At 45.2% G+C, this 114,729-nt stretch overlaps 3 protein-coding genes, 1 long non-coding RNA gene and 1 other non-coding gene across 20 annotated transcripts; 2 read left to right on the top strand and 3 right to left on the bottom strand.

Annotated features, from left to right (window-relative positions):
* The first annotated feature begins 8,061 nt into the window (after window positions 1-8,061).
* Window positions 8,062-15,514, top strand: RFX5 (regulatory factor X5). 3 transcript variants are annotated; one of them, XM_058309632.1, is made up of 11 exons: window positions 8,062-8,111; window positions 8,512-8,722; window positions 9,598-9,726; window positions 9,968-10,001; window positions 10,436-10,518; window positions 10,778-10,897; window positions 11,077-11,196; window positions 11,331-11,412; window positions 11,698-11,899; window positions 12,147-12,247; window positions 12,398-15,514. In XM_058309632.1, the coding sequence occupies exons 2-11, from the start codon at window positions 8,589-8,591 to the stop codon at window positions 13,376-13,378; spliced, it is 1,986 nt and encodes a 661-aa protein (XP_058165615.1). In that variant the 5' UTR covers window positions 8,062-8,111; window positions 8,512-8,588; the 3' UTR covers window positions 13,379-15,514. The 3 variants fall into 3 exon arrangements, with proteins under 3 accessions (XP_058165615.1, XP_058165616.1, XP_058165617.1); XM_058309633.1 differs by lacking the exon at window positions 8,062-8,111 and having other exon boundaries at window positions 8,692-9,129; XM_058309634.1 differs by lacking the exon at window positions 8,062-8,111 and having other exon boundaries at window positions 8,697-8,782.
* Window positions 14,705-23,752, bottom strand: LOC131280881 (uncharacterized). The gene is made up of 3 exons (XR_011645381.1): window positions 23,706-23,752; window positions 23,172-23,372; window positions 14,705-14,830 (listed from the first exon to the last, which is right to left on the bottom strand). It is a non-coding gene; the product is annotated as an uncharacterized lncRNA (long non-coding RNA).
* A 10-nt stretch (window positions 23,753-23,762) lies between these two features.
* Window positions 23,763-63,159, top strand: PI4KB (phosphatidylinositol 4-kinase beta). 8 transcript variants are annotated; one of them, XM_004451713.4, is made up of 13 exons: window positions 23,763-24,272; window positions 31,217-31,322; window positions 32,124-33,060; window positions 38,878-38,922; window positions 41,373-41,600; window positions 42,499-42,726; window positions 45,190-45,299; window positions 55,796-55,900; window positions 56,154-56,277; window positions 57,299-57,564; window positions 60,638-60,770; window positions 61,041-61,161; window positions 62,256-63,159. In XM_004451713.4, exons 3-13 carry the CDS (start codon window positions 32,152-32,154, stop codon window positions 62,435-62,437), a joined length of 2,451 nt encoding a protein of 816 aa, XP_004451770.1. In that variant the 5' UTR covers window positions 23,763-24,272; window positions 31,217-31,322; window positions 32,124-32,151; the 3' UTR covers window positions 62,438-63,159. The 8 variants fall into 8 exon arrangements, with proteins under 8 accessions (XP_004451770.1, XP_058165612.1, XP_004451771.1 ...); XM_058309630.1 differs by lacking the exon at window positions 38,878-38,922 and adding an exon at window positions 26,338-26,521 and having other exon boundaries at window positions 23,836-24,272; XM_012522629.4 differs by lacking the exon at window positions 31,217-31,322 and adding an exon at window positions 26,338-26,521 and having other exon boundaries at window positions 23,915-24,272.
* A 225-nt stretch (window positions 63,160-63,384) lies between these two features.
* On the bottom strand, window positions 63,385-73,411 carry ZNF687 (zinc finger protein 687). Of its 7 annotated transcripts, none has more exons than XM_004451718.4 (9): window positions 72,910-73,411; window positions 66,906-69,040; window positions 66,605-66,783; window positions 66,033-66,209; window positions 65,757-65,919; window positions 65,271-65,603; window positions 65,036-65,148; window positions 64,691-64,832; window positions 63,385-64,554 (listed from the first exon to the last, which is right to left on the bottom strand). In XM_004451718.4, the coding sequence occupies exons 1-9, from the start codon at window positions 72,932-72,934 to the stop codon at window positions 64,057-64,059; spliced, it is 3,765 nt and encodes a 1,254-aa protein (XP_004451775.1). In that variant the 5' UTR covers window positions 72,935-73,411; the 3' UTR covers window positions 63,385-64,056. The 7 variants fall into 7 exon arrangements, with proteins under 7 accessions (XP_004451775.1, XP_004451776.1, XP_004451778.1 ...); XM_004451719.4 differs by lacking the exon at window positions 72,910-73,411 and adding an exon at window positions 72,204-72,449; XM_004451721.3 differs by lacking the exon at window positions 72,910-73,411 and adding an exon at window positions 72,189-72,346.
* An 11,209-nt stretch (window positions 73,412-84,620) lies between these two features.
* On the bottom strand, window positions 84,621-84,755 carry LOC111762618 (small nucleolar RNA SNORA70). Its single transcript, XR_002795696.2, has one exon. It is a non-coding gene; the product is annotated as a small nucleolar RNA SNORA70 (small nucleolar RNA).
* Between the last annotated feature and the right edge of the window lie 29,974 nt (window positions 84,756-114,729).

Genomic DNA, 114,729 nt, shown 5'->3' with positions numbered 1-114,729 from the left:
TCCCTTATGCGGGGGACACCCCTGTGTGGCATGGCACTCCTTGCGCACGGCAGCTCCGCATGTGGGCCAACTCACCACACGGGCCAGGAGCCCTGGGTTTGAACCCTGCACCTCTTATATGGTAGGTGGACACTCTATCCATTGAGCCATGTCCACTTCCCTATGTGTCTTTCTAAAAGCTTAAATTTCTATTCACTAAGTTGAACCTGGAGCACTTGTTATGTCAGAAAACTAGGAAACTATTGAAGACGACTGGGGTCATGGCAAAAGGATATATGATAAATCTGACAAAGGATCTGCATCTAGAATACACAAAAAAATGCTCAAAACTCAATAGTAAATAGAAACCTCAAGAGGAGCAGATGTAGCCTGGTGGTTGAGCACTTGCTTCCCATGTACAAGTTCAATCCCAGTATCTCAGGAAAAAATAAAAATAAAAAAATGAAAAATAAACCTCAAACAACCCAATTGACAGTACGGGAAAAATCATAAATAGATTTCACCAAAGGGAATATACAGATATCAAATAAGCACAGGAAAAGATGTTCAACATTATTAACCATTAGGGAAATGCAAATTAAGACCACAGTGTGCTATCACTACATACCTGCCAGAATGGCCAAAAATTTTTTTAAAAGTGGTAACATAAAATCTTAGCTAGAATGTGGAGATATTGGATCACTCATATACTGCTGATGGGAATGGAAAATGGTACAGCCACTCTGAAAAACTTTTTTTTTAATGTTATTGAAATTTTCAAACTTTTCTCCTCTCCCCTCTCCCGAAAACACCCCCGGCTGTTTTTGCTGTCTGTGTCCATTCACTGTGTGATCTTCTGTATCTATTTCTCTTTTTTTCTTCTCATCCTTCTCCTCTAGGATTTACCAAGATTTGGTCCTGGGGACCTCCGATGTGGAGAGAGGTTCCCTGTCAATTGTGCCACCTCAGTTCCTGGTCTCTGCTGGCTTCACCTTGACTCTCCCCTTCATCTCTCTTCTGTTGCGTTTTCATCTTGCTGCGTGACTCACTTGCACGGGCACTGGCTCACCATGCAGGCACTCATGTGGGCACTTGGCTCACCATGTGGGCACTCGGCTCGCCACATGAGCACCCACGTGAGCACTTGGCTCATCACACAGGCACATCAGCTCACTGCGTGGGCACTCGACTTACCACGCAGGCACTGGCTCACTGCGCAGGCACACTTTCTCTTCTTCTTTTTCACCAGGAGGCCCCAGGGATCAAACCAGGTCCCCCCATATGGTTGGCGGGGGCCTTATCACTTGAGCCACACCCGCTTCCCTGAAAAATATTTTGACAGTTTCTTATTGAAAAACTAAACATGTGCTTACCATACAACCCAGCATTGCCACTTTGGGCATTTATCTCAGAGAATGAAAAGTTATATCCACACAAAAACATGTTCATGAATGTTCATAGCAGATTTATTCATTATAGCCCAAAACTGGAAATGGCCCAAATGTCCTTCAGTGAGTGAGTAGTTATATAAACTGTGGTACAGCCATACTGTGGAGTTCTACTCAGCAATAAAAAGGAAGGAACCATTCCAAGGTCCACAGGATAGAGGAATAGAGTATGGATTAGAGTGGATTTACTGGTATTCTATTCATAAACTATTGGGATTAGTAATCGAAGAAAATGTGGCATTGGTGTGGAGAAAGTGGCCATGGTGGCTGCTGGGGGTAGGGAGTGGGAGGAAGAGATGAGATGTGGAGGTGTTTTCAGGGCTTGGAGTTGTCCTGGGTGGTACTGCAGGGACAGTTACCGGACATTGTATGTCCTCCCATGGCCCACTGGGTGGACTGTGGGAGAGTGTAGGCTATAATGTGGACCATTGACCATGAGGTGCAGCAGTGTTCAGAGATGTATTCACCAAAGGCAAGGAATGTCTCATGATGATGGAAGAGATTGTTGTTATGGGGGGAGGAGTGGAGTGAGGGGGGTGGGGAGTATATGGGGGCCTCATATTTTTTGAATGTAATATTAAAAAAATAAAGATTAAAAAAAAAAAGGAATGAACCATTGACACATGCAACCACTTGGATGGATCTCAAGGGAATTATGCTAAGTGAAAAAGGCCAATCTCCAAAGGTCATATATGGTATGATTCCATTTATACGACATTTTTTTTTTTAATTACTGTGTTCATGGTTTGACGGCCATGGGAATATGACATGTCTTCTCTCTGGGGTTTTCTCTCTGGCTTTCTTGGTCTGATGCCTCACCCCCATCCACCATCCCCCCTTTAATCTCTCTTTCTCTCTCTCTTTTCTTTCCTTCATCTCTGTTTCTTTCTTTCTCTCTATACAACATTCTTGAAATGAAAAGATGATAGGATTGGAGAACAGAGTAGTGCTTGCCAGGGGTTAGGAATGAGGGTGAGTTGTAGGTGGTGGGTGTGACTATAGACGCATAGCAGGAGGGACCTTTGTGTGATGAGAACTGTTCTGTATCTTGACAGTGGTGGTAATTACATAAACCTACAATGTGATAAAATTGTACAGAATGAAATACACATACACACAAGTGAGTTCATGTGAAAGCGGTGAAATAGGAACATTAAGAGGATTGCATCAATGTCAGTTTCCTGGTTGTGGTATTGCACTATGGTTATGCAAGATAGACCACTGGGGGAAAGAAGATGTGCCACTGGGGGAAGCTAGGTGAGGGAATCCTGCTGTATTACTTCTTATGTGACTCTATAAGTGCCTCAAAATAGAAAATTTAATTGAAAAATAAAATAAAATAACACAGGAGTCACCTTGAAGGAGCCAAAGATGTAACAATTTGAGTACCAAGAGGACAATGATTTAATGGACTAAAATATGTTAAATTCCACAAGTTCATAATAACACGCAAAATCCCTAACTGGTCATGTTGGGAAGGTGCTAGGGAACAATCTCACTGTTCTGAAAACTGGAAAATATAAGGAAAGAATCAAGTATTTATTGTGCTTTTCCGGAGGTACTCACCTCAGGATAATCAAATAGTTGATGAGCAAAGTTCTTCATAGAATTCCAGCTACTAAATTCAGATGGAATTTTAGATTTAGAATAGCACCAATTTGTAACCTCTAATGAAAAATTGGTCTATCTACTTAGTGATCATCAGTGGCTGCCAAAACCATTAAATGAAAGACTGATATAGGCGGCGGACTTGACCCAGTGGATAGGGCGTCTGTCTACCACATGGGAGGTCCGCGGTTCAAACCCCGGGCCTCCTTGACCCGTGTGGAGCTGGCCCATGCGCAGTGCTGATGCGTGCAAGGAATGCCCTGCTATGCAGGGGTGTCCCTGCATAGGGGAGCCCCACGTGCAAGGAGTGCGCCCTGTAAGGAGAGTCCAGAAAGTGCAGCCTGCCCAGGAATGGCGCCGCATACACGGAGAGCTGACACAACAAGATGACGCAACAAAAAGAAACACAGATTCCCGTGCTGTAGACAAAGAAGATACAGCAAATAGACACAGAGAACAGACAACCAGGGTAGGGGGAGAAGGGGAGAGAAATAAATAAATAAATCTTAAAAAAAAAAAAAAGAAAGAAAGACTGATATGTAACTTTTTAATGGATGGTTCAGATTAACAAAACCTGAAAGCACTAATCAGTCTTCACATCACAAAAAGACAGACAACCAGAAAGCAGATGCCTCCTAATGTGATCGATGGGAAGTGCAGATGCATCTATGAAATGCTTTTGCCAAAAAATCAAACTGAATCTGAGCAAGCTCTAGCTTTAACGAACAGGTCATAGGAGTTGTAGGGACAGAAGAGCAAGTTTAAAAACACAGTAAAGATACAATAATAACAAATCTGGAATGTTGGAAATTCTACAGAGCATATGACCTGTTTTGTTCAACAAATAAATTGCAAGAGGGAGAGAGAGAGACTATAGGTTATGTTAGAGAAAAACTGGCACTCACTGGGACATGGAGGCTGAGGATTACAGGCAGGCAGGAAGTTATTGGGAAGCTCTCCCAACGGAGGGGCTCTGAAGATTAGACTTCAGCCCCCCCACCAGCGTCGTAGGGGTCTGAAGAGAGACTTCAGCCCGCTCGCGGAAGGTCCAGATGGGAATTTATACAGTACATCGATAGGCAGGAAAACACCACACCAACCAAATGCAATGTGTAGAGCTTGTTGATCCCAAGCTGAACATACCAAAGGAAAAGTACATCTTTTTGAGAAAATTGGGTAGATTCAAACACTGAACTTTTTAAAAAGATTTGTTTTATTTCCCCCCTTGTTTGCACCCACTTTCTGCTCTCTGTATCCGTTCGTTGTGTGCTCGTCGTCTTCTCTTTTTTTTTTAGAAGGCACCAGGAACCGAACCTGGGAGCTCCTATGTGGGAGGGAGGCACCCAATCACTTGAGCCACTTCTGCTCCCTGCTTGTTGTATCTCTCATTATGTTTCCTTGTTGCATCATCTTTTTGCGTCATCTCATCTTAAGGAGGCACCAGGAATCGAACCTGGGACCTCCCATGTGGTAGGTGGGGGCCCAAATGCTTGAGCCACATCCACTTCCCTGACTGAACTTTTTTTTAAAAGATTTATTTCTCTCCCTTTCCCCCCATTGTCTGTTCTCTGTGTCCATTTGCTGTGTTCTTCTGCGTCTGCTTGCTTTATCAGGTGGCACTGGGAATCTGCATCTCTTTTTTGTTGTATCATGCTGCATCAGCTCTCCATATGTGCAGCACCACTCCTGGGCGGGCTGCGCTTTTTACACATGGGGCAACTCTCCTTGCGGGGAGCACACCTTGCATGTAGGGCACCCCTACGGGGGGGCGCACCCGCATGGCACGGCTCTCCTTGTGCACGGCAGCACTGCTAATGGGCCAGCCTACCACATGGGACAGGAGGCCCTGGGGATCGAACCCTGGACTCTCCATATAATAGACAGAGAACTCTATCAGTTGAGCCATGTCCACTTCCCCCTGACTGAATTTTTAATTCTTAAGGTGTGATAATGCCAATGGGTCTATTTTAAAGAGTCTTATAGTCATGTTGAAGTACTTATGTAACTACTGAAGTATTTACAGATGAAATGATATGATGAATGTCTGCATTAAAATAATCTAGAGAATCAAGAGCGGGTGAGTTGGAGAATGGGGGAAGTATAGATAAAACAAGATTGACCAAATGTTGAAAACTGTTAAAACAGGGTTAGAGGTATGTGTATGTGGGAATTATTATACTCTTCTTTCTCCTTTTGTATGTTTGAAATTTTTTCATGATAAAAACTTTTTTAAAAAAAGCCCTATTCAATTCATCCTGATCTTGGCATCTTGTCACCATGTTTGATCCTACATCACTGAAACAAACACTCCAAAATCAGGAGCGGCCCTTCTCTTGTCCAGTCATAGATGACCCAGGCACTAGAAAAGCTGTGACCCAATCACTCCTGACCCCTGCTGCACCTTCCCTGACAAGACCATTCGCTGCTGCACTCATGAAGAGCCCACCCCGTAACCCAGCATCAGGCTAGATGAGCAATAACAGCAAAGCTGAATGTGCCGTTGGAAAAGTTTAGTCTACCACCTAGGAATTCCTGCCAGCACCGTGGCCAGCTCCACAAGGTGGTTCACTAGGCCATCAAGAAGGTTCTAGAGTTTGCCAAGCTCAGGGACAATCTCAGCAAAGCTGAGGTCTATCAGGACAAGGGACATAAACTGAGATGTCTGCAAAGTCTTTGTCACCCTCACCCCTTGAGATGTGGAATTTATTTCCCCTCTGCTTAGGTCAGGCATCCTTGTGACTGCTTAATCAACAGAACATGGTGGAAGTGATTCTGTGTCAATTCTAAAACTAGCTTTCAAGAGGCATAGGACTACTGCATCCTCCCTCCCAGAGTTTGGAATGCTTTTGGGATGCTAACTCCTCGAACCCAGCCTCTTTTCTGGTATCGTCTTGGTATTTTGCTTTTGAAACTTGATACATCTTGGAGATCATTTTATATCAGTACATAAAGATATTTCCCATTCTTTTTTTTTCAAATTTCTCTCCCCTTCCCCCCCCGCCCCCCAGTTGTCTGCTCTCTGTGTCCATTTGCTGTGTGTTCCTCCATGACCGCTTCTATCCTTATCAGCAGCACCGGGAATCTGTGTTTCTTTTTGTTGTGTCAGCTCTCCATGTGTGCGGCGCCATTCTTGGGCAGGCTGTACTTTCTTTCGCACCGGGCGGCTCTCCTTACGGGGTGCACTCCTTGTGCGTGGGGCTCCCCTACGCGGGGGACACCCCTGCGTGGCAGGGCACTCCTCGCGGGCATCAGCATTGCGCCTGGGCCAACTCCACACGGGTCAAGGAGACCCAGGGTTTGAACCGCGGACCTCCCATGTGGTAGGCGGATGCCCTAGCCATTGGGCCAAGTCCACTTCCCCCCATTCTTTTTATGGTTGCCTTGCATTCCATTACGTGGCTCTATTGTTGGATATTTTGGTTGTTTCCGTTGGACTTTTCTTAACCCTCATTTCTTACTTCACTCCTGAATGTAACTGAATTGTAGTTTACCTTCTCCTTCATTCATTTAGCATTCATTCAAAAAATATTTAGTGTGCACCTACAACATGCCAGGTATTTTTATAAGTACTAAGGTACAAATATGAATAAAGAAAACATAAGATTCCAGCTCTTACTCATAGCATAGTGGATGAGAAAGCTAGGTTAAAAAAATAAGTACAATATTATATGATTATAGCTATTCATAAATGTGTGTACAAGGCTATATGGGAATACAGGAGGGGAACATATCACCTAAAATTTCTTTGACCTTGGTGTCTATGACATGGTCTTCAACTATTATATGCCAGACACTGTGCCAGGCACTGAGGAGACAATGGTGTACAAACACAGAATGTCCCTAGTCCTCATGGAGCAGAGGAGAAGAAAGAAATTGACTTCAAAATAAGGGTAAAGGGAAGCGGATGTGGCTCAAGTGATAGAGCTTTCATCTACCATATGGGAGGACCTGGGTTCGATCCCTGGGGCCTCCTGGTGAAAAAGAAGAGAAAGCGTGCCCGCACAGCAAGCCAGTGCCTGTGTGAGTGCCCATGTGGTGCAGGTGCAAGAGTGCCCATGTGAGTACCCGCATGGTAAGCCAGTGCCCTGCGCAAGTGAGTCACGCATCAAGATGATGACACAACAAAACGGAGACAAGGGGAGAGTCAAGGTGAAGAGCAGCAGAAACCAGGAACTGAGGTGGCACAATTGACAGGGAACCTCTCTCCCCATCAGAGGGCTCCAGGACCCAATCCTGGTGAATCCTAGAGGAGAGAAAATGAGAAGACAACACAGACAGCAAAAACAGCAGGGCGGGAGGAGAGGAAGGGGGGAAAATAAATAAAATAAATAAATCTTTTTTAAAAGGGTAAAATTACAGTGGTTAACGGTGCAATAAAGGAAAGGTACATTTTGCTTTAAGAACGTAAAATGATGGGGACTCAACCTAGGCCGCTGTCCCAAATTCCTGCAGCAGCCTGGAGGGGATCTTAAACCAAATGTTCCCAGGCCCTCAAAACTCAGTATTTCTAAAGGGGAAAAGTACCTTCACTCCCCATACTAGCAAGCAATGTAGAATAGTGTCTAGGGGCAAATTCTTCATGGAGACCGCCTAAATCCTAAATCCAGATGCCGGTTCCATCGCATATGAAGTGTAGCCTGCTTAACTTGGAGTCCCTGACCTCTCTGAAATTACATGCAAAACTTGGCCTGCTCGTGTGCATGTTATGCACATTTTTCAGGGCAGACAGTCCATTGATTTTATGCGATTCTCAGAGCTTCCTGACCTCACAAAGTCTTCACTACGAGGGTTAGGAACCCATGACTCGGTACAGTGTTCGCTGAGGGTAAAAATTCCTGTGGGAATCCAGCACTCCTTGGGGGAGTCCGTCAGAATTCCAGTGTTCCCGGAGTGCAGAACTACGGTGATGAAAATGCATTAGCAACTCCTTGGAAGGAAATAAATACACACGGTTTTGAAACCAAAGGACGCTAAGGGGGGCGGGGGGGAGGGGAACAAAAGCATTTTAGCTTAACGTGCCACAGCTGCTGAGGTGCTGGAGCACGCCCGCAGCGAGGACCGCGCCGGTGGCCGCAGGTTTCTCCGAGCGTCTATCTAGATGCGGGTTTGGCGCGGGAGGGGGGGCAGGGGGAGGAATGGTTCAACTTGGCATTTATCAAAAGGGGGTTATTGAGCTGACAGCGAACTTCCGTCACTAACGCCCCTCAATTTTCTAGCTATCATCCCCGGATTCTCTTCTTCCCGTAGCTCCGATCACCGAAGGAAAAACGTAAACACAGGAAGGGAGGGCCGAAGAAAATAAAGCTGCGAAGGGAGCCCAGCGCCCGCTCTTTCGGGCCGCGGTCCCTTTAAGAGAAGAACCTCTTGGGACCGGCAGTCCCAACCGACCCGTTTTAACCGAAACCTAACCCGGACTTCCCCCTCTTGACTCAAAAAAGACCAACTTTGGATTTTCCCTCCCCTGTCGACCAACCAGATTCTGTTACCAGGCAGACTTTAGCGGCCGCTGAAGAGAGGCGGGCGCCTTCTGTCTCCGGGTGGCAGCAGCGACCAATGAAAGAGCCGGCAGTCCGTGTAGCTAGGCAGATTGGGGCCGTTCCGACCATTCAGAAAAAAGAAAATAAAGCAACGCACGAGCCGGTTGGGCCAGGACCGTGGGGCTGGGCTGGAGTGAAGGTGGCTACGAGGTAGTTTCTCTTTCTCCCTTACCTTTATTGTTGCTTGTGTTGGAGGGCGACTGTTCAAAGGTAGGGAGGGGGCGATATGAATTGGGAGGAGAGCAAAAAGAGATTTTGGCTTCATTTTCAACAGCTTCTTCACCCATGTGCACGTGCCCGAATCTGGGACCCCATTCCCTCAACCGGGGTTTCTACTCCCAGTCCTTGAGTTCCGCGGCCCTGAACCCTCCACTTTGCAGCAACCAGATTTTGAATGGAGGGGGAAGGGGCCGAGGTGGGGGCACGCCTAAGGATGGGATGTTGGGGAGATGACGTAGAGGCCGTAGAGGTGGGGAAGGGGAGCCACGGAGGAAGCCCTGGCGAGGTTAAGAAATGACAACTTGGGCCCAGCCCGCTTTCAAGCCTGGAAGGGCAGGGTAGGTTCTCTCCTTTTTGACCTCCTGGACAGATTGGATGTTAAGGAGTATATTAGAGGATTAGAGAACTTTGTTTTGGGGTGGTTATTGTGGTGTTTCCTTGCGGGGGGGCGGGGGTGGCAGGGAGTTCAGAGTCAGAGTTAGAAAAGAGCGTTTCTTTCTAATGTGGATTCCCAATCCCCCTATTTCTTCCCTTACAGTTTTCCAGATTTGGTAGCCTTCAGGAGGTGGGCAGTTAGGATGGAGAGGGAAAAGATCTCTTTGGGTATATATAGGCCTGGAGAACTAATGGAATAATTTCTAAGTTTTGGAGAAGGCAAGTGGTGAGGGAAAAAAAAAAAAACACGGGAAATACAGAGACTTGGTTTCTGATTCTGAGTAGAGAGAAGAGGAGTGCCCTGTTGTCTCCAGGGGAAGAGAAGTCCACTGTGCGTTAAACCTTCAAATCCTGTCTCCTCTTAACTCTAGCCCTCATGCCGGGATGGCAGAAGAGAAACCTGATGTTAAGAGCCTAAAAACTGCGGGAAGGAGCTCCCCAGGCAGTGCGGAAGCTGGCGAGCCCACCACCCTTCTTCAGAAGCTCCGAGGTACCATTTCGTAAGTACTCAGTCACCATCTCCAAGTCTTGTTCCAGGCCCAGGTAGACATCCTTGTAGCACTTGCCTTCCTTTGTGGTTGACTTGCCTCTCCCAGAGCAAGTGCATCTGACCAAGGGAGATTCTTCCTGGTGGCTGCTAAGCACTGCAGTCCTCTTCCCCTCCCTAGCAGTCAGACAGAGGTGTGAGGTGGGGGGTGGATACCTTGTATGTGACCTCCAGCTTTCTCCTCTTGCCCACAGCAAAGCTGTGCAGAACAAAGTGGAGGGAATCCTGGTAAGTATTTGGGGGAAGGGGCAAGAGAGAGATGAAATTGATGGGGGATGAGGGTGGTGAGGACGATGCAGGTAAATGAGAGGCTTTGGTGGGAGAGGCAGTATTGTCTGCCCGGTCCTAAGATGATGGGCTTTGCAAATTGCTGCCAGTTTGACCTTGCACATCTCACTTCATCTCTTTGTGACCTCTTGTGTAGAAGCCCAGGGCAGGTGAAGGCAGAGCTGATCTGCTCCACCTCCCTTCCCACTGCGGTAGCCCATAGGCTGAACACACGCAGTCTCAAATCGTTTCTTAGGTCCCTTTCCAGTCTGGTAAGCCCTGAGTCAGCTAGACTTTGCAGTGCAGAGCAGAGGGTCCTACCTTGGGACCTTCTTTGCCTTAGTGTTTTTCCTGCCTCTGTCCCCTCTCCCTGCCTCCCTGCCTCCCCACCTCAGCAAGATGTACAGAAATTCTCAGACAACGACAAGCTGTATCTCTACCTTCAGCTCCCATCAGGGCCCAGCACTGGAGACAAAGGGTACGTTTGGTGCTAGCATTTGAGATGTCAGGAGTTTCGGATTCTTAGAGAATGGTGGACTGGGAAGAGAAAGGGTGTATAGGAAGACTCATAACTGCTGTCCTTGATCAGGAAGGAAGGTCCCTGCCCTGCCTTGGTGGGAAGGGTGGATTCTGGGTGAACTCGTTTGGGCCTTTACCTACCGAAGTGGTGGTCTGGGTAGAACCAGGATGACTGCTGGGATCTTACTAACCCTTGCTCCTTTTACTTCTCCCTGCAGCTCAGAGCCAAGTACGCTCAGCAATGAGGAGTACATGTATGCCTATAGGTGGATCCGCAATCACCTAGAAAAGCACACTGACACCTGTCTGCCAAAGCAAAGCGTTTATGATGCTTATCGGTGGGTGGGTGGGGAGAGGGAGTGGGTATAGGATACCCCCTCTCCACCCTGAAGAACTCCCCACCTTGATAGGGCCTGACTTCCTAAAGGCTTTTCCAAACTTGATCCTTAGGGACCCTCTGAGCCCACCCCCAGTCTCCTTCTCTGAGTATCTTCCTCTCCTGCCCCCACTCACTCAGGAAGTACTGTGAGAGCCTCGCCTGCTGCCGCCCCCTCAGCACAGCCAACTTTGGCAAAATCATCAGAGAGATCTTCCCTGACATCAAGGCCCGAAGGCTTGGTGGCCGGGGCCAGTCCCAGTATCCTTGGCTGGAGAGGTTGAGGCTGGGGTATCTGGGGAGGAAAACATAGGATGTGGAGTGCCAAGAGTAGAAACAGCAAACTTTCCTAAGGGCTTAGATCTCCTGCGTTGTTGCTTCTTAACTTGCATCAGATATTGCTACAGCGGCATACGAAGAAAGACCTTGGTGTCCATGCCACCCCTGCCCGGACTTGACCTCAAGGGTTCTGAGATTGTAAGTTACAGATAACCCTCTGATCCCACCTTAATCTCCCAGGTAAAAACCAGAGATCTTTGGGACATATTTTGAGGCTGATGTGGCTTATTAGGTCATTATAGACATAGCTTCAGAGTGTGTAGTTATGCCCTTTTGCCTGCTCTGTGGCTGAGGCAGAGGATGAAGAAGTCTCTGGGACAGGATGGGTAAGGGCTATTTCCATTCCAAGTCTGGTCTCGGCTATGGCCAGTGTTGGGCTCTGAGAATTTGGAGTGTGACTGGGCATGTTCTTCACCACTACAGCCAGAAATGGGCCCAGAAGTAACCCCAGCACCGCGGGATGAGTTGGTCGAGGCAGCCTGCGCCCTGACCTGTGACTGGGCAGAGCGAATCCTGAAGCGATCCTTCAGTTCCATCGTTGAAGTCGCCCGCTTCCTACTACAGCAGCATCTCATTTCTGCCCGATCTGCACACGCCCATGTGCTCAAGGCCATGGGGCTTGCTGGTGGGTGGACTCTCCCTTATGTGTTATGAAACCCTCAGCCACGGTCAACTTCAAAGGCCCTCCACATACTAGGATAGACAAACCTTGGATTTCCCTTCCAGTCCTGGAGACACTTCTAGGACATGCCTTAGACCCCCTTCTTTCCCCTGTCTCTGCCAGTCAGTCATTCGATCAGAGTCACCTCACTCCTCCATTCCTCAGTTTCCTCTTCATTCTCACTTTATTACCTCTCCTGGCACCTCTGCAGAAGAGGATGAACATGCCCCTCGGGAACGGTCATCTAAATCCAAGAATGGTGTGGAGAACCTAGAGGGCGGAGCCCATAAGAAACCAGAAAGACAAGCTCAGGTAAGGAGCTCGATGCCCCTGGATTGCTGCCCTGGGCTGGGAGGCTTGTTACTCCCTTCCCCTGTCTCCTATACTTATTCACCGTCCATGCCTGTGTTTCCTTTAGTATCAGTCCTCACCCCTTAACCGTATTCCTTTTTCCTTTTTTAGCCTTCCAAGGAACTAGAACCCCGGGCTGGGGCTGGCCCCCCAGTGCGTGGAGAACGGAAGAAGAGTGTAGTAGAGACCCTGGCCCCGGCAGCCAGTAACCCACAGGTCAATGCCCTGGTGGCTCGGCTGCCTCTGCTCCTCCCCCGGACCCCGCGCTCGCTTATTCGGTCCATCCGAGTCTCTCCACCCATCCTGGCCCCCAAGCTCTCTTCAGGGCCTCTGAAAGTAGCTACGCTGCCTCTTCCCAGTAGGCCCGGGGGACCCCAGACAGCTGTGCCCATCATTAACATGATCTTACCAACTGTTTCTGCTTTGCCTGGGCCTGGGCAAGCACTACCTGGGGGCCCCACACAGTCCTGGGGCACAGAGAACAGGGAGGTAGGCATAGGGGGTGACTTAGGACCCCATGACAAAGGTGTCAAGAGGACAGCTGAAATGCCTGTGAGTGAGGCCAGTGGACAGGATCCACCAGCTAAAGCAGCAAAGCAGGAGACAGAGGACACAGGAGGTGATGCCAAAAGAAAACGGGGGCGTCCTCGAAAAAAATCAGGTGGAAGTGGGGAAAGGAATTCTACCCCTGAGAAGTCAGCAGCTGCCATGGACTCTGCCCAGTCCTCAAGGTTACCACGGGAGACGTGGGACTCCGGAGGGGAAAGCAACTCAGCTCGAGGGTTAGAGAGGCCAGGGCCAATTGGAGAGGTCGAGAAAGGGACAGTACTTGTCCAAGGTCAGGGAGATGGTGCTGTCTCCAAAGGAGGAAGGGGCCCCAGTTTCCGGCATGCCAAAGAAGCAGAAGATAAAATTCCTCTTGTCACCCCTAAAGTGAGTGTCATCAAGGGCAGTAAAAGCCAAAAGGAGGTTCTTCGGTTGGTGAAGGAAGAGGTGGAGACTGCAACACAGGGTACTAGAGACTTAAAGGGGCATGCGCTTCAGGGTTCCTTACCCCATGAATGTAAAGACCCCAAAGCAACCCCCCCATGATAGGTATGGAGAAAGTGTTGATATCCATACGTCAGCTCTGCCTAGCAGAGGTCCTTCTCTACTTGCTTCTCATGTGGCTCTTCTTTTCCTAAGGGAGCCCATGCTCCTGTGTGTTGACAGCTGAGCCCCTAGTCTTACATAGTGTCTGCTTCCTGCCTCTGGCCTTTTCAGCTTGATACCCTTGGCTTTAGTGTCACCAGTAAATCTGTAATGACCTTCTCACCTGGATCCCTGTGCTATCCTTGGGAAGATAGGGATGGGGTAAGTACGAGGAACATTATGGGTTAGGAATCTTTGGGTTTTAAATAACAGAAAACCTAACTTGAACTGGCTTAAAAATAAAAAGGATTTATTGACTTACATAACTGGAAAGTCCAGAGATGGTGCTGGCTCTAGGTGAGGCTTGATCCAGTGGCTCAGTATGTCTCTAAATAACTGATTCTTTTTTTCTTTCTGCTCCACTTTCTGTAGTATCATCTTAAGGTTGGGCTATCTGATGGCTGCTAGCGCTACCAAGATTACATGTTTCCTCATTTGTATCCAACTTGAAAGAGAGTGCCCGGAATCCTAGCAAAAGCCCTTAGAGTCACTCTGATTAGGCCAGGGGTCACGTGTACACCCCGTACCAATCACTATGGCCCAGGAGGATAGTATATGCTAATTTTCTTATTCTACATCATGGACTGCACCTTTGCCTAAAAGGATAGGATCAGCCTCCTCAGAATCACAGATGCCCATATGTTAACTGGGGAGGTGGGAGTTGCAGGGGGTGGGGAGAAGGGGCAGTTGACGCCTACTAGGTTGAGAGCAGCTAGACCTGCCTCCTTTTATCCCTCATAGTCTTGAATTTCCCTTACTGCACCTGTGACTTCTTCCCTCTTGTTCTAGTCTTAGAAGCAACAAGAGGGAAGTCATTCTCTTTTAGGGACCTCTCTTCAGTCTCCTTATTTAGGTGACAGTTCCCGTTTTCTGCCTACATTCTCAGAGTTGGAGCTGCTTCCTTTACCTGTTTCAGAATTTTAATTTTCTCTCTCCTTTCCTATCTCCTACCCTACTGTCACTTTGACCAAGTAGACTGGAAGGTTTACTTCCTACTCATTACCTTAAATTTATCCTGTATCCACCAGGTGTCAGTCTCTGGTCATATGTGTGTCAGGACTTAGCCAGGATTGTAGGTTTCGGCTAATATCCTGATGCGTGGAAAGGGTAGCTCTGCATGTCAGGGAGCACCAACGGGGAAAGGGAGTACAGACACTCCAGGTGTGTCCTTGGGAAAAGCAGTAAACCAGCCAATATTTATTGAGGACCTGTTTTGTCTTCTGCATTGGGTAGCTTCTGTCAGGGAATCTTGGTTCTTCCCAAGAGAGATTTTGTTTCAGGGAGACTTCATCCATTTGTTCATTTATTTCCACCACAGCAGATTTTTAAAAAATTATATGTAAGAGTTGATATCTATAAAGAATATATGTAACATGTATAAATTATGAAGCATAATAATAAAATGAATACTTATGGCCCATCACCCAACTTACACATTAAAACTTTGGAAATACCATCAAATTTTCTTGTGTTCCCTCCTATCCTGTCCCCCTGCCTCTCCCTAGAGTTAACTGCTATCCCTAATTTTGTATTTATTAATTACCTGCCATATATACACAAACATATATTTGAACCATATATGTATATATCCTTAAATAATGTATTATTTAGTTTTACTTGTTTTTTAGTTTTACAAAAAGTGTTATGCTCTAATAGCCCCCTGCAGTTTGCCTTTTTTGACTTAACATTTTTTCTAAGATTCATCCATATTGTAGATGGACAAGATTCATTCATTTTCATCTGTATAATATTCCATCAAGTGCATAAATAACAAGTTGTTTATCCATTCACCTACCAATGGATATTTGGGTTATTTCCAGTTTTTTGCTATTACAAATAATGCTGCTATGAATATTCTTGTACATGTTAGTGCCTTTGTTTATAGTAAGATTTCTAATAAGGTTTCTAAGATGGTTCTTTGGTCTGTATACCTTGAGTTGGGGACTATTCCTTCTTGTCTTATTCTCTGGAATAGTTTACATCAGTTTGAAATGAACTGTTCCTTGAAAGTTTGGTAAAACTTACCTGTAAAAGCCACCTGAGTTGTCTGGTGTCTCCTTTTTTTATCAAAGATTTTTATTAATTCTTCTGCCAAACACTGGTTTCCACATACAGTTTTTTTTTAAATAAGAAATAGCAAGTCAATTAAAGTTGTGGCCTTGAGCTATAAAACATTACACTTAAATACACGAATTGAAAAACCTAGAACAACATTATAAAGATGTTCATCATTGTTGACCTTCAGCAATGAATGGATGCAGCTTTACTGTGACTTCTCCAAAACTGCTTGGCAGCACCTAACACATTGGTGGTTGTACACGGTGTCAGTCAGAGTCATTCCCGTAAAAGGTATCTTCAATAATAAGTTGTTTTTGTGGGTCATACCTCCCAAGTAGTTCAATTTTAGCTTTGCAGTTTTTAACTTGATTACCTTTTCTATTCAAATCTCTCAAGTTGCGTTGATCCATCCACACAATAGTATGGAATCAGATGTGGCAAAATCTTTGGTAACCTGCCAGACAATGTGATTCATAGGAATGTCAAGCTTCTTTATGCAATTTTGCCCTTGATAGTCAGAAGGGTTTCCTGTCTTATATATGGATGTTGTGGCACTATCTATCCTCCAATATCTAAAATATTTAAATCAGTTACAAGTTTTCTAAAAACTCCTGCAATGGGTGATTGACAAATGTTACCCAGACATACAAACAGCACCAACTTGGGCACCTTCTCTGCCATCTTCTCTGGTGCAAAGAGAGGCACAGAGTGAGCTGGTGTTGCTTTGTGGGAAAATTTTTTAACTATTTGTTCAGTTTCTTTAATTATAGGCTTCTTGGGCTTTCTATATCTTCTTTTTTTTTTAAAGATTGATTTTTATTTATTTAATTCCCCTCCCCTCCCCTGGTTGTCTGTTTTCTGTGTCTTTTTGCTGCGTCTTGTTTCTTTGTCCGCTTCCGTTGTCGTCAGTGGCACGGGAAGTGTGGGCGGCGCCATTCCTGGGCAGGCTGCACTTTCTTTCACGCTGGGCGGCTCTCCTTAGGGTGCACTCCTTGCGCATGGGGCTCCCCTTCGCGGGGGACACCCCTGCATGGCAGGGCACTCCTTGCGCGCATCAGCACTGCGCATGGGCCAGCTCCACATGGGTCAAGGAGGCCCGGGGTTTGAACCGCAGACCCCCCATGTGGTAGACGGACGCCTTAACCACTGGGCCAAAGTCCGTTTCCCTCTATATCTTCTTGAGTCAGTTTAAAAACATGTATTTTTCTAGCATTTTGTGTATTTTGTGTCTTCCTTTTTGGCAATAGCTTCATATATTCTGTTTTCTTTTTTTGCCTCTGTTCTCTGGCAAGTCATGTCCTCTTTTTTATTTCTTCTGTCAATTTGTGCCTTCTCCCTCATTTTTTCTTGATTGATTGCACCAGAAATTTATTTTATTTGTCCATTTTCAAATATTTTGGGCTTTGTTTATTCTCTTACGTGTTTTACATTGCATTAATTAGTGATCTTATATATAGTATATTCTTTCTTCTACTTTCTTTATGTTTATGTTCTTTTCTAACATCTTAACTGTCATGCTTAGATAATTAAGGCTTCTTTTCTGTTATAAGTTTTCAAGAACCTGTTTCTCTACATCCCACAAGTTCTATGTAGTACAATATTTTCATTATTATTTAGTTCTAAAAGTATTTAAATTACCTTTATGACTTTGATTCATGAATTATTTTTAAAGTTTTATATATTTCCAAATGTCTGGAGACATGAAATTTAGCGATTTTAATATCGATTTTCAACTTAATCGTGTGTTCTCAGAGATTAGTCTCTGGGATACCAATTCTTTGAAATTTGTTGGGATTGTTATTTTATATTCTGTAACAGATTTTGGATTTCTAAATCTTTTTGTTATTTGGCTGTGAGCTCGTATTTTATCATGAGAATCCTGAGGGCCTAAAATGAGGGTAGTTTCCTTCGGAGAGGATTTGCATTTGCTTCTGCCAGGAGGCAGGGCATGTTCGATTGAGGACCATTTTAGCCACTTAAGAGTCCATGTTTAATTCAGCAGTCCCAGGTTTTTCTCCCCTTCCTTGGCAAGGCCCAACGCTTATTCTCTGCTTACAGGGCTAATATTTCTTTTACTGCAAGTTTCTCATCCTTCATTGAGGTTTCACCTTAATGACGATGATGTTTTTTCTTTTGGAGAGTCCTTTACTTTCTAATGAGCCTTGCAATGTGCTAAATATTATGCTTGCTGTAATTTATCCAGAATCTAGTTGTATTTTAATGATATCCCTTTCTTATCTATGGTGCCAGAAGAAGGAGTCCATTACTGTGGTTCTGATATTTTTCCTCTTTTTTATTTTTTTAAGTGCTAGGCACCTGTGTTAGAAGCTGAGCATGTGAAATTGGCAAGACTTAGACTTTGCCTTCAAGTATTCTAGTTGGGAGACATATGACTAAATAATGAAAGCTGCACACATGCCTTATGTTATAAGTAAGCACAGCATGTTGTGGGAGCCCAGAGAAATAACATAAAAATTAGACAGGAATTAGGGATGACTTCCCATTAGAGGTGAGTAGGGGTTAGCTGGACAACTCTAACTCATAAAGCAAGGAGAAAACAGTTTGAGATACGTGGTAAAAGAGCTGTCATGTTACTCATTCTGCTGCATAAAAGCTGTAAGTTGAGATTTCAGTTTCGGCTGAGTCAATGAGGAAGGTGTCATGGAAAAGGTAGGCTTGAGTTTGGCCTTTAAAATAAGTAGGGCTTGGGTAGGTGAAAAAGAGGAGAACTTTCAAGGAAAAGGAGGGGTTATTGGATATGAATAAAGGCATGGCAGTATAATTCAGTAAAGAGACATGTCAGGCAAAAGAGCTGTGTATAAAGAATAGTGAACCATATGGGAGGTCCGCGGTTCAAACCCCGGACCTCCTTGACCCGTGTGGAGCTGGCCATGCGCAGTGCTGATGCACGCAAGGAGTGCCGTGCCACGCAAGGGTGTCCCCCGCGTGCGGGAGCCCCACGCGCAAGGAGTGCGCCCGTGAGGAAAGCCGCCCAGCGTGAAAAGAAAGAGCAGCCTGCCCAGGAATGGCGCCGCCCACACTTCCCGTGCCGCTGACGACAACAGAAGCGGACAAAGAAACAAGACGCAGCAAATAGACACCAAGAACAGACAACCAGGGGAGGGGGGGAATTAAATAAATAAATAAAAATCTTAAAAAAAAAAAAAAAAAAAAAAAAAAAAAAAAAAAGAATAGTGAGAACTAAACTGGTAGAAGAAAACAACACACAATTTTAAGTATTTTTTATTGAATATATGAATTAATGAAAGGTATGAAGTTTGCGTTAGAGGATGGAGGAACTGGAATCAAAGGACCAGCTAGGCAGCTATTGCTGTTATCTGTGTGGGAAGAGATGGGGGGCTAGACCAAGCTGCTGAGAGATTGGAGGAAAAAGCATATGGAAAAATAAATCACTGGTGATAGAACAGATAGAAGCATAGAAGGAAATCCTGTCCTCACCATGATTGGGGTTTGGGAAGCATACATCCACTTTGGGAGACCAGGCTACTGGGTAATTTTGAGATTTGCTTGCATTCTGTGGAGGTTTATTTTTTCCCCCTTTTTATTTTGAAGTAATTTTACACTTACAGGATAGTTGCAAAAATAATACAGAGAGTATCAATAAAATTGACTTGTTAAAAAAAAATACAGAGAACTCTAACATATCCCCCACCCAGCTACCCAGATGTACCAACTTTTAGCATTTTGCCGTATTTGCCATATCATTCTATCCATCCATCCTCCATTTTCTAAACTTTTAGTAAGTTGTATACATCATGCTCCTTGAACACTTAATACTTCATGTATATTTCCTAAGAAAAAGGATATTCGCTTATATAAGTAAATATCAATTTATCAAGTTCAAGAAATAACTTTGAGTAAAACTTACAGTCCATATTTCAATTTTTTTTTCAGTCTGTTCTAATAATGTCCTTTTGGACCTTTTCCCCTCCATTATTAGATCTAGTCCAGGATCAGGTATTACATTTAATTGCCATTATCTAATTGTTCTTTTTTTCTTTTTTAGCTGTGGAAAAATAAATTTACAACATAAGCATTCCCATTTCAACCACTTTTTTGACATTTTTAAGTAGCCTCATTCACCCTATATTAAAAATCTGCCATGAAACAAATTCTTCTTCTGAAGTTTGAGGAATCAAACTTCAATGGAAGGGCTGAAGTATTTGGGGAACTACTGCTTCTCCACCATTCCTCATTCTCTCTCCTATAATTCCCTGTACCCTATCCCCAATACCTTCTCCCCAGTATCTTTTTTCCCATTTTAGTCCTGTCATAAATATTAAATACAATTTATAATTTACTAAAATTTCAAATAATATTTTACAATTAAACTAATGCAAACTCTACATCTCTAGTCTATGGCCCCAGATAAATGAATTTGTTTATTTTTGTTAACCATCAGCTTTCTTTATAAATCAAAGGAAATGCCATTTTCACACACATACGAAATGAAGAAATTTGTATCATTATATATTTGTCTAAGCTTTGTCTCATTTTGGTTCCTCAATAGGACTACTCCTTCATTTAGGATCATCCTGCTGATTCCATCCTATGCGATAAAGCTAAACTAAACATATATATCTATATAGCAGTACTTGTTAAATTTTCATGGCGAGTCCACTTTACTGAATAGAGCTTGAGTAGGTGTACGTCTTAGGTTTAGCACTCACCAGACGATTTTGACATTTATTTAGTCTAGATTTTTTTTTTCGGATTGTAGATTATAACCCATTTGTGGGTTGTGAACTCAAGTTAGCAGGTTGCAATTTTTAAAAATGAAATAAAATGGAACAAAATATAAGAGTGCATTGCTTATAGTAAGGTTTAGTATTGTTTCATGAAACTTAAGATATTTATGTGTTCTTCAGTGGTCACAATGTAAAATGTATTATTGTGGGATGAAGTAAAACACTTTTGAAAAATAAGGATAACCATTTTTAAGCTCAGTTTCCATAAAATGGGATAAAATCTATTTCACAGGGTTTAATAAGGAATAAAGGAGGTAATAATTGTACTCAAACACAGTAGGATTCAAGCAATAACTGCTAGCTTCTTTTTCCTTTCCCTGAAAATATGACCATAATATCTATGGTTCAAGGGGGAAAATCACTTTTTATAATTTCTTTAACTACAAGGGTGTTTAAGATATACCTGGAGCTGTAATATGACATGGGTCCTGCAGTATTTATCATCTTGGATAATGAACCAATTTTCTCCTCAGTTTGATGCAGTTTAAATAAAATAAAATGACATTTTCCTGCCCTGTTGGTACTTTCTTGCCCCCATCCTAAACCAACATGCCACATACATACATACTTTCCCACCAAAGGACTCTTTATGTCCTTTGTGTCCTTTACATGCACACAAGATGATATGGATTCTCATAGGGTCACATGTGATCCATGTGCAACCATCTATACAGCTGCAGTGGCCCAAGATAGAAGATATATTTTTTTCAATCAAAAAAGTGAATTAAGGGAAGTGGATGTGGCTCAACTGATAGAGCATCCGCCTACCATATGGGAGGTCCAGGGTTCAAATCCAGGGCCTCCTGGCCCATGTGGTGAGCTGGCCCATGTGCAGTGCTGATGCGCGCAAGGAGTGCCATGCCATGCAGGGGTGTTCCCCATGTAGGGGAACCCCACATGCAAGAAATGTGTCTGGCAAGGAGAGCCGCCCAGCACGAAAAAAAGTACAGCCTGCCCTGGAGTGGCACTGCATACAGAGAGCTGATGCAGCAAGATGATGCAACAAAAAAGAGACACAGATTCCCATACTGCCTGACAAGAATACAAGTGGACATAGAAGAACACACAGCGAATGGACACAGAGAGCAGACAACCAGGGGGAGGAGGGGAGAGAAAAAAATAAATCTTCTAAAGTGAATTAAAAAAAGTTTTAGTGGGGTGAGTAGTTTTAGAGTATTACAAGTATTATACCTTTTAATTTTAATATGGGAAACGTAATAAAAAAGAACAGCCTTCAGTTTTATAATTTGACAATTAAGGACTGAGGAGAAATACAAATAGAGTGGAATAAAAAAATCTAGACAAACATTTTAAATTTATTAATTCATTTATGAAATAACTATATTTTCCTCCCCCTACAAAAAAGTTTGGTGAGAGGACTGGCATTGTTTTGCATTTCTGGAAATCTCTTTAATGCCTGGCTTAATAGAAGACAGCTGGATTCTCATAGTTGCTTCTGCACTCAATTTTGTTGCTATATCAACATATATGTGTGTGTGTGTGTATTTTTTTCCCTACCCTGTGTTAGAAACTAGGATACAAAGAGGAATCCTTTCCTGCCTTGAAGAGCTCAGACTAGAAGGGACAGAAAACTTAGAAACAGGGTGACCAAAAAAACAAAGACAAAGCCATTAAGCAAAGAAGAGACATTGCTTAAAGATATAAACACAAAAAACTTAATACTGTATGTCACTGGGGAATGAGTGGGATTCTTACTTGGTCAATAAAGGACTTAACTATGAGAAGTTATAAAAATCTCTTAAAGTTTAAACAGAAATGTTCCTAAAATCGTGTTTTCTGTCATTGGAAAATAAACTTCCTACTATAAAAGGTAGGCTAGTCTCATCTCTTTCTTCAGTTTTTCAAATGGCTAGTCTTGTGGCCCTTTAGAACTCTCTCTCTTGAGGTGATATGTGACATTTTGAACTCTAGGCTGAAGCAGGATCATCACCTCTTGATACTTGCCTGGCAGCTGGTTGAAAGATGGGCATGGGCTGGGCCTGACAGGTGGACTGGTGATTCCCTACTTCAGACCAGTGGTGACAAATTTAAACTATCTTTGGCACTCCTGGCCTCCTCCTCATCTTTCACTTCTGTACTCCTGCTTTAACCTAGTTGATTTGCTTGCCCTCTCATGACTTGAGCAAATTTCCATTTCCATTCTTTGACATATAATTTTTTAGCCTTCCAAACGCTCTTTTTTATTCTACTGGATTATAATCAACATCGCTGGCTCACAATATTTCTGAGACATCTGCCATGCATTCATTCACCCTATACTGTGGGGCTAGGCCCCCCATATTAATTTAACCAAACTCCTCTCTATTCAGCAATTAGGTATCCATTTGTTCTACTTTTGTACATGCTACATGTTTTTCATAACTATTTTCATGCTATTACTCTTTATTCTGCCATCCAATTAAACACTGAAGCAGTGGCCCTCTCCTGTCTACTATTACAAGCACTGGTAATAGTAATATAGGAAAAATCTGTACTCTTTCTTGATCCTCACAAAACCCTGTAAGGCGTTAATACTACTGCATCCACTTTGCAGACTTAGAAACTAAGGTTCAAAGAGGTTAGTTAAATCCATCATCCCAAATAAAGCAGCCTGTGAATGGCAGGAAAGAGGCATCCAAGAAATGGATTTACATAACCAGCTTCAATGTAGACTATTAAGTTAAGGCCGTACTAGGACTTGGGGACAGAGGCTCTGAGGAGGGAGGAGGCTTTCCATAATGCTGACAAACACACAAAACCCATACTAGACATCCATTTGCGGGGGGTGTTTATTTGCTGCTTTCTAAGGGTTTTGTTTGGTTTGAAAGGAGGGATTGGGCCCTACAAGCCGTTGTCATTTCACTCACCTCTTCCAACCTGGCCCTGTCCAACCCCTCCCTGGAGGGATCGGCGTCCGGAGGCTGGAGGCCAAAGGCTGCTCAATGCAGGTGGTGACCTCGGAGCCAGATCCGTCGCCTCGAGTCGGGCCGCTAACGGCGTAAGACTGATAGATAGGGTTGGGCCGCGCCATTCCCGAAGCGATACCAGGCGTAATCTTGGCAACGTCCCTAAAGATGTGTCGGAAAAGGATAACGAGGATGACTATCTTCCCAGCAGGTCCTCCCCTCTGTCTCCCCTCTCCTGTGGACCCCCGGCGTCTATCCCCGGATCTGATTGGTTTAGGAGAGTAGTGTGAGCTAGGGGAGGGGTAGTGCCACTGACAGCAATTACGGGAACTCGGTAGCTAACTCGAACAGGCTCATTCACATATCCTTTGCACGTTTCTGTACGTGTGGAAGCACGCAGTGTGTCTCTACTTCTCCTTTAACGTGGTATCCACGCCCGCCTACTAACTCTCCGCTCACGTCCAGGAGCCCTCACCCCTTATTCTGCAAACTTACTTCCCTCTCGGCTTCCTTAGCCTAGCAAACGCAGGGCCTCTTAAGCCCGCCTCTCAAAGATTGGCCCCACCTTCCACCCCTAGGCTCCTCCCTTCGCCCTTTCCTCCCTCTCTAAACTCCAACTAGCCCTGCCCCGCCCCCTTTTCTATTTCTAAACAGGCACGTTCCGGGCAGCTCATCCGACTCCTTAGGTTACTCTGGGATCGGTAGGGTCCTGAGCTTCGAGAAAGCAGGGAAGCATATTCTGGGAAGAAGGGGCTCGGACTCAGGAGAGGAGTCTCACATCAAGATCTGCTTGGGTTTTTTTTAATTTTCATTTTTCGGTCTTGGTTTTTTGCGAGGGAGGAAGAGGAGGTTGTCTGGCTCGGTAGATCTAGAGGCAGCACGAAGGCCCCCTCAGGCGGCGCCGAGGGCAGCCCCGTAGCCGGGGCCTGGTGCAGCCTCCGCGGCCGCTGTCAGGGAAGCGGAGGCGGCCAATGGAGCCCAGGAGCTGCCCCTGCTGCTGAGGCGGCGGTGCCCGCAGCCCGACCCTGACCGCCCGCACCCCCTCCGCGGGAGTCCCCAGAGGTAAGCGACTCTTCTCCCGTGAGTCCTCCTTACCGTCTGGAGGGCGGGGGTGTCCCCTCTCCTACCCTGTCCCGCTCAGTCTTCCCCCCACCTGGGTTCGGCTACAAAACTGCCCTCCTGGTGGCAGCTGCACCCTAGGTTCCTTCTCCACCCTTTCCTCTCAGGCCTGGGGGTCCTTCAATGCTTCTGGTTGCTGCTTCTGTTCAGCTCCTCCCCTGCCCCGGGGATTCCCCCCTCCCTCACTCTTATTCCTGTTGCCTCCATCCCGAAGTATTTTCACTTGTCTTAAACCTGTTCCACAGGCAGGGCCCCTACTATAATGTCTTTCCTCTTCTGTCCTTCCTTGTGGCCTGTGCTTCTGCCCAAAACCTTTCCCATGGGCCCCGCCTTTCTTCCTTTTCCTGTTTTGCCCCTTTCCTCCGAAAACTCCGTGCAACCCCGGTATTGGGTTCCCATTTCCCTGAACTGAAAATTGTGACCCTCTCTTCCCCTGCGTCCTCTGATTCCATTATCTCACCGCCAGCTACCCACCCAACTCCTGGTTTCCAAGAGTTTTCAATTTTCCTCCCCTTAAGAGATCTCGGGTTCTTATCATCAGTCCCAAAGTACCATTTGCATTCTACTTTGACCACAATCCTTAACTTCTCTGGTGAGCTATATGACCCCTGTAACTTTCTTTAGCTTCCCTTTCCTCCTGCCTAATCTCCCAGCCTCGGGAGGTTTGTTCTTTAGGGAGAGAGGTCTGACAAAGCCCCTTTCTGTTCTGGTTTTCCAACTTTGATGCCTTTTCCCTCGAGTTTCAAGGATTTTGCTGACCCCTGTGACACTTGGTCTGGTTTTTCCTGTGGGCTCTATATATTCTCTCTCTAACATTCTTTATTTCCACCTACCACTTATTTCAGGATCAACTAAACCATGAACTAAAAAGAAAATGTGTTTCGGGAGGAGGGGGAGCCTCAGCTATCTCAGGCTTTGCAGGACAGAAGGTGTTTTTGGAGGATGGAGCAAATTTTGAAGATGTTCCTATCATATTGCACTTTGTAGACTATTCAGGAGTAGCCAGTAGGAGGAATGAATAGGCCTGGATGGAAACTGAATGAGATTGTAAGAAATTTTGTTTTGGATTATTTAATTTTAGGCTTGTTTTAAAGGGCTCACAGGATAGTGTCTTCCCATTCCTGTCCATGTCCAAGAGGAATGTTTAGTTGTCTGTGGCTTACTAGCATAGTTCCGGTTGATTCCACGAGAATACAGGCCAGGGGTGGGATTGGGGGTAACTGAGGAAAGAAACATGAGACAGCAGATAGAACTTGGACATTCAGAATCAGGACTCCTGAGTTCACCATGTGGCCTCCTTACTTTGACGTCTTAAGTGACCTTCTTGAGAAAGTGGCCCCCACCATAGGCATCTGCAGTAATGGGCTAATTGCAGGTGTAGTTTGGGGGAAAATTAGGCTTGGTTTATTTGCAAAACATTCTGCATGCCTCAGACAAAAGGTATTTATTAGCAGTGGTTGTCATTCTAAGACTTTCTTCATCTTGGTCTCTGTCAAATCTTTCTAGTCTACAGCTGTGGGAGTAAGTTTGAAAGACAAACTCCAGTCCTGTTTCTTGGGTCTGCCTTGTCTTTATCCCACTGCATGAAGTTGCTGACCCCTTGTGCTAGTAGCTAGTTGCTACCCCTAGTCCTCACGTACTTGATCCATAACTCCAGATTCTATAGGTAAAACGTATGTTTGTTGGAAAGCCCTTTGAGGAAACTGGCTGGAAAAGAGAACTTGTAGTGAACTGGGTCTTAGGAGACTAGTTGTTGACTTTTCTTCTATGTTATAGTTCTATGCTATGTCTGTCTCTTGGCGTGCATTAGTGAAGAGGGCACATGAAGTTCCATTAATTCTCTGATAATCTGTTATGAAGTAGTATTGTCCCACTTCTCCCTTGTCTCCCTCTCCTTTAGCTAGCCTGTAGTTTCCTCATCATCCCTCTTTTTAGGAGCAACTTCCCTGCTTGGAAGCATCCCCAATAAGAAATCATATTTCCTCTAGTTTCCCTGTTTCCTCCTCAGAGCTGCTTCCACTGCATGATGAGAATATATTTGCTGAATACTGTACAAAGCCACAAATTGAGATTCTTGGATTTTGGGGAAGGGGTTTGGGATGAACCTTTCCGTGATTGTCATGGAATGAGAGAGGACCTAGCCAAAGTGCCTTTGGAGTTTGGGGCTAGGAAGAGGAACCGTTCAGAGAGAGGTGAGCATGCAGGTTGCTTTCTTTGCCGCCTGTCTGTGTCAGCAGGGTCTCCCAGAGCTGTCTTGGGCTGTCTTGCTGGAATCTGATTATACCAACTCCATGGCCTTCACAGAGAGTTCTCAGCTGACTCAGTATTTACTTAACTACCCTGAGACCACTGTCCTTCCTTCCTTCCTGCAGGTAGTTTGAGAATGCCCTCTTCCCTGATACCCCCCCTTCCCCCACACACCCAGGCCTCTGGTAAGCATTTATTAGGTTCCTGGTGGCCCTTGAGCCTGCTGGACTGCTTGTTCCTCAGTTTCTACAAGGAAAAAGAAATACTGAAATCTCTACCTTTACCATTGAGGTTAAAAGGGAAAAAAAGATGATCTGAGACCTCCTAAAGGAATGGTTTTGAATTAGACCTTAACATGTGAGGAAGAGCTTCTCAACAACAGAACAGGCATCCCAGGGTGTTACCAGGAATACATGGTAACAAACCCAATGGTATTTAAGAGTTTCTGATGAAAAGCAGTAGTGCCTTTTCACTCATCCCTACTCCTACTCCCTCAGAGTTAAGTGAACCTCTTAACTGTCTCAGGTTTTAGTTCTAAAGGTTATCGCAAGGGAGTGGATGCATCTTAGCAGTTGAGCACCGGCTTCCCACATACAAGGTCCCAGGTTCAGTCCCTGACCCTGGTATCAAAAAAAAAAAAAAAAGGTTATTGCCATTGTTTTAGATAAAATGTTTGTTCTTCTATTTCTTGGTTTATTAATTGATATAAAATAGGGTTTAGTTTTACAAGATTAATATGTCCTATTTATATAACCATGTCATTTTTATTTCTTCTACTGGTTACCTATAAATAATATATTTGAACTTTAAATAATATATTCAAACCTCCCTTTCTTTTCCATTAACCTTTTTCTTTCCTGTGGTAACATATATATAACATAAGATTTGCCATTTTTAACTACTTTTAAGTGTACAACTCAGTGACATTGCTTACATTTACAGTTGTGTTACCAACACCACCAAAAGATTTTCATCACCCAAAACTGAAATTCTTTACTTTCCACCCTCCCTCCCCCAGCCTCTGATAATCTCTAATCTATTTTCTGTCTCTATGAATTTGCTCATTCTAAATATTTCGTATAAATGGAATCCTACGATATTTGTTCTTAACTGCCCGCTTTGTAGGATGCAGATATTAGCACCCTATCCTTTTTTCCACTTCACATGATTCATCTCATAGGGATCTTTCAAAAGGAGAAGGAAAATTGAGCTCACCTGTCTCCTTGGAGGCAGAGCATTAGATCAGATGATCTTTCAAAGGCCATTCTAAGAAATACAGGCACATATAAAAATACCTGGTTTAGTTGGAATCAAGCCATAGTCTGTGGAGAAAGATTTGAATAAGGGAATAGTGATTAACTTAGTGAGGAGATTGAGTTGGAGCTCTTGACCATCCTGTCCTAGTAGGACATCTTTTAGGATGATAAGATGTGAGGTTAAGTGATAGCATCCCTACTTTCAGAGTCTTTCTCTTCAAACATATTCTTTTTTTTATTTTCTCCCAAACAATTTTTTTTAACAAAGTATTTTTTAATTTTTGGAAGATACATAGATCACAACAAATGTTACATTGAAAAATATGAGGTTCCCATATACTCCGCAGACGTATTCTTAAGTGCTCATTCACACAAAACACATGCATATATACCCTCTCTGTGCTCTCCAGCTGCTGTTACTCTGCTCTGATGTGTTACAACCCCCTGATGCTCAGACCAGGATTCCCTACATTGCCCAGGCATGAGCTGTGGAGCCCAGTCAGTTGCCAGCCTTCCCTGCACCCCATTTCTAGGAGCCAGTTGGCAGGCCTGAAGCAGGGAAGGCTTCATCAGTGTCCCAGTCTAACAGGAAGACGAGTTTAGGCCTCTGTGTGAAGTGTGGAGCTTCTTTGGGCACAGTTGTTTGAATGTCCTTGTTGGGTGGTGAATGGAGAGTAATATTACCTGTGAGGGCCACAGGAGCCATTTGATATTAAAGGTTTGGATTCTCTTCTCTCATTGTTTTTCTTTATCTTCCAGCTTAAAAGGGGAAGGGTAGTGAATGTAGGACCTATTCCTTCCTTTTTTCCCTTTGGTTTTCTAGTCCTTTCACTTTCTTTAGAATGGTTACCCATCAAAGCTATACTTTTTTTTTTTTTTTTTTTGCATTTGAAAATGAATGCATTGTTGTTTACTATATCCAAATTTAGATTTTGGAGAATCTCTTTCCTATTTCTTACTGTCTCAATTGCCAGAGCCTCCTTAATCCCATCAACAATCCACCCTAGGGAAACGGACTTTGGCCCAGTGGTTAGGGCGTCCGTCTACCATATGGGAGGTCCGCGGTTCAAACCCCGGGCCTCCTTGACCCGTGTGGAGCTGGCCATGCGCAGTGCTGATGCGCGCAAGGAGTGCTGTGCCACGCAAGGGTGTCCCCCGCGTGGGGGAGCCCCACGCGCAAGGAGTGCGCCCGTGAGGAGAGCCGCCCAGCCGTGAAAAGAAAGTGCAGCCTGCCCAGGAATGGCGCCACCCACACTTCCTGTGCCGCTGACGACAACAGAAGCGGACAAAGAAACAAGACGCAGCAAATAGACACCAAGAACAGACAACCAGGGGAGGGGGGGGAAATTAAATAAATAAATAAATCTTTAAAAACAAAACAAACAAAAAAAAAACAATCCACCCTATTCCCCAATAACTTACTTTAGATGAGGGCAGACCCTAAGTTCCACAGAGGCCAGGAGGGTAGCCCAGGTCCAGATTTGTGCTTTCCAGAACAGAGCTGCCTATATATGTATATATGTCTCCTGGCATTGGTTCCCTGGGGCATGAAGGCTGCCAAAGGGAGGAGTCTGTTCAGTGGGAAAGTCCCCTGAATACTGTGATATGGGGTTCCTAGCTGAGCCCTGGAAGATTTTCTCCTTTTGCCTATGGGATAAGAGGTGATTTAGACATCTCTGGAGTAGAGGAAAAGGAAAGGATAGATTAAGAAAAAAAGAAACTTGGTTGTATGGGACGATTGAGGATTTTTCTAGACTATTGTGAGTTTCTAAGCAAATCTAAAAGATAGGTGGTCCCAGTTGAATTACAATGACTGCCTGGTGCAGAGCACCCTGCGAAGGTGTGGCAGGGAATGATTAGAGCTTCATTATTATTATTTTTTTAAAGATTTATTTATTTATTTCTCTCCCCTCCCGCCCCCCACCCCAGTTGTCCGTTCTTTGTGCCTGTTTGCTGCGTTTTCTTTGTCCGCTTCTGTTGTCAGCAGCACGGGAATCTGTGTTTCTTTTTGTTGCGTCATCTTGCTGTGTCAGCTCTCCGTGTGTGCGGCACCATTCCTGGGCAGGCTGCACTTTCTTTCGCGCTGGGTGGCTCTCCCTACGGGGCGCACTCCTTGCGCATGGGGCTCCCCTACGCGGGGGACACCCCTGCGTGGCAGGGCACTCCTTGCACGCATCAGCACTGCACATGGGCCAGCTCCACACGGGTCAAGGAGGCCCGGGGTTTGAACCGCGGACCTCCCATGTGGTAGACAGACGCCCTAATCACCCAGCCAAGTCCTCCGCCTAGAACTTCATTATTAATCCTATGCAACAGCACAGTTGCAAGTAGAGACAGATCCTAATAGGCAGCCATGCTGTTTCTGCTGGTCAGAGCACTGCCTAATTTTCAGAGAGAGCATAGTGAAAGAGTTGCCATCTTCATACTGACATCAAGCTTTTAAACTGCATCAAGGAAATTAAATGTAGGGATGAACTTCTTATTTGACAGAGTTGAGAGAAAAAGAAATGGAAATACCGTATTTTAGTGATCTGTGAGAACAGAAGAGGTCCTTATCTGTCTTTGTGGCAAGATTTAGGTGGTGACTGATAGGAGGCAGGGAGCCGGGCTATATGACATTGGCCAGACCAAACTCTCCTTTCCTCTTAACATTTTAGAGGTGCAAGAAGAGGCACCGGAAGGGTAAAAAGGGGCCTTCCCAGAGATAATGAATGACTGAAGAAACTAAATCTTGAGCCTCCTTCTTCCACCTACTCAAAGTGTATGCACCCAGGGTCACCAGGGTCAATGGTGATGATATTAACAGTAGAAAATTGCCTTCAGTCCAGCTCTACCAAAGCTTCTGCCTTGCTCTTGCTCATGCACTTGTGTCTGTTTTGGACTCACTCTGTTTGTGTTTTTGTGAAGAGGCTTCTGAGCCCATTGACAACAGCCAGTTTCTGGAGCTGGGATTGATGTGACATGAACAATGTGCCTCTCCCAGTCCCCACCTTGAAATTTTCTCCTGTTCTGCACTGATTCTCCTGATCTGGATCACTCTGAAATTTCCCTCTGTTCTGCTCGTATTCTCCTAATATGGATTTGGTAAGACTCTGAAGAATAGTTCTTGTAGGGCAGTGGCTTCTGTCAGCACTTAATTTTCTCCCAAAAGCTCCTTCAGAGACGGATTCTTAGTCTTGTGATTTCTGTTCCTCCCTCTTCTCTGGAAGGTCTAGACCCATGAGTCCCAGCCTGATTTCTTCTTCCCATTGCAGAGCCCCTCCAGTTCTTAGCATGTATGTGTATGATAGCAAGGAAAGTAGTGAACAACGTTTAAATGGATTGCACACACTGCATACTAGTCTTTTGGATGATTAAGATTCAGCTAGCATTTATTGTTGCCAGTGACTCTGCTAGATCCATGCATATATGAAGATATTCATCCCACACAGCCACAATGAGGAGTCAATATGCTATTCCCATTTTGCAGCTGAGGAAATAAACGCAGAAGGTAAATGGCTTGCATAAATGTATACCTCTCATAGTGGCAGAGCCTGAATTTTGAACCTCTGTCTATCTGACTGCAAGTCTAGGGCTCTTTCCACTATATTTCAGATGCCACAGCACTGGAAAAGGAAGGTATGATGTCATGAAATCAGGCAAGCAGAGATATGGCACAGCTTAAGCGGGTTGATGATGGTTGTTTTAGAGCTATTTTCTTCTGCGGGAAGCCTGACATAGTATTTGCTGGCCTTATTCCCTGGGTACTTTGAGTCTAAAAGGGAAGGTAAGAATGTATCTAGAAAAAATGCACCAAAAATTGAATACTAAATAAAGACATGGTGGTGCTCACAGCCTGTGTATAAGGTGTTACATGAGTAGGGAGATACAGTTTAAAGGGGAAAAGAAAAAGGTAACGGTAAGCATTTAACAGGAGACATGGGAAGGGCCAGAAGATAGAAAAATGTTTGAAGAAGGACAAGGGAATAAGACCAGAATTGCTTCCCACTGTATCTGAAGAATTTGTAAATCTGTATAAAGCAGCCTTTCGCAAACACAAGAACAGAGGCTAAGCTGAGTAACTAAGAACAGAAGGAATGAAGAATAATTCAGTGATAAGAAGGAGATAGTGATAAGAAGGAGATAGTCAGTGATAAGAAGGAGAAAGCTTCCTGGGAGGAGAAGACTTTTCGTCTGATTTTGAGAGGAGGTGCCTGGGAAGGCTTCATGGAGAAGGGAAGACCTGGGGATGGCACCACTAACTGGCGTGTGTATGTGTCTCCCTTTCTTTTCCCCCTCTCTCCTCCTGTAGCTTGGAAGCTGGAAGTCTGGCGGTGGCCATGGGAGACACAGTAGTGGAGCCTGCCCCCCCGAAGCCAACTTCTGAGCACACTCCTGGCCCACCAGGGAATAGTGGGGGCTCCTTGCTAAGCGTCATCACGGAGGGGGTCGGGGAGCTATCAGTGATTGACCCTGAAGTGGCCCAAAAGGCCTGCCAGGAAGTGCTGGAAAAAGTGAAGCTTTTGCATGGAGGCATGGCCACCTCTAGCAGAGGCTCCCCGCTGGAGTTGGTCAATGGGGATGGTGTGGACAGTGAGATCCGTTGCCTAGACGATCCACCTGCCCAGATAAGGGAGGAGGAAGATGAGATGGGGGCTACTGTGGCCTCAGGCACAGCCAAGGGAGCAAGAAGGCGACGGCAGAACAACTCAGCCAAACAGTCTTGGCTACTGAGGCTGTTTGAGTCAAAACTATTTGACATCTCCATGGCTATTTCATACCTGTATAACTCCAAGGAGCCTGGAGTACAAGCCTACATCGGCAACCGGCTCTTCTGCTTTCGCAATGAGGACGTGGACTTCTATCTGCCCCAGCTGCTTAACATGTACATCCACATGGATGAGGACGTGGGTGATGCCATCAAGCCCTACATAGTCCACCGTTGCCGCCAGAGCATTAACTTTTCCCTGCAGTGTGCCCTGTTGCTGGGGGCTTACTCTTCAGATATGCACATTTCCACTCAACGACACTCCCGTGGGACCAAACTACGGAAGCTGATCCTCTCAGATGAGCTGAAGCCAGCTCACCGAAAGAGGGATCTGCCCTCTCTGAGCCCAGCCCCTGACACTGGGCTCTCTCCCTCTAAAAGGACTCACCAGCGCTCTAAGTCAGATGCCACCGCCAGTATAAGTCTCAGCAGCAACCTGAAACGAACAGCCAGCAACCCAAAAGTGGAGAATGAGGATGAGGTAAAATTCTGGGGATGAAGAGAGGGACAAGGTGGCAGAGGGCTGCATGGAGATAGGATGTCTGGCTATTCTGTCCTTTTCTCTCCTTCCCTCTGTTTCATTTCATTGTGATAAAAGCATGGAATGTTAGAATGGAAAAAGACCTTATAATTCATGTATTCCAGCTGCCTCATTTTACAAAGGAAGAACTCCGAGAGACCCAGAGAGATAAAGTGACTTGCCTCAGGTCATATAGCTAGTTAAATTACTTGCGGCAGAGACCCTCCCACCCTGACTTGACCTGGCATATCTACCAGAGCCTCTCAGAACAGCAACCGTGGGGAAGGAAAAGGGACTGTGGTTTTTGTGTTGAGTTTTATGTGTGTCGGGGGAGGAGAGGTGTTAAATAGAACATCAGCTTCATTCTCCTGTCCACTATTCCAGATAATCCAGGGGTTCTTAACCTTTTTTGTTCCATGGACCCCTTTGCCAGTCAGGTGAAAACCAAGGACCCCTTACTAAGTCCACACTGTATTGTGTACTATTTAATAAAGACATCACACCCTTACCAACACATCCCCTCAAGAATAATGCTTTTTTTAAAAATTTCAGTTCAAGCTCACAGACCCCTGGTTAAGAACCCCTGACATAATCCATCTCCCCCACCCCTTGCAGATCCTGCTTTTTGTGGGCATAAGGGTAGAGTTCATTCCCTATCACTAAGGTATCTGCAGAATCCCCTCCTTCCTGCCTCCCCTTGGGGGAGGGGTGTCTTGCTGATATCTTTCCCACATCATTTGGGAGAAGCACAAAGGGAAGAGGGAAATAATTTTGGTGTGGGGTGAATTTCAGGCATACCCAGTGCTCAGTCAAGGATCTGGAGGCTGGGAAGAAGATGAAACTACAGTAACAGTTGGGGGTATCCACTTTAGGATACAGAGTAGGAAGCAGATGAGCACCTCAGTAAATTACACCCTCCCTCCACTCCACATCTGGACAGATAGTAGGGGAAGTTGCTCAGTGGACAACCAAGTGTTGGTGACCCAGTCAGACAATGGTGCCCTTCTGTCTCAACACTGGCCAAGCTCCCGTCCTGGCTGCCAGCCCAGACTAGGAAGGAAGGGAGAAAAGAACAAGGAATTTGCACTTGTTGGAAATCACACATAGCCATCCTTCTGGCATCTGCCTCTGTGGGGTGCATAACTCACCCACGTTTCTTGTACAATGGAACCTCTTTCAACTAGGGGAGAGGTCAGAGTGCCTAGGGAGAAGAAAAGGCAGGGAGGGAGACCTCAGAGCCTGAACTCTCTGGAAATTAGGAATTGATTATAATTTTGGTTTGATTGTTGACCTAGACTGAGGGTAATAGTAAAGCTAAAAGAGCCAACATTTATTGAGCACTTATGTGTCAGGTATTATGCCAAGTACTTTATCTTGAATCCTCAACACTAAGAGACAGGTATTAACATTTTACCAATGAGAAGACTGAAGTTTAGGGAGGTTAGATGTTTCTCCCAAAATCTCTCAACTAGTGAATGTCAGGCTAGGACTCAAATCCAGAGATGGTGCTCAGAGTCATTCAGCTGGACTGCCTTGGTCTTTTCTTAGCTTCTGCTTCCCCAGGTCTATCTGCTAGGTTTTTCTGAGCTTTGTGTCTGTAAGAGGCCATTTAGAGTGGAATGGCCCAAGCTTTCACATCCATACACAGGCAGAGCCAAAGCTGTTCTCAGAACCAGATTGGACCATTCTGTTTATGGTTGCGCTTGGCAGATGAGGCCAGGGTCATGAAGGGAGTTGGTTGCAGAGCAAGAAGACTCATCCAGATTCTGATGAAACTAATGTTATGAAGGGTTGGGAGCTGCCTCCTCTTACCTGCAGCAGTGTGAGTGAGCAGCTGGATATGAATCCCTAGGTGCTTCTTTGTCAGGCCTGGCTTTTCTCTGTATCTATTTTGTAGTTCTCATCTTTAGGACCAAGAGAGCTGAGGCCTTGGGGCTTTTCTTAGTCTGTAATGATGTCCTTAGTCCCTCTTCTTTGCATTTTAGTCCTGCTTCAGGATGAGATTATGGATGGCACTGAGAAACAGGTATTCTGTTGGTGCTTAATTCTCCTAGGGTGGGTTCTCCAACTGTCGTTCTGGCCAACTTGGTTCCTGATCTTGCATCCTTGAATCCAAGAAAGGAAGGAGATAGCACATCCCCAGGCACTCAGAAGTTATCTGATGCTGGCAGATTAGAAACTTGAATCCTCTCTGGCTACTCAGGAAATGTGCTCAAAGAGAATAAATATGAGTATCACTAGGAATCTAAGCATGGAATCTTCAGTACAGGAAGGCTCTCCAAATCCCTTTGGCATTTTGAGAATCTTCAAGGCTTCTGTCCCCAAAATAGCAAGCATATTGTTTTCCTTCTACTTCTACTTCTCCCCTATCTTGCTGCATTCATTCATTCTACAAATAGTTATTGAGCTTATACATTATACAGTATGCAAAGTCCTGTGCTAGAATCAGTGGAAAATGGAAAGGTAAATAAAACATTGTCCCTGCCCTCTGAGAACTCAAGGTAATAATGGAAACCCCATTAACTAGGGAAGTATTTAGTTTATGACTCTTGAAAAGCTGTTTCCTGTCCATAAGCAGGAAACATCTTATTAAAACAAAGCACATAATTTTCTTTCATATATATGTGTGTATATATATATATACACATATACTTTTAAAAAATGTGTTAAAGATACTTAGATTACATAAATGTTACATAAAAAATATAGGGGATTCCCATATGACCCGCTCCCTACCCATCCCACATTTTCCCACATTAACAACATCCTTCATTATTGTGGTACATTTGTTAAAATTGATGAAGCCATTTTGGAGCATTGCCAGTAAGAGTGGATTATATTATACATTGTAGATTACACTCTCTCCCACACAATTTTGTAAGTTATGACAAGATATATAACGGCCTGTATCTGTCATTGCAGTGTCATTCAGGACAATTTCCAAGTCCCAAAAATGCCTTCATATTATACTTATTTTTCCCTTTCCCTCCCCTCAGAACCTCCAGTGGCCACTGCCTCCTCATCAATGATAAAAGATCTTCCATTGCTAGAATCACAATAAGTCTATAGTAGAATAACTGTAAGTCTACACTAGTCCATCATTCATTCCCCAATCCTGAGGATTCTGGGATGGTGATGCCCATTCCACCTCTAATTGAGAGGGGGCTTAGATCCCATTGGACAGATTAATGGGACTATCTTGCTTGCAGTTGTAGACTCTCTCTGTTCCTTGGCGTGGTCGTTGTCCATCATCATCTCCTTGTCAGTTGTCCTGGTTGAGTCCAGTGAGCTGGAGAGTAGGTGTTGCAACTCTGTTGAGATTTAGGTTCCAACTGGCACGTGGACAGCCCAAAGAGTTAAGTCTCTTGGACATACAGCTATCAACTCTAGTACTAACAATAGGTTCAAATAGAAGGGGCAGAAGAACCATGTGTAAGGAAACCATAACTGAGTCCAACTCTGTCATGCTGGGGAGCATAAATTCCAAAGTAGGGCCACTGGCAGGGCACCAAACCCCTGATCTGTCTGCCCTGCCTGTAGTGTCTGGATGTCAGGACCTGCTATTTGAGGAACCCTCAGGAACCCTCAGGAAGCCTGCTGTTTGAGACAGTATTTACTTTGGCAGTCAATGAGATGCTGCTGAGATGTACGTAAGCATAACCTCTGGAATGACCTCCCAGTTCACTTTGAAGTCTCACATAATTTTCTAAGGCCTGAGCAGATACCCTCTAGAAGGAGAATCTCTAAATGGGACCTGATATTCTGCTTTCCATCTCTGCTTTCCCTTTAGGTTCTGAGTTTAAACTTACACTCCTACCCCCAGTGGAGGAGCTCCAGGAGGGTGAGGTGAGAACTCAGGGAGGAGGCCCAAGGACTACTTGTACAGTTCTCTTCCTGCCTCCAGTCTCCCTATAAAGCTCTTCTCTGCCCAGATCTCACAGGAAGTTCTATTTTCTTTCAGGGAGGAATCCTTTACACTCACCCCCACAATTAAAGAGCTCTAGCATTTATTTCTCCCATTTCCCGTCACTGCCCCCATCCCAAATCCTGCCCCTTCAAAGTAGTTTTATATCCGTCTAGTCAGGGAACTCTGCTCAGGCAGTTTTTCCCTCCTATCTGTAACCAAATGGTAAATAGTTTGGCATGGGGTAGGGGCTCAGGGAACAGAGAATGATTTGGGTACCACCCCCATTCCATTCCCTGCCCCCGCATAACTACACTCTTAGTAGATCAGCGTTGTCTTTTCAGGACTGCAACCTTTGTACAGAGACATCTGCTGCATATAACACTGGAATCCCCAGAAGGCCTCCTAGCCTGATATGATGTGATGTCAGCTTCTTGGCCTCAGCTTTGCTCCCTAGAGCTGACTCAGTATGAATGACTCAAGTCCAGGGAATAGGAGGAAAGCAGCAGGTCATGATATACCTCCCTTCCCTCAAGGCTGTTAACAAGTCAGACAGGAGTCCTGTCTGTGGGAGAATCAACTGGCGTGTTGCTCACAAAGTCAATGTCCTGCCTGCTGTTCCTTCCCTAATCAGCTCATGGGCAGAAATTGAACTACTGACTCATAATAGATCCTGGAATCCTTACTCTCAATTTTCACTCCCACCCCTGACCAAAGGGAAAGAGCTGTACCTTGAGAGTTGTTTCCAAGCTTGGCTTCTCCCCAGATTCTTCAAGGAAGCACCTGACTATGGGTCTCCAGACAGAATAGAAATAAAACCATGGAAATGAATTTAGTAGATGCTTGGAATGCTGATTCCAGAGTAGAAGCTCAGTAACCACTGCTCTCCTGCCCTGGGAGCCTGCCCTTATCTCTTAGGGCGAGGCTCCTCCCCTCCTGCAGGCTTGTACACACCTGCTGTTCCTGCTCCCTTCCCTGAGCCCCGCCCGGGCCCTGTGCACCAGGCCTCCATCAGAGCTGCTGAATGAGAGCTTGACCACCATCTCTCTTCCCTGTTTGCTCACAGGGATGGGGAGATGGTTAGATAAATCTCCTGGGCTAGGACTAGGACAACTGCTGACCAGCTACTCAGCCTTAGATGGGTTTAACTAGGTCCTGGCTCCCCAGCTTTTGTCAAAAATTGTAATTTATTGAGTGTCATGTGAAATAGTCTGACAGGAATCCTGCAGAGGTTTAGTAAATATGAGATTTGTTCATCCTTTACTCCCACCAGCCCAGAGATTTCAGGTTCACCCCAGTGCCCTTTGTCACACAGGTTCAAGATTGGAGTTGGTCTTCCCAGGGTGATAGTGAAGCTGATTAGAGGGGAGCTACACCTGGCACTGAAAGTTTAGCTCTTCTGTTTTCTCCCTGAGATTTTCAGTATGGGACCCATGCAGCTTGTTAAATTCAGTCCCTTAATGGTGGTCGCCACAAGAATGGTTTGGTTGAAAGCACATAAATAGGTAAAGAGCAGGGAAACTTGACAGTGCAGAGCTGCTCACGTCCTTAGAGACCCAGCTGTAATGTTTTGTCCTAGAAGGAAGGCTCAGATATGTGAGAATAGAAGGGAAAGTAAAAAGCAGAGGCAGTTAGTCTCTTCACCCTTCTGATTTCAGGGTCTGAGATGTCCTTCCACCTTCTCCCATAAGTGTCAGGAACCCGGCTGGGCAGTTGGTATTTCAGGGTTGTCTTTTCTTTCATTAGAGCAGGAAGCTAAAGCTACACAAGAGAAGCAGTTATGATCCAAGTTGGAGCTAAATTCTTTGCCTTTGTCTCTCTCCTCCTCCCTTCCTGCCCTCTCTTTCTCCCCCTGCCCTCTGGCCCTTTCCCAGGAGCTCTCCTCCAGCACCGAGAGTATTGATAATTCATTCAGTTCCGTAAGTGGGGCCAGGCTGGGACTGGGTGGCAGGCTCCCCCCATGGCCGCATTTCCTCTCCGTTCCCAGGTCTTCTGAGCCCCTAGGCCCAGGCTGGAGTAAAAAACCTCTTTCCTTCATGGCCTCCCAAGCCTCCCAGACCTGGAGGAGTCCCCCTGCCTTTGCTGCCATTTTCCTGAGCCCCAGGCTGAGTGGGGCTCAGTTGACCCTTTTCTGAGAGACAGCTGAGGTGAGGTGACACTCAGCCCACATCTCTGGGGTCCCTGGAGCAAACACCCAGGGGAGAGGTGGAAAATACCCCTAGATTGGGATCAGGAACTAGTTGGCAGAAACTCCGAGGATTCTGTTTCTCCCACCCAGAACCCTTTCCACATGGCTTCTGCCATCAGACCATCAAATATTTATTCAGTGTCTTCTAAATGCTAGGCTCTGTGCTGGGTGAGCTGACTCCAAAAGAAAACAGAACTTGGCCTGAAGGAAACATTTACTTCCCCCCAGCTTGTTTTCTTTTAAACTTTAGCCACCTTTCTTCCAGGTCTGAGTCCTTCCCTGTACCCAGCTCATTGCCCAGGATGTTCCTTAATCCCCATTCTCCTTTCCTGTTCCCTCTGGATGGCCTCTAGACTAACCCTGACCCTCTGGTTCCACAGGGTCTTGGTCCTTGTTGCTGGGCAGAGACGTGAGAGGAAATGCTGGACCCTCTGGGAGTTTGGATGATTTTTTTTCATCTTTCATTTTTATTTGTCTACCCAATCAGTTTTCTTTGTTGTGCTGTTCCCCTTTCAATCATGATTCCTGTCTCCTCCATGTGGCAGAGCTTCTCTCTTGAGGCCTGGGGACACATTTCCAACGTGCTTATGTAATTTGGGGCCCCAGACACAAATGCTGATTTGAGGATGGGGACGAGTTCTGCCTTTTCTAATCTAAGAGGATTATGATATTGGTTGGGGTGGAGGGTCATTGGGACAGTGATCATTTGCCACCTTAGGTGATGGTTGGGGGTTCAGGATGAAGGAGTGAGTCTCTAAATTTCCTCTTCCTTTCTTTGTTTCTTCATTAGGCCCCTGGAATATTTCCAGGGACCCCAGAAACCTAGTTCTGTTGTTCCCCTTTCCTTATCTCTTTTCAACCCTGTCCCCACCAAAGCACTCCTCACTGTTTGACACACCCTATTTCATTACTTAGGTGGGTCTCTCAGCCTGCCCTCCATGGAATAGAGGCTGAGAGAGGAGCTCTTCTTCTGACCTTGGTTCTGTTGCACATGCAGAGGCAGGCCAAGTACAACCCAGCTTACAGAAGAAGCTCTTTTTGCAGTGTGAGGGAGTGAGGGTAAAAAGTCTCAATCAGGACACTAAGCAGGACAGAGAGGGAGGAAAAAGCCTGGTGCATGAAATGCTATTTCTATTAGAGGAGGAGATATTGCTCTTGTCTAGCTGAGGGGAAATGGGACAGGGAGATAGGTAGCTATCTTGACTAAAATGACCCCGATAGTAAAAGGACATAAGCTGGGAAAAGAGTCCTTCTTCGTGTCTAGCTGCGTCCATCTTTTCCCCCACCCCTACCTCACTCCCCAGACTGACTTTGCCCTTTCTGGGATGACTGAAGGGCCCAGTGTGAGGAGCCAAGCCACCAGCAGGGAACCAAGATGGGGAGCCTAGTCCCTGAGAATTGGGAAAGAGGCCCAGGGGAAAATCACAGAGACAGGTCTTCAGGGCTAAAAGGAGCTATTGTTTTTTCCTTCCGCCTATCCCAGTCTTCTCTCTCTATCTGCCTTTTCTTTCCCTGTTGATTGTCCCTTTATTAACACAGAATCTGCTCATCCTTTTCTCATCTCCTGCATGTGCGTTCATCCCTTGTAAGAGATTGTGGGCTGGGAAGGGAAATGCCATGGAAAGCAGAAAAAGTCTTCATACAAAGGGAGTCTTCCCTCTTTGAAAGGGGAAATATTGACCCGAAGCTCCTATCTCTAGCCTTGTGGGCCCCACAGAGCTCCTCCACACAGGTTCATCCTGAGGATCCAGATGATGGAGAGGGACAAGCCTGTGAGATAGGTGAAGTGCTTCACATGTCAGAAGCTCTTCTCTCTGGGGCCCTGGCTAACCTCTCTGGATGCTGTCCCTCTGCCCACCCTGAAGCACTGAGACAACCCCTGAAGAACTCAAGTCTAAGAGAAGATGGTTGGCATCCCAGTGACCTAGCTTAGCTAGATTCACAGTCCCCCTCACCCTTGAGAAATAGCCTGTGGAGAAAGAAGGTGCTAGCTTTTCTGCCTGTTCCTGACTGAAGCTGACAGAGGTAGGGTGGGATCTCTTATCGGGCCAAAAGGTAGCTCCTTCCCTGGAGTTCTTCTGGCACTGGGATCCCTGGCCTAATGGCTAGGAATTACTGAGTGGATGGGCCACCTTTTTCTATGTTTTCTTTACCCTCTTCTGTTTCATCCCAACTCTGTAGCCCGTCAGACTGGCTCCCGAGCGAGAATTCATTAAGTCCCTCATGGCGATCGGCAAGCGGCTGGCCACACTCCCCACGAAGGAGCAGAAGACCCAGCGTCTTATCTCAGAGCTCTCTCTGCTCAACCATAAGCTCCCTGCCCGAGTCTGGTTGCCCACAGCTGGCTTTGACCACCACGTGGTCCGCGTGCCCCATACCCAGGCTGTTGTCCTCAACTCCAAGGATAAGGTAGGTGGGCTCTAGCCCAAACCCTACCCATGACCTGACTCTACTCCCATGACTATCTAGGGTTTATGTATATGCCCAAGGATGCCCCCAGCAATATCCTGGACTCCCTTCATAGTTCATGGTGCACATGTCAACCATGACTTTCCCTCAGTGCTATCATGGTTCTGAGAGCCCATCTGTTCCTCTTCTTGGACTTTGGTTTTCTGGACCAAGGAGGCCTAATCTTTTCAGCTTGCCTCTTGGCATACCTCAGGAAAGAGTCACTCTCCCCGCCTTCTTAAAGTCATTTTGGAAGCTCTTCTCTAGCCCTTCTATAACTCTCAGGTTTTCCAGGTATATCAACATCAAGGTAGAGAAGTATTCTGTTTGTTTCTAAAACCTTTTCTCATTAGAGCAGGCAGGGAGAAGAAGAGAAGGATGTCTGATTGACATTAGAATTAGCTAAATTTGTCTGCTGGTTGGAAAAAGTGTTAATAGTTCAGATTCTTCCTTCAGAAAAAGTGTTGACAGATAGAATCCTCCTTGGAACCTTGCCCAGCCTTCCCCTATCTTTTTGTTCACACAGCTGTCTGGACCCTGTCTTTATGACATGTCCACAGAGGCTTCCAGGCTTTTTTTATGGGCTGTAATTGATAGTTGGGAGTGGTTTTGCCCAAGTGCATCATTTGCGCACTTAAAGCTCAGCTCAAGTGTATTAAGACTCATGTGCTCTCTCGCACAAATTCTTTATACAGGTATGTGTAGGACAACTTCCTCCCCTAAAAATGGTATTCATAGTGTCGGGATGATGAATGAGGGTTGGAGCTAGGAGTGGGCAGAAGGAAGAACTGTGTGAAAATGAGATTTAAGGGGTAGTGGTGGAGGTAAGTTACAAATGCTGTTCTCACTTTCCCTCCAGGCTCCCTACCTGATCTATGTGGAAGTCCTTGAATGTGAAAACTTTGACACCACCAGTGTCCCTGCCCGGATCCCTGAGAACCGAATCCGGAGCACACGGTCTGTGGAGAACCTGCCTGAATGTGGTATCACCCATGAGCAGCGGGCAGGCAGCTTCAGCACTGTGCCCAACTATGACAATGATGATGAGGCCTGGTCAGTGGATGACATAGGCGAGCTGCAAGTGGAGGTGAGGTAGCTCCAAGGAGGTATAAGGGCACGGTAACTTTATTCCAGGAGCTTTTAATGTATTTGAGACAAGACAATACACCCTAAAGCAGGCTGAGGCAAGTACCCAAATGAGTAGTGTAGGTAGTAAAGGTTATGAGAGGGAGAGACTCAGAACAGCTCTGGTCTGGAATAGATTCAGGTAGATCTTCTTTTCCTACAAGTTAAAATATCAGAAGGAACTTCCAGGCCAGAGGAGTGGGGGAAATTTTGTCAAAATACTTACTGAACATCTGTTTTTAATATATAAAGTTGTGTTAGGATAGCAGACAATGGTAAGTTATACATTCATTCACTCAAATATTAAGAGCCTTCTGTGTGCCAGACCTTGGTGCCATGTGTTAGTGAATAAGACTTGTCCAACTGCCTACAAGGGGTTTGTGACCTAGGAGGAGAGAGAACAAGACCAGTAATCTGGTAGTTGTAGGGTATATAGTATGATCCAGGTTGTGATGGAGAGGATGGGGCATTATGGGCGCACCTGAGGGAAGAGGTAACCCTTATTCCAGACTTGGGGTAGGAATCACAAAAGAGTTCCTGGAGGAAGTAGCAGGTCAGTTGAGGCCTGAAGGATAGGTGGTGATTAGCTGGGCAACAAGTATTTCAGGGAGAGGAAATAACATGTGCAAAGACTGGAAGGCAAGAGAGCTTGGCCCATTTTGGGAACTGAAAGAAATTTTTATTGCTGCAGTGTTCTGTGGGTTTGAGTTAGGAAGTGAGTTAGGAAGAATGAGGTTTGAGAGGTTGGCATGGACCAGATCATAGGAAGGGTCCTGTAAGCTGTGGAAAGGAGCTTGGATTTTATCCTGAGAGCAGTAGGGAACCAGAGCAGGATTTTTATGACAGGCATGACACAACCAGATTTCACTTTGTGAAAAGACAGAATCTCTGTCTTTGAGCTTACAGTTCAATTGGGGAGATGGGACACAGACATTTAAAATATTTAAGATAGGGAAGCAGAGTTAGCTCAACTGATAGAGCATATGCCTACCACATGGGAGGTCCAGGGTTCAAACCCAGGGCCTTACGATGCTGCTGTGCACAAGGAGTGCCGTGCCACGCAGGAGTGTCCCCCACATACGGGAGCCCCATGCACAAGGAGTGCGCCCTGCATTGAGCCGTCCTGCGCAAAAAAGCACAGCCTGCCTAGGAGTGGCGCCGCACACACGGAAAGATGATGCAGCAAGATGGATGCAACAAAAAGAGACACAGATTCCTGGTGCCACCAAGAATGCAAGTGGACACAGAAGAACACACAGCAAATGGACAGAGAGAGCAGACAATGGGGAAGGGGAGGATGGGGAGAGAAAGAAAGAATAAAATAAATCTTAAAAAAAACACAACATTTAGGATATACAACAAGGCAATTTATGGTAAGTGACAAATAAATGGAATTGAGAAATGCTTTGGTTCAAAGGTGGGAGAGAAGAAGGGTCTAGACATGGGCCTTGGTGTCTGATGGAATATTCTATAGTTAGAGATGGGAAGTAAACGTGATGGCTTAGATTGAAGAAATGGCCGGAGCAGTCTAGTCTGGAGAGGGTTCTGGACCCTTGGGAAGAAAGCATCCCTAGCTTTGGGGAGCTCTCAGTATGAGGCTGATGTTCAGTTTTCTGTGATGGTCATTGTAGTGGTTTTTATTTTTTTTTTAATTTTTTTAACTCCCCCTGCCCTGGTTGTCTGTTCTCTGTGTCTATTTGCTGCGTCATCTTCTTTGTCCGCTTCTGTTGTTGTCAAGGGCACGGGAATCTCTGTTTCTTTTTGTTGCGTCATCTTGCTGCATCAGCTCTCCGTGTGTGCAGCGCCATTCTTAGGCAGGCTGCACTTTATTTTGCGCTGGGCGGCTCTCCTTATGGGGCACACTCCTTGCGCGTGGGGCTCCCTTACGCGGGGAACACCCCTGCGTAGCATGGCACCCCTTGCACGCATCAGCACTGCACATGGGCCAGCTCCACACGGGTCAGGGAGGCCCGGGATTTGAACTGTGGACCTCCCCTGTGTTAGATGGACGCCCTAACCACTGGGCCAAGTCCGCTTCCCTGTAGTGGTTTTTAAACCTTAATGTGTGGGAAGTCTTCTGGAGAACTTGTGAAAAATTCGTATTTCCACATCCCGTGCCTAGTCATTTGAATTGAGATTGAGAGTGGGACCTGGGAATCTGCATTTTAGTAAGTAGTCCAGCTCCTCCTGATGCAGGTCGTTTTCACACTTTGAGAAACTGCCAAGGGGCCTATGTAAGTTTCTAAGTAGTTTTGTGTCCAAGTAGTCAGGATGATGTGTCACCAGGGAAGTTTTCTGGAGCAGTTTGAAGGGAGGGTTGAACATGATGTGGAGATAATAAGCAAGCAGGAGGTAATCTGAGAGGAGGTGAAAGAAGTGAGACTGTGCTTGGCACTTCTGACCTGCATTCCCCTCTTCTCCCCAGCTCCCTGAAGTGCACACCAACAGCTGTGACAACATCTCCCAGTTCTCTGTGGACAGCATCACCAGCCAGGAGAGCAAGGAGCCTGTGTTCATTGCAGCAGGGGACATCCGGTATGGCCAGATGAAGTTGCCCCTCAGCTTTCCTCCATCCTCACAGGCACTGCCTATCTCTCTGTCCCTTTCCTCTCCATCTGTTTGTTTTTTGAGTTACTGGGTGCTGGGGATTGAACCCAGGACCTTGTATGTGGGAAGCTGGCACTCAACCTCCAAGACACATCAGCTTCCCTGAGTTGGGTTTATTTTGTTTGTTTTGCTTGTTTTTGAGCCACATCTACTCCCCTCTCTGTCTTTTTTATTTTTGTTCTATAATTTTTATTTTTTATTAGAGAAGTTGTAGGTTAACAGAAAAGTCTTGCAGAAAACAGTTTCCATATATTACCCCTATGATTAACACTTTGCATTAGTGTGGTGGTGCTTTGTTACATTTGATGAGAATATTATTATTATTATTATTTTTAAAGATTTATTTATTTATTTAATTCCCCCCCTCCCCCGGTTGTCTGTTCTCTGTGTCTATTTGCTGCATCTTGTTTCTTTGTCCACTTCTGTTGTCAGCGGCACGGGAAGTGTGGGCAGTGCCATTCCTGGGCAGGCTGCACTTTCTTTGGCGCTGGGCAGCTCTCCTTACAGGCGCACTCCTTGCGCGTGGGGCTCTCCTACGCGGGGGGACACCCCTGCGTGGCAGGGCACTCCTTGTGCATCAGCACTGCGCATGGGCCAGCTCCACACGGGTTCAGGAGGCCTGGGGTTTGACCTCCCACATGGGCGGACCTCTCATGTGGTAGACAGACGCCCTAACTACTGGGCCAAGTCCGTTTCCCGAGAATATTATTTTAATTTTACTATTAACTATAGTCCATAGTTTATATTAAGGATCACTGTTTGTTTTGTCAAGTCCTATGGTTTTGTGTTTTTTGTGTTTTCTAAAAAAATTTTATTCTAGTAACACATATAACCTAAAATTTCCCTTTTTAACCATCTTCAAATATATAATTCAATGATATTAATTACATTCCTATGTAATGTTACCATCACAGCCATCGATTACCAAATATTTTTCATCACTCGAACAGAAATTCAGTACTAATTAAGTATTAACTCCCTATTCCCTACTCCAAATTCAGCCCCTGGTTAACGATAGTCTAGTTTCTGACTCTATGAATTTGCTTTTTCTAGTTGTTTCGTATCAGTGAGTTCATACAGTATTTTTCCTTTTGTATCCAGCTTATTTCACTCAACATGGTATCTTCAAGGTTCATTCATGTTGTCACATATATCAGAACTTCATTTCTTTTTATGAATGATTAATATTCTGTTGTATGTATGTACTACATTTTCTTTATCCACTTATCTGTTGAAGTATACTCTGGTTGTTTCCATCTTTTGGCAATTGTGAATAATGCAACTATGAACATTAGTGTGCAAATTTCTGTTTGAGTCCCAGCTTTCACTTCTTTTGAATATATACCGAGAAATGGGATTGCCAAGTCATATGGTAATGCTATACTTAACTTTTTGAAGAACTGCCAAACTGTTTTCCACAGAGGCTGTACTATTTTACATTTCCACCAGTAATGAACAAGTGTCCCATTTTTCCACATCCTCCCCAACACTTATTTTCTGTTTCAGTTTTTGTTTTTTTAATAGTAGCCATTCTAATAGGTATGAAATGATATCTCTTTATGGGTTTTTTTTTGTTTGTTTATTTGTTTTGGGGGTTGTTTTTTAGGGATTAGAACAGCAGAAAGAGGATCTGTCCTTCTGTAGAGTCAGTATCTACCAGCGTTGTTGTTGTTGTTGTTGTTTTTAATTGCCTCTACCAGCTTTCCTTGAAATAAGGCTGATTTTTTTGTCCTGTTCTGAGTAATTTCCCTGAGCCTATTATAGTTGACCAGTTTGGTAGTGCACTTCCTCATCCCTGTGATGATTCTCTCTTAAGACAGAAGAGGTCACAGACAGGCTCTGATAAGTCTCAACTCACCAGTCTTTGTCGGGTGTTGGGGAGTGTTACTTGCCTTCTGCAGTCTTGGCTGGCTTCCCAAAGATGTTGCTGGCAGTGGGTTTCTAGATTCTTGGCTACATCACGTAAAGGAATTTAAGGACACACTATAGGGTATGTAAACAAGTAAAGAGTTTATTGAGAAGTGAGAGAAAGGGAAAGTATACACCCAAGCTATGGGTATGCATGAGCTCCAGGGAGAGGTGCCTCTCATTGCAGTTTTAGTTTGCATTTCTCTAATTGATAATGATGTTGAGTATCTTTTCATGTGCATTTTGGCCATTTGTATATCTTCTTTGTAGAAATGTCTATTCTAGCCTGTTACCCATTTTTTAAATTGGGTTGTTTGTCTTTTTGTTGTTGACTTGTAGGATTCTTTTTATATATGGATAATTAAACCCTTATTGGATACGTGGTTTCCATATCCAGTTAAACCTTTATTGGATATGTAGGTTATCTTACTACTTTCCAGCACAAAAGTTTTTAATGTTGATGAGGACCCATTTATCTATTTTTTTCTTTTGTTGCCTATGCTTTGGGTATAGAATCTAAAAACTGCTGCCTAACCCAAGGTCCTGAAGATGCTTTTCTGTGTTTTCGTCTAGGAGCTTTATAGTTCTGATTCTTACATATAGGTCTTTGAGTTCATTTTTGTGTATGGTATGAGAGATGGGTCCTCCTTCATTCTCTTGAAGAGACAATATTCTTTCCCAAGTGATGGGACTCGGCAGCCTTGTCAAACATCAATTAGTTGTTATCTTAAGTATCTTTTTAAAAATTAATTAATTAAATTTTTAAAAAATCAATTGGCCAGTCATATTTGCAAGACCAGTTTCTTTCTGCCCTTCTGGACTTTTTACTGATTCCTACTTGCTGCCAATCAGGAATGCTTTAGAGGCAAAGAAAGGCAGAGAAGCTCAGGAAAAGACAAGCTGATTTTTATAACTACTGTCAGCCCTTTAGAGGAACAAATCCGGGTTAGAAAAAAAAAAAAAAGGAATATATATGTCCGTGTTTAATGCTGAAACTGTTCCCCAGTTACAAACACCTAGATCTGTGATGCTGTGCTAAACACGGGAGAACCAACGTGAACAAGGCCAAATGGCCCTTTTTTCCACAAGGCTACCATCTGCTGGAAGAGGCCAAGACCTCTGGCACGTTGCTGAAAAGTAGCTGAGAGCTGGTATTTTTAACTCGTTTTTTTTTCCCTATCTGGTTGTGTCATCATTTTTTTGGTGCATCACTTTTCCGCGTGTGCCTCTGCGCCCTGTGGGCCTGCGCCTCTGGAACGCCTGTTCTCTTTTTTTCACCAGGAGGTCCAGGGGATGGAACCGGGTCCTCCACATGGTAAACAGGAGCTCAGTTGCTTGAGCCACAGCCACTTCCCTTTATCTCGTTTTTTATTTTTAAAAGGAATGTACCTGGGGGCAGCTGTGGCTCAAGCAGTTGAATGCCTGCTTCCCACATGTGAGGCACATGGGAGGTACTCTCTGGTGCCTCCTAAAACAAAACAAAACAAAAAAAACAAGCAACAAACGAGAAAAGCAGCTCAGGGGAGCCTATGTGGCTCAGTGATTGAGCACTGGCTTCCCACCATATGAGGTCCTGGGTTCAACCCCTGGCCCCAGTAACTCAAAAAAACAAAACAAAAACAAAAAATAATTAATTTAAAAAAGAAAATAAAATGATAGGAATGTATCTAATATTTACATTTAAATGAGTTTGTTCCATATATTAGTTTGCAAAGAGCTTTTATTATAAATGAATACCGAATATTGCTATGAACATTGGTGTCAAATATCTGCTTGAGTCTGTGGGAAGATTTTTAATTGCAGATTCTATTTCTTTCAATGTTATTAGACTATCCAATTTCTATTTCTTCTTGATTCTGTTTTGGTTCTTAAAAATATTTGTAATTTTTTTCTAAAATTTCCAAGACAATACTTTGACATAAAATTGCTTTTAATATTAAAACAAAAAAATCAATTGACCATAGATGTGAGGTTCTATTTCTAAACTCTCAGTTCGATTCTATTAGTCTTTGTCTGTCCCTATGCCACTACCATAGTGTTTTAATTACTGTAACTTTGTACTAAGTTTTTTTTTAATATAATAAACTTTATTTTTAAAGAGGTTTTTGATTACAGAAAAGTTACATTGAAAGTATGAGGGATTCATATATATCCCATCTCCTCTCCCTCCCACATCTTCCCTTATTAATAACATCTTACAATTGTGTGATGAATTTGTTACAATTGATGAATAAATATTGAAGCATTGCTACTATCCAAGGTCTATAGGTTACAATGTAGTTTATACTTAATTCCCATGCCCTATGTTCCACCTATTATTCCCTTCCCCTTCCCTCAGAACCTCTGGTAACCACTGTCTTTATAACAATGTTACACGTTCTTCCATTACTACAATATTAAAAAGTTTACTTTGTCCGTGGTTGCATTCTCTCCCCTCATGTTTGTTCATTCCTCAGCCTTGAGGATTTTGGGGTAGTGATGCCCACTCTGCCTCAGATTCAGAGGGGCCTTAGATCTTATGGGGCAAATGAAAGGAACTGTCTTGCTTGCGGTTGTAGCTACTCTGTTTTTTGGGGATGGGGATTGCCCATCATTCACTTTGTTTGTTGTCGAGGGCAAATCCAATGATCTGGAGAATAGGTGTTGGCCTCAACTCTTCTGAGATTCAGGGCTCAACTGGCGTATGAACAGACTGAAGATTTAAGTTTCTGAGACATATATTTAATGGGTATAGTGCTAATTATAGGCTCAAATAAAAGGGGTAGAAGAATCGTGTAGGGAAATTATAAATGAGTCTAACTCTGTTACGTTGTGCAGCAAGTTTTAAGATAGGGAAGTGTGAGTTCTCCAACCTCATTCTTTTTCAAGACTGCATTGGCTATTCAGGGCCCCTTACCCTAAATTTGATGACAAATTTCCACAAAGAAGGCTGTTGGAAATTTGATTGGGATTGCATTGGGTAGAATTGACATCGTAACAATATTTAGTCTTCCAAATCATGCATACAGAGCATACTTCCATTTATTCAGGTCTTCTTTATTTCTCTGGCAAGGTTTTATAGTTTCCTGTGTATAAGTCCTTTACAGCCTTGGTTAAATTTATTCCTAGATATTTGAGACTTTTAGTTGCCATTGTAAATGTAAATTTTTTTCTGGATTTCCTACTCAGACTGTACATTAATAGTGTATAGAAACACTACTGATTTTTGCATGTTGATCTTGTGCCCAGCCACTTTGTAAAATTTATTAACTCTACAGGTTTCATTGTGGATTTTTCAGAATTTTCTATATAAAATATAGGATCATGTCAGCTGCAAAATAGTGAAAGTTTTGCTTCTTCCTTTCCAGTTTGGATGCCCGTTATTTCTTTTTCTTGCCTAATTGTTCTGTCTAAAACACCCAGTACAATGTGTTTTTTGTTTGTTTGTTTGTTTAAAGATTTCTTTATTTTTATTTATTTCTCTCCCCTTTCCCCCCACCCTGGTTGTCTGTTCTGTGTGTCTGTTTGCTGCATCTTCTTTGTCTGCTTCTGTTGTTGTCAGCGGCACGGGAATCTGTGTTTCTTTTTGTTGCATCATCTTGTGTCAGCTCTCCGTGTGAGCGTTGCCATTCTTGGGCAGGCTGCACTTTCTTTCGGGCTGGGTGGCTCTCCTTAAGGGGTGCACTACTTGCACGTGGGGCTCCCCTACGCAGGGGACACCCCTGTGTGGCACAGCGCTCCTTGCACGCATCAGCACTGCGCATGGGCCAGTTCCACACGGGTCAAGGAGGCCCGGGGTTTGAACCGTGGACCTCCCATGTGGTAGACGGACGCCCTAAGCACTGGGCAAAGTCTGCCGCCCCCAATACAGTGATGAATAGCATTGCTCACAGTGGACATCTTTGTCTTGTTCCTTATTTGGGGGAAAGCTTTCAGTCTCTCACCATTGAGTAGGATGTTGGCTCTGGGTTTTTCATATATACTTTTTATCTTGTTGAGCAAGTGTCCTTCTATTCCTAGTTTTCTAAGGATTTTTATGAAGAAGCTGGGTTTAGTCAAATGCCTTTTCTGCATCAATTGGATGATCATGTGTTTTTCCCCCCTCATTCTGTTAATGTGGAATGTTATATTCACTGTTTTTTTTAAAGATTTTTAAAATTTATTTATTTCTCCCCTGTCCTCCTCATTGTTTGCACTCACTGTCTGCTCTCTGTGTCTGTTCATTGTGTGCTCTTTGTGTCAGCTCATCTTCCTTTTAGGAGGCACCAGGAACTGAACCTGGTACCTCCCATGTAGGGGTAGGTACCCAGTCACTTGAGCCACATCTGCTCCCTGCTTATTGTGTCTCTCGTATCTCCTCATTGTGTCATCTCGTTGCATCAGCTTGCTCTGCCAGCCTGTCGCGTCAGCTTACTGTCTTGCTAGTCTTTTTTAGGAGGCATCAGGAACTGAACCCAGGACCTCCCATGTGGTAGGTGGGTGCCCAACAGTTTGAGCCACATCTGTGTCCCCATGCATCCCATAAGTTTTAGCATGCTATATTTTTGTTTTCATTGGCATGAAGATGTTTCCTAATTTGTGATTTCTTTGACTCATTGGTTGTTTGAGTGTGTTGTTTAATTTCCACATATTTGTGAGTTTTCCAATTCTTCCTCTGTTACTGATTTCTAGCTTTATTCCATTGTGGCTGAAGAGACATCATATGATTTTAATATTTTAAAATTTATTAGATTTTTGTGTTGTACCTTTTTTTTTTTTGTATTAATACCAAATTTACCATTTTGAATCCCTTCTCATTTCTTTTTGTATGTATTTTTCATGTATTTTTGTGATTACCATGGGACTTGAACATCCTAAATCTATAACAATCACTTTTGATTTGATATCAACTTAACTTCAGTAGCATATATTTACACTCTTTATATACCTCTACATCCCTGATCTTTTGTACTTGTAACAAATACCTTTATACCTTGTAAGTCTAAAATAATTACTTTATCATTACTTTTTTTTTAAGATTTATTTATTTCTCCCCCACCCCATTGTTTGCTCTCTGTGTCTGTTCCTTTTTTTTTTTTTTTTTAGGAGGCACTGGGAACTGAACCCAGGACTACACCCAATCATTTGAGCCACCTCTGCTTCCTGCTTGTTGTGTCTTTCATTGTGTCTCTTCATTGCATCATCTTGTTGCATCAGCCCATTGCATCAACTCTCTGTCTTGATAGTCTTCCTTAGGAGGCACCAGGAATTGAACCCAGCACCTCCCATGTAGTAGGTGGGCACCCAACTGCTTGAGCCACATCCACTTCCCTATCATTACTTTTTATGCACTTGCACTTAGAACCTTTAAGATGTGAAAAGTAGGGTTACATACCAAAAATATACAACACAATAGTACCGGCATTTATGTGGTTACCTTTTTCAGAGGCCTTTATTTCTTTATGCCACTTTAAGCCACTGTCTAACATCCTTCCCTTTTAATCAGAAGAACGCTAAGTCTTTTTTAACATTGCTTTTAGGACAGGTCCAGTGTTGATGTACTCGGTCAGCTTTTGTTTATATGGAAATGTCTCAATCTGTCATTTTTGAAAAACAGTCTTGCCAGATATAAAATTCTTGGCTGGCAATTGTTTTCTTTCATCACTTTAAATATGTATCCCATTGCCTTCTTGCCTCCAAGGATTCTGATGAGAAACCAGCACTTAATCTTATCAGACTCCCTTGTATATAACACATTGTTTTTCTCTTGCAGCATTCAGAAGTCTCTCCTTATCCTTGGCATTTGACAATTTGACTACTCTGAGCATGGTTCTCTTCAGTTTATCCTGTTTGGGGTTCTTTGGTATTCTTGAATGTGCATATTCATATCTTTCATTAAATTTGGGACATTTTCTGACATCATTTCTTTGAATATTCTTTCTGCCCCATTCTCTGTTTCTTTGCCTTCTGGGACTCCCATAATGTGTATATCTGGTCAACACTTGATGGTATCCCACAAGTCTCTCTATTATTATTTTTCTTCCTGCTTCTTAGCCTGACTCATTTCAATTTCTTGTTCACTCATTTTTTCTTCTGCCTGCTCCAATCTGCTGTTGAAAACCTCTAGGTAATTTTTTCATTTCAGTTATTGTGATTTTCAACTCCATCCAGAATTTTTTTTTTTTAAGTGTCTCTCATATTGTTCATTATTTTCCCAATAATCTTTAGTTATTTCTCTGTGTTTTCCTTTATCTTCTGAAACATATAGTGGGTCATTTCTTTGAAGCCTTTATCTGGTATGTCCAAAGTCTGGTATTCTTTGCTGATGATTTCTGGATTTTTTTTTCTTGTTCCTGTTTCTTTGTTTGTCTTGTAGTCTTTTGTTACACACCATAAATATGAATATTTTTAAAAATACAAAAATACAAATGAAAAAACATATGAATAGTTTGAAGTGTTAACTCTGGAATTTAGTCCCTGAGCTATGTATTCCTTAAGTTTGTGTCCAGCTGGTGATATGACAGAGATTTCCTTGAGTGCCAGGGACTAACAAAAACAACTCCAATACAAAAAAATACCTTTCAGTCTTTGCAAATGGGTTCTGTGTTGGCTGGTGCTCTTCTTCAGTGTTTAGTCCTCCTGTCAAGAAGATCAGCCCAAGGGTACTATGAAGTACAGGGTCCTCTTTGTCTTTTATGAGCCTGTGTCTTATCCTGGGCTTGTGCTAGCTCCTAGCCTTAGGAATCGCCCCCTTTACAAAAATGTGAATGTCCTCGGCAATCCATCTATGAAATAGATTTTCTCCCCCTCCTAGGCACTCTGTTTTATTACCTAAAGCAGATAATCTTTGCCCCACACTGCTTCGACTTAATTGTTTTTTATACTGCTTTAGCTGTGCAGAAGCTGTTCTTGCCTGCAGAGCAAGTTCTTGAGGGCAAGCCTAAAATGAATTTTTGGGTTCAGCCTTTCAGGCCGCTACCCAATAAATTATTAGCACAGATAAACAGGCACCCCATTATGTATATAGGGGTACTCTGCGCCCTCCAGAACAGGGCCAGGGACCCACAGTGGGAGTGCTGGCTAGCTCCATACTGCACCAGGGAGGGACCAGCAAGGGTGCCATGAGCTTCTCCTACCATTTTTTTTTTTAACATTTATTTATTTATTGCCCCCCTCGCAGCTTGTTCCTTTCTTTTTGCTGTCTCTTCTCTGTGTCCACTTGCCGCGCGTTTTTTCTGTATCTGCTTGTCTCCCTTTTGTTGCGTCATCTTGCCGCGCTAGCTCTCTGTGGCGCACGGGCCAGCTTTGCCTCCACAGGTTTTGCACTGGGTTTGCATCCCAGGGCCTCCCATATGGTAGATGGGAGCCACTTCCCTCTCCTACCATTTTTAAAGCTGTATATTCTCTATTTTTTCCCCAGACTTTATTTTCAACACATTGCATTTTTTGGCTCCTACTGCCTTTACTCTCATCTCATATTTGATTCTTCCAAAGGTTTTATTCATTCATCAACATATTTGGTCAATTCCTGTGCTCTATAATTTTTTAAAAAGATTTATTTATTTATTTCTCTATTTCATTGTTCTGTGCTTGCTGTCTGCTCTGTCTGTTCGTCATCATCTTTTTGCATTACCACCTTGTTGCATCGTCACCTTGTTGCAGTGTTAAAGTTGTATATTCTTGATTCAGCATGCATCTAGTTATTGCAACCCCTTAACTATTTTCCAGAGTTTTGAGGAAGATGCCTCTGCCAGTTTTTGCTAATTGTTCAAAAATTCTGGGAGGGGAACAATATTTTATACCGTCATTTTGGTCGACCAGACCCTTCCTTTCTCCTGTCAGCCTGTTTATTTCTCTCTTTTCTCTCTCCTTACGCTCTCCTTGTCCTGAAAGCCATGAAGCTTGGGGCAGTGAAGGTGTAGGTTGAAAAATTGTTGTGCTGTTACAGAAGGAAATTTAATTTTAAAAGAAATGCAAAACTTCAAAATGATTAAAGCACCAGAGGAAGGAATAAGAGCAGTGTTTCTCAAGTGATAAATTGAGAAACACATATATCAGAAGCAAGGGGGGAGCAGATGTAGCTAAAGTGGTTGAGTACCTGCTTCCCCTGTATAAGGTCCTGAGTTTGATCTCCAGTACCTCCTAAAAACAAAACAAACAAATGAAAAAACCTGATTCTCATTGGGGAGCAACCGTAGCTCGGTGGTTGAGCACCTGCTTCCCATGTATGAAGTCTAGGGTTTGATCCCCGGTACCTCCTTAAAAAAGGGGGGTATCTTGTTTAAAATGTAGATTCTGAAGTCATACCCCATTTAAATCAGAATCTTGGTGGAGGAATAAGAGAGGACCTGGTAATCTACATTTTAACTTAATTGCAAGCCACAAGGTTAGCAAAAAGTTGTCACTGATATTTTTCCTCCATTAATCTCCCTCAGCCCAGGTTCCTACCTGTGTGTGCCCAGAATCGAGAAACCAGCACAGGAAATGCCAGTAGAGACATAGGGACATGAGGCTCTGGGGTAAGTCCTGCAACAAATTATGTATTTTCTTCCTGCTAGACGGCGCCTTTCAGAACAGCTGGCCCATACCCCCACGGCCTTCAAACGAGACCCAGAAGACCCTTCTGCAGTTGCTCTCAAAGAACCCTGGCAAGAGAAAGTACGGTGAGTTAGATGGAAGACTAGTCTCTCCACCCCTCTCAAAGCTTGGAGGCAATTACAGGTGCTCATTATACCATCTGAATTGTCCATCAGCTTCCCAAAGTTCCTTGTACATAGAGATAAACCAAAGGACAAATGACTGACTGTGGAATTCAAGCAGTGTGAGTCCTTACCATGTGAGAAGTTTGATTTGGATTTTTAGTAGAAACTCTGTCTTTGTTCTCACCCTGGCATCCCCCTTTAATACCCTTAACAGGCGGATCCGAGAGGGCTCCCCCTATGGCCATCTCCCCAATTGGCGGCTCCTGTCAGTCATTGTCAAGTGTGGGGATGACCTTCGGCAGGAGCTGCTGGCCTTTCAGGTGTTGAAGCAACTGCAGGTAAGAGAAGGGAGGGGCTCTCTCTCCCTAGAGGAGCCCGCACCAAATCTTGGTGTCTATTTCCGTCTTTCTCTCCCATATCTCGGCAAGCTCTGTTCTTTCCCCCATTTCCCAAATAAATTCTTTTTTACTGGCCTAAAGAACAGAGAAGAGAGGGTGAAAGAAGGGAAACTAAGCCCAGCTCCAGCCCAGCAGAGGTAACCACACAGGTTGTTCTCTAGGGAGCTCTTCTAGGGATTAATTTCCTGCCCAGGTCTAAATTGAATGCAGATTAATCTAAAGTTGGTGCTGGGAAACATAGCTGCAAGAACAGTCCCACAGCGCACTCTTCAGGCCCTTTTGTGAACAGCGCCTGCCCTATTCTGATCACTGACCTTCAGAATGCTAGATTTGTCCCTTAGATCAGAACTTTCCAATCATTCTGTGGTAAATGGATTACATATGTGCTGAGATATTGATCCCTTGAGCCCGCTAGATTGGTTACTTACAAGCAGCCTCACCTGCTTAAACCAGTTCATTATATAAATATTTTTATTTTCTTGAGCAGCTTTCTCCTGACTGAAATCCGTTTTTGCCTTCATTCTTATTCTTTGAACTAGTCTTTTTTTTTTTTTTTTTTTTTAACGCGCTGAGAATGAGCCCCGTGCGGTTGGCGCGCAGCACGACGCGCTGCCTGCGTAACTAGGAAATGCTGACGGATGACGTCCCCGCTGAACTAGTCTTAATAGGTTCTATTCTACCTGCCTGTGAGGCAACCATGAGGTTTCCTATACTCGATTTTTTTGTACTTTTTACCTATATATCTTTTCCCATATACCTCCCACATCCCACAAAAGATGTCTTTTCCCACATACCTTATGGTTTTCTGTGTCTTCCTTTCAAAACTCCTTGGTCCTCAGTAGGATCAGTTGGGCATGGAATCCCAGGTCACCAAGGAGAAAGGTAGAGGAAGAGGGAAATTTTAGCCTCCTCCCCCATTTTGGAGAAAGATGATAGTCCCAACACCTCTCTTTCCTTACAGTCCATTTGGGAACAGGAGCGAGTGCCTCTTTGGATCAAGCCATACAAGATTCTTGTGATTTCGGCCGACAGTGGCATGATTGAACCAGTTGTCAATGCTGTGTCCATCCACCAGGTGAAGAAGCAGTCACAGCTCTCCTTGCTTGATTACTTCCTACAGGAGCATGGCAGCTATACCACTGAGGCATTCCTCAGTGCCCAGCGCAATTTTGTGCAAAGTTGTGCTGGCTACTGCTTGGTCTGCTACCTGCTGCAAGTCAAGGACAGGTAGGTGGCCTCCTGCCTGTCATTCTAACCTTCCCTCTTTCCGTTCATGTATATTTCTTATTTACTCATTACCATCTTCATCAACAAGACTTAAAGATGAAGCAGACAACATATTTTAAGCAGAGACAGATGTGTTCATGTGACATTAAGCATGGAGGGAGATGAACAAGTGCTAGAGACGAAGAAGGGAAAGATTTATGGGAGGAGTAAGGATTTGTGTGAAGGGCCTTGAAGGAAAGAAAGAATGAGGACAGAGAAAACTGGAGGGATGTGCATTCCAGACAGGGCAACATGTGATTAAAGCTTGGGATGAACTTCATACAGGGGAGTAGTAAAGGGTGACATCAGAAAGGCTTGTGGAGACCATGTTAGAAGGACCTTCATTGTGAGGCTGAGGGGTTTTATTTTGCAGGCAGAGGAATGACATGATCTGGCCCATGTTTAGTGAATGTACCATGTGGCACTGAGGGTGAGATAGGACACAACTGGGCTATGGACAAGACTGAGAGGTCATGAGGCCCAGCCCAAGGATAGCAATAGTGGCTGAGAGCAGAAAGGAAAAGATGGATATAAGAGACATAATGGAGATAAAGTTGAAATTCCAGCCCTGAACTTTCCTCACTTCTCATTCCAACATGATTTCCACAATTTTAAAATATCTTTTGCTTTGCCAGAGCTATCATTTCTTTTAGTGTCACAGAACCTTATGAGGCCTTCCTATGATGTAGGTTCTAGTATGTTGTACAAAGGTAGTTATATCATTGAGACCCTGCTTCCTTAAGAGTGTTTTCAGATAGTGACAACTCAGGGTCTATATCCTGAATGCCCCGTGAGTTGAGCATCTCACTGGGCACAGGGCAGCTGTCCTGGGAAGGCAGAAATGCGGTAGTCTGTGTTTCCCAGGCTCCCAGAGCCATGGGGCAGCATGAAGATCTAGCTAAAAGAGCAGCTTATCAGAAATCTAGCATCTATTAAGTTCCTACCATGCCCTGACATTCTTATATTTAAACCAGGTACAAAACCTGTCAGACAGGTGTTTCCTTGTCCCCACTGGGAGATGAAGGAAATAAGGATCAGCGAGCCCTGAGAACCTGTGCTCATTCCATCCTGCCAGCCCTACAAATGAATCCTGTGTAGGCTCTGCACTTGAAAGTTGAAGGGAAATGTAATTATGTATAAGGAATTTGGTTGTGAGCTTTAGATGTCCCTGATATGTCAGGACTTTTAATCCAGAGAGCCTAGAGCTGAGCCCTGTCATTGAGTAATGTTGTGGGGCAGCTTGGTGCTGGTCAGGGGCCTTCAGGGCTTTCTTTTAGGAGACTAATGTGTTTGGAAAATGGAGAGTCCGTCTTTAAAAAATAAAAAAAGTATGTGTGAGGGGGTAGACAGGCTGCTGATAAACCTTTTATAACAACTCAAAAAATAATAGATGAATCAAGTCGAATGGAGTGAGCCACTGAAGAGAAGTTGCAGCAGTGAATGGGACCCCAAACTGGAAGCAGATTTGAGATCCCTTACCTGCTTCTGCATGAGTCTCAAACAGTTTGCTAGCCAGAGTTAACTCTAGTAGTGAAGAAAAGAGAGAAACTGCCCCTCACAAGCCTTGGAACCTTGGACTAGTGGGTCTCTTCCCCTCCCTGGGCCTCTGCTTTCTCACCTGTATAGTGATAGGTTGAACTAGGACTTCTTAGAGCCTTTCTGGCTCTCAAGATTTACCTGTGTTGCTAAATCTTGAATGCTTTCCCAGAAGGGAAAGATTGAAGTGGAACTCCTTCTGTCCCTCTTCTTAGGTCAGTCAGACCAACCCCAGAGAAGGTGGCCCTCAGACCACCCCTCAAACCACAAGCTTTTGGCCTAACAAAGCCTCTTTTGACACTGAGGAGATTGGTTACTCTGAATTGGCCCAGCCACACATGCTTAGCACGTTAATTGTTCCTTCTTCTACAGGACATTCATGTGGGAATCACAGACACCTGGGATTTAGCTCTCTTTAACATTTCTTGCTACAGTTGGCCATTAGTAACTTCATCCTGAAGTTTTTTTTTTTTTTTTTTTTCAGTTCTTTTTTTTTTTTTTTTAATTTTTTTATTTTTTATTGACTTTGTAATAATATTACATTAAAAATATATATGTGAGGTCCCATTCAACCCCACCCCCCCACCCCCCCCTCTCCTCCCCCCCAACAACACTCGTTCCCATCATCATGACACATCCATTGGATTTCGTAAGTACATCTTTGGGCACCTCTGCACCTCATATACATTGGTTCACATCATGGCCCATACTCTCCTCTATTCCATCAAGTAGGCCCTGTGAGGATTTACAATGTCCGGTGATTACCTCTGAAGCACCATCCAGGGCAGCTCCATGTCCCGAAGACGCCTCCACCTCTCATCTCTTCCTGCCTTTCCCCATACCCTTTGTCCATTATGTCCACTTTTCCCAATCCAATGCCACCTCTTCTATGTGGACACTGGATTGGTTGTGTCCATTGCACCTTTATGCATCCTGAAGTTTTTTACATGTGATTTTATTGGATAGTTAAAACTTACCCATTGAATCCCACACTATTTTACTTTTAAATTCCACTCAGCCAACTTGTTTCTGATTGTTGCTGCCTTTGGGTGGGGCTTCTGATCTGTAGTGGGCTAACAGGAATTACAAATAAAACACAGGTAGATAGGCACTGAGCAGAGGCCTTCCACTGAGCAAAGTGTTTGACCTCTTTGACCCCTGCCTAGAACCTTAGAGGCCTTCCCTGGTTTCTGGGTTCTCTGCTATATTGGGATCAGTTGGGATTCTAAACATTAGGTCTCTGGAAAGGTGGGATAATCTTAAAACTATTTTAATTGTTAATAATAGTTTCATTCTCCTTTGTTAGTAGTTTTCTGACTTCTTTCTTTTCACTGCTAGCTTTACGTCTTAGCAGACTGCATACAGAGTTACAGGCAGCAGGAAACATGGCAGGGGACTCCCCTGCCTGGTGTCATGTGGCCAGTGTGTGGCAGCTTGAGGTTCCGGCCCTAGTCAGACTTACAACTGCCTCTTCCTCTCCTCTCCCCTCCCTCCTCAGACACAATGGGAACATCCTTTTGGACGCAGAAGGCCACATCATCCACATCGACTTTGGCTTCATCCTTTCCAGCTCACCCCGAAATCTGGGCTTTGAGACATCAGCCTTTAAGCTGACCACAGAGTTTGTGGACGTGAGTCAGGAAGGAGAGGTGTCTTCAGGGTCACTGTTCTTTCTCTGTCTGGGAGGGGGAGCTGATGGGGCTCCTCCATAAATTAGAGAGAAACAGAAAGAACTGACAGTAAGTCAGGGTTAGGCTGGATTTCCTGATGAGGTATTGGGGAAATAAAGGAGCTTGGTGTGTTTGCCCCAGGAGAGGAAGGGGCGTTCTAGTAGGCCTATTTGGAGAGGGGCTCTTCCTCCTCTGAGGCCTTTTATACACAACACTCTCCTCCTTTCCCAGGTGATGGGGGGCCTGGATGGAGACATGTTCAACTACTACAAGATGCTAATGCTGCAGGGGCTGATCGCTGCCCGGAAACACATGGATAAGGTGGTGCAGATTGTGGAGATCATGCAGCAAGGTGGGACTGGGGAGAGGGCAGTGCCCCTAATGCCTCAGGATTCTCAATTATATTGGAGCTCTGGAGCATGGAACTTCCAGAAAGTTGATTATCCCAAGACTTGGGTGGGAGGTCCCCAGTGGGTTTCCAGCTCTGATCCAGTCCCTTTTTATCCTGACTCCTGGCAGAGCTGAATCCTAGGGGGCAGCAGAAGCTACCTCCTAGGTATACTAAGTACTTGGTTTATTCCAGCCCTCTGGTCCCTTCTAATCTTCCTATCCTTTGTCCAGCTCTGAGTGTCTCAGTCTTCTTCTCTTTCAGCTTCCATTTCTTTTCAACCTGGTGCACCACTTTCCAACCACCATCTTCCCCATTTCACTTCAACCTCTGATTCTCCTCTCCTCAGCCACCCCACTTCAGGTTCCCCCTTATCTTTCCTACTATTCACCCCTCCTGCTTTGAGCTGAGAGTTATTTCCTCTGTCTCATGTCTTCATCTTCCACTAGGTTGTTTCCTCACTTCCCTGCCATATAGTTTTTGTTCCAGGAACCCCTTCTCTCCCAGTTCCTCAGGGCCCTTGTCCCCATCCCCTTCTTCTTAAGGCTCAGGCATACAGTCTGAGCCGCCAGTCTCCTCCCCACCCCTGCCCCCAACCCACAGGTTGTCGCCGTTGCTCAGGAGCATCCCCGTCTGGCCCCGTGATGACGGTGGCCCAGGTCATCTGTGAGTGTCAGACGTAGCATAGGCAGAGGCCCGCAACCAGATAAGTGCCCAGTTCAGGGCCCGTTCCCCAGAGCCTCTTCCCTGCCTTCCCTCTGGACCCTAAAGCCCTGCTCCCACAGCCCTTACAAGGGAAGATGCAGTGTTAGCTCCGTCTCCTCCACCCAGATGTGCCCTCACTTACAGAAGGGCTGAGGAGTGCGGGATGAAGATGGGTTCAAGACAGCCCACCCCACCCCCCCGCCCACTGTCCTCCCTTCTCTGTCCAAGCAGAATTGCATTCATACTGTCAGGGCTCTCTTGGAGTGGGGAAGGGATGGGCAGTTACCTGGTTTTGCTGTGGCTCTCTCCCTTCTAATCACCCATGGCCCTCTATACCCACTGCTTCCCTCCAGGTTCTCAGCTGCCTTGCTTTCATGGCTCCAGCACCATCCGTAACCTCAAAGAGAGGTTCCACATGAGCATGACTGAGGAGCAGCTTCAGCTGCTGGTGGAACAGATGGTGGATGGCAGCATGCGGTCTATCACCACCAAACTCTATGATGGCTTTCAGTACCTCACCAATGGCATCATGTGACAACCTTCTTCTCAGGCCCAGGAGTGGTGGGGGGATCGAAGGGACCCTCTCTGGGAGGGTCCTTGTCTGACAAACCCCAACCAGGAAACCTCACCCACCCAACCATCCATCCAAGGGAAACAGAAGGCAAGAGATACAAAGGATCATGTGGTAACTGTAAGAGCTTGCCAGGGAGGGGGTGGGAGGGAGTAGGAGAGCCAGCCAAGGGGCCTCAGACTCGCTGGGGCTCCCCTGTTCCGCAGCTGTCAGTATTACCACCTAATAGACTCCAGGACTCACTGTCCTCCAGAGAACAGGTGATGAACATGGGGGACACAGGGAGCCTTTCTTTCTCCTCACCAGGGTCTGAGAGGTTCCTTCCACAGGCCAGCCTCTTAATCTGTTCTGGTTCCCAGGAAGGGGGGAAGAGCAGGTTCTTGGTACTTGATCCTGTGGTTGGCCTTAGGCCATGCTGCTGCCCGGCTCCTTCCCTTGCCAGGGACTGACCCCTAGCCGGGCTTCCCCTGGATGGGTGGGCTCTGGCACAGGGTCCTGCCCTTGCTGAGACTCCCCACCGCAGGAGTGAGGAGGGGAATTACCACAGTCCTTCCAGCACGTGGGGGTCTTGGCCTAGCCAAGGGGGATTTCCTTGCTCTGATCCCTTCCCCACATCCAGGGAAATAGCTCTCAATTTTTTTTTTTTTAATTTTTAATTTTTGTTTGAAATAAAACCCTTAGTTAGCCATCTGTGTCATCTCTGATTATTTGGGGGTGGGGAGCATGGGTGGTGAGGAGTAAACAGATGCCTCAGTGTCCAGGATGCAAAAGGCACATGGAAAGAGGATTGCTTTGTCCCTGCCTGTCTCGGCCAATCCACCTCTTCCCAGAGAAGGGCCTTCCCAGTTTTGACTCTCAACTGCACCCATCAAGTTCACAGTGTCCAAGTCACATAAAAAGAGCAGCCTGAATGGGGATTAAACCACGAGCAATTTTAATGGTCTGGTTTTCTCCCTCCCGTTTCCCCCACTGTTAGTATTATTATTACTACAAGAATAAAGGATTCCTGAGACCCTGTCCCCTTCTCTCCCTGGGCCCCCTTGACAGGACTCGTCCCTACCACCCTCCCACCCCGCCCATGGATTTCTGGAGAAAAAAATAAAGACAAGTGAAAGGCACTGCAGGGGTGGGGGGCTTGCGTGCCAGGGAGTCTTGGGGAAGGGGGAGGTGCTAGGAAGGGCAGGGCCAGGCCCAAAGGACAATGTCACCTGTACCAAAAGGAGTTGAGGAGTGTGTCCATGGCTGGCCCCCAGCATTGGTCCTTCCCCACACCTCGGTCTCGGAGGCCTAGGACCGCCCCTTCCTCCCACCCCCAGTCCCACTGGAGGCTTCTCAGCAGGAAGAGAATTAGTGTTGGGCTCGGAAAGGAGGAATGGCGGGCCCACTCGACGAGGACCCCAGTGCCACACCCCAGGGGTTGTGAGTGACCATAATCCTCAAAAGCTTGTTTTTTTCCTTGGAGAGGTAAGGGGACTGAGGTGGAGAATGTGAATCTTAAAGCTCCCCAAGCCCAGGACCAGGCAGCAGCAGGGAAGCCCAGGCTCCTGGGGAGGAGAAAGTCTGGTCAGCCCCAGGCCTGGGGCCTAGTTGTCCCCACTGCCTCCCTGCCGAGCCCTGATGAACGCCATGCCATGCGTGCGGAAGTGGGTCTTGAGGTTGAGAGGGCTGTCGCAGCTCTTGCCACACACCTTACAGGTCAGTGGGCCACCAGAGGCAGGCAAGGGTGAATCGCCACCCTCTGGGTCAGACCGTGATGAGGGGGGGGCCTCTTCCTCCCCGTCCCCCAGCCCCAGGGCACTGGCACTGCCCGCACCGCGTCTCTTCTTGTGGCTGATGAAACGGTGCCGGCTCAGGGAGCCAGGGGAAGCAAAACACAAGCCACAGTCGAGGCACTGCTGGGCACCACCATCCACCCTCAACCCCACCATGAGGCTTTGCTCCGCTGAGCCACTGCTCCGGTGGCGCAAGGGGCCAAGGCCTCCAGCCCCAGGGCCGCCCCTGGGGGACTTGGCCGGTGGTGTTGTGCTATCAGGCTCCTCACTGCAAGAGTCAGAAGACTGACGGCGTTTCCGTCCTGGCCCCTGGAGAAGACAGTGGAAGGACCAGTGGGCCACACCATCCCTGCCATCCCCCACTGTCCCCAGCACTCCCACCCTAACTTCCTGAGGTAGTGTCCCACTCTGGTGCCCTAACACAGCAGGTTGAGCCTCTGCCTACCTGGGCTCTGGCACTGGGGCCCCGAGCCAGAGCACTCCCCCTGCCAGGGGACTGGGCCCCGAGCTGCAAGCCGTGCCGGACCTGGACGTGTTTCTCCAGGATCAGGCGGCTGCTGAAGGTGCGTTTTCCCTCTGTGCAATACCTGGAAGGGAGAGAATGGGCAAAGTGGGTACCAGGGGCACAGCCCAAAGACCAAGGTCAGTGGCTCCTGAGAGGAAGGAGCTACCAGAGTGGAGGGAGGCTCTACCTGTGGTCCACTTAGACAAGAGGCAGGTGGGAAGGAACTTTGGGGGGCAGGGTCACCTGCTGGGCAGAAAGAGGAAGGGGGTGAGGGGCAAGGGTTACCTGCATGGATAAACTCGCTTGATACCCTCGTGATTGACCCTGACGTGGCGCCTCAGGCTGGGGGCGGAGCAGAAGGAGCGCTCACACAGGCGACAGGGAAACTTTTTCACTGACTAGGAGAGCAGGGGGTGGGAAATTTCAGAGCGGGGCTCCAGGACCCCACCCCCATTCTCACATAGGCCAATCCCAACGCTGCCCCTCCAGCCCAGTGTGCGCCCCTCAGGCTCCCACTCACCTTGCCATGCTCCTTCTTCATGTGGGCCACATATTCATCACGCTCGGGGAACCAGGAGTGACAAAGGCCACATGTCCAGCCTCCAGGTCCCCCACCCCCGCCCTTGATGCCTTTGCTCCCTAGTTCCCGCCGGGGCCGCTTGGTTGGGCGGGGGGGCTCAGGGGAGCTGGGTAGTTCCTCCTCTTCTGAAGATGAAGACGATTCCTCAGTAGGCGGGGCTGCCCCTCCCCGAGACACAGCCAACTCCTCAGGTTCAGTCTTAGGGGTCAGAAGGGCACCCCCGGCCCCTTTCCCAGCAGTCTCTTCCCCTAAGCGCCCAGACTGGTGGGTGTTCTGTGGGAGACAAGGGGGATGGCTGCTATGGAGGAGGGCCTGGCTTTGCCAAAGCCCTCATCTCTCCCCTCCCCCCACATCCTGAGGTTGTGTGATCCTGGCCCCAGTTCAATATCAGCTGAGCCCCCCACCCCTGTCCCTTGACCCTTGTACCTTAAGATGTTCCAGCATGGTCCTTTTTTGGGCAAAGAGCAGAGGACAGGATGGGCACTTAAAGACACTGACACGCTGGGGCAACAAATGCTGGTCGAAGTGTGAGGAGAGGAGGGGCTTGTGGGTGAAGACTGTATCACACATGGCGCACTTGTAGATCTGCCTGTGAAGGTATAAAGGACAGTGCAGATATCAAGCAGGGACGGGGAGCCCCACCCAAGGCCCAAATCCTCCTCCACCCCCCACCGCTCCTCAGGCTCCCTCCCCAGGTCTCACTTGGCCTGCTGCGTGTGGAAGCTGGGATGCTGGGTGTAGAGGTGGGCATGGGCGCTCGGTGCAGACTTGAAGGCCATGGGGCAGATGGGGCACTTGTGGAAAACCTCGCAGTGCGACGTCTGGATGTGGGACTTGATAGAGTTCACACCCCCAAATACCACCGAACAGCTGGGGCACCTTGGGGGAAAAGTGGGAGGGGCTGTGAGGCAGGATGCCCACTCCCCCATCCCACACCCATTCTCAGGGACTGTGTGGAAGCTGAGGTCTAGAGGAAATCAGCAGTGGGGCAGGAGCAAGAAGGAAGCTGCAGAGACTCAAGTCCCCAAGCAAGGCCAGTGGAGGCAGAGCTTGAGCTCCAAGGTGGCCTTGCTGTCCCCCATCTCTGCGGGGAATGATGGGAAGGCAGAACATGACGTATCAGGCTGAGTTTCCCAACACAACCACCTGGCGTACAGCAGGAAAGAAGGGAGCTCTCTCTGAGAAGCCATCTAAAAGGCTGATGCTAGGAGACATGAGACCATAAAATGTACAGGGGAGTGTCAAGGTAACAGAGGAAGAAGGATGTGAGACACCTGTATCCTACGCGACGAGAGAAATGCAGACAGGCCTCCCGGAGATGGGTCTGAAAATTGGCTTGCAGGAAGTTGCCCCCACACTCAGGACAGACATGGGGAGGTCGACTCTTATGCATGCGCTGGTGGGCACTGAAGCTGCAGCGATTAGGGAGCATCATGGGGCAGGTTGGACACACCTGTTGGGGGGCATTGGAACAAAAGTTGGTGAGGAGTGACCTGTCCCCACTACTTCTCCTAACCAACCCCCCAACGCCTTCCTAGGTCCCTCCACAGGGAAGGGCTGTGAAAGTCAACTCACATTGCTGGTGGTCCCAGGGGCAGGGGGCCCAAGCTGCTGGAAGTGGGCTGCCATGCCAGCCTTGTCCCGGCACTGCTCCTTGCACTCCAGGCAGCGAAAGCACGTGTAAGCAGAGGAGGCAGGGGCAGCTGGCGGCTCAGCTGAGAGCGGCAGCACGGGGGCCTCAGCGGCAACTGTAGTAATAGTGGAGGAGGTGACGGCCCCCTCACCCTTGCCCAAGGCAGGCAAGGCTGGTGGTCCGGGGACAGGTGGGACAGCCACAGGCAGCAGGGGTGTGATATCTGGCTGCCCCACCATCTGGTCAAGGGCTACAGGCCTCATGACCAAATGGGAGCACTGCATGACGAGCCCCTTGTCCTTGTGCTCTCGTGCATGCAGCAGGAGGCTGCACTTGTTGAAGAAGACCAGGCGACGGGCACAGTGATTGCAGGTGACCTCGATGCGCATGCTCCGGCGGTCATAGTGCCGTGCCAGGCTCTTTTCCAGTGAGAAGGCATCTCCACATTCGAGGCAACGGTAGCCCGTGGGAGGCAGGGCCAGCCCAGCTTCAGCGGGTGGGCTCAGGTTTGGCCTGTAGGCAGGCAGCAGGTTCTTGCTGTTGAGGATCTTGTTGAAGGCCTCCACCAGGCTGGACTGGGTCCGCGAGATCACAGAGCCACCCCCTGCTCCCGGCCCAGTGGCTGGCTTTGAAGGCTGCACCATCACCACCGAGGCACCATTCACTTTCTGCCCTCCTGTCCCCAGCCCTGCCCGCCCGTCTGCCTTAGGCAGGGCTTGGGGCACCAGGCCGAGCACGTTCTTGGCCATTGTCTTAGGGCTGGTGGCATTACCCCCAGGCAGAACCACAGCTTTGCGGGCCACACTGGCCGCCATGAGCATGGCAGTGCTGGCATTCTGGATGGTAGCCACAGGCAGCACAGTACCCTTTAACCTCGTGCCATCACCCAACTGGACACTCACTACCTTAGGACCCTCAGAGGTTGGGGGTGCAGGAGACAGCTTCAGGAGGTTAGCCTCTGCCAGGAAGGACCCCTCAGCCCGCGGGGCAGGGGGGTCAGGGTCTGAGGGGACCCGGGTTACAGTCCTTGTGATGTTCCCACAGGATGTCTTAATGGTCTTGATCCGCACCTTGAGGGGCCGAGAGGAGCTGGAGGAGGCAGGGGAGTCGTTGCTGTCCTCGTCCGCAGCCTCAGCTCCACTAGAGGGACTCTGGGGGCTTCCTGGGGGAGACTTGTCCACCGGCCCCTCATCATCTTCCTCTTCCTTTAGAGGCTGACAGTCGGGCACTTTGGGAGAGGCAAGTGGGCTCTGGTGTCCTGGAGACTGCTTGAAGAAGGGCACCCCAGCGAGCCGGGGAGGTGAGGCGCCCGCAGGGATGCCCGTGGCCTCAGGGCTGGAGCCTGAGCCCAGCCGGGCTAGGCCCTGAGGATGAAGGGGGCTGCAGCTGCCCTGTTTCAGGGCCCCCAGGGGTGGGGAAGAAGCAGACGGCAGCAGGGCGGAGCCGTTCTCCCGGGCCAGCTCGAAGGGAGAGGGGAAAGGAGGTGGGGTCATGGCTCCTTCCCGAGGTGGGGAGGGTGCAGAGGGAGGCAGGGGATCGGGGTGCTCCCCTGGCTCAGGTCCAAAATGAGCAAAGAGATCCAAGGGAGCTTTGCCTTCCAAGGCTTTTTCTTTCCACGTACCCCCACTGGGAGGAGCTGGTGAGTGGGGAGCTCCTGGTAGGGATGGCTCAGGGCCCCCAAAACCATTCTGTATCAGACGAGGTCCCACAGGTCCTTCCTTAGTCACCCCTCCAGTCCGGGCTCCTTCCCCGCCTGAACCCCCAGCCAGTGTCTCGGACTGCTCAGGACACACGGTGTTCTTGACAATGACGCTGACTGCCGAGATGTCTGGAGGTGGCAGGCCATGGTCAGAGGCCTGGGCTGGAGCCCCAGGACCATCCCCTCCAGCCACTGCTGTAGCTTCTCCAGACTCGCCCCCCACGCTGGGTTCTGGCTTTCCTTGGCTTCCTGGCCCCTCATTTTCCTCTGGCCCAGAGTGGATGGCTTCATTCGCATCAATATCAGGGATGTCAAAGGCAGCAAGGAGGTCATCAAAATCAGGGGTCTTCATGTCCCCCATGGCAGCAGGTCCCAGACCTGATGAAAACAGAAAGAAGAGGGAGAACCTGAGACACCTAGAAGCAAGAAGCCGAGACCTCCACCCGCAGGATCTCCCTGTTTTCCCCTCAGAGCTGGCCTTGGTACAGCCCACCACAGCCTGAGTCCACAGAGCTGGTGGGATGGCTGGTTTGCCAAACCCTAAAACTAGAAGGGGGTGGTATGCACAGACCAGAGCAGACACCTGGATCCAGAGGAAAGAGAGAAAAAGAGGCATCTCAGAAATACAGACCAGGGTACCAGAGGAAGAGTGAGTTCAGTGAGTATCTTGGTTGAAACTGCCTCACCCTGTCCTGTGTCCAGCCAGCTCAAAGGGACAATTAATCAACTGAAAGGGATAACGGAATAAATTAATCCATTCAATTACTAAGGAGAAGATGTACAGATGCTCTAGGTTTAAGGACTTATTTGTGTCAGCATGGGTTCAATCAATACTCTTCATGGATCTTCTGGGGTCCACAGAGATCCACCTGAAAGGCCATGTGTTCAAAAGGGCAGTGACTTAATCCAAGATGTGAGAAATGACTCTAGTTCCAGTTTTATCACTGGCCTGCTATAAGTAAGGTGCTTCACTGCCTTACTCTCTCTATATATATATATTTATTTATATATATATATTTTATTAGAGAAGTTGTGAGTTTACAGTCATACATAATGTGCAGAATTCCCATACATCACCCCTCCACCAACACCTACTGCCTAACTTTTGCTGTCTGAAAGAGGGAGCAAGTAATCCATACATCATAGGGCTATTCTGAGCCTGATATGAAATTGTAAATGTGAGACTCAGAACCCAGAATATAATTTATTGTCACCGCTGGGTCAAGCAAGGACAGGTCAGTTCAAGGAAGAGCTGGGAAGGAATAAACACTGGAAATCCAGGGCTGGGGTCAGAGACAAGAGCCAGGAATCTTGTAAGGTTAAGTCTGGGGCAGTTGGGGTCATCACTGGCACCTGAAGATCTAGAGTTTGGTCAACAAGGAGAAATGAACCCTGAGAAATTACCCAAGAGAACAAGAAGGAAAGAAAAAGACACAGGAATGGAGACAAAAAAAGAAAGGAGAAAACCGTGACAGCAGCCTGGTCACAAAGGCCCCAGCCTAAGCCTCTCCTGTCACAAACACCTGCTGCTCGCTCACCTACCTTCCCCAGAGTGCCCCAGCCTTCCCCTAGCCAGCCCCTCCTCCCTTCCTGCTCATCTTGCTCTCTCAGGGCTAAAACTCCAGGGTACAAGCTTATCCACGGGCGGCCGGCACAATGGGGGAAAACCAGGCTCCCTTACCCCCTTAGTCTCTGCTCTGAGCTCCCCACCCAGTTTATCCCCTAACCCAAACTCCTCCCCCTTTTAATATTCATTTGGCAATAGTAGCCTAGGAAGTCTCACCTAACCTCAACCTGGAGCAGGACCAAAAATCCCACAAGACTTACGTGGGACTTATGTGGCACTAAACCAACGAGAAGCCCAGCTTAGAGTGTGTGAGGGACCCAGGTCTGTCAACCTACCAGTTTCTCCCCACAAGTATTTCTTTATCTACAAAGAAGCAATTGAAAAAAAAAATCTCTATCCTTACACACTCCCTGTCCAGGATGCAAGCAAGCCATTTTCCAAGGCCAATTCTATCACCTCCTTCCAGCCTTTAGACTGTAACTGGAGATAGTCCCAGCAGGTGGCAGCTGGCATTGCTGGGACCAAGGTGGGGGTGGGGGAAGAGGGTACCAACTACAGGCAGAAAGGGGAGTCCTCCCCTCCCCCCACTCAATTCTGCAGACTCTGGGTTTAAACAAAGCCCTTCACCCCTGATGGACGGCTGGGGCCCTCCTCAGCCTGGCTCTCTCCCAACCTGGAGAGGCCCGAGCTAGCTCCCACTCGGGTCCTCAGAAAAGTGGGCTGGGGGAGCACAAACCAGTAGGGACTATGAGAAAACACCTGCGAACTCGCGTCCCCCAATCACCTCTCCCTTTGCTGTCCAAGAGACTTAGAGGTCATCCGATAGCCACCCACAGCCGACAGGCGACTAAGCAGCGCAGCTCAAGGCCGAGGAGGCTCTTGCACCCCACTGCTCAGGCTCGGACAAGGCCTTTCTGCGGCTGCAGCGCTCGGTCTCTTGGGCTCCCGCCACCCTCCCACACGCCTTCCCTCTGTTCTTCCCCAAAAGCTAAAGGAAGGAGCTGAACAGGAAGAGGGTGAACAGGCGTGGACTGGGTGGGGGCTCCACTGCCCTCGGCCTGCCGGCCTGCGCTCTGGGCCTGCAGTGCCGTGAGCGCTGACAGAGGGCGAGGGGCCGGGGGCGATTAGCCCGCGGCCAAGCTGGGCAGCGGGCGGAATTAAGTCCCTGCCATCTGCCGAGGGCCGGCGCGGGGAGTTGCTGGGAGGGAGGCGGGGTGTGTATCGGAGAAGCTAGAGGGGAAACTGAGGCGCGCAGCACTTCTCTCGCTCCCAGCGACGTGTGAAGGGAATGACGGGCCTCGGGCAGGCCAGGCCCTGCGGGAGTGCCGCGCAGCACCCCCGGGCCCAGGACCACACGGGGCAGGGCGCGGAAACGGGGAGCGGGGGTGGGGGCGGCCTCGGCGTGACTCGCAGCCCTCCAGCAGGGCTTCGTCCCAACTCCGACCTCCTCTCGTCCCCTCCCTGCGCAGCGCGACCTCCTCCCCACCCGGCCTCCGGGAGGGTCTCTCGAGAGTGGGAGTGATCCGAAGGCGCGCGGCGGGCCCGGGGCGCGAGCCGGAGTCCTGCCGGGGCCCGGGCGCTGACCCGCGCCCAGTCGGGGTGCAGGATGCACGCCGGCCCGGCCCAGCTCCCCCGCCCCCACCTCCGGGCACGGACACCATTTTAGGTCGCGACATCCCGCAGCCTCCAGTCCCCGGGCCGCGCTCCGGGCGCCTCTGGGGCTGGGGGCACCGGGACTTGGGGTCCCCGACCCTCCCTCCATGTTTACCCGGCTAGGGGCTGTGCTTTCAACAGGCGGGGAGTTTCGCTCATCCGCCCCAGGGGATGGAGCTGGCGTCAGGGCCTTCCTAGAAGCCGCCCCAGGGGGGCGGTGCGGAGAAGGGGGCAGTTAACCAAGTGGGGGAGGGGCGGGGTATTTAACCGCCCCCCCTGGGGGCGGGGCCGGGGGCGGGTATTTACCCCGAGCAGGCTTACTTGTACCGCTCCTAGCGCGGGCCAAGACTCGGCGGTCTCTGCCCTGCTGCAGCCGCCGCCACCGCCGCCGCCGCCGCCGCCGCCGCCCTCCCCGCGGCCGCCGCTACTTCCTGCTTCTCTCCCGTTCAGCCTCCCCCCCCCTCAGGTCCCTCCGCGCTCCGGGTCTGGGCTGGCCGCTTTCACACTCGCCATTGGACAGCGCCCCCTTCGCTCAGCGCTGCGCCCCTCCCAGCCGCGCACAGGGTTGGCCTTAGGTTCTGCCGCTCGGGTCTAGCCCCGCACAGTCCGCTTATCCTCATTGGGCAAGGGGCCTAGGCCGTCCGAAGACACCTCTCCCCATTGGTTGTGCCGGGGCCCACCTGCCTCGGTCTGTGCGTCTCAAAAGCTATTGGTAGATGCTTCTGTCGCTTACAAAGAAGCCAACCTGATGCCCTGCTTTCCTATTGGAGGAGGTAACGATCCAGGTGCATCCCCGCCCCCTCACTCTCATTGGCCGCGATCCTTCAAGCCCGCAGCTCACTTATGTAAATTTAAAGAACTCAGCTATTTGGTGGACACAGAGGAAAACCAAGTCGATTCTGAGTGGAGCCCGGATGTGTAGAGCCGTTCGTGCTGGGTTTTTTTTCACGCTAACCCCCAATCAATCATGCCGTGCATGAAGTCACAGAGTGAGACGTCACCCAAAACATTACGTCATCCGGCTGACCGTTTTCCTCGCGCTTTTTCGTCATATACGCTGGGTGGATGGATGGGCTCCTCCTTTCCGCAGCCTTTCGCGGGCCAGCGCCTGGACGACGGCGTCACCCGTAGCTCCTCCTTCTGCGGGAGGGCTCGGAAGACGGGCGGGGACTCGGAGGGTGGCAGGAACAGGGACCTGCAGCCCGGGACGAGTTTGTAGAACGGAAATGGGGAAGAGGTGACGTTGGGAGTGCTGGCGTGGCCTGGGCCATTTCCACAGGGGTCTTAAAGCGGCATCCTGACAGGCTTCCTGAGCTTGGGACGAGGGCCCCACCTCCGTTTCCCGTTTAAGAGGGCTCCGTTTCTCCGCCCCCAGCACCTGGACGGAGGAGGGGTTCGAGGCCAAGTTTTCCCGCGCATTGCTGCCCCGCCCCCTGGGGGCCGCCCCCTGGGGGCGGGAGCAGGACGCGGAGCTGGAAGGATGAGGCGCGGCTCTCGTCTCTTCTCGGCACTCCTCTGCAGACTCCGTCGGCGGGCGCCGGGGGGGCCTCGCGCGCACCCCCATCCCGCAGGCCTCCCCCGCCCGGCGCGCGCGCGGACGCGCGTCACCCGGGTGGTTATTACACGTGCTTTTGTTGCCCTGCCCGGGATCCCCAGTCCTTTGGACCCAGCGCCCTCAGGCTCACCCTGCAGACTGCACGGAGGTGTCAGTTAGGGCTCCTGAGGGGCATCCTGGGGTGACTCGAGGTCACCTGGAGCGCTCGACCTTCTTGAACCTGTTTTCTCAAGGGTAAGATGAGGATTAGCATACCCACCAGACAAGATTTGGTTTTGTGAGGATTAAAAGAGTTTAGAAAGGAAAGTGGCTTTGTAAAGTGGTTGACAGGTGGGGTTGGTGCCCCCGTCCCCACCCGCTGGCCTTTCTTGAGGCTGCCCGCGGTAGCTTCAGCGCGTTGCTCTTTCCTTCTCTGAACAACTAACTAGAGCCCGGTACTGGATATAGCAGACTGGCATTCCGTTCCCGCCTCCGAGCCCTGGGTCTTCCTGTACGGAATAATAAAAACGGCTGTTCATACACATGTACTTTTAAGAACTCGATGTCTATTAACTCATTTAATCCTTATCACAACTGAGGGGGAAACCGAGGCGCAGGCGGGTTAGTTAGTGACTAACCGAAGATCAAAGGCAGTGGAGGTGAAATACTAAAGGCCCAGAAAGCTAAAACACTGTTTCATAGAATTCCTTGTGGGAGAAATCTGGACAGAATTTTGCTCTTCAATTGGATGCACTATTCATTCATTTACTAATATTTTAATTCAACCTGTATTTCCTGAGCACCTTCCATGAATGAAGCAATGCTGTAGGCACTGGGAATAAAGCGGTGAACAAAACACAAGGATTCCTTTCCTCATGAAACTTATATTCCTGTGGAGAAGTAGACCATAAACATAACATAAAATATTTAGAAGCATGTTAGATAGTGATCATTGCCAAGGAGAAAATTTAAGCAGGGAAAGAGAACAAAGTACAGGGAGGGTTGCAGTTATAAAGAGAATAGATAATAAAGCCCTTTCTGAAAAGATGGCATTTAAGTAAAGACCAGAGGAGGTGAGGGAGTGAGCCATGCAGCTATATAGGACAAGAGCACTCTGGAACCAGGAAGCAGCAAATTCAGAGGTCCTGAGGTGAAAGTGTGTTCCAGAGGGGTGAAGAGGCTGGAGGAGTCGGTCAGTTAATGGAGTGCTGTTGGAAGGAATTTGGCTTTTTCTGAGTGAGTTGGGAAGCTATCAAAACAGGACAAGTGACTTACCTTTGGTGAGTCAGATGGTGGCCTGACTTACCTTTTAAAAAGATTACTCTGGCTGCTGTGGAAAAAATAGACTGGAAAAGGGCAAGGAGACCAGTTGGGAAACATTGGTAATAATCTAAGTGAAACATTACATCAGCTTGGATCAGAGTCACCAGGGCCACAGTAGTGGGGTGACTGAATCCAGATAGACATTAAAGGAATCAATAGCAGGATATATCTGATGGGTTTGGTATGACTTGTGAGAGAAAGAAACTCAAAAGGTTTGGGACCTGAAAAAACAGAGGAATGATGTTGCCATTTTTTGACTGGGAACTCTCTAGGAGAGGCAGGTTTTGGGAGTTAGGTCAGTAATTCAATTTTGGTATGTTGTGTTATCATACATCCAAGTGGAGATATCAATTTGGGTGTCATCAGTTTAAAATGCGATTTGAAACCCTGATCATGGAATGGATGAGATCAGCAAGGGAGTACATGAGGATAGAAAAGAGGAAGAATCCACACAGAGAGCCAGGGGGAACTCCAAAGTTTAAAAGTCAAGGAAATGAGGACAGACAACAAGGGAGACTGAAAAAGAGTAGCAAAGAAAGAAAAGAGGGACCAAGGAGAGGGTTGTGTGCTTGAAGGCAAAAAACAAAAACGAAAAACAAGGGGTTGGGGAGGCCATTGGTAATCATGGTAAGGCTGGATTGACAGGGACAAAAACTTGTCTGGTTCAAAAGAATGGAGGAGGAAAAAAAGAAAAAAGAGGCAGCGATTATAGACTACTCTTTCAAAGGACAGAAGGAGAGAAATGGATGGTAACTGGAGGGGAAAAGGGATCAAGAAAGGGCTATTTCAAGAGGAAGAAATGACAGTATGCTAGTACACTGGTGGGAAAGAGCCCGTAGAGAGAAAAACTGATGTTGCAGCAGATAGAAAAGATTTCCCGGAGCGGCATCCTTGAAGAGGTGAGGAGTGGGTTCTAGATCACAAAGGGAAATATTGCTTTAGGTAGGGATAGGGATAGGTCACCTATAAAAACAGGAGAGAAGGCTGAGTGAGTGGACATGTGGCATGGGAATTGTGGAAGAGCCCTCCAAGTGCTTCTATTTCTCAGTATAATAAACAAAGCCATCCTCTAAGAGTGAGGATGATGGAGGAGAGAAAGGGTAGGACAAAGACATTCAGGAGAGAGAAATGAACTAGGAATTACAGTCTGATTACCAGGAAGTCTTTAGGGCCCCTTGATTTTAAGTGACTGCCCTCACCTTGATTGCATGTTTTTCCCAAATAACATTCTGTTGCATGGGTACAGGCGCAGAATAGGCAGAAAGCTGGACAAAACTACGGAAGTGGTTGTGCCAAGTCAGTACAACATAGTTAGAGAAAGGCAAAGGAGTAGAGGGTGTACACATTATACGTGTTATGATTGACCATGGGTAACTTGGGTCAGGCAGGACCTGATAAAGTCAAAGGATTGCTGGAGCCAGGATCCTAGGGAGAGTGGGCTGAAAAGATAAGGGGAAAGAGGGTAACCTGGAAAATAAAAATTAAAAGATAAGAGGGTGGGGGGGCAGATGTGGCTCAAGAAATTGAGTGCCAGCCTCCCACATGGAAGGTCCCAGTTAGGTTCCCGGTGCCTCCTAAAGAGGACAAGCTGCAAGGAGCCGCAAGGAGCTGCAAGGAGCCACATGGTGCCTCCTGAGGACAAGAACAGGCAGACGAGGGAGACATCTGGGGAGGCAGGGAATAAAAATTAAAAAAAAAAAAAGATAAGAGGCTGATAGAGAGAGAAGTTTGAAATTGAGATAATGGAAGAGTTGCTGTTATTGATGACAAGATGTAAGGTATGACTGTAGGAGTGACTGAGATGTGGTGGAGGCCAAGGTACTTGGAGGAAGGTCAAGGGCCTGAGAGGCCAGAGGTCGGAAGGCTCCTGTACACAGATATTGAGCACATCAAGAATTAGGGTAAGGGTGGGCCTGGAGAGAATGCGGGGGAGGGGTGCAGATGGCTGCAACAAGGGGAATAGTAGGTCATATAATCAGAAGGTACTGCTTGAAATGTTTATATATGTTTATTTTTTTAATTATTTATTTATTATTTTTTTAATTACATTAAAAAAAAATATGAGGTCCCATTCAACCCCACCGCCCCCGCCCCCCACTCCCCCCACAGCAACACTCTCTCCCATCATCATGACACATCCATTGCACCTGGTAAATTCATCTCTGAGCATCACTGCACCCCATAGTCAATGGTCCACATCATAGCCAAGACTCTCTCACGTTCCATCCAGTGGGCCCTGGGGGGATCTACAGTGTCCCGTAATTGTCCGTGAAGCACTATCCAGGACAACTCCACGTCCCGAAAACGCCTCCACATCTCATCTCTTCCTCCCGTTCCCCACACCCAGCAGCCCCCATGGCTACCCTTCCCACACCCATTCCGCATTTTCTCTGTGGACATTGGATTGGTTGTGTCCATTGCACACCTATGTCAAGTGAGGGCTTAGATTCCACATGGGTACTGGATGCACTCCTCCCGCTTCCAGTTGTAGTCACTCTAGGCTCCATGTTGTGGTGGTTGACCTTCTTCAACTCCATGTTAGCTGAGTGGAGTAAGTCCAATAAATCAAAGTGTAGGAGCTGAAGTCTGTTGAGGCTCTGGGCTATATATATGTTTATGTTCTATAAAGGTATATATATCGATGAAAATATAGAACATTTTTGGCTCCCTACAGCTTCCCTCTTAACCTTTCCCAGTCAATACCCCTCCCCCAGAGGTAACCATTATGCTTCTATAATCATTGATTAGTTTTGCCCATTCTTGAATGTCGCATAAATGGAATCATGCAATAAAGCATTCTTTTGTATCTAGCTTCTTTCTCTCAACATTTTGTTTGTGAGATTTAATCATGTAGCAATAGTTTGTTCTTTTTTATTGCTACATAGTATTTCATTTTATGAATAAACCACAATTTATCCATTATAGTGTTGATAGACATTTCAGTTATATCCAATTTTGGGCTTTTATGAATGAGCATTCTTGTACTTGTATTTTGATGGACAGATGCACCAATTATTCTTGGTTTTATGTGGAGGAGTGGAATGGCGGGGTCATAGGCTAAGTGTATATTTCACTTTAGTAGATACATAGTATTCCAGTTTTCACTCCAGTCAGCAAAGTTTGGCATTCCAGTTGCCCTACAGCATCCTCACCAGTTCTTTTCATTTTTCTATTCTGATGGGTATGTTGTGGTATTTCTTTGTGGTTTTAACTTGCACTTCCCTGATGAAAATGATAAACACCTTTTCATTATTCTTATTGGCCATTTGGATTTCCTTTTTTGTAAAGTGCTTATTCAAATCTTTTGCCCATGTTTTGTTTCATTTTTTTATTCCTCCCCCCTTGAAGCTTGCTGTGTGTGTGTGGTTTGTTTGTTTTTTACTTGTCTCCCTTTTTGTTGCGTCACCTTGCTGAGTTGGCTTTCCACAATGGTTGCGGGCCCGGTGGCACTCAGAAGCATGTGGGCAAGCCTGCCTTCACAAGGAGGCCCCGGGACACGAACCCAGGCCTCCCATATGGTAGACGGGAGCCCAACTGATTGAGCCACAGCTGCTTCCCCTTTGCCCATGTTTTTATTGTGGGGTTGGGTTTTTTTTTTCTTCTTGATTTTCAGTACACACGTACGTGTGTGTGTGTGTGTGTGTGTGTGTATTCTGGATATAAATCATTTATCAAGTATATGAATTGCAGATATTTTCTTCCAGTCTATTGCTTGCCTCTCCACTTTATTGTGTCTTTCGACGAACAGAAGTTCTTAATTTTTACAAAGTCCAATTTATCGATCTTTTCTTTTATGGTTAGTGCTTTTGTGTCCTGTTTAGAGTCAAGGAGATATTCTGTATCTTTAGTTTTAGAAAATTCATTTGTTTTACCTTTCACCTTGAAGATTATGATCTGTTGCAAATTAATTTTTGCATATGGTATGAGGTTAGGGGTGAAAGTTCATTTTTTCCCTTGTGGATAAACACCATTTATTGAAAAGACCATCTTTGCCCCTGCTGAGTTTGCTTGGAGGCATGTTGTGTTCTTGACCTGGACATGTCCAGCAGAGACCTCCTGATGCCTTCTCAACTTCCTGATCTTAGCAAACAGAGCCTCCCCGGCAGGCCAGGTCTGCAGTGTTCTGAGAATCATTCCTGGACACACAGAGGAGAGCCCTCTCCTGCACCCCTCCCAAAACTTTTGCAAGCCCCTGATTCACTAAATTACATTCCTTTCTCCTTAAAAGACCTGGACTGGATTTGTTTCTTGCACTGAAGCAGTACCCAGTTCATCTGGCCTATTCCAATGCTATTTGTGGCATATACTGCTGCCTGCAGCTTAAGCCACCTCTATTTCCCCAGCAGCTGCCTTGTTGTAGGGTAGTTGGGACTAAGTAATAAAAAAAAGGAAGAACTTTTCTGCGGTTTATTTTAGATTGCTGCCACCACTGAGACCCCCGTGTGTGAGTGTGCAGAGTTCAGCCGCAAGGCCCCTCAGCCTCCCCCCCTACCCCCCCCCCCATTCCTTCCAGGTAGATTCACTGTCCAGAACCTGGAATCCTCAGCCCCTGACTTCCACCCTCCTTCAGACCACACCCTCTCCCTGGAGGACCTCCCCACAGACAAGGCTCCTCTGTCGCCGTGGCCTCACAACTCAGACCTCTGTTTGCCTCCAGAAAGGATACCAGACCAAATCCACTGCTTTCTAGCAAACCTTCTCTTGTTTCTGGATTTGGCGTCTCAGAAAAAGTCACCACCACTAACCCACGTGTGGAAAACTGGGAGTCGCCTTTTATGATCCCTCTCCCTGTACACTCATGATGACCCATCAGTCATAAGGCCCAAATCCTAAGCTCACATCACAGCCTAAGCTCATAGTCACAACCCTTGCTCCAGCCACCGTCCTCTCTAGCCTGGCTGTTTGTGATAGATTTCCTAACCCTTGCTCCATCCCAACTGAGAATTTTTTTCCTAGAAAACAAAATCAATCATATTCTGATTCTAAAATGCTCCACCACTTCCCCATTGCCTGCAAAATAAAGGCCAAACTCCTTGGCCTGTCATACCAGGCACCCTGCAAGCCGCCTCTCGGCAGCCGCATCTGCTGCCTCCCCACACCCCGAGTGGTGCCCCAGACTGCGCGGCAGGTCCCTAAGCCCACCTTGCTGCTTGATGCCTTCGCACTGCAGTTCTCTCAACATACGTGTCATTTCTCCTTTCCTTGTCTGCCTGGAAATGTCCTCTTCTTCCTTTAAAGCTGCGAGGGATCCACTTCTGAGCTAACACCTGCTGCATGTGTAGCTCTTGCTACTGCATCTTTTGTGGCATTATAATCCATGATTGACCGGCTCTTTTCTCCCCCAAACGCTGTGGCATTCCTCAGGCCTGGGACTGCGTCATTCATCTTTGTACCACCGGTACCTACCTCAGTGCCTGACCCAGAGGAGAAGAACCATGTCTGTTAAATATGTGAGGGAATAAATAGGAAGCTGAGCAAGTCATTTAATCTCTCCAAGGATCGGTTTTCTCATTGGGAAGATGGGAGTAACACCTGCCTCCCAGGACAGCAGGTCCTGTTGTAAGGATCAAATGAGATAATGGATGTAACAATGCTTTGTAAACTGAAAAGAGCTAAACCTCACAGGCAGCTTATGCAGAGGAGGAGATTCTTAGGAACCACACTATTATTTCGTTTTCTAGGGCAAAGACCACCGGCTACAGGCCCATGGGCTGGGCCTAAATTATACGAAAAAATTTTGTGAAGAGCCTCCATTCCTGGCAGTATCTCAAAAGGAAGAACACAGAAATCCCACATGATACCAGTGGGCCTAAGTATGCTAGATAAAATATTCAAATTATCTTTTCTTCAGATTAAAAAACATTTTAATATTGTGGAAAAGTTCAAACACAAATATAAGAATAGTATAATAACCCCCCAGATAGTAATCAGCTGGATTCAGATGTTATCAAATCAGGGCCAGTATTACTTTATCTGTATCCCTCCCACTCTTCTCCTTTTTATAACTGTGAAAAAACTGGGAGAAATTGAACCTGTGTGCCACCTGATACAATGCTATGAGAAGAACACAGTATCACTTTGTTCCATCCCTACCAAAGATGAATAACCTGAATCTAAATATGAGGAAACATAAGACAAACCAAATTGAGGGACATTCTACAAAATAACTGGCCTGTAATATTCTAAAGTGTCAAGGCCATAAAAATCAAGGAACAATTAGGAACAGTCTGGGTTGAAGGAATCCAGAAAGATATGACAACTAAATGCAACATGAGATTCTAAACTGGATCCTTTTGGTCTAATGGTCATTATTCGCATAGCTGGGGAAATTGTAATGGAGTCTGAGGATTATGTGGTAGTAATAAATCAGCGTTAATTCCCTGATTCACATGGTTGTCTTGTGATTATGCAAGAAAATGTCCTTTATTATTTGTTTTTTAATTAATAGACTTTTTTTAGAACATTTTTTGATTTACAGAAAATTTGAGCAGCTAGTACAGAGTTCCCAAATGACCCTTCCCTCACAGTTTCCCATGTTAGTAACATCTTGCATTAGTGTGGTACATTTGTTTCAGTTAATTAACCAATATCGATACATTATTAGTAACTAAAATCCACAGTTTACATTAGGGTTCACTCTGTGTGTTGTAAAGTTCTATGGGTATTGATAAATGCATAATGTCGTGTATCCGCCATTACAGAACCATACAGGATAGTTTTACCACCGTGAAAATCCCCTGGGCTGTACCTGTTTATCCCCACCCCCAAGTCCCTGGCAACCACTGGTCTTTTTCAAACCTGTCTCTGTAACTTTGCCTTTAACAGAATGTTATGTAGTTTGGAATCATACTGTAAGAAGTCTCTTAAGACTGTCCTCTTTGACTTGGCACTGTGCATTTAAGGTCTCTCCATGTCTTTCCATGGCTTGATAGTTCACTTTTTTTTTTTTTAAGGTATAAACAGTTAATAAAATTTACTCTATTGCAATCCTCCTAAAGGAAATTACTTACCTTTTTTAAAAAAATTACTGTGGTAAAATATATATAACATAAAAGTTGGCATTTTAACCATTTTCCCCCTTCCCCTCCACCCTGCTGTTTTTGCTGTTTGTGTCCATTCACTGTGTGATCTTCTGTATCTATTTCTCTTTTTGTCTTCTCTTCTAGTTTTTTTTTGTTGTTGTTGTTTTTGTTTTTCCTGCTTTAGGGTTCACCAGGATTCCATCCTGGGGACCTCTGATGTGGAGAGAGGTTCCCTGCCACCTGCACCACCTCAGTTCCTGGTTTCTGTGGCACTTCGCCTTGACTCTCCCCGTCTCTCTTTTGTTACATCCTCATCTTGCTGTGTAACTCAGTTGCATGGGCACTGGCCCGCCATGCAGGCACTCGCACAGGCACTCGCATGGGACTCAGCTCACCATGCAAGCACACTTACTCTTTTTACCAGGAGGCCCCAGGGATCGAATCCAGGTCCTCCCATATGGTAGGCGGAAGCCCTATCACTTGAGCCACATCCACTTCCCACTTTAACCATTTTTAATTGTACAATTAATGGGGGAAGAATAGTCTTTTGAACAAATGATGCTGGGATAATTGGATATCTACATGCAAAAGAATGTTTTTAAGTGGCATTAATTACATTTATAGTCTTGTACAATTCAATTTAATTGTAGGGGTTCTTTATATATTCTGGACATTAAACCCTTATTCAGATATAAGATTTGCAAATATTTTCTCCCATTCTATGGGTTGTCTTTTCACTTTTGTCATAATGTCCTTCGATGGATGTACAAACGTTTTTAGCTTTGTTTTTCACCATTATCTCTATTTTATAGGTAGTAAAACTAATACATATCATGAAAAATGAATCCATTGTAAATGCATAAAACAACCAAATCTATGGAAATAGAATTGGTGTCTTAACCATCGTTTCCCACCTGTAATCGATAAAACATTATTCTTCTTTAAAAGATGTGAAAAACATTTTGTCCATATTAGACATACTGAAGGTAAACATCACAAGACACCATTAAGTGATGAATAGTTCTAAATCTCTTTAACCTTTGCACTCACTAATTAGTACTCCAGAGTAAAAATAATTATGGCTTTTATTAAATTAATAAGTAGCTTCATATCTCTTTAAAATATTAACCAAAATAGATTTCAGATATGGGAAACAGACAAGAACTAATGCATTTGTTTTCTCCCACCATTCTATGGATTTTGTTTTGTTTTAACTCTGGTAGCATATATACAATATAAAATTTCCCATTGCAACCATTCCCCAACATATATTTTAGTGGCATTAATCACACTTGCAATATTGTGTCACCATCACCACTATCCATTACCAAAATTCTTCCATCACCCCCAAACCAAAATTCTGTACCAGTTAAGCATCAACACCCTGTTTTCCACCCAGCACCTGCAACTGGTATTATTTCTGACTTTGTGAATTTGCATATTTTAATTATTTCATATAAATGAGATTAAACAATATTTGTCCTCATTTCTGGCTTACTTTACTCAACATGATGTTTTCTGTGTTCATCCATGTGGTAATACATATCAGAACTTGATTCATTATGATGAATAATATTATGATGAGTAATATTCCTTTGTATATACCACATTTTGTTTATCCATTCATCTGTTAACAATTTCTTTTTTTTTTAAGATTTAAAAAAAAATTTCTCCCCCCCCTCACACACAATTGTTTGCTCTCTGTGTCCATTCGCTGTGTGTTCTTCTGTGACCACTTCTATCCTTATCAGCAGCACCAGGAATCTGTGTTTCTTTTTGTTGCATCTTGTTGTGTCAGCTCTCTGTGTGTGCAGCACCATTCTTGGGCAGGCTGTATTTTCTTTCGCGCTGGGCAGTTCTCCTTATGGGGTGCACTCCTTGCACATGGGGCTCCCCTACACGGGGGACACCCACACAGTACCCCACAGCACTGAGCATGGGCCAACTCCACACGGTCAAGGAGGCCCGGGGTGTGAACTACAGACCTCCCATGTGGTAGGTAGACACCCTAGCCACTGGGCCAAGTCCACTTCCCTGTTAACAATTTCTTCCACCTTTACTAAAGACAGTTTTAGGGGAGTAGATGCGGCTTAGGTGACTGGGCTCCCGCCCATGACATGGGAGGTCCCTGGTTCGGATCCCGGTGCCTTCTAAAGAAGACAGCGAGCTGACTGTGACAGGCAGGTGCAGCAAGCTAATGCAAGAAGATGATGCAACAAGAGACATGGGGAGGAAAAACAGAATAAGAGACACCACAAAGCAGGGAGCCCAGTGGCTCAAGCAATTAGGCACCTTCCTCCCACATCAAAGATTCTGGGTTTGGCTTCCAGTGCCTCCCAAAGAAACAAGGAAGACAAACAGACTCAGCAAGTGAAAAACAAGGGGATGGGGAAAAATAAATAAAATAAATCTTTTTTTAAAAGACTTTTTTTTTTTTGGCAGTAAGGAAGTCATTTATTGGACGGCACAGGTCAGGTGAGGGCAGTGCTGGCAAAGCCTTCATGAGTGCAGGGCCCGCCACTTGTCCAAGGGGCCACACTTGGGGATGTATTTCACCCACAGCCATCCCGGCTGAGGTGCTTCTCGGCCACCATGTCTTCAAATTCGTCAGCGTTGAACTTGGTGAAGCCCCACTCCTTGGATTTTCTGGCAGCCAGGGAACTTGAACTTGGCCCTGCGCAGCGCCTCAATCACATGCTCCTTGTTCTGCAGCTTGTTGCGGATGGACATGATGACCCGGACGATGTGGATCTGGGCCACTGTCCCCTGAGGCTTTCCAAAGGCACCTCGCATACCCGTCTGGAGCCTAGACTGGGGATGGCACGAGGTCACAGACAGGACCAGCAACAGGCAAGGAAGGGCTGTCTCCAAGGCCCCTTCGGGCAAACTGTACAGGCAACAGGCCACATGCACTACCAAGGAGGCTGCTGTCCACAGCCACTGCACACCGGGCCCCCATGGGGAGAGGGGGCCGGTTGGCTTAACTGGCTGGAGAAAAAAGACATTTTTAGACAAACAAAACCTGAGACTTTACTATCAACATATTTACATTTAAAAAAAACAAACTTCTAAAAGATATATTCCTGGAAGAATGAAAGTAATCCCAGAAGGAAGGTCTGTGATGCAAGAATTTATGAGAAAAGCTATATAATAAATAGTTGCTGTATAAGGCAATAATGATAATATATCATTTATTTGGTTAAAAGTCAAGACGGACTTTTGGGTAAAGATGGTGGATTGTATATACTTATTCAGATTTTCTTCTTCCTGAAATCTACTGAAATGACCATAAATGCTTTTTCTAAAGGGCATAAGCTCACAGTGACAAAGAAAATGGGAGAGACAGTATCTGTGAAATCTTGGAAACTGTGAAGCACATGGATGTGTGGAAATAACTAAGTAGTCCAAAGAAAACTACATCCTAAGCCTGTCAGCAAAGCTGAAAAACAAGCGAGGACACCGCAGAACTCCCATAAGTATCAGGAATCAGCAATACCAGGTACCTCTGGAAGGGGGTGATAAAGGTGGGGTGAAAAACAGGAGACTTGTGTGAAAATCTGTTTAAAAAGTGTTCTGTCACAGGTCTCTTGATCCACACCATGCAGCTGTGTGGCAGCCCCTCCTCCACTAGCAAAGAAGTGGAAGTTTATACTCCAGAGGGGATAGGAATATTCTGCTAAAAATAGGAAGGCTTAAGGAACATTAACATCCTAAATTCTCAGTACCCCCATGTATTAGTCAGCCAAAGGGGTGCTGATGTAAAATACCAGAAACTGGTTGGTTTTTTATTAAGGGTATTTATTTGGCATAGGAGCTTACAGATACCAGGCCATAAGCATAGGTTACTTCCCTCACCAAAGTCTATTTTCATGTGTTGGAGCAAGATGACTGCTGACACTGCAAGGATTCAGACTTCCTGGGTTCTTCCCTTCCAGAGTCTTGCTTCTCTTTGGTTCAAGCTTCCTTTATTCCCAGGGCTTGCTTCTTCCTGGGCTCAGGGTTCCTCTCTTCCTGGGGCTGGCTTCTCTTTTCTCTGTGTGCTTACTTCCCAGCGCTCCAGCTTAAGACTTCAGCATCAAACTCCAACATCAAAACTTCACCATTAAAAACCCTCAACCCTGTCCTTTGCCATGCCTTTTATCTGTGAGTTCCCACCCACCAAGCAGTGCCCTAATGATGTGGCCCAATCAAAGCCCTAATCATAACTTAATCATGCCCAGGTACAGATCAGATTACAAACAGAATCCAATATCTATTTTTGGAATTCATAATCATATCAAACTGCTACACTCCACTCTCTGAATTCCAAAAAGACATTACAATATTCAAAAATACCTCAAATTAATAACAGTGCAAGTAGGCGGCGGACTTGGCCCATTGGTTAGGGCGTCCGTCTACCACATGGGAGGTCCGTGGTTCAAACCCCGGGCCTCCTTGACCCGTGTGGAGCTGGCCCATGCGCAGTGCTAATGCACCGAAGGAGTGCCCTGCCACGCAGGGGTGTCCTCGCGTAGGGGAGCCCCACACACAAGGAGTGCGCCCCGTAAGGAGAGCCGCCCAGCGCGAAAGAAAGTGCAGCCTGCCCAGGAATGGTGCCGCACACACAGAGAGCTGACACAACAAGATGACACAACAAATAGAGACACAGATTCCCATGCCACTGACAAGGACAGAAGCGGACAAAGAAGAAGATGCAGCGAAAAGACACAGAGAACAGACAACCGGGGTGGGGGGTGGGGGAGAAGGGGAGAGAAATGAATAAATAAATAAATCTTTAAAAAACAACAACAATAACAATGCAAGTACTAAATCATACCACAATCAATTTAAAGAAATAGAATTTGTCTTGGGGCAAAGTCCTGTCTTCTATAGACCACTGAAACTTACAAAACAATGATCTGTTTCCAATACACAAATGGACAAAGGATCAATATTTTCATTACAATAAGGAGAAATTGGAAGGGAAACATGAGTCACGGGTCCTCTACAGTTCAGTAAACCTGCAGGGCATCCGCCATTCGATTTCAGTTTGAGAGTCAGTCTTAAGATGATGGTTTCTTCTCCTAGGGGCCATATGGGGACCCACCCTTTCCACAGTCTTGCCCACTGGCCATTTTCTTGGTTCCACCCTCATCAAACATCTGAGTGTTAACCAAGCTCCAGACCTCTCCCTCCAAGAGTGTTGGGGAGATTGCCACACCTTACCCAATCTTTGGGTTACAGTCTTAACCCCTGTAGTACAGTGATGTGATGACAACATTCCCCCTAACCTTTGGCATACAGGCTCAACCCTCTCAGAGCAATGAGTTGACCACCTGGCCTTCCCTAACCTTTGGGGGACAGGTCCACTCCTCTCAGACCTGTGGGGTGCTGACCTTAACCGCCCTAATCCTTGGGGAATGTGCTCCACCCTCTCTGTACCCTGGGACAGCAAAACTCTCCCAGAATATCGGACAGGAATATCCACCCTCTTCAATTGCTGGGGCAAACTCACCCTCTTTGTACACATGGGTGGGGTTTCTCTCTTGGCCCAAGGTGATGTCCTAATTCCAGATCTCAGTTTCCATGGTTTTCCTCTTAAAGCTGTTTCTCCTTCAATCTCTCCTTTCTTTTTCTTTTTCTTTTTTTTTTTTTTAAGATTTATTTATTTCTCTCCCCTCCCCCCCCCAACACCGGTTGTCTGTTCTCTGTGTCTATTTGCTGCAGTCTTGTTTCTTTGTCTGCTTCTGTTGTTGTCAGTGGCACGGGAATCTGTGTTTCTTTTCGTTGCACCATCTTGTTGTGTCAGCTCTCCATGTGTGCAGCGCCATTCTTAGGCAGGCTACACTTTCTTTCACACTGGGCTGCTCTCCTTACGGGGCGCACTCCTTGCGCTGGGGCTCCCCTATGCGGGGGATACCCCTGCATGGCAGGGCACTCCTTATGCACATCAGCACTGTGCATGGGCCAGCTCCACACGGGTCAAGGAGGCCTGGGGTTTGAACCGCGGACCTCCCATATGGTAGACGGACGCCCTAACCACTGGGCCAAGTCCGTTTCCCAATCTCTCCTTTCCAGGTCCTTTTTATTCCAGGCTGACAATGGTTTTGTTCATACAGCTCTCTCAAAAAGTCTGTTGGTTTAGCATGCAGGAAGCAGGGGTCCAAGACATCAGACAATAAGACTTTCCAGGGAAACGGACTTTGGCCCAGTGGTTAGGGCGTCCGTCTACCATATGGGAGGTCGGCGGTTCAAACCCCGGCCTCCTTGACCCGTGTGGAGCTGGCCATGCGCAGTGCTGATGCGCGCAAGGAGTGCCGTGCCACGCAGGGTGTCCCCCGCGTGGGGGAGCCCCACGCGCAAGGAGTGCGCCCGTGAGGAGAGCCGCCCAGCGTGAAAAGAAAGAGCAGCCTGCCCAGGAATGGCGCCGCCCACACTTCCCGTGCCGCTGACGACAACAGAAGCAGACAAAGAAACAAGACGCAGCAAACAGACACCAAGAACAGACAAACGGGGAGGGGAGGATTTAAATAAATAAATAAATCTTTAAAAAAAAATAAAAAAAATAAGACTTTCCACAAGTCTTTCCTAGATAACTACATCTTCAATCTTGATTTACCAGTTCCAGGTTTAGTTAAGTCCTCCAATGGAGCACTTTCTTCTGGGAGCTTGATTTCCAGAAGCTTGAATTTCCAGAATTAGTTTCTTTGTGCCTGAAGTTCAGTCCTCGGTATATTTCTCTTGTCTAGCATTTTCCTATAAGCTGCAAGCAGAAGCCAAGCCACATTCTCCAGGTTTACTTTGGAAATTTCTTAAGCTAAATGCCCAGGTTTGCCATTTTCAATTCCGCCTTCCATAAAACAACAGGAATTAATCTTAAGTTCTCTGATACTTTAAAACACGGATCACCTTTCCTCCAGTTTCCAATAACAGTTTCATCATTTACTTCTAAGGCATCATAAAAAGTCTCTTTAGCATCCATATTGCTATCAACAGTCTCTTCAAAGCGATCTAGGCATTTTCAATCAAGCATCTCACATCCTCCAAAAATACCCCTAAACCATTTATAAAACTGTTCCAGCATTTCAGTAATTGCAAAAGCACTTCCCTACTTGTTTGTACCAAATTCTGTATTAGTCAGCAAAGGGGTGCTGACGCAAAATACCAGAAAACTGGCTGGTTTTTATAAAGGGTATTTATTTGGGGAGGGGCTTACAGATACCAGGCCATAAGGCATAAGTTACTTCCCTCACCAAAGTCTATTTTCACGTGTTAGAGCAAGATGGCTGCCGACATCTGTGAGGGTTCAGGCTCCCTGGGTTCCTCCCTTCCAGGATCTTGCTTCTTTCTGGGTTCAAGTTTCCTCTCTTCCTGGGGCTTGCTTCTCTTTTCTCTGTGTGCTTACTTCCTGGGGCTCCAGCTTAAGGCTCCAGCATCAAACTCCAACATCAAAACTTCACCATCAAAAACCCTCAACTCTGTCCTTTGCCATGCCTTTTATCTGTGAGTCCCCATCCACCAAGGGGTGAGGACTCAATGCCCTAATGATGTGGCCCAATCAAAGCCCTAATCATAACTTAATCAGGCCCAGGTACAGACCAGATTACAAACATAATCCAATATCTATTTTTGGAACTCATAACCATACCAAACTGCTGCACCCCACAACACTGGCAATCAGAACTGTGTCCTCCAAGTAGGATACTGGAATATGTTTGCTTTGGAGACTCTCTAACCTAAAGATACTCATATCAGGGGTTCTCCCAGGAAAAGGCCTAGCCACACCCATCCTAGAAAGGACCTTATGGATACCAGCTCTCCTACAAGGCTCAAAAATAGTGATTCTCATACATCCTGAGATAGTAAAACCTAGCTCTGACTGAGAAAGTAATATACCGTCCTCTCATTTACCAAGCTGGGATAACAAGCACAAATAAAGGCAATTGCAAAGTTAACAGGAAACAATATTTCTCTCAAGGTATGCAGGAGTAAAGTGGATAAGGACCCCTGTGATTGTCTGAAGCTGTAGGGACCCCAGAACATCCTGTTCTTACAGCTAGTGCCTTCCTGTGGGTGTAAACCTGCTGTAAGTAGAGCCATTTGATTAGGTTATGTCAGTAAGGCGTGGCCCGTGGTGCGTCTCGATCCTCTTCCTGGAGTCCTTTATAAAAGCATAAAATTCAGATGAAAAGAAGAGAGAAAGCCACAGAGTCGGAAACTGAAAGCAGGGAAGCCTGGAAGAGAAGGGCGACACCAGCAGACGCCACCACGGGCCTTGCCATGTGACGGAGGCATCCAGGATCCCCGGCAGCTGGTATTCGAGGAGAAAGCATCACCTCCTGATGCCTTGATTTGGACATTTTCCTCAGCCTTGAAACTTTACGCTTATAAACTAATACATTCCCATTGGTAAAAGCCAACTCATGCCTGGTATATTGCTTTTAGCAGCCGAGCAGCCTAAAACGACCCCTTCCATGAACGACTACTGCTTCCTTATTCACTGAGGAACTTTGTTCTCTAAAATCATAGACTATCAGAAATACTGCTGTTTGGAGTCATAGCAATAAGAACGAATCACTCCACTTTTACCTGGAGGATACAAGTCACTCCGTGACAGAGAAGACGCCTGCATTTACAGTCCGGGTGCAGGGCTTCCGATGAGGGATTTCTGTGCACAATATTTTACATCAGTCTTTACTTCATAGTCCAGACCTAATGTTAAGCTCTTTATAGCTTATGTTCTTTGAACCTATTAAACAAACTGCTTCATTTAAATTTCCCCTAGATTCCAACCTTGCCCAAATCCTAGAATACCCCTATCTTTTCCTTTGTTTGGTACCTTATGGTACTTCTGGTGTGTGGTCTCCATTGCAATGAGCCAATAAACCTATGGTGGTCTTTTTTTTCTTTTAAGATTTATTTTATTTCTCTCCCCTTCCGCCACCCCCGTTTTCTGCCCTCTGTGTTCATTCGGTGTGTGTTCTGCATCTGCTTGCATTGTCAGTTGTCACCGGGAAACTGTGTCTCTTTTTTGTTGCGTCATCTTGCTGCATCAGCTCTCCATGTGTGCAGCGCCACTCCTGGGTGGGCTGTGCTTTTTTCACACAGGGCATATTACTTGTGCGTCGGGTATCTCTGCATGACATAGCACTCCCTGCATGTGGCAGCACTGTGTGTGGGCCAGCTCATCACACATGTCAGGAGGCCTTGGGGATTGAACCCTGGACCCTCCAGTGGTAGGCAGATGCTCTTCAGTTGAGCCACGTCTGCTTCCCTACGGTGGTCTTTCGTTGGTTGGGCTAGTACAACCCTTTCAAAGGAAACTGGAGGCTTTGTCCACCAAAGCAAGAGCATGAATCAAGAACAAAGTTTAGTGAAATGCAGGAACTATGATCCAACACAGGACAAAGGAAAGGGGAAGCCCAGGATGAGAGTGAAGGGAGGCCACAAGGAAAGGGCCAACAGGTCAGAGAGGATCAGGCCAGGAAGTGCCAAGAAAGACTTTGTCCTAGTTAGGGCTGCTGACGCAAAGTACCAGAGATGGGTTGGCTTTTATCACGGGGATTTATTCGGGGTAAAAGCTTACAGTTCTGAGGCTGTGAAATGTCCAAACAAGGCATCAGCATTGATGCTTTCTCACCAAAGTCAGCTGACATGTGGTGAAGCAAGATGACTACCGGTCTCTGCCAGGGCCTCTGCCTTCCCCTCCAGAATCTACTGTCTCCTGGGCTCAGCTGTGGGCAACCAGGCACGGGGCTTGTCTCCTACCGGGCTCCTCTGTCAGTCTCGGCTGCTCTGCTTTCTTGCCGAGTTCAGCTGCAAGCCATCAGGCATATGGCTCATCTCTCCTTAGGTCTTAGTTCTTTGAGTCTCTCTGGGGCTTCTCTCCTTGCAGCTCAGCTGTGGGTGAACCTGGACAGTCTTTTTCTCATAGCGCGGCTTCCTTTCTCTCTGTGTCTCTGTTTACATCAGACTCAGCAAGAAGGCGGAGACTCTTATTGAGTCTGATATAAAATTATAATTATTAAAATTATTATATAATTATATGGGAAAAATGGGGGATAGAGGGTGTATTAGTCAGTCAGAGGGGTGCTGATGCAAAGTACCTGAAATCTGCTTTGATTTTTATAAAGGATATTTTTGGGGTAAAAGCTTATAGTTACAAGGCCCTAAAAAGTCCAACTCAAGGTACCATAAAAGGTACTTTCTCATCCAAGTCAGTTGCCACATGTTGAGGCAAGATGGGGGGCATCTGGGTAAGGGTTCAGCCTTCCTCTTTCTCAGTTACAGGCTGGCCTAGGGCTTGTTTCTTTTCAGGCTTAGCTGCAAACTATCAGGCGAATGGCTTGTTTCTCTTCCCAGAGCTACAGGTTCAAAGTTCTCTCCTCGGCCGTGTCTATGGGGTTCTCCTTTTCTCTTCCTGTGTGTCTTCTTGATTACATAGCCCACCAAGGCGGCAGGGACTCAGCCCTGAGTCACGCCCTACTGAAGTGGTCAAATCGAGACCTAATCTTAACATGATGTAATCAAAGACATCTCAGCTGAATCTAATACAATCAAAGGGGCTCACACTCAGATGTATAGATTAGTTTACAAACATATTCCTTCTTTTTTAGAATTCATAAATAATATCAAACTGCTACAGAGGGTGAATGTGTGGCGCAGCTGAGGCCTCATATTCTAATTTTGGAAGTCAAGGGATAATGCTATAAAGTAAGGGAGTCAAGTTGTCACAATATAATTATGTTATTCAGAGAGATGGAAAGAGGTAATTAACAACATACCAGGTATAAGAGTTGAAAGTGGTTGCTCCTGGGTAGGAAGAAATGAGGAGAAAAGGACAGAGTCTGCTGATTTTAACAAACATTGTACCTGTTTAACTCTAAATTATGTGCAAGTATAATTTTTAAAATGGAAACAAGAAAAAATAGGACTAAAATCTTGAACATAACTGCATATTAGTTGGGAAGGGTTGAGTGAACTTATTTTAAGATTTTTGTATTAAATGATTAGTTGTAATTGTTAAATTGGATATTCATGTTAAAAATTTTAGGCTTAATATTAATAGAATAAAGCAGAATGTATAATTGCCAAATAAGTAGAGAGCAAAAAGAAGGAATAAGAGGGGAAAGAAGTCCAAAGAATCCAAAAGACAAGAAAAGAGAAACATAGGGAGCAAATGTATCTCAAGTAGTTGAGCGCCTGCCTCCCACATGGGAGGTCCCAATTTCCATTCCCACTGCCTCCTAAAGAAAACAAACAATGAGCAAACAAACAAGCAAAGAGCAAGCAAAAACAATGAAGCAAAAACAATGAGCACATAGGTGAGGGAGCCAACTCAGGGGAACCGATGTGACTCAGTAGTTGAGTGCTGACCGTCCCCATTCCAGGAAGGGAAGGGGAGGAGAGGGGAGGATAGGGAAGGGTAGGGGAGGGGAGGGAAGGGAAGGGAGGGGAAGGGGACTTAGAAAAAACATGTACAGACAAAAATACCAAAAAAGAGAGAGAGAAATGAATCCATTATAGCATAATCTCAATCAACATAAATGGAGTAAATTCTCCAGTTAAAAGGCAAAATTTGTTAGATTAAATAACACCAACTATATGCTGATTATAAGAAACATACCTAAAATATAAGAAATGGAAAGGTTAAAAATAAAAGGATACCAGGGAGCAGGTGTACCTCAGTAGTGGAGCACCTGCTTCCTATGTACAAGGTCCCAAGTTCAATACCCAGTACCTTCTCTAATTAATTAATTAATTAATTAAAGGATAGGGAAAAATATATGCCAGACAAATACCCAAGGTGAGCAAATGTACCAGTATTATTGTGATAGTTAATTTCATGTGTTGCTTTGGCTAGATTATGGTGTCCAGTTGTTTGGTTAAGCCCTGGCCACCTTGCAACTGTGAGGATATGTCATAGATGGGGCTTGTATCTATAATAAGTTGGTTGCATCTACAATAAACAAAGGAGATTGCCCTCAACAATGTGGGGAGTCTCCTCATCGAATCAGTTGGAAGTCTTAAAAGTCAGAATTGAGAAGATCAGAAGAATTTCTGCCTCAGCTTCAGCACTGGTTCTTGCCAGAATTTGCAGCCAGGCAGCTTCCTCTGGGGAATTCAGGCTAAAGACTTCAGCATCACCTTTACTGGAGTCTCCACCTTGTGGCCTTCACTAGGGAGCTCAGACTCACCAGACCCCACAGTTATGTAAGCTCATTCCTTATAAAAAATTTCCTAACTTCCTGTGATTCTGTTTCTCTGGAGAATCCTGACATGCAATTAATATTAGATAAAAGAAACTTTAAGACCAGAAGTATTGACTATAGATTTTTTTCTTTTTTTTTAAAAAAGGAAGTACTGGGGATTGAACCCAGGACCTTGTACATGCAAAGCAGTTGCTCAACTACTGAACTACACTCACTCCCCAACTAGAGATTTTTTAAAAAGGTTACTACATGGATAAAAGATTCTATTCACCAAGAAGGTACAATAATTATGAGCCTATATGTACCTAATAATATAGTATCAAATTTATAAAGGAAAAATTGACAGAACTCCCAGGAGAAATTATTAAATCCACTACAATTGTAGGAATTTTAGCATATTTCCCTTAGTTAATTGATGGATTGAGTAGACAACAACAAAATTTCAGACTTGAATAATATAATTAAAATCTCGATCTAATGGATTTACATAAAAAAGCCAATAACTGGAACTTACATATTCTTTTCTCTTACACATGCAACATTTGTAATAGTTTTACTAAGATTATTGACATAGAATAAACTGCACATATTTAAATTATGCAATTTGATAAGTTTTGACAGATGTATACATCCATAAATCTGTCACTACAAATCAAGATAATGAACATATTCATCACCTTTAAAAGTTTACTCACATCTCTTTAAAAAAAATTTTTTTTAAAGATACTTAGATTACATAAAAAATATATAGGGAATTCCAATATGCTCCACTCCCTCCCCCTCCCACAGTTTCCCACATTAACAACATCCTTCATTAGTGTGATACATTCGTTACAATTGACGAACGCATTTGGAGCATTGCCATTAAGCATGGATTATAGTTTACGTTGTAGTCCACACTCTCTCTCGCACAGTTCTGTAGGTTATGGCAAGATACATTAATGGCCTGTATCTGTCACTGCAATGTCATCCAGAACAATTCCCAATTCCTGAAAATGCCCCCATATTATGCTTATTTTTCCCATCTCCCTACCCTCAGAACCTTCAGTCATATTCCTTTTCATCTTAGGAGCAGAACTCCACTTTTATTCCATGTGGCAGTACTCTTTGCTCAAAGACTGCATCTTTCATCTTTTACAGTTAGGTGTGATCATGTAATTACAAAATGATTACGTATGTAAGCATAAAAGAGATGTGAGTGGCATTTGCTAGATGGGTCTAGCAGGAAAGCATCTGAAAGGGGGTCAGATAGCTGGAATATATCTTCTTTAAATCTTTTGATTATTATTGCTCTTCTCCCCTCTTCCTGTTATTTGTCTAGAACACAGACATGAGGTTTGGAGGCTCTCCAGCAGCCATTTTGTGATTCTGAGGCAAGTGAATGGTAGTCCCAGGCAAGACTGAACAGAAAAGTATGAGGTGCCAGGAACCTGACAAATACCTGGGGACCCTAACCCCACCCTGGGCTCCCTACACCCAGACTTCATTACCTTGAGAGAAAAATTAATTTCCATCTTGTTTCTCTGTTATTCCAGTCTCTGTTACCAACAGAGTTGATATACAATTGGTATTGTAAATAGGGTACTGAACAGTAACAGAATCTAAAATGTAAATGGCTTAGGGGAATGGGTTGGGCATTTGTTAGGGAGGATACACCATTGCAGGCTGGAAAGTTACTAAACCTAGTATTTGCAAATCACTTAGTAAAATAATTACAATTTGTACCTTAGAAAATAGTTTAAAAAAGCTTTGTTGTGTGCTGACTCCTTCATGATGCTTTTGGTAAAGTCCCAAGTGAGACTTTTGAAATCAGACCTGAATCAGTCTGTGAACAGAAAAAAAATGAAAAACCACTCGTGGTATATTGAGTTATGTACCCCAGCAGTGAAAAACAAAATTCTTAATCTCAATCCATTCCTGTGTGTATGAACGCATTGGAAATAGGTCCTTATGAAGACATTATCTATAGTTCACATGTAGCCGAGTGAATCAGGATGGGTCTTAATTCTATTGTTGGAGGCCTTATAGAAGAAAGTCACAGGGAGGAGCCAGAGCTGGAAGTCACAGGAACCTGGAAGAGAAAGGAGAGGACATCGCCATGTGACGGGAAAGCCAAGGAACCCCAGGGTTGCCGGCAACCAGAACTCTACCAACCCCCGCAGGAAGCAAGCCTTCTAGCCTCTGAGCCCGTGAGCCAATAATGCGAACCCACTGCGTGTTTTCTGTCACGGCTAAGAGAACGCTTTCTTGCGTAGAGTCCACAAAACAAATCAGGCATAAAATGTTGACTGAGAGTCTCATTATTTGGAGGCTTTCTGGATTGAAAAAGTCAACTGAAGCAGTTAAGTATGGTAGCTACTAAATAGCCACCCCCTAGCAGGAGATAATGCTGTGAACCCAAATCTCTTTCAGGACCTCTGTTATTGCCTTTCCCTTAAAGCCATCATTAATTGAAGAGTTGGGTGCATGGACAGAGCACAAAGGTTAATATGCAAAATATGAGAGATTTGCTTATTTGTTTGTATCTATCACATTTTAACTCAAAGGAATCTGCTTTCTTTTACATAAGCAAAGTGACATAGAGACCTTTTATTTGTGTCCTATTCATATTCATTGCCTGTTTTGGTTTCCATTTATTTTTCTATTAAATGTTGTTTAGCCTTGTCTCTAGAAATGTTACAATATACAGTCTCTATCTTTCCTATTACCCATTTCACCTATTTTTAACAAGTAAATTCCTTTTTTAAAACACAAGAAGTACCTGTACATGTTTCAAGAATCAAATAATTCTCTAAAGTTAATAAAAAATGCACTTCCCCAATTAACTCCTTCCCAACAGCAATCACTTCTGCCCTATTTAGCTGATTATTTTATATTACTTCTATGTCTCTAAACGACTACATAATATGTCTGTATTTCTACTTCTTGATTTTTCAAATTTGAGGCATTTTCTATTGATTCCCCCAATAGAGAAAATGGTCATTTAGCTCTTTTCTCCACCTCTCCATCTTATGTCCTCAATAGACATGCCAACATCCCATCACCTATCCTCTCGAGGCTATATAAGGAAATTTTACTTAGATCAATATTCAATTTCTACATTTTGTGTTTCTATATTGCTTTTCACAGGTAAGCAATGTAATAAATGGTACTACTTTTCTATTCTTGCACATTTGCTTGTTTTCCCAGAGTTTTTAAAATTTTTATTAAAGTTAATAGATCATATAGAATATTACATTAAAAAAAACATAAGAGGTTCCCATATAAAGCATACCTCACCACCCCACCCCTGTCATTTCTGTAAATTGTATTTCTTTGAAGATACATACATCACAAAAAAGGTTACATTATAAAAAACGTAAGAGGTTCCCGTATACCCCCCATCCCCCCACCCCACTCCTCCCACACTCACAACCTCCCCCATCATTGTGGCACACTCATTGCGCTCGGCAAACACATTTCGGAGCACTGCTGCACCGTGCGGATAATAGTTTACTTTGTAGTTCACACTCTCTCCCAGTACATTCAGTGGGTTATGGAAGGATATATAATGTCCAGCATCTGACCCTGCAATATCATTTAGGAAACTCCAAGTCCCAAAATGCTCCCACATCACATCTCTTTTTCCTCCTCCCTGCCCTCAGGAACTACTGTGGTCACTTTGTCCCCATCAATGATACAATTTCTTCTATTAGTAGTCACAAAAGGTTTATAGTAGAATATCAGTAAATCCACTCTAATCCATACCAGAGTTCTTAAAATTTGCTTGGTTTTCTATGTTCTTATCTCTAACTCAATCACAGACTCTGTGCCTCCCTACTGTCTAAATCTCAAGATACTGAGCTCTATCAGGTAAATTTATCAATGTCATCTTCCTAAAATGTCTCCACTCTGGTCTGGTTGTCCTCCCTGGTGGGCAAATAGCATCATTTGGGATTCCCCCTTCCTATCACTCTGGGAAGCTCCTATTCTGTATTTCAAATCTTCTTCTTTCTTGGTTTATTCCCTCATTGGGTGGAGGCAGCATGACTTCCAAAAGTTCCTATGAGTTTATGGAAGGTCAATTGTTGAAAACCTTTCATACCTAAAAATATCTTTATTTTATCTTCAAAATATGAGAGTTTTTAGGCTTCACATGACATGTAAGACCTTGGCTCTGGTAACTCGTGCTTAATAATTGCCTGGAAACCTCCTAATTATTCCAGAAAGTATATTACAAAGACAAACAAACAAATATGCCTGGCCTGTAACAATCTATAACCATCGCCCCCCTAAAACATCCTGGGTCCCAAACCCAATCCTCTGAAGTAGCGCCAAAGCTGTGTAGCCCCCAAAGAGAACATTAACCACAGAGCCTTCCTGAGATGGGGCATGAAGGATGATGAGCAAGGAGCAATCACTGAGGGCAGACCCAGGGGCCATGAGAACCAATGGGGTTTTCCCAGAGGGCAGAACCCGAAGAGGCTAGATGAACCAACCAAGGAATTTACTCCTTCATCAGGGCGGGTAGTTCTCACCCCCTTAGATTTGTTCTGCTTATCTATTGAGTAATAACACAACACCTCAAATCTTAGTGGCTTAAAATAAGAATTACTTAATTATCTTGCCCAGTTTCTGTAGGTCCAAAGGACTTGGCCAGGCATTCAGCTCAGGCTGTTCTCATGTGGTTACAGACAGTGACTGAAGCTGGAGAAGCTAGCGGGCTTCCTAGGTCTGTCTGTCTGTCTGTCTGTCTGTCTCTCTCTCTCTCTCCATGTATTCTCAGGGCTTCTCTATCTTGTGGGGGGATATTTGAAGGTCCTTAGGAGACTCACAGTGTCCTCCACATTGTACAGTTTTCTAGTGTTTCCAATGTACTCTCCAGCTGACCTCTTGCATAGTCCCTTGAGCTTCTGCCCCATGGCCTCTTACCATTGAGGTTTACTTGCCCCTGTGGATACCCCCCTATTGGGCAGGGTCCCATCCAGATGGCTCAAGCCTGGGTAGTTTCCACAGTGTCCTCTTTGTCCATGGAAAATTCCCATATCCTTGGCATGCCAGAAGCTGATAGTGCAGGCTTCTCCTTAGCACTGCCATCTTGGGTCCTGGCTCCAGCTAACCTCCCATATGTCCCATTCACCAAGCAGTTCAACAAGCACTCCCATCTATGTTCATCTACATCTCTCAAGTGCCAGTAAACTCATGTCAAGTTCTTCCAGAACACTCTAACACTGAATTGCTTGTGCTTGCTCTCTTGGCAGCATCGGGACAACAGTTCTGCCTCCCAGACAAGGAGTCAAGTACACATTTCTGTTTCTTGCAGGCACTCCCATGTAGGAGTAGATATCTTGGTATCTTTCCTTACTTTGTGGTTTCCTCTCCCCTCCCTAAGAATGAGGGAAGGGGAATAAAAGGTACCTGAGTACAGACTGACAGCTGTGTCTATGACTCTTTTCATTCCCTTGTCAAATTTTTAATTGTCTTTATTCTAGGCTTGAGGTAATGATAGAGGCCATCACTGTAGCAATTTGATATTATTTATGAATTCCAAAAGAGAGATTGTGTTTGTAAACTGGTCTGCTCCTTTGAGTCTAATAACCCTTTGATTGTATTAGAGTCAGCAGAGACATCTGATTAAATTACGTTAAGATTAGGGCTTTGCTTCAACCAAGTCATTAGAATGTGACTCGGCATTGAGACCCCTCCCTTGATGGGCTGATAAAACAGACTCTCACACGAAAGGAGACACTGAGAAGGAGGACACAGAGGAATAGAGAGAGCTCATTAGACATGGCAGAGGCCCCAGGAAGAGAGATGAGACTAATAGTCTACATCTGACCTTGTGAAGAGGACAGAGCATCTGAACCCAAAAAGAAATGAACCCTGGGGAGAGAGAGGAGCCTTATACCAGCCTACAGAAGAAGTTGGGACTATGGAGCCTAAAGAGGAAAGAGGAAAGCTGAATCCTTGCAGACATCGCCTGCCATCTTGTGTCAACACATGGCAACAGACTTTGGGTGAGAAAGTACCTCTTATGGTACCTTGAGTTGGACTCTTTAGGGCCTCATAACTGTAAGCTTCTACCCCCAAAGAAATACCCTTTATAAAAGTCAACAGAGTTCTGGTACTTTGCATCAGCACCCCTTTTGGCTGACTAATACAATCACTATTGGAGGAGTTTCACTCTCTTCTGTGTGGCCAGAAAGTCTTTCTTTACAATGTGAAGCTACATAGGTGCTATTCTTTTCCTGAGGACTCAGCTCAAACTACAAGAAAACAGGAAAAATCCCTTTCAACCTCCCATTACACATGCACTACTGCACTTAATTTTCGCAATATACCCTGTGAGTCAGAGAGATGAGGTAAGTAAGACAAGGATGTTAAGGAACTTCTGGGTAAGATGGTGGGTTGAGCAAATATATTTATCTCTATTTGCCCCCAGAAACCACATTAAAATGGGATTAAAGAAATTAAAAAGCATAAAATCACAAAGGATAAAGAAAGGAAGACTAGAGAAAATGAGAGAGATAATTTTTTAAAAATGGAAAGCCATCTATGTGAGGTAATTGACCCAAGTTTGAAGATTTTCACTCTATTTGTCTCAGAACCAGAAAGACTTAAACAAGTTAAAGTTCTTAGCCCTATGAAAGCTGGAGCAGGAAGAATGAAGAATTCTGCTTGAGGCATAAGGACTTACCCAGGAGAAAAGGCCTACAAGACGTCAAAGTCTGGTGCCTCCTCACCCCCCATGATGAGGCCCACCAGGTGACAACCTCTGCCTGTTCCACAGAGCTTCCAATCGGTTCTTTTGTACCTTATCCTTAAGTAGGAACAGATGGACAACAATCCTCAGAGAGCTGGTGACGCCAGTCCCAAACATAAAGGACTGAAGCCAAAAAAAGAAAAAGAAAAAAACTCAGGGGTAACAGAGATAATGACAATGTGGTTAATATCTTCCAGGATTTAAGAGAAGATATTGTATCCATGAAATAAGAATAGGACTTTTTTTACAGGAAAATTTGACAATAATAAAGATTTCTTGGAAATATAAAGTATAAAAATAGAAAGAACAAATTTAATAAAAGAATTCTAAGATAAAGTTGAGGAAATAGCTCAGACTTTAGAATAAAAAGACAAAGAAATGGAAAATAAGAAATTAAAAATGTGTTAGTCAGCCAAAGGGGTGCTGATGCAAAATACCAGAAATTAGTTGGTTTCTATAAAGGGTATTTATTTGGGGTAGGAGCTTACAGATACCAGGCCATGAAGCATAAGCTACTTCCCTCACCAAAGTTTATTTGGAGGGAAGTGGATGTGGCTCAACTGATAGAGCATCCATCTACCATATGGAGGGTTCAGGGTTCGATCCCCAGGACCTCCTGACCTGCGTGGTGAGCTGGCCCACACACAGTGCTGCTGTGCGCAAGGAGTGCCCTGCCAAGCAGGGGCACTCCTGCGTAGGGGAACCCCACACACAAGGTGTGCGCCCTGCAAGGAGAGCTGCCCTGCATGAAAAAAGCACAGCCTGCCCAGGAGTGGCAATGCACACATGGAGAGCTGAAGCAGCAAGATGATGCGACAAAAATAAGATGCAGATTCTCAGTGCCACATGATAACGCAAGCAGACGCAGAAGAACACATAGTGAATGGACACAGAGAGCAGACAACAGGTGGGAAGAGAGAGAAATCTTTTTTAAAAAAGCCTATTTGGAGCAAGATGGCTGCCAACTTCTGAGAGGGTTCAGGCTTCCTGGTTTCCTGTTTCTGGGGCTTGCTTTACTCTGGCTTCTCTGGGCTGGCTTCTCTTTCCTCTGCGTGCTGACTTCTCAGGGCTCCAGTTTAAGTCTTCAGCATCAAACTCCAAAATCAAAACTCCAGCATTAAAAGCCCTCAACTCTGTTCTTCCCCATGGTGGGTGGGTGGGAACTCAACGCCCTAATCATAACTCAATCATGCCCAGGTACAGATAGATTACAAGCATAATCCAATATTTCTTTTTGGAATTGATCAATTATATCAAACTGCTACAAAAAATTAAAAAATTAGAAGGAAGCAGATTTGGCCCAATGGATCAGGTGTCCACCTATCACATGGGAGGTCCAGGGTTCAAACCCAGGGCCTCCTGACCTGTGTGATGGGTTGGCCCACACGCAGTGCTGATGCGTGCAAGGAGTGCCATGCCACGCAGGGGTGTCCCCCATGTAGGGGAGCCCCATGTGCAAGGAGTGTGCCCCATAAGGAGAGCCGCCCAGCATGAAAAAAGTGTAGCCTGCCCAGGAATGGCGCTGCACACACAGAGAGCTGATGTAGCAAGATGATGCAACAAAATGAGACAGAGATTCCGGGTGCCACTGACACAAGTGGACATAGAAGGACACACAGCGAATGGACACAGAGAGCAGACAACTTGGGGGGTGGGCAGGGAAAGGGAGATAAATAAATTTTAAAAATACAAAAAAAAAGTCTATAAGCTAAAATGTAAACCATAATGTAAAACATAAAGAAGCTTAAAAAAAAAATAAAAATTAGAGGTTCAATCCAGGAGACAGAATATCTGACTCATAGGAGTCCCAGAGAGAAAATATGAAGTAGTTAGGGGGAAATTTTAAAAAATAATTCAATAGTATTTCCCTGACTGAAGGACATGTATTTCCAGATTGATAGGGCACCTTAAGTGCCCAACATGATAATTAAAAAAAAAAACTTTCAAGGGCACATCATGAAATTTCAGAGTAAGTATCAAGAGGAATTTCTAAAGGCTTCCAGAGAAAAAATCAAGTTGCATACAAAAGTTCTCAATTTCATACTCAAAATGGCATTGGATTTCTTAAAAATACCCTTGCAAACTAGAAAGTAAGGGCTCAGTGCTTCAAAAAAAATTTTTTAGGAGGTACTGGAAATCGAACCCGGGACCTTGTACATGGGAAACAGGTGCCCAGCTACTGAGCTACAACTGCTCCCACCTTCAAAATTTTAAAGAAAAATTATTTTTAATCTAGAATTTTATACTCTGCCAAACTGTCAGTCAAGTGTGAGGAGGAGATTAACGACATTTTCAGGATGCAAAAAGAGACAAGAAAACGTTACTCTCCCTTTCTCAGGAAAGTTCCCTTTCTCGGGAAGTTACTAGATGATGAATACCTTCTCAAACAAAAGATGAAACCAAGAAAAATTAACACATAGGATACAAGAAATTAGGAGATCCCTGCAGAAGAGAGGCAAAGAGCATTCCCAGGATGAAGGGGTCCAGGCCAGGACGATAGCTTTGCGGCCGGCCTGACGCAACCACTCCAGATGGGAGCTGCGCTCAGGAGGGTCATCAAATGCGGCCAATAGGTCACTCACTGACCTGTCTGAGGGAATGGAAACAAAACAAAAAGATAATTATAACTTCCAGGAACAACGAAAATATGCGTAAGAAAGCGAATTTAATCACAAACTCATTGGCTTTGTTATGAACAAAATTTACATAGTCATAATTATATAAATAATAAAAATGAATTTATCCAAAATTTATGATCCCCTATTGGGAAGATGGAAAAGGGGGTGCATGTTGCATAATCTTCTATAGTGAGAAGTGAAGATAATGGATAAAATCGAATTATTAAGAAATAGCCATATATTATTTAATAACAAGGAAGTAAATATAGGAGGGAAGAGCTAAAGGAGTAGAGCTCAAGAGGACCGAGGAGTGGGCTGCCAATTTTTATTATAAGCCTTTGACTTTTAAAATTATACACATATTACTTTGTGAAAAATAAAAATTAAATTTAAAACAAGCAAGATGAAAGAAGTGTGTATGTATTACTACTACTTGTGTTTATTAAAGAAGGAATATGCTTATTTGTGCAAAGAATATTTTGAGAAGGATAAATGAGAAACTAGCAAAGTAACAGCCTTTCAGGAGGGGAGCAGGGTTGGTGGGCAAAAGTGGGAGGGAGACATACTTTTCACCATCTACCCTTTTCATTTTGTCAGCCATTGGTACCATATTTTGCATTTTTCTTTCAAAACAAATAAAGCACTTCTAATTATTGTTTAAGTTTGCTAGTCTGCTGAAAGCAATAGACCATGAAATGGGTTGCCTTTTAACAACGGTAATTTATTGGCTTACAAGGTTACAGCTTGGAGGCTGGGAAAATGTCCAAATCAAGGCATCATCAAGATGTTGCTTCCTTCCTGAAGACCTGAAGACTGACCCTCTCTGTCACATGGTGACACAGGGCATGTGCCTCTTCCTGCTTCCGTTGCTTCTAGCTTCTTGCTTCCGTGGCTTTCTCTTGTCTCTCTGTAGTCATCCCTTTTATAAAGGACTCCAGAAAGAATAGTAGGGCCCATCCCAGGCCATGCCTTAACTGAAGGAACCTCGTGAAAACCTACTTACAATAGATTTATACCCGCAGGAATGGATTAACTCGAAGAACATGATTTTCTGGGGTACATATAGTTTCAAACCACCACAATTATATAAAAAAAGAAAGAAAAAGGTAAAATGATTTGTCAAAAGCTCACAATTTCAACCCAGACATGCCTGATCTCAAAGTAGCCATTGCTGTGAAGTGTGACTTCTGATGGAGAGAAAATCCAGTTTTTAGGACCACTGGACACATCCTGAAAAATACATGCAGGATATTGAGTGCATGAGCTACCATTCCTCCTCTTTCTTTTCCCTTCATTCCGAGGCTAAATCTTAGCTCCAGAAAGACATAACCACCCTCATACATCTTAGGTAATCACTTTTTTCTTCCTCCACTCCTAGAACTTCTATCTTTCCAAGAAAATGGCACTTAATCCCAAACTATTTAAAATATTGGACTTTTTATATGTTTCCTCACCTGGATTGTAAGGGGAATGGCTAAACCTTGGGAGGGCACGAACTTTGTCACCAGGCAGACTTGGGTTTGACTACCGGTTCTGCCCTCCAACGAGCCATAGGACAACTCTCTCTGTTTCAGTTCCTTCATTTAGAAGATAGAGGTCATAACAATTCCAACCGCACAAGGTTTCTGTGAGAATTAAATGAGAAAATGTACCTGTCCCTGGCTCCGTGCATGGCACACAGTAACTATCTGCGCTGCTTACTTTGATCGCCTTGTAGGAATAAAGGACGTACTCCCCCACCTGCCGGGAGTGCTGCTAGACAGACAGCCCAGCTGTAGCACGGGGACCGCGGAGGCTGAAGAACGCCACGTCACCCCCAAGTCCCACCCTCTTCCTGGAGAGCTGCATCCAACGCCTGATTTGACCTTGGGTTATTAAAGGTGAGTCATCCCTCCCTCAACTCGGGACAACTCTGAAGGGTTGTCTCAACTTCAGAACCACTTGGCGGGTTGGCTGAGGAGTCCATGAAGTCTGAGCACAGCTCAACTTCTACCTTTGCCAATCCAGCTTCCTTCTCTTCCTTCCACAGGTGTTCACTACGAGAGCATTTCCAATCAATTATGCCTGTGGAAAAGTGGTGAGTGGAGTTAGACAGTACATGAGCATGGCTTAAGATATCCTGGGGTGGGAGAGGAAAGTGGCACACACTCTCTGGAGGGCATCTTCACAGTATGTTCTTTTAAAAGGATTTTTACAATGTTCCTGCTCTTTGACCCAGTACTCCCACTTGTAGAAATTTACCCTAACGACATAACCAGAGGAGTTCACAAAGATGTATGCAAACAAATGTCCCCTGGAATGCTTTTATAATATTAAAAAATTGGGAAAAATCTGAATACCTGTAAATAGAGGTTAAATAAACTGTATTACAATCATATTATCAGGTCTTTAAGAATGCTTTGTGTGTAGATAAAAATATATACCACTTGTTGAGAACTTTCTGTGTAATCAGGCACTGTTCTAAATATTTCACATATATTAACTTTAATACTTTTAAAATTCCTATAAATTACGCACTATTTTATTTCAGTTTTACAGATGACAAAACTAAGAAACAAAGGTTAAGTAAATTGCCTAGTGTTAATAGCTACTTAAGGAGTTAAAAAGGCACCCAATTTTGAACAGTATAAATCATGTGAGCTTATTTTGTTAGATAATATAATACATACATACATAAGTCTATCCTCCCAAATTTTAAGAGTGGTTATCTTTGAGTGGTGAAATTTTAATTGATTTTTACATCTTACATTTTTATCAATATTTTCTTTTCTTTTCTTTTTTGTACTGGCATGCCTTACCTGTGATTTTAAAATATTTTATAAAAATTATTGGGGAAAGCGGATGTGGCTCAAGCAGTTGGGTGCCCGCCTACCACCTGGCTCAGTTTCTGGTGTCTCCTAAAGAAGAGACCATGAAGTGAATGTGGCTCAAATGATTGAGCTCCTGCCTACCACATGGGAGGTCCGTGGTTTGGTTTTCAGTGCCCCCTAAAGAAGACAGTGAGCTGGCATGACAAGCAGGCATGGAAAGTTGGCACAACAAGCTGACACAACAAGATGATGCAACAAGAGACATAAGAAGAAAAACATAATGAGAGAACAACAAAACAAGGAGGAGAGGTTTCCGATGCCTCCTAAAGAGAACAAGCAGGACAGCGAGCTGAGGCAACGAGATGATGCAACAAGAGACACAAGAGGAAAAACATAATGAGAGACACAACAAAGCAGGAAATGGAGGTAGTTGAAGCAATTAGGTACCTCCCTTCCACGTCAGAGGTGCCATGTATGGTTCTCAGTGCTCCTAAAGAAACAAAGAAGATGAACAGACACAACAAGTGCAAACAACAAGGGGGTGGGTTGAGATAAATAAATCTTAAAAGCAAAATAAAGAAGATGAGCAAGATAGTGAGCTGATGTGACAGGCTAGTGCAGTGAGCTGATGCAACAAGATGACACATTGAGGAGATACAAGGAAACATAATTAGAGATGCAACGTGTGGGGAGCAGAGGTGGCTCAAGCCATTGGGTGCCTCCCTACCACATGGGAAGTCCAGGTTTGGTTCCTGGTGCCTCCTAAAAAGAAGACAAGTACACAACAAACGGGCATAGAGAGCAGACTGTGATTGCAAACAATGAAGGGAGGAGGGAGAAATAAATAAATAAACCTTTTAAAAAAAGAAAAATTATTGGGAATAATCTTCCTTCTTTATTCGTTATGTCTTTTTTTAAGCACTGTTTTTTTTTTTTTTAAATCAGGTTGTTTGTCTTTTTATTATTGATCTGTGGTTGTTCTTTATATATTCTGGATACCAGTGCTTTGTGAGATAAGTACTATGAATAGAGTTTTCTAGTCTGTGAGTCGCCCATTAATTTTTTTTTTTTTTTTTTTTTTTTTAGGTACCAAGGCCAGGATTGAACCCGGGACCTTGCATGTGGGAAACTGATTCCCAACCACTCAGTCGCACTGGCTCTCCTGAGCTGGCTTTTTCATTTAGTTTTGCTTGTTGTTCACCTTTTTGTTTTTAGGAGGCACGGGGAACTGAACCTGGGGCCTCCCATGAGGGAAGCAGGCGCTCAACAGCTTGAACCACATCTGCTTCCCCCACTAATTTTTTTAATAGTATTATCTGATGAATAGAAATTTTCCATTTTAATGAAGCACAATTTATCAATTTTCTTCTTTTATGATTAGTGATTTTTATATTCTGCCTATGTTTTTCCTGGAAACTTCATAGTTTCAGCTTTTACTTTTAAATCTATGATTTATCTTGAATTAATTTTTGTATACAGGATGAGGTCATGGTTGAAGTTCATTTTTTCCAGATGTTTATCTAGCTGTTCCAGCACCATTTATTGAAAAATCTTTCCTTTCCCCATCGAATTGTCTTAGCATCTCTGTCAAAAGTCAATTGAGGGAAGCAGATGTGGCTCAGGCAATTGAGCTCCTGCCTACCACATGGGAGGTATGTGGTTTGGTTCCTGGTGTCTCCTAAAGAAGACAGTGAGTTGACACGATGAGTAGGAGTGGAAAGTAGTTGACACGAGTGATGCAACATGAGATGAGAAAAACATAATGAGAGACAAAATAAAGCAGAGAGCAGAGGTTCCTGGCCAGGACAGTGAGCTGATACAATAAGAGACACAAGAGGAAAAACATAACGAGACACAACAAAGCAGGGAATGGAGGTGGCTTAAGTAATTAGGCACCTCCCTCCCACATCAGAGGTCCTGGGTTTGGTTCCTGGTGCCTTCTAAAGAAACAAGAAAGACAAACAGACACAGCAAGTACAAACAATGAGGGGGTGGGGAGAGATAAAAAATAAAATAAATCTTTAAAAAAAAAAGTCAATTGAGGGAAGCAGATGTGGCTCGAGTGATTGAGCTCCCTCTTACCACATGTGAGGTCCCAGGTTCAGTTCCCAGTGTCTCCTAGAAAGGACAAGCAAGACAGCAAGCTGACATGATGGGCTGGCTCAGAGAGCTGACACAAGATAACACAACAAGAGACAAACAGAGGAAAAACATAAAGAGAGACACAGCAAAGCAGGGAGAGGAGGTAGCTCAAGTGATTGGGGGTCTCCCTCCCACATGGGAGGTCTCAGGTTTGGTTCCTGGTGCCTCCTTAAAAAAAAAAAAAAAAGGCCAGCACACAGCAAACACACACAGTGAATGCAAACAGCAAGGGAATGGGGAGAAATAAATAAATAAAATACAATCTAAAAAGAAAGTCAGTTGACTGGGGAGCAGATGTAGCTCAGTGGTTGAGTGCCTGCTTTCCATGTACAAGGTCCTGGGTTCAATCCCCAGGACCTCCTAAAAAAAAAATCAAGTCAATTGACTATATGTGCATTTATTTCTAGACTCTGTTCTGTTTCATTGCTCTATTTGTTGATCCTTATGCCAATATCACACTGTCTTGATTACTGTAGCTTCACAGTAAGACTTGAAATCAGATGATAAGTACTTCATTTATATAGCTTTTTATGCTCATAAAAGTAATACATGCTCAGCACAATTCTTTAAAATAAAAAACAATGCATAAGGTATAATAACCACCTATATAGGTAGTTAATTTTTGTTTACCTATGCAAATACATAAATATTTTCATATTTAAGTACATAGGTACATATAATTATCCTCATAGAGATAACTATGATTAATATTGTGGGTGTTTATCTTTTCAAGAATTTTTCCATGCACAAGCATGCAGACAAAATATTTTTGACAGAAATGGGATCATTTCCCCCCCGCAGTTGTCTGCTCTCTGTGTCCATTTGCTGTGTTCTTCTGTGACCGCTTCTACCCTTATCAGCAGCACCAGGAATCTGTGTTTCTTTTTGTTGTGTCATCTTGCTGCGTCAGCTCTCCGTGTGGGCAGCGCCATTCCTGGGCAGGCTGCACTTTCTTTTGCGCTGGGCGGCTCTCCTTACGGGGCGCACTCCTTGTGCGTGGGGCTCCCCTACGCGGGGGACACCCCTGCGGGGCACGGCACTCCTTGCGCGCATCAGCACTGCGCATGGCCAGCTCCACACGGGTCAAGGAGGCCCGGGGTTTGATCCGCGGACCTCCCATGTCGTAAATGGACGCCCTATCCATTGGCCAAGTCCGCTTCCCTACATTTTCAAACACTTTTCATTTCTTACCTCTTATCTTACCCCCACCAAAAAAATTAGTCATTTACAGTAAATAGTTACATAGATTTACCAACATACTAACTAATGCATTTGCTATTTACCGTATTCCTTCCTGGTTTCAATATCCTTTTTCTGAAGGATATCTTTCAGCAATTCCTTCACCAATGATATCTGAGTAGTAAACTTTCTCAGGCTTTGAAGATGTGAAAATATCTTTTTTTACCCTCACTCTTTTTTTTTTTTTTAAGATTTATTTTATTTATTTCTCTTCCTTTCCCCCCATTGTCTGCTCTCTGTGTCCATTTGCTCTGTGTCCACTTGCATTATCTGGTGGCACTGGGAAACTGCGTCTCTTTTTTGTTGCATCATCTCGCCATGTTTGGTGCCACTCATGGACAGGCTGTGCTTTTTTCATGCAGGGCGGCTCTCCTTGTGGGGCTCATTCCTTGCACATGGGGCACCCCTATGCAGTAGTGCCCCTGCATGGCACAGCATTCCTTGTGCGTGGCAGCACTGCGCATGGGCCAGCTTACCATGCGGGTCAGGAGGCCCGGGGGATCAAACCCTGGACCCTCCATAAGGTAGAAGGACGCTCTATTAGTTGAGTCACGTCCACTTCCCTATCCTCACTCTTAAAGAATAGTATTATGGTATAGAATTTTAGGTTGAGGCATCTTTGTTCTGGCTGTCAGACATCCTGAAAAATCTCCTGCTACAGATCATTTAGAAATGATTAATAAAATATAAAAATTAAAAAAAAAAAGACTGGCCAAAGAGGAAAGGGATGTGGGTGGGGGAAAGGATGACAAAAAAAATAAAAAATAAAAAATAAAAATATCCTTCTAAATGTTTAACTGCTTTTCATCAACAATGACAATTGCTGAGTTATGAGCATGCTAAAAAGCAAGGTAAAATCTTCCATAATTTCACTAGGAGACAAATTCCCAATAAAGGGAAAGGCCTGCCTCAAAACACACAGCCAGTATTTCCCTCAAGACTTTTGTCAGATTTCCATGCTGTGGGGGCCGGAAGCTAAGGAGCTAAACGCAAAAACTCTGAAAGGTGTAACTCAGTCACTTTCAGAACCGAGGTCAAAGAGTTCAAGAGCCATGACACAAAGTACTACACATCATATGATCCCATTTATATACAATGTAAATATAAATCAATTTACAAAGATGAAATTAGACTAGTGGTTAAGTAGGGCTGGAAGGATAAAGGGATTGAAGGTGACTGCTAAGGGGTGTGAAGTTTTTCTTTTTTGGAGTAATGAAATTGTTCTAAAATTTTTTGTGATGATGAATGTACAACATTGTGATTATACTAAAAGCCATTGATTATATACTTTGAATAGATCGTTCGGTATGTGACTATATCGCAATAAAATGGCTTAAAAATAAATAAATAAGCAAGAATAGCCAGAAATAGCAGCTATGTATGGCAGGAGAAGCATAGAGAGATCAAGGAGTGAAGAATTTTCTTGTTTGTCTGTTTTTTGTGTTTTTTTTTTCAATTATTATTATTGAAATAATGAAAAAGCTCTAAATAATGATTGAAGTGATGAATGGCACAACTATGTTATTATATCAAATATCATTGATTTTATACTTTGGATGAACTGTGCTTTATTAATATGTATCAATAAAATTGATTTTTTTTTTTTAAAGCCCATAAGGACTTTTACAAACAAAAACAATGCAGATGTGGACTGAGTATCACTAAAACCATTAACCAGTCTCAACCATCTAAATCCCTGCTTGGATTGAGGTAACCAAGTCCTTACCCTCTCTAACAGAGTAAGGAAGGAAACTTCTCAGGTGGAATATATCATATGGAGTCTCTACAGTTCTATCACACACAGTGTTTGACATACAACAAAAAATTACTAAATATATGAAGAAGCAAAAAAACCCATGGAAAATAGTCAAAATAAAAATATGTAAAAGTAGATCCACTGATGATATAGACATTAGAATTAGCAAAAAGGACTTTAAAATAACTGTAATTAATACTCAAGAAAATAGAGAAGAGCTGAAAAAGTAGACTAAAAGATGGAAGGTTTCAAAACAGAATTGGAGTCTATTAAAAAAAAAAAGAAGAACCAACTGGTCATTCTAGAACTGCAAAGGCAATTTCTGGAATTTCAAACAGATTCTATTGCACACTGGACTTGGGATTAGTAAATTCAAAGACAGAAAAACAGAAAACACATAAACTGGAACCAGAGATGAAAAAAGAATGGGAAACAAAATCAGAGAAAATTGTAAATGATAAGTTGGACATAGTCAAAAGGACTCATGTGTGTAATTGGAGCTCCAGAAGGAAAGGAGAAAAGAAATGGAACAAAAATAATATTGGAATAATAATGACTAGAATTTCCCAAAACCATGTAAAGACTTCAATCCACAGATTGAGACACTCAGGGAACCTGACATAAAATAAATTCAAATCTAGGCAAATTATAGTTACATTTGCTGAAAACCAAAGAGAAAAAGTTATATTACTTTCAAAAGAGCAATAATACCTAACACTGACATTTCAATAGGAACCAGGCAAACCAAAAGAAAATTGACTGACTTCATTAGGTGTCAACCAAGAATTCAATACATAATGAAAATTCCTTCACAAATGAAGACAAGGCTTGGTGTCAGCAAAAGGACAGAGTAGGTAACTCCAATCTCCTGTACCTCCACAGAAATTCCTCCCCTCCCCCCCAAAAAAGTAAACTAACGTTGTCAGTGCTCCGGAAAACAGTCAAAGCCTTATAGCAACCAAGTGAAGGTTGACGCAAGAAAAAAGCAACTTAGAAATGGTGGGGAAGAGCCAATGTGGTTCAGTGGTTGAGCACCAGCTTCCCAAATACGAGGTCCCAGGTCCAATCCCTGGCCTTGGTACCTCAAAAATAAAAAATAATTTAAAAATAGGTGGGGAAAAATGGGAGAAAATGAGAAAAGGTAAAGAATGGTAGCAAAGATAACACAACATTGTGAATGTCATTATTGCTATTAAATGATATGCTTGGAGGTGATTAAAACAGGAAGTTTAATGTTTTATATATATTACCAAAATAAGAAAAAAATCAATTGTAGGAAAGCTTTGTGGCATTTTTACTTGCCCTTGCCCCACTCCTTCCCTAATCTGGCAGCAGTCTTGAAGACAGCAGCATGCATTCCAGTGAGGGCTCCTGGTCCCAGATTCCAGAAGGAGCAGAGCATACTTCATTTGCAAATTATTGTGTTTGCCTGTTCTAACCTATCTGGGGGCTATCCGAAGGACTAATGCAAGACTCTCATTCTGTTTCACCTGACTCAGAACCTTCTCAGGGCAGAAAAATGTCAGGCATTCCTCAAAAACTTTGGAAGGTGAGCAAAAACCCACAACCACTTGTGGCAAAAGATTACCATTGAGATATACAGTAGACTACCTACAGTCCGGAGGAAAAAACAGGAAGAGAGTTTCTTTGGGGAATTAGGGCATTCAAAAGCTCCTGTGTATACCAGAGAATTTAGAAAGTCCCACATGCCCAGGACAGGACATATGCTTAGAAAAGACCTGAGAAGACCCTAAACTTTCACCACTAGTTGACCTATAGGTTGAGTGAAAACAGGAAATAAAGCCATGGAAGAATTATAAACAGCCTGCCTAAGCATTAAAAAATGTCTCAAAATATAGTGTTAATAATGGGGGGGTGTATGAAAAAAATATACCAAGTGTACACTACGGACCCTAGTGATAATAGTCTGATCATGTTCTTTCATAATCTGTAGCAAATATTCCACAACAATGTAGGGTGCTGCTAGAGGAGTGATGTGTGGGAATTTTGCACATTATGTATGATTGTTCTCTAATAAAAAACAAATGAAAAAAATATATATAATGGAACCTACTATTTTGTGATAATAAAAAATTTTGAAGTTTATGATTTAAAAACAAGGAATGCCACAGCACAAAACCAATCTTCAAAGACTGTTTTTGTCTTTTTATTTATTTATTTATTTATTTATTTATTTATTTATTTATTTATTTATTTATTTCTCTGCCCTTCCCTGCCCCACCCCCAGTTGTCTGCTCTTTGTGTCCCTTCGCTGTGTATTCATCTGTGTCTGCTTGCCGCGTCAGCTCTCTGTGTGTGCAGCGCCACTCCTGGGCAGGTTGCGCTTTTTTCACACAGGACGACTCTCCTTATGGGGCGCACTCCTTGCACATGGGGCTCCCCTACGTGGGGGACACCACTGCATGGCACAGCACTCCTTGCACACATTAGCACTGCATGTGGGCCAACTCATCACATGGGTCAGGAGGCCCTGGGTTTGAACCCTGGAACTCTCATGTGGTAGGCAGATGCTCTATCCACTGAGCCAAATCCGCTTCCCTGTGTTTTGTTTTTATACTCTGGCCTTCAAGGCAGTCTATCAAACCACTGGGTGAACACAAGCTAAGATTTCAACAATCAAGAACAGCAGGGAAACGGACTTGGCCCAGTGGTTAGGGCGTCTGTCTACCACATAGGAGGTCCACGGTTCAAACCCCGGGCCTCCTTGACCCATTTGGAGCTGGCCCACGCACAGTGCTGATGCACGCAATGAGTGCTGTGCCTCACGTAGGGAGCCCCACGCACAAGGAGTGCGCCCCATAAGGAGAGCTGCCCAGTGCGAAAGAAAGTGCAGCCTGCCCAGGAATGGCGCCGCCCACACTTCCCCTGCTGTCGACGACAACAGAAGCAGACAAAGAAACAAGATGCAGCAAATAGACACAGAGAACAGACAACTGGGGGAGGGAGGGAATTAAATAAATAAATAAATCTTTAAAAAAAAAAAAAGAACAGGACAAAAAGGGGAGAAAGAGTTTCACAATGTAACAAAACAACAACAACAACAACAAAAAAGAACAGCAAACCCTGGAGGGAGAAAACAATGTCCAGAGTTACAAAATAATATTATAATACAAATATTACTAATATTCATATTTTAATATTCAAGTGTCAATTTTACAATAAAAATTCACAAAGCATAACAACAACAAAAACCAGGAAACTATGGGCCATTCAAGAGGAAAAAAGACAGAAACTAATGCTGGGGAAGCTCAGACACTGGACTTACAATAAAAGACTTTTGGAAGTGGATGTGGCTCAACTGATGGAGCGTCTGCCTACCATAAAGGAGGTCTAGGGCTTGAACCCAGGGCCTCCTGGCCCATGTGGTGAGCTGGCCCATGGACTGTGCTGCTGCATGCAAGGAGTGCCATGCTACACAGGGGTGTCCCCCACGTAGGAGAGCCCCATGC

The sequence above is a fragment of the Dasypus novemcinctus genome, chromosome 13 (assembly GCF_030445035.2).
Source record: "Dasypus novemcinctus isolate mDasNov1 chromosome 13, mDasNov1.1.hap2, whole genome shotgun sequence".
NCBI classification, from domain to species: Eukaryota; Metazoa; Chordata; class Mammalia; order Cingulata; family Dasypodidae; genus Dasypus; species Dasypus novemcinctus.
The sequence above is the reverse complement of the archived record's forward strand: the minus strand, read 5'-3'. Positions and strand labels throughout refer to the sequence as shown.

Bases quoted from the DNA above. Each gene is read 5' to 3' on its own strand.
- RFX5 (XM_058309632.1), top strand. From the start codon at position 8,589: ATGAAAGAGCCGGCAGTCCGTGTAGCTAGGCAGATTGGGGCCGTTCCG. The intron at 10,519-10,777 runs GTACGTTTGGTG...TTCTCCCTGCAG, and splicing joins CCCAGCACTGGAGACAAAGG to CTCAGAGCCAAGTACGCTCA. The intron at 12,248-12,397 runs GTAAGGAGCTCG...TTCCTTTTTTAG, and splicing joins AACCAGAAAGACAAGCTCAG to CCTTCCAAGGAACTAGAACC.
- PI4KB (XM_004451713.4), top strand. From the start codon at position 32,152: ATGGGAGACACAGTAGTGGAGCCTGCCCCCCCGAAGCCAACTTCTGAG. The intron at 41,601-42,498 runs GTAGGTGGGCTC...CTTTCCCTCCAG, and splicing joins TCCTCAACTCCAAGGATAAG to GCTCCCTACCTGATCTATGT. The intron at 56,278-57,298 runs GTAAGAGAAGGG...CTTTCCTTACAG, and splicing joins AGGTGTTGAAGCAACTGCAG to TCCATTTGGGAACAGGAGCG.
- ZNF687 (XM_004451718.4), bottom strand. From the start codon at position 72,934: ATGACGAAAAAGCGCGAGGAAAACG. The intron at 69,041-72,909 runs GTCAGCCGGATG...TGTTTTCATCAG, and splicing joins GAAAAAGCGCGAGGAAAACG to GTCTGGGACCTGCTGCCATG. The intron at 64,833-65,035 runs GTAACCCTTGCC...TCTCCCTTCCAG, and splicing joins AAGCGAGTTTATCCATGCAG to GTATTGCACAGAGGGAAAAC.